The sequence below is a fragment of the Leptidea sinapis genome, chromosome 10 (genome assembly GCF_905404315.1).
Source record: "Leptidea sinapis chromosome 10, ilLepSina1.1, whole genome shotgun sequence".
Taxonomy (NCBI): domain Eukaryota; kingdom Metazoa; phylum Arthropoda; class Insecta; order Lepidoptera; family Pieridae; genus Leptidea; species Leptidea sinapis.
The window spans coordinates 7109730-7253908 of NC_066274.1; the positions used below are offsets into that span (position 1 = coordinate 7109730).

At 35.2% G+C, this 144179-nt stretch overlaps 3 protein-coding genes and 1 long non-coding RNA gene across 15 annotated transcripts; 3 read left to right on the forward strand and 1 right to left on the reverse strand.

The window, feature by feature from the left end:
- The first annotated feature begins 26009 nt into the window (after positions 1–26009).
- LOC126966428 (voltage-dependent calcium channel subunit alpha-2/delta-3) lies at positions 26010–72029 on the forward strand. The gene is made up of 19 exons (XM_050810465.1): positions 26010–26418; positions 28193–28274; positions 29456–29566; positions 30974–31244; positions 33342–33865; positions 34945–35164; positions 35786–35922; positions 44132–44170; positions 46899–47045; positions 49631–49705; positions 52754–52935; positions 55272–55475; positions 56331–56485; positions 57099–57369; positions 59417–59714; positions 60857–61102; positions 62783–62891; positions 69105–69535; positions 71871–72029. The coding sequence occupies exons 1-19, from the start codon at positions 26342–26344 to the stop codon at positions 71970–71972; spliced, it is 3681 nt and encodes a 1226-aa protein (XP_050666422.1). The 5' UTR covers positions 26010–26341; the 3' UTR covers positions 71973–72029.
- A 167-nt stretch (positions 72030–72196) lies between these two features.
- On the forward strand, positions 72197–103904 carry LOC126966426 (voltage-dependent calcium channel subunit alpha-2/delta-4). Of its 12 annotated transcripts, none has more exons than XM_050810454.1 (29): positions 72202–72449; positions 72540–72621; positions 73320–73692; positions 73763–73894; positions 73974–74233; positions 74646–74792; positions 74873–74986; positions 75639–75821; positions 75896–76030; positions 76103–76195; positions 76581–76637; positions 77300–77326; positions 78009–78089; positions 79687–79761; positions 80331–80435; positions 82216–82287; positions 84336–84541; positions 86500–86654; positions 87285–87347; positions 87802–87895; positions 90135–90167; positions 92402–92503; positions 93307–93574; positions 94207–94326; positions 95655–95780; positions 96780–96888; positions 100236–100256; positions 100989–101392; positions 102828–103904. In XM_050810454.1, the coding sequence occupies exons 1-29, from the start codon at positions 72346–72348 to the stop codon at positions 102945–102947; spliced, it is 3861 nt and encodes a 1286-aa protein (XP_050666411.1). In that variant the 5' UTR covers positions 72202–72345; the 3' UTR covers positions 102948–103904. The 12 variants fall into 12 exon arrangements, with proteins under 12 accessions (XP_050666418.1, XP_050666411.1, XP_050666414.1 ...); XM_050810453.1 differs by having other exon boundaries at positions 72205–72449; positions 74873–74992; XM_050810457.1 differs by lacking the exon at positions 90135–90167 and having other exon boundaries at positions 72203–72449; positions 74873–74992.
- A 125-nt stretch (positions 103905–104029) lies between these two features.
- Positions 104030–107435, reverse strand: LOC126966434 (peptide chain release factor 1). The gene is made up of 2 exons (XM_050810474.1): positions 106370–107435; positions 104030–105391 (listed from the first exon to the last, which is right to left on the reverse strand). Exons 1-2 carry the CDS (start codon positions 107333–107335, stop codon positions 105167–105169), a joined length of 1191 nt encoding a protein of 396 aa, XP_050666431.1. The 5' UTR covers positions 107336–107435; the 3' UTR covers positions 104030–105166.
- A 4329-nt stretch (positions 107436–111764) lies between these two features.
- Positions 111765–113269, forward strand: LOC126966443 (uncharacterized). Its single transcript, XR_007729737.1, has 2 exons — positions 111765–112473; positions 112873–113269. It is a non-coding gene; the product is annotated as an uncharacterized LOC126966443 (long non-coding RNA).
- The last annotated feature ends 30910 nt before the right edge of the window (positions 113270–144179 follow it).

Genomic DNA, 144179 nt, shown 5'->3' on the forward strand with positions numbered 1-144179 from the left:
CTATTGTTTAGATATGAAGTCAGAAGATCGAGCGCAGTTCCTTTTATGCCATAGTGGTATATCTTCCTGACCAGCGTTGAATGTTGAACACAATCAAAAGCCTTAGATAAATCACAGAAGATGCCAAGTGCATTCTGCGATTCCTCCCAGAGAAAATAATCCCTCCAAAAATATTCTTGATCAGCTCAACACCTGCATCCGTTGTTGAACGTCCCCTAGTAAAGCCAAATTGTTTCAAATGAAGTAACTTATGAGAGTTAAAGTAAATAAGCATTTGGCTTAAAATTATTTTTTCAAAAATATTACTAAGAGTCGGCCAAACCGACACAGGATGATAGTTGTTCGGGTCAGAAGAGCATCCCGACTTAAATATTGGTGTTATTTTACTATGTTTCAGAAGGTCAGGAAACACGCCACGATTAATACAATTATTAAATACAGAAATAAAATAATAAAATAAAATATGGTGCTATGACATCAATTATTGAACTTATTATTTTAACAGAATTGCCCCATATATGAGCAGGTTTTTTCATGTTAAGAGACTTAAAAGTTTTAATTATTTCTCCAGGGCTAACAAAACTAAAATTGAAAGTTTGTTGGCATTCTTTAACATTTTCCAGAAGTGACTCAGCAACACTGGTGGAGGCGAAAAGAGTGCTTGTGATAGAAACTTTAATGTCAGAAAAAAATTCTCAAAAGCAGTAGCAACTTCCTGCTTAATTGATTAATTGTATTCAATGTTGCGGTCTTTCACACATCAAGATTCCCAGTTAATCACATTCCAAGTCATCTTTATTTTATTCGGTGCATTTTTAATTATCTGTCTGATATGCATAGACTTTGCAATAGAACAAACACTTAAATAATTTAGAGTATTTTTAACATACTCGAGAAAAGATACATCATGATTGTATGACGATTTCACAACGCTGGTATTCTGCAGACGCCTATCATGGGTAAGTTGTGTACAAAAATATAATAATGAAACACTACTCATAAATCAAAAATAAAATTAATTAAACTTAAATAAAACAAGATATGTAACCCAATAAAGTAAATTACTAATAACAAAGTAAAAATTTAAATAAAACTAAATGACATTTAAAATTCGTCGGTAGGTATCTTTTTGGGTTGATAAGAAATAAATACGGAGATTTAACCTAAAAGTTTTAATACATGTGCAGTGTACAATTGGTGGAGGTAAATTATTCCAACATTTCGTGGCAGCATATCGGAAACTGCCACGAAAAGCAGAAGTTTTATGAGTGGGGCAAATGAGTCGACAAGCTGTTCTAATATTAGCTGTGAGAAGTAAGTTTGTCAAGCAAATATTGAAGTTACAAACTTAATTGACAATTTTTTTTTATTTTTAGATTTTTAGTGAATCAGAACCACACCAACTAAATTTGTGTAGATCTACTAAATTTTACAATGCCGGTTCAGCCAGTCGAAAGTTCTGTGGTAACAAATATTAAAAAAATACCGACGAATTGAGAACCTCCTCCTTTTTTGAAGTCAGTTAAAAACACGATTAAATAGTTAAAAAAATTATTTTTAAAATTATGACGACATCGCATCTACGAACAAATCTTCGGTCACTGTTAGACAAGTAAAATTCCGACTTTTTAGTACTTATTTTTTAGATATTTTATATTTTATGAATTAATAGGTAGATTGCAGCACAAGTAGTTTATAAAATTAAAAAAAAAATGATATAATTACTCAGAAATGCGAGTTCTCTGCCGGCAAGCGTCCTCTTTCCATTCTTATCGCCTATTTATCAAAAAAATTCTACTTATAGCATTGACGTACAATAAACAACTAGATAACCACGCTCAAAAATTGTCTCAAGCAAAACTCTACCTACGCGTGTATTAGGCAATATTAGTTTTTGTTTAGTTGTGTTTCGACCGCGCTTTGAATAAAACGCCACGCATTAACAAAGTGCTAGGTGACAAACTGTCCAAATAACAGCAGATCCAAACATAAACAAGATGGAGTGTAGTATTTCAAGAAAGTTCCCTTTAAATGAACGAAATTGTATAACATGGTGTTTTTAATCATTTTGCTATACAATTCAATTGCTTAAACAAAATATTCTTCCCTCGTGTTCGCGTCCATCTCACGCGGTACGCAGTGTTACAATAACAATAGACTTTGACCATTACTGCCACGAAATAAGGTGCTAATTTGAATGAATGTTTTAATATTATCTGTATAGTATGTATACGTATAAACAACATTTTTTGACAACCGTTTTATGGTATATCAATAACTTATAGATTATTACTTACATTGGTATTGGGGTGAATGAGATTACTAACATCACGTTTAAGCCACGCACATGTCCCAATAATGTGTCCTTAAAATCCTTAAGCTTGACTTCCTTTGATTTGACCACAGATAGTTGTGGTCTTTGCCCATGTTTACAATAATTGGAAACTCTCTTAATATCACCAGCGGGAGGCTCCTTTGCCGGATAGATTATGCCGTGAAGCAGTAATGTGTAAGCATTACTGTGTTTCGGTCTGAAGGGCGCCGTAGCTAGTGAAATTACTGGGCAAATGAAACTTGGCAACTTATGTCTCAAGGTGACGAGCGTAGTTGTAGTGAGGCTCAGAATTTTTAGATTTTTCAATAATCCTGAGCGGCACTGCATTGCAATGAGCAGGGCGTATTACCATCAGCTGAACGTCCTCCTAGACTCGTCCCATATTTTTTCATAAAAAAAATCACGGAAACACAGTTATATTTTACTGAGAGACATATGTTAATTTAATTGTATATGCCTTAAATAGACACACTCTAAACGGATGTCGCTCACCAATGACTTTTCACCTGGCACTGGTGGCATTATCATGACGTCATTCATTGTTTTATTATTTTTATAATTCGCTAAAATTACGTCTATAGTACCTATTGCGTCTTAAACATAAACTCTGTAATAATAATATTATTATAAATATTATAAGTATACTCCGGAGCCAGTTCTGGAAAACAGCAGTGCCAAGCTCTACTGGGACCGATCTATCATCACGGACAGAACTATCATTGCTAATAAGCCTGATATTGTGTTGGTAGATCGGTTAGAGCGTCGGGCATTTATTGTTGATATCACCGTTCCGTGTGATGATAACCTTGTGAAAGCTGAAATAGACAAATTGTCGAAGTACCTAGACTTACCACACGAGGTTACTGACATGTGGGATGTTGATTCAACAATAATTGTCCCAATGGTCTATTTTTGTTAACGGTTTTATAGCAAAGAGCCTCGACCCTCAAGAGGCTCTCACTTAATAACTGGATAAAGGGTCAGCTACAGAAAGCAGCTGTTTTGGGAACGGTACGCATCGTGCGGAAGTTCCTCAGTCTGTCGCCCTAACCACCGGCGGAATTGTCGTGAACCAACGCCGGCGGGACTCTATTTTTTATATTTATATTTGTAATATTGTTTTTTATAAGTATGTTATACATAAATTTAGAAAATAAGATGAAATTGTAATAAAGAGAATAATAATAAGGACGAAATAATAGCCCGATAGTGCGTGGTCTGTGTGCGAGAATTGTTGTCAATGTGTGCGTGAGCTGGTGGTTAGCGCATTTAATATTCAAAATAGTAAGGAGCTAATTTCAAGTGCGGCTGACTGTTTTCTCAATCAGTGGGAGGCTCCTTTGCACAGGATCCGGCTCGATTATGGGGACTACACCGACGCCTATTTATTGTGTTTTATTATGTTTCGGTCTGAAGGGCGCCGTAGCTAGTGAAATTACTGGGCAAATGAGACTTAACATCGTATGTCTTAAGGTGACGAGCGCAGTTGTAGTGCCGCTCTGTAATTTTGTGTTTTTTCAAGAATCCTGAGCGGCACTGCATTGTAATGGGCAGGGCGTATCAATTATCATCAGCTGAACGTTCTGATCGTCTCATACGTTATTTTCATTAAAAAAAATCGGTGTCTTGCTGTGTTTTGCTGTATCTCCGTTAGAGATATTCAAATTAAAATATTTTTATTCTAAATTGGATATAATATAACTTATTGAAAGTCAAAAACTCCCACCCTTTCCAAAAGGTATGCCTTAGACCTGAGAATAACGGGCGCAACAAACTCAACGAACTTCTTTTTTTTTATAATGGTATGATTACAATGTAAAATCTACAATAAAATATACTATTTATAATACCCTGTGGGCGGTCGCTCAATTCCCAATACGTGGCTTCTTTAAGAAAGTCATTTATGTTATAGTAACGTTTACCACACAAACGTTTTTTAAGAATTCTTTTGAATTTCTTATTTCTGGGATCTTGTTGTAAAAGGATATACAACGCCCCCAAAGACTTTCTAACTCGACTTAGCCGAGTAGTAGGTATTATAAATTTATGTGTATACACTTTTATAATAAAGTCCCAGCCACTGTTCAGGCATTATGTATAAATAAATTTAAATGTTTTATAAAAAAAGGCTCTGTCGTAAATCCTATTACTCCATAGCTGAATATCTAAGTAATTGGACAGCCTGGGACTAGATTATGATTATTTTATAGCGATAGAAATGACTGCACAATATTGTATAGTTTTATTGAAAAGAGCGCAAAAAAAGGAATGCTGAGAGAGTTTCTTGCGCCGCTTCTTCTCTCTCAGAGCGCCATTTGTTTCCGAAGCGGTAGTAGTATCTAGTATATTAGAAATGACTAAAGGAATCAATTTTGAGAAAACAAATGCCTTTTATGCCTTTGTTTGCTCCTGTTGTTAACATTATGGTTATGACAGTTTCTAACAAATTCACATATGTGCCTGTGTACATACATAACATTATCAAGAATATTTATTCTACTCTTTTGCACGCTGTGTTTGTCTATATCCTATTATTTTGTAAGTCGGATCTTATTATATTGTTATTTTATTCTGATATTATCATCGTCATTATCAGAATGATTTGAGTTTTCTTTATTGTTAATTCCGCCAATATTTATCTTTAAACAACTCGACACGTGCTCCGCCTCTACACGATGCATCCTCAGGACGTGTTGACTCGCCAACATCTGGCACGAGACTGAAAAAGGACGGATTTCGGCGAGTCAACACGTCCTTTGGGGCTATAGATGGCACACACATTTTAATGCAGTCTCCCAGTAAGTAAGTCTGTTTTTTTTATTCAATAACATAATAATAACCTAAATACAGTATTTCTAATAATACTGGCAACATTCCATTATAATTAGAAATTCTGTATTTTTCCATTTCATTCCACGTAATGATAGTTTTAATTTTTTGAAGTCATAGTATTGTAAATGTAAAGGGTGTCCAGCGGAAAATTTTGTTTTTTAAACTTAAATAAAAAACATATTATTAAACTCAAAATATTTATTATATTTTTAAAACAAAGCACGTTTCTGCGGATTTTATTTTTTAAAAATAATGTCCTCCAAGTGACGTCCATTTCGCGTAACACACTCTTGTAAGCGAACCCTCATATTGGCGAATACGCGCGAACACAGTGCTTGGGGGATTGCATCAATTTCACGCCGGATATTTTCTTGTAGGGCAGATATGGTGCGGGGATTATTACAGTAAACTTTGGACTTGAGGTATCCCCACAAGAAAAAATCACAGGGCGTCAAGTCAGGCGATCGTGGTGGCCAGGCTATGTCTCCGTACTTGCTTATTAATTTTCCAGGGAAAATGTCCCTTAACTTCGACATGGACACCCTGGAAGTGTGCGGGGTTGCCCCATCTTGCTGGAAATGTGTCCTATTGTTGCGTCCTGGAAAAACTTGCAATTGCGGCACTAAAAACTCATCAATCATGCGGCAGTATACAGAGGTATCCACAGTTTCCCCCTGATTAAAAAAATACGGTCCGATTATTCCTTGAGCTGAGATGGCGCACCATACTGTGGTTTTCGGGCAGTGCAAACTTTTCTGATGACGTTCTCTTGGGTTGTTGGGATTCCAGTAACGCATATTTTGCTTGTTTACGTAACCCCCGATGTGAAAATGTGCCTCATCGCTGAACAATATGTTTCCAAGTGTTCTGGGGGTTCGAAATCGTTGCAAAGCCGTTCTGGCGTACCTTTCTCTTGAAACATAATCGTTCTCATTCAATTTTTGGACAATTTGCATTTTATAGGGATGAAGCTTTAGTTTTTTTTTCAAAATCGTATGCACAGTTGACTTCTTAATGCCTGTAGAGGCGGCAATCTTTCTTACTGATTTCCTTGGATTTCTAAGAATTTCTTGACGCACCTGTGCCACTCGTTCTGGTGTTGCTGCCGACGTAGACGGTCCTGGTGGCGGCCTATTGATCATTGTCCCTTCTTCTCGAAATCTTTGCACCCACGTTCTGATAAGCTGCGTACTCGGACCATCGCTTAATCGCCGAATGTTGTAATGCAAACAAAAAGCACGACGCGCTCGAATAGGCGAATTGCCGTTCAACAAATATTGTTCCACCGCATACGCGCGGTGCGCGCCCGACCAATGACTCATGGCGACTGACAAATCCGCAGAAACGTCGCTTCTAACGTCACCCCCTCCGCAGCCCTAACCCCGCTAACAAATGAGTAACGTTTATTTAAAGTTGAAAAATTCCCGCTGGACACCCTTTAGTTGTAAGATTTATTTTGTTTAATTTTTCTTAACAAATCAAATCAAAATCACTTTGTCAATGTCAAATTAAAATAATAGTTTAAAATAAATAATTAATTAGAATTTTTATATCTTTCTAACTTTCTCAGAAGATAAAAAATAAACTTAATTTTAGGTAAGGTAGGTAGATTAACTACAGTTGTTAACTATCTATAAGATTATTTTTATGTAGATTGATAAATCTTAAGTTTTGTAAAAAATAAAATTTCTGAACCAAACCGCACCAAAACACAAAACTAGCTTTATACAAAATTATTTATTTATCGATTGAGGCAGTACGAAATCTGCCGGGACAGCTAGTTTCTAATAAAATATAATATTTTTTTCAATAGTTTCAAACATAGGTGAGGTCTGTAATAGAAAATCAGTGTTTTCACTGAATGTGCAAATTACAAGATGTCGGCGATGCAAATTTACTTTTTATTAATTTTGTGGATAGATGACCTGGGCCTCCGCATGACGCCAAAATATTTAATAATTCAGAGTTACGAAATTCTTGTTATACCTGTTTTTTGGTTTATTGAAGTTCTCAATAATAATTATTTTTAGCTCAATGTGAAGTAGTGAATGGCAAAGGTATTATACCTTGCTGTATAATTCACATTGGTACTGCAAAAAATATCGTCTTTAATGCAAGAAGTATCCGACAAATTAACGTGAAACTTCATGTCATTTCAAGAATTACTGCCATTAGAACACTGATCTGTATAAATACCACAAGACAGGCTGTTCCATATGTTTGACAGCAATTTTTGTGCCCATTACATGCGCCACTCGCGAGCGTCCAGAGACAAATGGCTGCGAAGGAACGTACAATACTCGGTATTTTAACATTTTGAATTACTTTCGTTCGTTTTCCGTGTTATTTATAAGTACTTCAAGCATCAACGTTATAAAGTACACAATTTTTTTTAAATAGTTTCCCACATCTATGTTGTCAACTAGGTTGTCATCACTAGTTTTAATACCGCAGACTCTCGCTACATGGCCAAAATTGCGAATATCAAACAACCACAAAAGCACTTATCAAACAGCCGCCAGTCCAGTGGTTTATAGTAGAGGTCAGTGAATTAGAAAGCCGTTCCGTTGTCATCACATCTGTATATATTTTTTTATATTTAAACATATAATATAAGTTGTATTATTATATTTTGTAGTCTTGTTGTAAAAAAACCCTAAGATAGAAAATAGAAAATATTGGGATGACGAATTTTTCCCTAAATTCCCTCCGTTATTTTGCGTAAGCTTGAACACATGGAAGGTCTCATATAGACAGCTTACCTACAGTGAACTGGCGCTAAGAATCACTTATCGGAAATATTGGGACAGCTTCAGATTATTGATAGCTAATTATTGATAGTATAAGGTAGTAATTTATCTCTATCTGTAGATAGTTTATTGGGAACGGCCATAAGACGTAGCTTGTCACGCACACTTAACTAATATTCCTGGCCTGTTTTTATCGGTTGTCTAACAGCAAGAGACTCTACCTAGACGTATAAATTATCTAAGCTAAGACCAGAGAAATAACAACGTTGACGGCTTTAAAGGTCAGAGTTAGCAAATTTTTTAGGGATTCGGATATAAAATCAATAGAAATAATAAACTGAATAACACCATATATTTTTAATTCAAATATTTTTGTTCAAAATAGGATTAAAAATAAAAGTTTATGGTTGTTCCTCGTGTTAGCACTATGATTCTTACAGTTTCTAGAAAATTCCTCAATGTGCTTATGAACATTCAGAACATTATCAAGAATATAATATTGAGAAGCAACATTCAAAATGTTTATTTCTTTAATTTTTTCTGCAATTGTATATGTAAATACTTATTTAATAACCACAGTAAACAAACAAAAACAAGATAATCCCAAAAATAATTGACGTCATATACAAAATTACAAAAAAATTATTAAAGTAATATTAATCATTGTGGAGATTAATATATTTTATATATGGATTATAGTATCTTATATATTATTGGCTACCTTTGTGACATGGGAATCCCGGATTTCAATCCCGGTGGGTACAAAGTTACAATTTAAATTTCTTACATCATTTATACGTCTAGATATCTAGACAGAATTTTTTTATGAAAATAAGGGACGAGACGAGCAGGACGTCCAGCTGATGGTAATTGGTACGCCCTGACCATGCAGTGCCGCTCAGGATTGTTCTGTTGTTCTGGAATAGTGTTTTTCAAGTCAGGGTTTTTTTTTTTTATATGAAAAAGTTGTGATGTAAGTTGTGATAGATTATTAACATTAAAGTGATAACCCTTACTTCGGGGATTAATTAATTACAGGAAGCCACAACATGAGAGTTGCATAAGACATATACAAGATTTATCAACGATGCGTCACTGGAACGTTTGGCTCAGTGGAAGAGCACTCCCACGGACAGCGAGAGGTCGCAGTTTCGAGACCCGCATCGTTCATAAATTTTATTATTAATTTTAATTTGTACATACTAATACAATTATTCTAATTTCTTGGAAATATAGTCTATATGTATTATATATTATAGCAACTTACCAAATTTTGGATAAAACTTCGATATAATTAAAAAATTCGGCGGCCTTTAGAAACTGAAGTCCCTGCACCATTTTTCCGTTAATTTTTGTATGAGAACATCCCATTATCTTTGTTCTTATTTGTACAGAATTTAACGGAATTTTATTATATTATAATTTAAAAGGAAAATAGTAACTCCTACTAACAAAATAAGGCGACAAATTGAATGAGGTCGTGGGAGGGAAAATCTCCTAAAAATAATGAAGCCACAATTCGAAGAATTAGATCAGCTACGTCTGTATGGTTCAACAATAGGCGCCAGAATAATGTACCTATCTCGGGTCCGATTGTAAAAGCCAAGGCTGAGAAGTTCGTTGAAGAATTAATAGTGATTTAATTATAATTTGAAGAATTAATTATGATTTATTCTCCGTCACAGAACTACCAACAGGAAAATGAATGGAGAGTCGCAGGATGTTGATATGAATGTGACTAATGATTGAATTATTAAAGTGTGGCCTAAACGGAAGGAAAGTACGCTGAAAATGACATTTTCTAGATGATTTTTCAAGATGACTCCCGATATGAATTTATTATTTTAAGAAGAAAAATGTGTTGGAGGAAACCTCCCTAAAGAGCACATTACTGTTCTAGTAGCTGCCAATATTTTATTTTATTTTTTGGAGAAAAAAAAAACAAAATTATCTAAAATCTATGTACACATAAGTGGCTTATACGAGTAATATATTATGCTGAAACAATTGTTCCTCAGAAATTTGACACTAAGATTTAAAGTTTCTAATGTACCAATGACAGTTTAATAACTAACGATTACTGAAAAAGAAGACTAATGTGATGTGTAATGACTAAGTAAGAAACTATACGTTAATTATGTTAAAATCTAAATCAATATCAACAGAGATAAAGTTTTTATTGAATGAATTCATAAGTCTATTAATTGGAGCGCGGAAACCTGCATTTGTGCGACATCTTATTCAATGTTATATCGATAGCCCTATAGATATTATAGATGATTTCCGGCTTACAATAAACCAACTATCGTTAACCAAACTATCGATAGTTCGACAACATTAGCCCGCACGTCGACGCGACGATGGCACGGTAGCAGATAGCGGCGCGGCGTGAATAATATCAGGAGCGCGGTAGGTGCGGGGACAACATCTCACGTAGCCCAGACACTCAAGGCCGTTGGCAGATACAGCACCCTTAACTATGTAAGGTTCTTGCGATCTAGTACCAATATGAGTGGCATATAAAAAAGAAAGCTCTTAGTTATAGTCAAATCGAAAAACCCTCGGTGTTATAAGAACATGAAACAGTTGCCGGTTAAGTATTAAGCAAACAAGTCTTGAATGACATCGCAGTTCTTTGCCATTGCAGTTTTTGAATTGGATGGGCTGAAGAAAAGACACGAAAAACCCTGCTTCTGGTATACTGATTGCCCTGATCACCTTTGTATATGCTATCTTCGAAAATTGTGAACAGAAAATTTTGAATAAACTTCTACTTTATGGTTCGATGGACACTTAAATCAATAATAGCTATTGAAGTTAGCCGTCGAAACCACGAGCAGCTTCTCTTTTGGCTGCAATTTTATTTTTATTTTCCATGTACTATGACGTAATATGAATGACTGTTAATTTATTGTTTTTTATTGATTATTATTTTATACTATTAAAAGCTGAAACCACTTTATGTGATGCCTTATTTATGTCTTCATAATAATAATGTTATTGTGTTTAAATAATGCAAACGCCAATTTTCAAGCTCAAAAAAATGATTACAATTCGACGAATGAATGACATGCAGTACAATGAAAGGCACATATTACAACGCAGTTATCGAGGTATGGAAATATAAAAGGGAGGACGGGATGCGTGGGTACCCCCACCTGCCACCCGTACTGTCCTATTCACATTTTCAAAAGATATGCGGACACGTGCTGTGCTGGGGCTTTGATCATTGTACCTGTAATAAGACTAGTATCCTCCTCCCTGCGTCGTAATCCTCAGTACTGAGGGTCGTGACCACTCCTCTGTATCACTTTCTCACGTATGATCGCTCTCCATCTATTCCTGTCTCTGGCGGTGTGAAAGGCATTGTAAACCGTAGAATCGAGGGCGGAGCGAATCTGGTCGGACCATCGTGTTGGACTGCGTCCACGAGGCCTCTTCCCATCTATTTTGCCGACCACAATGAGCCTCTCAAGGTTTCCATCGTCCTTCCTTGCGATGTGACCGAAGTGTTCTAAAACTCTGCGCAGACATTCGGAAGACTGGTATAACAAGACTGGTATACCGGGTGGTTATTCTAAGGGTATATTCACAGTCAATTCAGCCTACTGGATGTAAACATAAAATAAGTAAGGCTGTAACATTTATCGGTTTTCAATTAATTGATTAGTGATTTTTTTAGTTTTAGGAAGATAAGATCAAATCATCATTACTACTGCTACTAAATTTTTGTTTGAAACTAACTAATATTTTTTAACTACTCTTGATCCAGCTTTTGAAGAAATAAAAAAAAGAACCAGTTTTTTACTGATAGCATGTCCTCATGTAAGCTAAAAGGGACCGTGGTGTTTTACCATATCCTTGTGCAAAATGGTTGGTAATTTAAACAAAGCTAGTTTTACTGGCGTTTTATGTACAGGCGCTTCCCTCGACCATATTTGAGGAAAATTTTGCAGCGAACATTGAGATTTCAGCGAGCATGACGAAGTCTGTTTCTATGACAGAACAAAATTACAGGAAATAATCTGTTATTGGTCAGTTTCATCTATAAAAATTAATTTATGAAAGTGTTATATTAGTATTTATAGAGTTTTTACCATAACAAATACGAATTCAATTTTTTTTATGAAAATAAGGAACGACACGAGCAGGACGTTCAGCTCGTCACCTTGAGACATAAGATGTTAAGTCTCATTTACCCAGTAATTTCACTAGCTACGGCGCGCTTCAGACCGTAACACAGTAATGTTTATACATTACTGCTATACGGCAGAAAAAGGCGCCGTTGTGGTACCCATAATCTAGCCGGCTTCCTGTGCAAAGGAGCATCCCACTGGTAAAACTACTACTTTCAATACTAGTTTGTTATAAAAAACATGAGAATTATTCATATTTTTAAATTTAAAATCATAGTTTCATTATCTGTATGTCACGTAACCGAAAACCCCGACCACCATTTTGTGACGTCACTATGTTAGAAACGATTTGTTTTTAGCAACACACCAACGATACTGACTATGGGTATGTTCCGATATGCTCTGCGACCACTGTACAGTGTGACGTCAATTTAGTATTCTGTGAAGCCGTTCCTTTATAGTTAGTTATACTGGTTACTATTTAAAACGGAACGCAATCCCGTATACTGTCAGCCGCTGATCAAAGAACTGCGAGTATCTTACCTCGAAAACGCCAGTGCTCACAGTAGAATATGGCGGCGATTTATGACGTCAGTATACTGCGTATATACGTAGTACTGCGGCAGTATACTGGGAGTCCATAACGGAACGAATTTTTCTACAGTGATAGCACTGTGCAGTGCTTACAGTGCATATCGGAACATACCCTATGAAAGGTCATTTGCATTGCACATTTGACGTTTCTTTGTTTATGTTATTAACACGTTACTATCATGGCGGCCACCTTTTTGGCGCGATATGCATCGTTTTAATTTAAAAAAAAATTCTTAACATAAAGTGGCTATGGATTCTTAACGATCGTTTTCGAATATATTTTAAAAATCGAAGAATAGCCTATTCTATACTCAGTAAATCAGGACATTAAGTCAACGATAATGTTTTTCAGCGGTTCTTATCCCAACAAGGTCCTTCATACTTATAATTTTATTTGAATAATTTAAAGCTACTTTTGTTTTTAACTGACATGGCATAGTTTGAGAAATGCTGTATAGTATAAATTTGTTAATAATGTTGAAAGTACCTAAATAGAATAACCAATATAGAACTAGTATGTAAGTGCAAATCGATTAATAATGTGAACAACAACTAAAGTTGAGTTTTTGTTGGTATATCTAATAAAAATAAATAAATAAGTTGGAGTGTAGCAAATAAATGAAGTAATGGCGTATAATAATGTATTATTATTAATGGTGTCAATATATTTTATAACATTATGAAGCTATTAATGCATAAGTATATAATTTTAAGGTATTGTCTTCGTATTCTGATAAATGTTCAAATCGCCCTCATTTAAGGGCCAAATTACACACTTGATAAGTAAAAGATGAGTTAAAGATGCGTTGCCAACGCAATTAATTAATAGAAAATTGATTCCACAAAGTGGCTGTGTGAGGCTAAAATTTTCTTGCGCGCGGCTGTAGAATGCCATTAACACATTGTCGGCAGGTGGAATTCGGCTGCTGGTATTAACCCGAACAACTCTGAGAACCGTGATAAATGCGTTAGAGAGAACGCACATCTCTACACCGCACCGCCAAAGAATCAAGCAAGTCGATGATTCGAGCTGCTCTTCGTTGTATGCGGAAGAAGCTGGTACTGGGGAGCACCCGCTCAGAGGTGAGAACAGTACTCCGAATTTGCACCTTATAATTGCAAGCGGTGACTTATGGTGAAGTACTGTCTCGCCTTATTGAGTAAACCAAGCAGCCTGCTTTTTAGAGACCAGTTTGGTTTCTCTCGACCACGGAACTGAATATGGATCCCGAGAATGCCGATACAGGCTTTGTATACTAACATATATAAGAATACTTTTATTAAGATTTACGGTTGCTCAAAAGGTTTAAAGTCATTTCGACATAGAACGAAATGACATCAAATGTATTAAATTTAAATGTAGTTAGTAAACGTAGAACGTAGGCTGTAGAAGATGATATAAAAGATATCCAAAACTTCTAAAGACAAATATTAAGGCGAACTTCAACCCGTAATTCCTTCAAATCCCTGGTTCTCGAAGCCTAGGATCCCCAATAAAACAATAATCTCAACAGTTTGATGGTTATGCTTAAACCACTCTTCTAAGTCTTCCTTGTCCAATTTTATATTCCCTGAAATCCCTCGCCCCACCTCCATGAAATGCCTCCTCTCCTTAGTTTTCACTAAGGCATACCGTGGCCCGTGGGCACTTGCCGATTTCGGAAGGGTAGACAGAATAGAATAGAATTTATGAAATAGAATAATTTATACGTCTAGATAGACTGTGACAACTGTTAACACGTTGAAAAAAATTGCGGTGAACTGTTACCCTCTATTTTCAGAAACGCACGCACACTTAAACAAAGTGACTGATGTTTTGCGAGTGTAAAACGTAACTATCATGCACACTATAGTAATAAACCTGGCCTGTTGTCATGCTTTGCCTAACAGCAAGATACTCAGTCTAGGCGTATAAATTATCTAAGCTAATTAATTAGCTGGTTTTAAGTATCTTTAGGAGATTACGCGTGACAGTTTGGCTTAAGTAACTATTTATCAGTATTTGTTGCATATTTTATAAAAGGATTTAAATAATTAATTTTTTCACAATTGCTTCCTAATGTCTCGTGCGTATGTATGTTAAAAAAATATTAGTCTGCTATTTTCTTGCGTTATTTTATAAAAATAATTAGTAAAATAATGGTCGATTGACAAATCGAGTTATTGTTATTGTCTTACGGCCGTTTTCAATAACCTATCTTTCCTTAGTTTAAGGTAGACAAATCTATCCTTTTACGCTTACTTACATTTCAATAACCTATCGACATAAAGCATTGGACTAGTACTATATTAGATATAACTATGGATAGATGAGATCTTGTCATTAAACAGTGATAGCAATGTATCCGTATCTATAGATACGTTATTGAAAACGGCCGTTAGATAATTTATACATCTAGATAGAGTCTCTTGCTGTTAGACAACCGATAAAAACAGGCCAGGAATATTAGTTTAGTGTTCGTGACAAGCTACGTCTTACACTCGCGATTTGTATGACACTATGTTAGTGTGCGTGAATTGCTCAAAATAGCGGCTAGTTCTAGCTAGCTAGTTCTTCGACGTTTTTAAAGCTATCATAGTCTTTCTAGACAAACAAATGATCTTAGGTTCTTGTGTCCTTCTTGCGGGAATTTGTTTGGTAAGAAAATAAACTCATTTCTTTCAGCCGCGAACAATAAATTATTGTCATAATATGCCTATGGTAGCTTTCTTTACGGTGGATTTCTTTTCGATGTACTTTGGATCTATATATTTCGTTGACAATAATTTTATGTATCACTAACTTCTACCAGATCGAGCACAGATCAATTCACGAGCGTCTAATCTTCCGACGTCTTTCACAAATAGTAAATTTCGCACCTAGAGAGAAAAGTAGGTCATTCTCACCCGCGGAATATTGGCAATGTCCAACTTATCATATCACGTGGTGGGCAGACGATTTTTTTTCCCACCTGAATGAAAAGTCGTCTTGCCGGGAGAGAATCGGCCAGTTTTGTCCCTCGTACCAGGGACTTAAAGACTGCTTTTCATCAAAAGAATCAACAAAATCCCACCCAGTCGAAAGTTCTGAGATAACAAACAAAAAATAATAGCGTCGAATTGAGAACCTCCTCCTGTTTTGAAGTCGGTTAAAAAGAGTTTGTCCTTTAAAAACAATTTTATCCAAAAAGTGTAATTTGATATTAAATTATAAATGCAGTTCACAGCAATAAATACTTTAAATCTACAACATTTATGGCACAACTTCAAGGAAAGTTCGCCCATCGATAAATTGGTGCTAACGGAGGAATTATTCAAAATACAGCAGTAATGGGGGTGACCCGACGAAACGGCGCCAAGACGCAATCTAACCCTTACCGCCATCTTGAATTACGTCATACAATGAACAAAGCTTTTATTTGTATAATTAATGAACAATCTTAACATTTACTTAACAATTTTGTTATAAACGTTGTTCATGTTTTTAATTCGACAACCCCTATAGCCCAGTGGTTAGTGACCTTGCCTACTGAGCTAGAGGTCCCTTGTTCGAATCCCGGTAGGTGCAGCCATTTATATGATGAATATGAATGTTTGTTTTAGAGTCATGGACGTTTATATATTACATTTATGTATGTTTAAGTAAGTATACTGTATTAAATATATTGTTGTCTTGTACCCATAGTATAAGCTATGCCTAGTTTGGGGCAAGATATTTAGTATAAGAGTTTGTCAAAATTAAAAAAAAAAAAACAAAATTCGAATCTTACTAAAATATTCATAGTACTTATGTATTATGAACTACTACTATGAGTAGACATAAAAGCTGAAAAATGAAACTAAAGGTTTGTATATTTTTTATTATAAGAAAGAGAGATGGGACGAACAAGACATTTACCATCAGGTAAGTGATACGCATTGCCCATTAGAATGAAGTGCCGCTCAAAATTCTTTTCTGAACATTTAATTCTTTGGAGCATCACAATTGGGCTTGTCACTTTGAGACATGTAGCCTAGCCGAAGTCAGCCAGTGAGACATCGCCTGTTATGGCCATAAATACTGTTACAATTAAAAATAAACACAATATTAAATTTGAATTTGGAATCTGTCATTTTTAAATGATTGTTCACTGAGTTTTCTCATTTTGGCGCCAAAACATTGTACAATATTTTGCGATATTAAAATAGAGTGCGGTGATAAAGAAAACCTTATCGATTTTTGCATCGATGTTATTTGAAATACAATTTCTTTTTTCTTTGTTTCAGTATTTATGGCAAGACTAGGAAGATATCTTCACCCTCTCCTTCTTTCACGTTCTACAGTATATATTTGACGAATGATGTATAAATGTTTGAATTAAACAGATCAATCTACAAATCTCCTACTCAGAAAATATTTTAATCTGCTAGATCACTGTTTCTCCTAACGTCCAGTAATTGGATAGTGAAGTCGATAAAATACTGATTGGGTTAATCGTGGATTAAGATAAACCGAAACAGAAATAACTTATTTTTTAAATATTATGCAATGAACTACAAAAGTTTGTGAATTCAATTCAAATTAAATAATAATTTAACGTCTTCAATAGAGAACTAGAGTCAAAACTCAGTGTCAAAACACTGTTTTTTTTTTACTTAATAATTATGCTTAGTAGAGTTTTTAAAGCGTGTTTTTTAGTTTCTGGAAGCCGATTGCTTTTACTCTCAAAATAGTGTCAAAACTACTTCATATGATAATAATAATATAATAGAATATAATATTGACACACTTTCCCACAAATTATCTTGCCCCAAACTAGGCATAGCCTGTACTATGGGTACTAGACAATGATATATTTAATACAATATACTTAAACATACATAAATACATATAAACATCCATGACCCGGAAACAAAAATCTATATTATATATGATAATATATAAATAATGAAAAATTTTAATTGCCTCTTACACCGTTTTTGTATATATTTTTACTGCCCTGGCAATCCTGATTAGAACATAATGCCAATAGACCAGGGTCGATAATTTTTGAAACCAAAAAAAATTACAGTAGGATGAAACCCATTGGTAAAGGACGAGAATATAACAAAAATTAAGGGAAAAATAAATTACGGGCGATCTGAGGTCGGGAAGTGGAAAATGGGGGGTGTTTTAGTGTAAAAAACGGTTTATCTCGACTTCCGGCAAAACTACAAGTCCTCTGGCAAAAAGTTAATTGGAAAAGTTGTAGGTAATAAAGAGATCTACAACTTTTGTAATTACACTTTTTTCACATTTAGGTTCAAAATCAAAATCTAGGTGAAAAATTCAAAAAACCAAGTTTTTGGTTTTTTTATTTATATCTTTTTCAAAAAAAAATTTTTTCTACGAAATTTGGTGAAAACTTACCTTATTATGTCCCAAACACACTGTAATTTATTTGATTTTAAATATTTATTTTTTCGCCTTATTTTAACTTAATATCAAAAAAGTACCCTTATTATCTTATAGAAAATATGTCCATACAAAAGAAATATTGGAAATAAAAATAATTATAGGTCCCAAATCGAAATAAAAAGTATCCTATCTCTCAAGTTGTACTAAACTGCACTCCATGAAGTAATCCCCAATGAAATCCATTCATTAGTTTAGGAGTCCATCACGGACAAACAACGTGTCACGTAACTTATATATATTAAGATATCGAAGTGATGGAAGGCGAGTGTAGAGGTAATTACATTACCCTACACGATTATGGATTTACTAGAGGTGTTTCAACGTTCACAGAGGTCGTGTTATATGATAATCTTACACAATAAGCTAGTTTGCTACTCTTGGTACTACGTTAACATTTTATATATTACCTTTATTCCTACAAATATTATAAATGTGTATGTAATTTTGTTTGTTACGCTTTTATGCCAAAGCTAATGAACTGATTTTGATGAGATTTTGTACAGAAATAGACTAGAGCTAAACGGGAACCGCAACTGGAATAAGACATGAATTTTGAAAACCCGGATGAAGTCGCAGGCATCAGCTAGTAAAAAATAACCCCGGGTTCGAATACCGGTAGGTACAAACATTTATATGATGAAAATGAATGTTTCTGGCCGAGTCATGTATGTTTATTTGTATTTATATATGTTTGAGTAAGTATATTGTATTAAATATATCGCTGCCTTGTACCCATAGTACAAGCTATCCGAGTTTAGTAGCATAGACTCACGGCGAGCTGTGACGCATTCGCGAACTTTGATGTCACCTGCTTCCCAGATCCGATCGTTTTTTTTAAAGGTTCCCAAAGACGCTAAAACAATCTAATTTAAAGTGATTATTATTATAATGAAATTACCATACATAATAGCTACCTATTTTTTCCTATATACGTGGGTAACATTGCTAATGAAAATTTTTTTGGAATTTCAATTTTAGAACTCTGTGGTAACCTTATGTAGTATATTGAATTCATTTGTCATTTGTTTTTGTGAATTGGCGGCAAATCTAAAACTCTTGTTAACTGTTGTTGTGGGCTTACTCAACAACAAAGCTATGATAGGCTGCGATTAGCATTTCTTAATGAAGCCCCATCTCGTGCCACTATTTACAATTGGTTTAAAGAGTTTAAGCGTGGACGCAGCAATCTCAATTATGATCCGCATGAGGGACGTCCTTTAACAGCGACTACTGAAGATAACATCAGTGCTGTGCGGCGCATGATAGAGGAAGATAAAAGAATGACCTATCGGCAGATATGGGCAAGCCTAGGCATTGGTATGAGTCAAGTTCAAGGAATATTACACGAACATTTAGGTGTCAGGAAGCTATGTATCAGATGGATTCCCCATACTTTAACCGAAGACGAGAAATACCTTCGCATGGACTGGTGTCGCCAAATGTCAGATAAGTTCAACGGCGGTGACTCGAATGCTGTATTTGACATCGTCACAGGTGATAAAAGCTGGATATATTGCTACGAACCCGTCACTCAGTGGGTGTTTCCTTTCAAGGATCGGAAACTAACGTAGAGAAAAAAGATGATAGCCTCATTCTTTGGGCACTCGCCCGCGCAGAAGTGAGAATAGTACTCAATATGAGGGCGAAGGCTTCTAGTGAGGTAGTCTGGCCTTACACCAAGCGTTTTAGAGGCCAATTGGGCTTAAAGATTTAGTGGTATTAATTGAAGTCAGTATCCCAAGAGGCATTGCAATACTTTATTTGTGTCTCTTATAAGCAGAGTTATGTAGACAGTGACAAAACACAGTTCATCACTGATAATGTCAGACTGAAAATGTAGAGACTGTTTTTTATGCAGTACTGCCGTGAGCCAGAAGAGGCAAATTTGATCTTTGAATAATTTTTATTATTGTATGAATTACTCACAGCTATAATATATTTAAAAAACACTGTGGAAGTCCTAAATGTCACGTACGAAAAGTACCTTCTATTTGATTTATTATAAAATAATAATTACGAAAAATTTCAGTTTTAAATGATGAAGTATGAGAAAAAGTTCAATTAATTAATACCGATTTTAAGGGAAAATAAAGATTATTCGATTGTATATCCTCTTAGTTGTCAAAGAGACGCATTAATAACGTAACAATATTTTAAGTAGTAAATACACTTGTTAAGTGTTTTTAATGTTTAATTTACCATTTTTTTACTAAGTGAAGGTTACATAAAAAATCGGACAAGTGTGTGTGTCACACACGAAAGGTTTTCGTACAAAAATAAAATTTCATGAACGATGGGGAACTCGATCCCGCGACCTCTCGCGTTCCGTGCGAGCGCTCTTACCAACTGAGCAAATCGTTCGAGTGACGTATTATTGATAAAATCTTGTATGCTTTTTTCAACTCTCAGGTAGTGGCATCATCTACATGATCTACTTTATAGTTGACAACGCTCCCGCAAAAATTTGTTGTTTTTCAAGTGATAGCCCTCACTTCAGGGATTAAAATTATTACACAAATAAAATAAAGATTTTAATATCGATGTTTATCACTTTGAAACATAACAATTTGGTTTTGTGCAAACTTTAAACGTTGGAGGTGCAACTCAGACTGTTGTCTATTACCACAGTGCATCCGGTTCGATTGTTCTGTTTTAGAATTCATGTTAACGTTTATCCAACCCTTTATAGGGTCGGTAACGCTCCTGTGTTTTTCTGATACAAGATAGTATGGGTCGCGGTGATGACATACCAACAGGTGAGCCGTATATAAAGTTAAAGTCAAAGTCAAATAAACATTATTCAATTAAGCTTAACCTAAGCGCATTTGAATCACTATAAATATTTCTTTTAAATTACTGAATCTACCATATGTTGGGAAAAGTAGAGCGCGTGAGAAGAACATTCAAGAAACTCAACGGCCACTCTTTTCAATCAATACAGTATTTTACAATGGCTGTAGTATAGAATTAAGATATAGAAAAAAGAATAGAATTTAGAAAAAAAGAATTGAATGGCTCTAGGTACCCAGATAAACCCGTGAGGTTTTCATGGTACTTATTTCATAAAAATATATGTTTTTGTTCTGTATCGGCAATAAAAAAAAATTAAATGGCCATTTAAAGCTCAAATACTTATAGGTTAGTTTATGGCAACAGTAAAATTTTTCAATGAGAAACCGATACCAAATAGAATTTTAAAAGAACCAATTAAAAATCATTTAACTGATATGAGATTTGAATAAATTTCATCTCTCATTTTCCTCTAGGTATGCGGTGGTCTCTTACTTATAATTCACCAAAGCACTTGATACATACTAGACTAAAAAAATCGTTTTTCTATATAAGAGGGGGCAAACGGGAAGAGGTTCACGGGATAGGGAAAGGTGAGGCAACCGTCCACGGACATCCGCAACAACAGGTGTGTCAAGAAATGCGTTGCCGGCCTTTAAGGTATGCTTTTTTCTTGAAGGTCCCTAAGTCGTATCTGTTCGGGAAAACTGCAGCCGGGAATTGATTCCACAAAGTGGCTGTGCAAGGCAAGAAAATTCATGCAATCCGCGCGGTTGTGGAATGCCAGACGTCAACGTGATGCGGTTGGTATTTTGCATTTTGACTTAAAGTCCGGTGGTGGAATTCTGAGCACTCCCCGTGATAAATGCGGTAGAAGATGCAGAGAGAACCACATCTCTACGCAACGCCAAAGAATCACCGTGATTGGAGATGACTTAATTGTCGATAATTAGAGCCGCTCTTCGTTGTACAAATGGAAGAAGCCGATACTGGGGAGCGTCTATAATAATTTTTAAATAAAGGTAATTATAGTATGCAGAAGCAATCACGTCATTGTCGTCCATCTTCTTTGAAGTAACAATCGAGACTGCGAAGCTTTGCGAGTGTAGAGAGATATGATTATGAATTATGATTAAGCGCATAGTTCACGGCGCGAGTCGCAGCGTGAATGCACAGTAAGGATGGCTCGCGAGTGTAGAGCGGGCATTAAATATTTTTTACAGAGAACTTCTCAGCTAGAGATTTAACGATATCGATAACAATATATCGATAATTGAAGTATAGTCTTATTTGAGGTTTATACTTTCATACTCTTTCTATTGGACATATTATTAACATAATTCAAATATTCGCTAGATGTTAAAAGGTAAATTTTGAAGATGAACTAATTATTACTTTAGTATAAATATTTCTTTTTATTTGGAAAAGAAATGTTATGTTATGGCCCCTTGTATTGGATGTTTTATGAAGAGTAAAAAACATTGGATAGTTATTTAATATTTTAGGTAGTTTAGGTAAAAGTTTATATAAACTTTATTTTTTTTTGTTTTTGGTGTTTGTTATTTAATTTAAAAGTATTAAAAACGGTAGCTATATTATTAAAAAAAATTGATGCATTTTTATTTCTAATATAGTAATGTCTGCTCTAGATGTATAAAAGGAATGTAACACTGTTTGACGTGAATTTCTAATATATAAATAAAATCGCTTTTAATAAAATACGGAACGGATTTATATATTGTATTATATATCGGTGAAAAATAGTAATCCTCTGAACTTTTTTATGCTGGGTAAAATATCGTGTGTATAATTTCAAAACGCATCACTATACATTTAATATAATATGAATAGTGACATTAAAATAAAGAAACATTATATGGCTGGATATATAATATAATTTAATTTAAATAGAAGAATAGAAATAGTTCAAATCGTTTTACTGCAATAGCATATTACAATAAATTAACAATTATTATTAAATTAAATAGATATATTTGAATCGTCTTTTAAATCATCACAATTTTAAGCCGTCAATAAGTAAATCAATAATGACAACTTAGTTTTTATCGATATCCAATGCAACCACTATGTGATTTGAAGCATGCCAATGAAGCATTACATGCGACCTGCGATCTTATGTACGCATACGTTGTGGTTGATATTGACGTATAAAGTTTATTTTTCTGTAAGGAGTTAAATTGCGTGACATCTGGAGTGGAGCACGTAATGTTTGGGCACTATAAACTAATACAAGCCTTATACGACTTTATCTACACCCATGCTTTAAATCCTATGTTAAAGATTCTGAAACAGTTAGCTTATTACCAACATTAAAACACCCAATGTCGTAATAACCATTACATCATCCAAACGAGTGTTGTAATGTTGTACTGAATTTCATAACAACACTCCTTGGTTTTTTTTCGATCCCTTCATGCGCAAGAGTTTCAACAGACAGCCACATTCTTATTGCTCGATGTGTGGTATCTGTAAGAATTTCAAAAAAATAAAATTTTCGTTTACGCGCGTTCCACAATACCAGATCGTGGCGCGCCGTAAAAAAAAAGTAAGTTATTCGAAACACCACCATTTTTCTTGAAAACATAATATTACATATACAATGACATTATATTCAAGTGAATTTTAATAATTGCACAATAACACAAATAAATAGTTCTTTCATTAATACTTAGTTTATTTGTATATAATCAGTAATGGAACCCACATTCGTGTTTTGATACCCCTCATTACACAACAGTTACATAAATAACTATTATACACATCTATCAATATACCGTAATAGAAACATAATAATATGTTTGAAGAATTCTGTATATTATTTTGGAAATAATTAGAAGTGTATTATGAGATATAATGTTTAAATGTGCGAATTTGGGTAATCTGGTTTTCATGTCATTCATAATGCGATACCATACTATATTTCTGTGGTCTGTGGTTGCAGGGGGTGGCTTATAGTGAAGTACTGTCTCGCCTTACTGAGTACACCAAGCTTTTTCGAGGCGAGTTTGGCCTTCTCTTCCAAGTGACCATGGAACTGAACGTCACTCGATATATCGACGCTATGTATGCCGAGACTGGCTGTGCCAGTTAGAGGAGTTATCTCGAATCGAGGGGATTTGACAAAGGGAGACATTTATCGGTGAACAAACTTGTGTCAGGGTTGATTTTGACTTAATTAACTTTCATTTGATTGACTTTTTGAACTTTGTGTCTTAGATCATTTACACGTCTAGATAGACTGTGACAGATGTGAAAACGTCGAAACAAAAATTGAGGTTGAAAGTAAACCCCTATTTTGAGCAATGCACTAACACTAACACAAAGTGGCATACAAACGGCGAGTCTAAGACATAACTTGTCACGCACACTAAAGTAATAAACTTGGCCTGTTTTCATCGGTTTCCTAGTAGCAAGGGGCTCTATCTAGACGTATAAATTATCTAAGAATTATGGCAAATTAATTTTAATGGACAAAAACTATCCAACGCCAATAGGTATATTTACTATTAGCACAAGCATTATATAACATACTAGCTGACTCAGCAAACGTTGTATTACCGATATTAAAATCGCGATACAAAAGTAACTGTTGATCGTATATGGTTGAAAATTTGAACTTGTATGTATTTTTTAATGCTGACACATAATCAAACAAATTTCACTAATTCAAACAATGACACAAAATTCAAAAAAGTTAAAAAAAATTCGTGTTAACATTTAGGGGAATGTTGTCCGATTCTCAGACCGCAGCCGTTTCGGAGGAGTTCAATGTTTAACACCATGACACGAGAATTTTATATATAAGTTTAGTATTGGATGTCGTAGTATGTTTAACTTGGCACCTTATGTTATGTTTTAAAAGAAGGAATAAAGAAAAATAAAAAAAGAGAAATAAGAAAAAAATAAGTGTTAAATAAAAACTATGTAACGCCAAAATATTTCATATTAGCACAAGCATATTTTAATTTTTTGAAAATATTTATTTATACATAAGTTTTTAGTCTAAAATAGTTATAAATCACTTGTCAGAAATGTATTTTCATTCAATTTCATGGTAGAAAAAAGTTTATAAGGTAGGTACATATAGTCTATAAAATTTTAGGACTTGCTGAAGAAAAGTATTACACATTAAAAGCTAGTAATACATAAGTATGTATATCTAGCTATTAATACAATTGAAACATACATACATGTCAGATTTAAAATTTAAAATTATTGAATTATTTTAATTATTGAATATGAAATTTAAATTAATTATAAAAAGACTGCACAAAGGATAACAATATAAAAGAGATAATTAGGTAATTAAAATAAACAACAACAAACAAGTCATAAACTGATAATCCTTTATGATAGTTGAATAATTTATCTTATTTTGTTTTGGCAGGCAAGCCCGGAACAAAACGATTAAGATCAAATCAACTGAAATCCAATCAAAATCACTTTATTCGTGTAGGTCACGCAAATGACACTTATGAATGTCATTTCAATTTTTTCTTCTTGAATTTGAATTTTCTTATTGAATTTACCGCTACTTCGCAAAGGGTTGAGCTTTTAAATCAACATTTAAATTTTCATCGTTTTACAAATAATTTCAATTATAACATATGTAAAGTGATGCAAAAAAATATTCATACGTCAAATAGTCAATGCCTTACACGAGTAACTCAAAACAGTAAATAATGTTAATTATAAAAAAACACAAGTTATTGAGTACAGTTATAGCTGCATCATCCACACACACCGTAAATATAAAAAATGGTATTTTGCGAGCATTTTATAAGCGATTTATCATACATTATAGAATATATATATATATATAAAAAAATTTAATGTCTTTATTATAGATAATAAATCATCTCTAATATTAATTTACTCGTAACTTATTAATTATGTACTCACATAAAGTTCGCCACATTAAAAATATTATAAACTACCAACAGTCTACAAGAAAATCTAGCTCGACTGTGTACTAGAACAAAAAAGTTTGTTTTCATACATTAAAAATCTAGTGCATTCATTAAAAATAGTTGAAGAGACAAAAATCGGGTGGAGGATTCGTAAAACTGCCGATTGTTGACGAAAGCGAGCGAACGACCTATTTCGCTCAGACGGACGCTGCCTGCCCAGAATAGAAGCGACACGTGGGAACGCCGCCCGCCCAAGTCGCCTTCGAGACGGCCGAGCACAAACACGCGAGCTAACCAAAATGTAAACGGTGTTGTGAAAAACTGTGAATACTAAAAAATACCTTATACACATAATAATTCGGTTCTAAATCAATTGCAATGTTATTGTATACCTGTTATCGTAGTGGCCTTGCACAGTATCGTAATCGGTGAAAGCTTAATATTATTTACGGCTCTTTTTGATGTATTTATTTATAAATTCTCTTTGAAATTATTCATCGTAACTTCGTGCCTTATTGGATGTGTGTAAGCTGTAGTGCGTGAGTCATTGCTTGAAAATGCAATGTCAAAAGTTCCTGGTTTTAATTACTGTGCTGATAATAGTTGAACCCATAGCCGCATTGAGAGCTGATATGTAAGTTTTTTACTTATCTCCGATTTATTTCTAATATTAGCTACAGCTAAGCTATTACAGTAGAGAATGATTGATTGTAGATAAATCTTTTTTCAGAATTAATTGAAGTGTTTTGTGGAAAATCACGCGTTTAAATTTACTTTTACGAACTTATTTTCTACTTTTTAGTTCGGTTGCTGTTAAAGAGTTGTTAGTTGTTCGAACTAAAATTGATTTCCATATATACTTATAAATAAGGTCTTGCAAAAAATATAGATAATTAGAAATACTTGTAGATAGTTGATAGATAAAAAATCTATACCTACAGATACTAAAAATCTTAATCATAAATTGAATATTTTCTTAAAGAATACTTGCTGTGTTTGTACCGAAACGATGAAAGTAGTATAATTTTTGTATCTTTATCTATATGTATGTCTGGACAAAAATAAAAAACTACTGAATAGATTTAATTCGAATGTTTAGTGAATATTATCAAGAGGACCAGTGGGAGGCTCCTTTGCACAGGATGCCGGCTAGATTATGGGTACCACAACGGCGCCAATTTCTGCCGTGAAGCAGTAATGTGTTAGCATTATTGTGTTTCGGTCTGAAGAGCGCCGTAGCTAGTGAAATTACTGGGTACATGAGACTTAACATCTTATATCTCCAAGGTGACGAGCGCAATCGTAGTGCCGCTCAGAATTTTTGGTCTTTCAAGAATCCTGATCGGCACAGCATTGTATTGGGCAGGGCGTATCAAATACCATCAAATGAGCGTCCTCCTCGTCTCGTCCCTTAATTTAATAAAAAAAATACGATTGGGAATCCATATTTCTGGGTAGTTCTGATAAGTTCTATGAATTTAAATGTTTCATCATTTGACCACCCAGTAGTCATTGTATCTTACTCGCGCTATGTAAATAAAAGGAAAACAAAACACAAATATCACTGTCTAGTATCCTCCAGTGAATGAATGACCGTTGATCGTTTGGGCACTAACGACACGCGAATTCCTTGTGATGCGTGCCTGAAAAACCGACAAGTCACCGATCACCGCATTCCATTATGTCCATCTTGAAGGACTGCCGCTCAATAAATGATTACGGACGATCGTGTGGATGCTTACACGATGATCAACGATTAGCTTGCCGATGACAGATGAACATACAAGTAACGATCATCGTCGATAGTGGAGAGGAGGCATTACACTAAAACATTCTCCGAAACACGCTGTAGTATTATTCCGATCGATTCTCTACTTTTGTGAGTATAACCGAACAAAAAAATACCGACTCTACATTTATGAATATAGATAGATTTGATACAATATACGAACATATTTTTAATACTAGATAGGTAATAAGTACTTACAAAACTTGATTTTTTTATGATAATAATGGTAATTGATAAGCCCTGCCCAAACCCCAAAAACTCTGAGCGGCACTACAACTGCGCTCGTCACCTTGGAGACATAAGATGTTTAGTCTCGTTTGCCCATAATTTCAATAGTTACTGCGCCCTTCAGACCGAAACATAGTAATGCTTATACATTACTGCTTCACGGCAGAAATTGGCGCCGTTGTGGTACGCATAATCTAGCCGGCAACCTGTGCAAAGCCCTCCCACTGGTGATGGAAGGAATATGACAATTACTTATAATAATAGGACGCCACACATCATTGTAAATGTATGTATAGCGTATAATGTATGTGTTAGCTCCTTTATACCGTTCTAGATCAAAGATATCGAAATTATGTCAATATTACAAATCAAACAAAGGCTTTATTTTCAGCGTGAAGGAATGGGCCCGAACACTGGGAGATGAAATTTGGCGCTTAAGTGAATCTCTCACTAAATCGGATGAAATCAGAATTGTAAGTACGGAACCACTTTGTTGTATTGCCTATTGAGTTGGGTCACGGTAACAAGCTCCTTGGGATTTATCAGAATATTTAATCATACATTTCAGTTTAGGAAATTCTATGTTATTTTCATTTAGAGGATGCTTGTGTATCTAATTGTTATCGTCTCTTCTTGTCATTATTAAAAATCTCTATTTTTAACCGACTTCAAAAAAGGAGGAGGTTCTCATTTCGTCGGTATGTTTTTTTATGTTTGTTACCTCAAAACTTTCGACTGGGTGAACCGATTTTGATAATTATTTCTTTTTGTGGGGTCCCGTGTGATCCCATTGTAATTTGGTCAGATCTGACAATGGCATCCATGAGAAAACCATAAAAGTCTTAAATTATATTACATGATAACATAAATTATATTATATTACATCTATTGTTTTGTAATAGTCTTTTTGAAGTCTGTTTTTTTTCGGTAATTTATTTTTTTGGTACCGTTTTAACAAAAATAATAACAACTAGGCGTTAATTTGCGAAAACATAATCACGACTCAGATTGGCTCAGTCTTATGCCAGAATTTGTTGAGTCAACATCCAGCCTAGCGATCCAGCTTAGAGGGTCTCTAAGAAAAAAGCGATTAACTCGATTGTATCAAACGTGCAGTCATTGATAGATTCACTGATAACGGCTATAATCTTGCAAAAAAACGGAGATAGCCGAAATCCACTACGTTTCAAGCAACTGATCGCTGTCAAATTTAGCCGGATTATACTTCGTCGCCAATCGCCGTAATGTAATTGCCACTATTTCAAACTTATGTCAAATGACTGTACGATTCATACTAAACTAAATTTAAATTTTTACTCAAGCAGTCCCGCTTGTTATTACGTAGTACTTACATCCTCTTTGTCAACATCTCCAGAGGAAAAACGTGTCGAATGGATTGAAGACAAATATAAGCGGAATTTAAGTACACTCAAACTCAACTTGAGTTTCGTGCCAGATTTTGGCGAGACGTCCTGAGGATGCCTCGTGTAGAGGCGAAACACGTGTCGAATGTCGAAAACAAATATTCGCGGAATTAACACAAAATAAAACTTAAATCATTTGTATAATTATGGATCTCCGCAAAGTAACGTCTACTTCAATAAATTTTCTATAATAATAATTGTTATTGTCTAATCGAGATATTTTTTTTTAGAAATACAAGCAAATGAATGCCAGTGTAAAGAAAAAAGATGGAAAACAAATTCTGGAATCGTCCCTGAGGTCTGTTAGCACAATGTTGACGCGAAAAATCAATGCTGTGAAGGTAACAGACATATAGCTGCGATCTTTATAAGTGAACAACATGTTCCTCAAATATAGTTTGAGATACACTATATTATATTTCTTTGAGATATATTTGAACCTTAACTTTATTTACTTACATGTAATTAGAATTTTACCCCCTTACTCATAATAGTCTGCTAACTTAAAGCATTGCTAATTCTTACTCTGACTTCTTCTATTGACCTAAGTCAGAATGAGAAAAAACACTCCTTAGCGGCTGTTTTAAGTTAGCGGACCATTATGAATAAGGGGGTTAATGTATTTATAACCTAATTTTCTAGTTAATCTTGAATACATTTGCTACCATCACTTCAATTTTTACATATCGTACGTATACCTCATCCAGCCATTTGAAGTTAATATTTTGAGTTAATATGTTAAGCAATGAGTTTCTTGCCACTTCTTCTCATTAAACCTGAACCTTTTCGAAGCGGTATGTATATGAGTTCTTCTGAGGTCTGAGGCGTACTTTTTCGAATGGATTTTCAATAAGTTATACGATATCAAATTTGGAATAAAAATATTTGAATTTGAATTTGAACCAATTACAGGATCTTAAAAATACTAATGTTGGATCTTTCACTTAATCACATCAAAGGACCTTAAGGTGTTGGAGATTCTAGTAGATAATGATAAGTCTGACTGCAACTATAGGCTCCTATATTACGCTCTGTAAGAACATTTAAACTAGTTGGAGAGATGAGGTGTGCAAATTTATTAAGTTAACACACACTTTTTTTTATGAAAATAAGGGACGAAACGAACAGGACATTCAGCTGATGGTAATTGATACGCACTACCCATTACAATTCAGTGCCGCTAAGGATTATTGAAAAACCCAAAAATGAGCAGCAGTACAATTGCGTTCGTCACCTTGAGACATAAGATGTCAAGTCTCATTTGCCCAGTAATTTCACTAGCTACAGCGCCCTTCAGACCGAAACACAGTAATACTTACACATTACTGCTTCACCCATAATCTAGCCGGCATCCGGTGCAAAGGTGCCTCATACTCGTAGACACTACAAAGGTTTGCTAGCAGTTCTATATTATTTTTTATTTTTTTTTATTTAATGGTATATGAGGACAAACGAGCGTACGGGTCACCTGTTGTTAAGTGATCACCGCCGCCCACAATCTCTTGCAACACCAGAGGAATCACAGGAGCGTTGCCGGCCGTTAAGGAAGGTGCACGCGCTTTTTTTGAAGGTACCGATGTTAAGTTCAATATTAAATAAAACTTACCTATGTGTTAATATTTGCAAACAAAGCAAACCTAGTATGAACAAAGACAAGACTTCGAGGAAAGACCGACGGTTTTGTACGAAAGCTCTCTTGAAAAGTCGTTTGAAAGAACCTCGCATTGTTAACAATATCCGATTTTCAGTGCATTCATGCAACGGCAGAGAGACTCGCAGCTGAGTTTAATTTTACTGAAGTGAAGAACACCAACTTCGAGTATTGTTCCGCGAAATATTCCGACTTTTACTACGAGGATGGATCCCAGTTGGAACGCGATGAGGACGATGTACCGAAATTTGCGCGGAATAATTCCAACTATATGGAGGTGTCGCTCGAAAAAGATTCGCATTTCTACGATATAAGTGTGAACACAAATATGAGCTGTATTCATGTGCCGACAAATATATATTACGAAGGTATTGTTCTAGTATTTTAAATTTTTCATTGTGTCTTTTAAACCTCTAACGGCCGTTCCCAATATACTATCTACAGATAGAGTTAAATTACTACCTTCTACTTTCAGTAATTAGCTGTCTATAACCCCAATATACCCGATAAGTGATTCTTATAGCCAGTTCACTGTTGCAATTTCCATACAAAATTCTATCCATGGTAAGCTATACGTCTTCCCATTGACAGACAGCGTGTACGGATAAGATGAGTTATCATCTGAATATTGGGAATGGCCGTAAGCTTAATATTTATATCTTAATATATGTAAATCCAGTGTCTTGATGTTTATTTACAGTAAACTCCTTAACTAATGAACGGATTTTAATGGAGATTACTTCATGGAGTCAATTAAGTCCAACTTGAGAGATAGGATAGTCTTTATTTCGATTTGGGACCCATATTTATTTCCATAATATGTTTTGTATAGATATATTTTCTATGAAGGAATTTATTGACGCACGGTTAGACAGTTCTGTGATTTTAACAGAGTATACGAAACAATTCTTGGTGATATTTATTTATTATGTACTGTATGTATGTACGAAATGTTTATATATCAACATTTCGTTTCACGTTGTATGTCGGCGATGAAGTCTTAAAATACTGAACCGATTTTAATCAGACTTTGCACACTGTGTGCAGTTTGATTAGTATGACGAATAAAATCTTGTAAAAAACTGAGATAGCTGAAATCCACTACCTTATAAGCAACTGCTCGATTTCAAACGTAGCCGGATTATACTTGGTCGCCCAATGTCAAGCGTATGTCAAATATCACTGCACGTTTCATACTAAACTAAATTTCAATTTTAACTCAAGCAGTCCCAACTCTTATTACGTAGTATTTACATCCTTTTTGGTCTTGTTAACAAATCAAGAATTTTTATTTAAAGGAAAAAACTTGGGTAAATGAAGGAAACATCGTAAATTCAAAATTCAACTCACCTAACGAAATGCTTCATAGAAACATTTATCGGACCACAGACGGACAATCTGAACATTATAACAAAGTGTATATTTAATATGCTGGCTGTTGGATAAGAAAAATTAAACTAACTTCACGTATTTGCTTCATATTTCGGCAGTTTTTGAAGTGAAAAAATTCTTTAGCGGAGTTGAGCACTTTTCTTGGGATGGGTATAAAATGTTAAACTCGCGTCAGTACACGAGGCCTGATCGAAAATTCATAAGACAGTGGTAAATTATGGATGAAATATTTATACTTCTAACTATAGTTCGGCTATTTCAACTTAATGATGATATGGTCATTGGACCATTGGTTGAATCATTGTGTCGAAGGATCAAATCGCAGCCTTGATAAATTTTTACAGTTTATTATGAATGAAAGTAAGAAAGAAAGAATTCTTAGAGATAAACTTTTTCATGTAAAATAATAGTAATAATATGAAAGCGTTAAATCAAAATAAAAACATATATAATTATACACTTGAATCTTTTTACCGTTTTAAGTCTTGAACAAACCTATGCATTAGCTATTAAAATTATCGCATAGAGGCAGTATGAACCTTCATAACTTGATAACAAGCGATAATAGTTATATTTACAATATACCATTAGATATATATATCCAGTGTCCTGATGGTTGTTCCCAGTGAACTAAACTAATGAACGGATTTGAATGGGGATTACTTCGTGGAGTGCAGTTTAGTCCAACTTGAGAGATAGGATAGTTCTTATTTAAATTTGGGACAAATAATTATTTTTATTTTCAATATTTATTTTGTATTAGTAGGACATATTTTCTATGAGAGAATTCGTTACTACGCACGGTTTGACAGTTCCGCTTTCAACAGTTTCATTATAACAACAGGGAGCATATTTTACGATATAATTCTAGATGTTATGAAATATTATTGACAAATTCATTCATTCATTCATGACAAAAAACAGTAGTTTATTTATTATGTACAGAACAACGTCTGTCGGGTCAGCTATAAAAGTTTTAAATTACATTATTCTTGTAGGATATACATTTTGAGTTGAAAATTATTTTGTCTATGTTTGTTTATTTATCCTGTGCAACTTTTCATTTGTTTTAGAGGAAGATGCTTTAAGTGCTATTTTATGGTCAAAGGGACTGAACGAAGTATTCATAAAGAACTACAATTCTGACCCATCGTTAGTGTGGCAATACTTCGGAAGTTCGCATGGCATACTTCGATTTTATCCTGGCATGCCATGGAATATGAAAGAAGTTGATACGTACGATTGCAGAGTCAAATCCTGGTATATAGAAGCTGCCACTTGTTCCAAAGACGTGATTATCTTATTCGATGTATCAGGTTCGATGACTGGCTTCAAGAACTACGTGGCAAGAAGGACACTGGGTTCATTGCTGGCAACATTGTCTAACAACGATTACGTTAACGTATTCACCTTCAAAGCAAACACCTCGGAAGTAATCCAATGCTTTCAGAATTTGGTACAGGCAACCCCAGAAAATATTCTTACTATTATAAATAAACTTGAACCGACGGATAAAGGCAAGAAACATAAAATACCACTGGAAGGTAATGCCAACTTAACTGAAGCCTACATTAAGGCTTTCACAACCCTCAAACACGTAAGTAATTTTAAATTGCTTGCGAAGTCTCCTTAAGTTTAATGAGGGAAATTTGTTGTAGCGCAAGGCTTTGTTTATTTAAGGCTTATTGAAGACACGTATTTATATTATATGTTATATTTCTTTTCAATGACTTCAGTAAACTCACTGACTGACTCACTTTACCAGTGGGAGGCTCCTTTTCACAGGATGCCGGCTAGTTTATGGGTACCACAACGGCGCCTATTTCTACCGTGAAGCAGTAATATAGCGGTCCCTAGCTTGTGAAATTACTGGGCAAATAAGACTTAACATCTTATGTCTCAAGATGAGCGCAATTGTAGTGCCGCTCAGAATTTTTGGGTTTTTCAAGAATCCTGAGTGGCACTGCATTGTAATGGGCAAGGCGTATCAATCAGAACAAAACCAAACCATCAGCTCAACGTCCTGCTCGTCTCGTTCCTTATTTACATAAAAAAGAAAAAATAAATAAAAATGAGATATAAATAATATTAAAGTGTTTGAAGTATCATAACGACAGCATTTACTAAATGCTGTGAATGGAGTAATTCTAACTTCAGTGAAAAAACTATTTTAATCTAAATATTACGAGGTTGTTCAAAAAATTTGGTTTCAAAGGTTTTTTTTATGAAAATAAGGGACGAGACGAGCAGGACATTCAGCTGATGGTAATTGATACGCCCTAACTATTACAATGCAGTGCCGCTCAGGATTAATGAAAAACCCAAAAATTCCGAGCGGCACTGCAATTGCGCTCGTCACCTTGAGACATTAACATGATGTTAAGTCTCATTTGCCCAGTAATTTCACTAGTTACAGCGCCCTTTAGTCCGAAACACAATAATGCTTACACTTCACTGCAGAAATAGGCGCCGTTTTGATACCCATAATCTAGGTGGTATCCTCAAGGTGAAGAGCGCATTTGGAGTGCCGCCAGTATTTTTGGGTTTTTCAAGAGTCCTGACCGGCACTGCATTGTAATGGGTAGGGCGTATCAATTACCATCAGCTGAACTTCCTGCTCGTCTCGTCCCTTATTTTCATAAAAAAAAGATTAAGCCCTACCCTCATTTGTTGTAGAGGCGAAATCGTTGCAACGTCAGCAGCACGCAAGGATGTAACCAGCTAGTAATGGTGATCACGGATTACGTGCCGGGAAACCTGACGGAGGTGTTTGAGGAGTACAACAGGGAGGTGATCGGAGACAAGACGTTGATACCTGTGAGGGTGTTCACATACCTCATTGGGAAAGAGGTCACAAATGTACGCGAGATACAGTGGATGGCTTGCTTGAACCGAGGTGGGGTTAATATAAATACGAAGCGTGGAGGTAATATTAAGAATTGTAATATTCTACTAAGGAAGGATTAAAATATATAATTTGTGAATCGAAGTTTAGGGTGCTCAACAGATTATTTGCTTACAGGTGAAATAATTCTTAGTTAATTTATACGTTAGATAGAGCCTCTTGCTGCTAGACAACCGATAAAAACAGGCCAGGTTTACTACTTTAGTGTTCGTGACAAGCTGCGTCTGCCCCTCGCGATTTGTATGTCACTTGGACTTAACATCTTATGTCTCAAGGTGACGAGCGCAATTGTAGTGCCACTCAGAATGTTTGGGTTATTCCAGAATCCTGAGCGGTACTACATTGTAATGGGAAGGTAGTATCAATTATTATCAGCTGAACGTCCTGCTCGTCTCGTGCCTTATTTTCATTAAAAAAAACTTTGTGCTAGCGTACATTGCTCAAAATAGAGGATAACTGTTAACCTAATTTATTTCGATTTTTCACAACTGTCAGAGTCTATCTAAACGTATAAATGATCTAGAAATAATTAATGGATTTAATAATGAATTCTCCATACTTACTAAGAACGTATATTTTATCTATAAATTTATTTTGATTGTTGGATGTCAGGTTACTTCGTCCACATCCATTCTGTGGAGGAGGTGCAGCAGCAGGTGTTGAAGTACATCAACGTGATAGCCCGTCCTATGATCCTGGCAGGGGAGGAACCAACCCCCACCTGGACTCACGCCAACATCGACTACACAGTATGTATTAATAATTTTATCTAATTACTAGCTGACCCAGCAAACGTTGTATTGCTGATATTAAAATCGCGATACAAAAGCAACTGTTGATCGTAGATGGGTGAAAATTTGAAGTTGTATGTATTTTTTAATGCTGACTCATAATCAAACAAATTTTAAAAAAATGTAAAAATAATTAAAAAAAAAATTTCGTGTGCACCACCCTTAACATTTAGGGGGATGAAAAATAGATGTTGTCCGATTCTCAGACCTACCCAATATGCACTTAAAATTTCATGAGAATCGGTCAAGCCGTTTCGGAGGAGTTCAAAGTTTAAACTTAACACCATGACACGAGAATTTTATATATTCAACTCAGCGGGCTTTTTTTTCATAAAAAAATATGTTTACAAAGTAATATTGTACAATTAAACTTACTATTTAATAGCCTGAGGGCGGTTATAATGACATGCGTTTTAATCCTAAGAAGTTTTTATTTAAATTATTGAAAAAAAAATTTTGTTATGAATGAAATTGTGAATTGTAAAAAAGTTACACAGTAACAGCAGATCCGTTGGAGACCAAATTCAATGACACAGCCTACTTAGATCATTTATATGTATATAGATAGACTATAAGAGTTGTGAAAAAGTAGAAAAAATAGACTTTAGAACTAACCTCTATTTAGAGCAATTCACGCACACTAACACAAAGTGTCATACAAATCACGAGTGTAAGACGTAGCTTGTCACGCACACTTAACTAATATTCCTAGCCTGTTTTTATCGGTTGTCTAACAGCAAGAGACTTTATCTAAATAATTTATCTAAACATAGCCTAGATGGTTGCTAAACTGAAGTGGTTGTGGGCGGGGCACATAGCTCGACGGACAGATGGCCGTTGGTGCAGTAAAGTCCTCGAATGGCGACCATGTACCGGAACACGCAGTCTTGGTAGGCTCCCCACAAGATAGCTCGACGGTCTGGTCAAGATCGCTAGAATACGTTGGATGAGGGCAGCGCAGGACCGATCGTCGTGGCGATCTTTGTGGGAGGCCTTTGTACAGCAGTGGACATCTTCCAGCGGAAATGATGATGACACAGTAACAGTCATTGAAATTTGTCATTAATTTGATATTTTCGCGAATTGTGTTTTAAGATATTATTCTCATAATGTCATATATATGTGAAATAAGGGCTACTGATCATTTTTTGGAAATCTATAATAACGGTTTCTGAATTTTTTTCCGATGTCAGGCAGACTCGAGGTTTTCAGACTTTAGTGTTGGTAGTGACATCACAGCGGGATACCTGATGGTATCTGATCACCATGGCCCATACTCTTTATAAGGTTGGCTACCCTCTTGTGATTCCTCTGGTATTACAAGTCTCGTGTTTCCATTAAAAGGACTTTCCTAACCTTATGATGCGCTATATACCAGAACTCTACAAAGGAAAATTTAAGAAAATTATGGAAATTTCGTATTTTCTAATAATTATTGAATTGAACGCAAGCGGAACCGGGGTGCACCACTAGTTTATCGATAACGAAGCAACAGGCGCCCTTCCTCGGTCGAGAGGTTTCATTTACATAATTAAATGAGCTGTGAAACAAAAGTTAACAACGACGTAAATTATACAATCTACGTTTTCGCTTGTTTTTGTTTAATCCTACTACTGTTCGTTACTAATCTCAGAAAGTTTTTATTACTGCCTTTGATTGATGATTGCCTTAATGATTGTTGAGTTGATCCGAAAAATCAAATTGAAAGAAAGAAAAAATGTTTATTAACGTCATTATACATTCTGATAATAGTTCTTAAAGTTATACTAATCTAATTATGATCTAATGACGCCAATGGGCCCCCAACTCAGCATAGTTTGCATAGTCTTCCGTGGAAACCCAGAGAGCGCTACTAACGCACATTCCTGTCACACGAAGGTGTACAAACTATTAATTCTCTATGAGCACAAAGCACAAAAAATAGTGAAACTTGGATCTAAAATTAAAACTAACAAATTCTGCAAATCGGATTTTTATTCTTTTTCTTCGATACACTCTTGACAGTGCGGTCGTGGTCATCACGAAGTGAAAGCTTTTGGGGCAGATGTGTTTCGCCCCACAAGCATTCGCCACTTTTCCCTGCTGGCCCAGAGCCTGTTACACTCGTTCAATGGACCACCCACAGCAGAACTAATATGGTTGGTCCGTTAATTTTTGGAATATAAATATGGAAGTAATCTGTATAAACTTAGTCTGGCCATAAATACTGTTACAATTAAAAATAAACAAAATATTACATTCGAGAAGGTACTCGTAGTGAAGCCCCTTAACATGTTCAATTACCAAGAATGGTCCTTCTAGCATGACTCGGAGCCGGGTCATAAAGCTCGGCCTACGCAGTATAGGTTGGAAACGAACGTTTCGGTCTTCATCAGAGCTGAAGACTGGTCGTCGTCTAGTCACGATCTTAATCCGCTGGGTTATGATTTATAGTCAGTTTTAGAGATTACGGCTTGCTCTTAACGCCATGATAATTTGGAGTCCCCAAAACAATCCGTACGATTGGCAGTGAAGAAATTGCCGCCTTTTGCTAGGTTCAGCTTTCGTTAGCCAGAGACTATAACACTTATGTTTTCGCCACTACGAGACGGTCCTAATAGAAAGTGATTACGCTCGTTACTTTAAGACAAGATGTTAAGTCTCACTATTCCTGTAATTTAACTAGCTAAGACGCCTAACAAACCGAAACAAAGTAATACTTGCACATAACTGCTTCACGACCACTGACGTTCCATTCATACAAAGCCGAAATATGGAACATGCCACAAATTACATCATAATAAGCTTTGACTGCTTAATCTATACATTGCCGCATTTTATCCAGTTGATTAAAGCATTCCTCGTCAATAACCAGCAATGTAAAACATTTAATCCCGATTCGAACAATGACAGTTGACACGCGACTAAGGACAAAAGTGTGTTTACATTATCTTTAAGCACACTTTTGCCGTTCTGCTATCAGACTTCGAATGAAAATATATCCTTATATTATGTGTATAGAACGCCATTGTTCAACTTTTCCATAGAGACTCTATGTAAAAGTCCTCTGTCCTCACAAAAAGCTTCCCCCTAGTATAAAACGGCAGTTGTATTAGTATTTATAATCTATGGTTAAGAATTATGATTGTGTTCGTGTGGCTCACCCTTGAACCTACATTTCCTTGCGTGTTGGCTATTTATATAGAACGGCAGTATTGATCGTAGGACAAAATAGCGATATTCTTTATTATGCATGGCTTTCCCCTATTGACGAAATTACGTTTACAGTTTTCCCGCGGAAGTTTTTCGTAATTTTCTACGCGTTGAGGATAAACTAGGAAAATTGAAGCTTCTTGTTAGGTAAATCTATTTTCCTGTTGTAGATATAATCTATAAGTTATTTTAGAACCGTATCTGCCTTTTCGAGTCATTTTATATGAAGTATGTATTCTAAATGTGTAAGTGGATTCTTGAAACCGCTTTTTATGTTGTCAAAGTTAAAGGTATTTTCTATTCATTTTTTTTTTATATTCGCTCTGTCATTGTCTTTCAATGTTCTAGTATACTTTCAAAAGCATCTTTTATGAGTGTTTCCGTTTGGGCTGCTGAAATGTATGTTTCGTCTAGGTATCTCATATTTTGTTTTCTTAATCGTAACTGTTGTCAAGATTACCTGAAATACAATATAATATTCAATACTTTGTAGTGAACTAAACTAATGAATTCAAATGAACATTACACAGAAACAATACTACTCAAGTATTAGGTGATATATGTGAAACACATTTTTTTTTATTACTTATTAATCTTTAAACAAGTATAAAATTCGCTACACCATACTAGCCTACGAATTCAGTCAAGACGTCTAAGCATTTATTGAAGTAAAACTTCTTTAGGCGCGACTTGGGGGTAACATAAAAAAAAATTCTGACCGAAGTAGCGCTCAGTAAAAAAGTCAATTGAAACAATTTTTAAGCCTAATAATTTTATTGTTTTAAAATAACATTTCAATATGCTCAATAATATTTTTTGAAAATCTCCAAGCGTATAATTTGCTTATTTATTACTACTTTTGTAATAAATAATATATAAGCAGAATTTTTATGACGTTTTTGGTTTCTTCATCCATTGGTAGGATAGGCAAAGGGTTCGAGCCCATACAGCCATATTAGTTTATAACGTCATATTAATATGTGCTAATATAACCTTCAACTTCTTATTATCAATTATTTTATTTAATGAGTGATTATTTTAAAATGTGCGAATGGTATTAATGAATTATAAATAGAATAAAAAATGAAAATAGTAATCAGTCAAATAAAATGGGGAAATCCCAGGAACATTTTACTCTTTCATCAATAAATAAACATAAGAGAGAAAATCAAGAACCTGATAATGACCTCACCTGTAAAAAGTTTAAGTATTTATTTTCTGATGAATAGTAATATCAAAATATAAAATTATAATATCAGTCTTTGTAAAATATATAAAATCTTATGTAATATTTAAGAAATTCAATGTAAACAAACCTCAATGTGACGGCAAGACACAACAGATCGATTTTGATTGACATTGTCATAATGATATTTTATTTATTATTGCCATTCACTGACCTGTATAAATACCACTGGACAGGCTGTTCCATATGTTTGACAGCAAATTTTTTGTGCCTATTTGAAGCGCCACTCGCGAGAGTCCAGAGAACCAATTTTGACGTATAATACAAATGGCTGCGAGAGAAGCGTATAGTACTCTGAAGTATTATTGCATTTTGAATTAATTTCGGTCGTTTTCCGCATTATTTATACTTCAGGAATCAACATAATAAAGTACACAAATATTTTTTTGTAACTATTTTTCCTATTGATGTTTGTTTAGCTGAGGTTGTCATCACTAGTTATAGTACCGCAGACTCTCGCTTAATGGAAAACAGCGCCAAAATGGCGAATATCAAACAGGCACAAAAGCACTTTGACAGCCACCAGTCCAGTGATAAATAGTAGTGTTGCCATTCGTATAAATGGCTGGGTTCAACTTTCATTTGCCAGACTCTTCAAGCAATTATGTAAAATTCATATTGATATCTGTAAATTTGTTTTGCTATTGGACTTTTCTCTTTGGCACTTAAATGGAATAATAATGATGATAAATTAGGCAAGATAGAAACATTTTTCAAGTATTTCATAAGTGAAATCTTCTAAACAAACAAAAGGGCCTTCAAAAGCTTACTTAAAGTAAAATAAACGATTTATAAGCCCTTCGCCATTATGCCGTTGAGTAGGCGGTATACTTGCTTGTACTTTAATAATGCCCCTATTTTCTCGCTGCGGGGTATTAAGAGGACTCTTGCAAAAGTAATGACAACCTTGTATACGGGCTACTTAGGTCATTTATACGTCTAGATAGACTATGACAGCTGTGAAAACGTCGAAAAAAAATTAGAACTAACCTCTATTTTGAGCAATTCACGCGCACTAAAACAAAGTGTCATACAAATCGCGAGTGTAAGACGTAGCTTGTCACGCACACTAAAGTATTTAACCTGGCCTGTTTTTAAAGGTTGTCTGACAGCAAGAGACTTTTTCTAGAGGTATAAATTATCCATTAAGTGCAATATATTTGAATTATTAAAAATAGTTTAAAAAAATTTAAAAAACACGCTTTGGTTGAAATTTAAAATGAATTATTATCATTAAATAATATTGAGGTTCATTTTCCAGCCTTATCGACGATAGATGAAAATATAGATGAAAAATTATATAAATTAACAAAACTCTTATTTTGTAAATTGGAAAATGGAATCATTTTATCAAATTAATGTATTGTCATCGGTACTCGATAGATCTACGAAGTTTGAACGAAATCTGGCCGTTTAAAGTGGGTCATAATCGCGCCCAAATGAGTCTGTTACAAACAAACATACATACAAGTGACACTAATAAAAAGCGTGAAAAACGAGGAACATTGCTTTGAACGATTTTATTTATGAAGTCACGAGTGAATCAAATAATACTTAAATTAAACTACGGAATAAAGAATAAGTCTCGTCTCGGCTATTCCATCCAGATCCAGGGTTTCAAACTGTGAGACTTTAAATCATCGAGAAGTTGCTTCATCTAACTCGTACAGATTACGTTTCCGGGAATTTCGTTCACAATTCACATAGTTAAAGACAAACGACCAGGAAAAATAAAATAAATAAAAAAGTATGTGTACTTATGTATGCACGCAAGTAGTTATAATTTTTTGGCCTAGCAAAGCAAAAATCCGAATAATTATTTATTCCTCATGCTATTTTACGTTTGTAGAACGAACAATATTGTAAAAATCTTGCATTTGGTGATGGCTTTGACAGTTAATTATTTAATAACGAATACGCCACGGCTGTACGGGCTTGAACACTTTGCCTATCCTAATAATGGACGAAGAAACCAATAAAAAAATAACGAATGTCGCAAACGTCAGAAAATTTTCGGAACCAACTTCACCCTGTTACTTTTGTGTTACCTAGGTGACACTGAAAATGTTTAGAAAATGAAAAATGGCTTAATGTAGAAAGTTGCCAATACTTTTATTGTTTTTCGAAGTTATCTCCGTTCCTCTCTACACATCGTCGCATTCGATGGAACCACTGAGAAAAGCAGTGGGCCCATTCTTCGTTAGGGGTCTCTTCTATGGCATTTTCGTACACTTTCACTTCATCTTCAGGGCTCGTAAAGCGAATACCTCGAATTTTATCTGTGTAAAAATTTTTATGAGTGGGTGATCAATAGAAGTTTGGTAATAGAATAATGGGACCAAATTAAACTAAATTAACTTTAACTCTAGTGCTGTTATTTAAATAATAAGCTAAGTTTATAACGAGGTAGGCACTGCCTTATTGCCTATATGATATGCACGCCCCTGCATACCAGTCTGCTGTAACTGTCCTTCCATCTTCTAGCACAACTGTCGTGAAATGACCTTTCCGAGCAAAGAATGATCTTTAGTCGGAAAGGTCATATTTGGCAATCATCTTTTTTCCTTGAAGTCTTCCTTTCTTTACCTTAGTTGGCCTTTCGTTTCAGGTTCGTTGCAATATATCCAGACCAGCTTTCATCACCTGTGACGATGTCAAATACAGCATTTGAGTCACAGCCGTTGAACTTGTCTAACTTTTGGCGACACCGGTCTATGCGAAGGTGTTTCTGGTCGTCGGTTAAAGTATGGGGAATCCATCTGGTACAAAGTTTCCTAACGCCGAAATGTTCGTGTAATATTTTTTGAACTTGACTCATACCAATGCCTAGGTTTGCCCGTATCTGCTGATAGGTCACTCTTTTATCTTCCTCTATCATGCGTCGCACAGCACTGATGTTATCTTCAGTAGTCGCTGTTAAAGGATGTTCCTCACGCGGATCATAATTGAGATTGCTACGTCCACGCTTAAACTCGTTAAACCAATTGTAAATAGTGGCACGAGATGGGGCTTCATTAAGAAATGCTAATCACAGCCTATCATAGTTTTTTTGTTGAGTAAGCCCACAACGAAAGTCATACTCGTAATAAATCATTGGCGAAAATTTTCTCGCGTTTGGTTCATTTTCACGTGTAACAAGAGTTTTAGATTTGCCGCCAATTTACAAAAACAAATGACAAACGAATGCAATATACTACATTAGGTTGCCAAATAGTTCCAAAAATTGAAATTCAAATAAAGTTTTACCCACGTACAGTGATGCGCGCGCATCTTCAAATTCCACTCTCAAATTTTTTTACATACCGCGCCTAAAGAAATATAACTTCAAAAAAATATTTTGATTTATGTAACGGGTAAGCCTTAAATAATTTATGTGTCTAGACAGAGCCTCTTGCTGATAGGCAACGCATGACTACAGGCCAGGTTAATTACTTTAGTGTTCAAGACACCAAGTAAATAGAGACTAACAGTTCACCGCAATTTTTTTCAACGCTTTCACAGCTTTTGAGTCTATCTAGACGTTTAAATTGTGTAATTATCATATTCATTGTGTAAAATACAGACATTTCGATCTTATATTTTGTAATAGATTTAGAATTAACATTCTTTTTTTATGAGTTCAAAGTATTTTATAAAGTGCAACAAGATCGCTACTTAAAAATGTTTTCTGTCAAATATTCTTATAACTTGTATAGATATTTTATACTAATATTTTATTTTCTTTCACAGAGGACTAAAGATTGGGGCGTAAGCGGTGATTTATTAAAAGTAAGTCGTTAATTTTGCTTTAATATTTATTATACTATATTATAGTATACTATCAAAATCGATTTGTAATACTACATGCCAATAAAAAGGTCAGGGAAAAAGTCCTGTGCTATTTGAATCTGACTTACTATGATCACATTAAAAGGGCTACATTTCAAAATGAAGCAAATTCGTAAAATATTGTTTTCAACTAACATTTGTTTGTCTTTTTGTCAATATGAGTGAATCAGTGGGAGGCTCCTTTGTACAGGATACCGGCTAGATTATGGGTACCACTTTTCTGTTCCGTGTACCACAACGCCGCCTATTTCTACCGTGAAGCAGTAATGTGTAACCATTATTGTGTTTCGATCTAAAGGGCGCCGTAGCTAGTGAAATTACTGGGAAAATGAGACTTAAAATCTTATGTCTCACGGTGACGAGCGCAATTGTAGTGCCGCTCAGAAATATTGGGTTTTTCAAGAATCCTGAAAGGATTGCATTGTAAGGCATTGGCAGGGCGTATCAATTACTATCAGCTGAACGTCAATTGAAGCCTTACACAAATGCTAACACACAAATGCAAATTTATTACCTACTCATACACTTAGATTTAGAATTGGTCTCCGCTGCGCTCCAACTAGATACCGCACCGCCTAACAGCTATAGCTTTATTATCAGGGCAACTACTAGATGCTTGTGTGCGTGGCATCTTGACACTCAATGGCATCTTTCAAATTTTGTAATTAGTTGCCGCACTTGGCGACTAATTCTGCGGTATCTAGTTGGAGCGCAGCGGAGACCAATCCTTAACTAAGCACGTCCTTAAAGTTTTACGTTCGTCATTTTTATCATTGGTCAATTCTGTGCATTTCTGTTGTGGTGCATATTATAATAGTACACATTGATGTACGAGTACCTAATAATATTTGATAATAAAAATAATAATATTATTTATGAATTAATACAACCATAATTACAACCATAACTGAATATATTGATGCAAAAGAATTTCACAGAGAGAGCTCTCATCAAAGCTTTGGAATGCTACTAACATGTATGGCGCTCTCTTGAGGGTTCATCTCTCCTTATTTATAATTCAGGTACAAATTTTTACCGTACACCGTGTAATCGTAATGTAGTGTGCTATTGCAATGTTAAATTATTAATGTGTGCGTTTGTGTATCAATTACAAACACCGAATGTTGTCTAGGTAACCTATCTATCCTTTTAAATATCATTGGAGAAAACTCAATGAACAATCATATGAAAAATGAGAGATTCCAAATTCAAATGAAATATTTTGTTTATTTTTAATTTTAACAGTATTTATGGCCACACTAAATATAAAATAGATTGCTCTTATAAAAACGTAATGGAGAGTCAATTGGATATTGAACGAGGAAACTCAATTTCATACCTTAATTGATTCCATCTTACACTCAAAGAGTGTTCATAACTGTAATATAATCTACATCTACGTCTACATGATTTTTTTTTACATTCATAAACTTTGAGGCCAATTGGATGTTATTCCAGAAAAGCGTTCCAAACCACGATCATGCCGAAATTGAGTTAAGAACACAAACCTGGTCACACGATTCATATTAACGGACTGACAAAAAATGGCCGCCCTACTAAATGATATCATGACTTAGTAGCCCAACCCACGTGTATAGAATACACTAATATTTATTAAACTTTAAACACGAATTGCTTAAAATGTTGCTTGGAACGTTTTTCAGGAATTACGTCCAATTGAAATACGAACTTTCACTTTAGGAAAATTCTTCACGTTTATTCGTATGGATTGTTTTAGGGACTTCAAATTATCATTGCGCTTATAGCATGCCATACTCTCTGAATCTGACCATATCAAATCAAATCAAATCAAAACAATTTATTGAAAGTAGGTATATACAATACACTTTTCCACGTCATAAACACAATAGAATAATTTAATACATTATCGTAAAAATATAAATGTTACAATAATAACAATATAAATGTGAATAATAAAAATATAAAATATAAATGTCATCGATGGTATTGTACATATAATACCTGTTACCTATCATCTATTTATTTTGTTTTGTCACTAAATTACAATTAGTGTTCCAAATAATTTTGTCATTTAAATATTCTTCTATCCTATAATACATAAAATAAAACCCGGTGGATATAGAGGGCGGCTATACTGCAGGTCTGATGCAATCATGGTGCTGAAATTGATGAAAGGATAAGTTTTGATTACAGAACAGAGTGTTGTTAAGAAGAGGCTTAAGAACGGCCAACCCGTTATATTTTCATATAACCGCTCGCACGTTTTAACGCATCTTTCTTAAAAAAAAAATACTAATATTCGCCAGAGGGAGGCTCAACAACGGCGCCTATTTCTGAAGCAGTAACGTGTAAGCATTACTGTGTTTCAGTCTGAAGGGCGCCGTAGCTAGTGAAATTACTGAGCAAATGAGACTTGACATCTTATGTCTCAAGCGGACAAGCGCAGTTGTGGGTTTTCAATAATCTTGAGCGGCTTGTAGTGGGCACAGCGTATCAATTAGCATCAGCTGAATGTCCTGCTCGTCTCTTATTTTCATAAAAAAATGTATCTTGTGTATTGTATCTACGTTTCTATAGAAGCAAAAAAATACAAATTTCGAGAAACAAATTCAGTATCACCATTATTGGCACTTAACCGGTTTTAGTAAGAAATTAACACTTTATTGAAAATCTTTATTTTTCAAAGCCTGATGAGGATAAATTGGTGACATCAGTGGCTATTCCTGCATTCGACTACAAGTATAATGAGAACAACAATGACGCCAGACTGTTGGGTGTGGCCGGAACTGATGTCCCGATAGACAGCATCGCGAAACTTGCACAACCACATCAGGTAAGAAAGATTATCTGCTAACTGATTTTAAATTAATTATAGTTAATAATAAATATCCCTACTTAAATTAAAACACTTCTAAAAGTATTAAAACGCGTGTAATTGTAACTGTGTAATACCATTCTCAAGCTTGCAAGAAGATCCAATAATTCTTGAGACCAGTAATATATTTCACTGCAGGATGCGGGTGTCATAAACTGGATTGTGGACTGTCTTATTTGGGCAAACCAAACGCAATATCTCAAGTCGGCCGTTTTCAATAACTTGTCTATCCTAAGTTTAACTTACTAGAGCTAGACAAATCTATCCTTTTACGATTACTTACATTTCTATAACCAATCGACATAAAGCATTGGACTAACGGCCGTTTTCAATAACGTATCTCTAGTTACGGATACATTGCTATCACCGTTTAATGAAATGATCTTATCTATCCATAGTTATATCCAATATTGTTTTACGGCCGTTTTCAATAATCTATATATCTTTATATTAGTTTAACTTTCCTTTCAACGAAACCAGTATATTATACGAAGACGTATTCAAAGTTTTATCCATCATCTGACTCACCAATATTAGCTCTAGACACCAAAACTTTTGATCAATTCTTTAATGTCTAGGTCGAAATAGGCAACAAGCAGATTTAAATATAACACGGGAAAGGCTATAATAATGCGTACTACGCTTAATAATATTGCAGGGAGAAAAATCAATCTAACTGGCCAGTTCTAAACATTTTTAGTATTACCCACGTACATTAAGTATTACACTATAATACAAACTACATGACTGCCCGCCTGCCAATTAATATTACCAGGTTCAACCTTTTTTTACAAATACAATAGATAACAAATAACATTATATGAATAAGAGAAAAAATAACAATACAAATGTTAAAACACAATAAAAAAGATTAATTAATTATATAATAACATTAAAGGATTATTTTTACAACTTAGAATGATAACACCTCGTAATGATAACACCAGCGCGATTCGCAAAAAGTAAAGTTCTCAGCAACCGTTAGGACGTAAATTCCTAACACTGATATTATGACCTTCCTAGATTTTTTTTCCGTGCTTCGTGGCAATAATGTGTGAACAACAGAATTATAATATTAAAATATTTATCGTATCCTTTAACCAACTAAACTCAAAATTTCATAAACTCATAAATAATCATAATATACATAATTTAATAATAATATAATATTGACACACTTTTACACAAATTATCTTGCCCCAAACTAGGCACATTCTGTACTGTGGGTATAAGACAACGACATATTTAATATAATATACTTACTCAAACGTACATAAATACATATAAACATCCATGACTCGGAAACAAACATCCATATTCATCATATAAATGATTGCACCTACCAGGATTCGAACCCGGGACCTCTAGCTTAGTAGTCAGGGTCACTAACCATTCGGCTATTCGGTCGTCTATACGTTATAAATGTTAAAAGAAAAGATGTATCACGTAGTATGATTATAATATAATTCATCCAGCCTATCTTACTAAAATAATTCCATTTATCCCAGTGAGTGGCCGGTAAATTCAACCTATTTCCCGTTTTACTCTTCATTAAATAGGACAAGGCTCTCAGCTCTAGTGAGAGAGATCATAGATAAAACATACGCTTAGAACTCTTAAGAATTACTAGAAGCCTCTGATGCTAAAAGCTCGGAGATAACGATCTAATATGTTTCGTTAGGAGTCTGATACTGAGATATTCATTTAGATGATTATAGTCAAACGATTAAGACGCTTTGTGCCAGAAAATAATCTTTTAAATTTTCAAAGTGGTAAGTGCTTTTACAATATTAAATACAAAGTACTATTTAATAATATTCATTATGTCATTGTAAATAATAAAATTAGTGAATACAAAAGTTCTGTAAATGTACTTGCACCTATCGCTGGGGCTAAAAGTTACGTAAGTGTGCACTAACAAGGAATTTCTGAAAATTTTAACCTTAGGTGGATAAATAAAGGGATGTATGGAACTCTAATTAAAGTATTATTATATATGAATGTAGATACATCTGTATCTTATAAGAAATAAATACGTTTTTAAATACTGCCACAAAATAAATGCATCAAAAAAAAATAACACCAAAAAGAATTGTAAAGGAATCAATTTTGAGAAAATAAATGCCTTTTATGCCTTTTTATCAAACCATCTAACACCTGGGATCCACTAATCTCTAAATTAAAAGCCAAAAATACCAAAAAATGAGGACACTGTCAGTAAATTTTATTAAAAACCATCTGACTACAGCAAATGTCACCGTCGAGGCAAAAATAGCGCTAAACTTCATAATTTTAATATAATCAAATATCATAATTTTACGCAAAACTAATGTTAAAAACACAGTTACAATTACATGCGATTTAATCCTATAAAAAGTGTTTTATTTATATTTCATAAAGATTGGTAACATGTTTATTATTCCCCTGGTATTGAGTAGCTTGGGCAGCAGTGATCACTTACTATCAGGAAACCGTGAACTCATCTGTCCTCTAATGTTAATCCTGTATTATTAACATATCTAAAGCTACTCTGTCATTTTCAGCTTGGCGTGAATGGTTACTCGTTCATAGTGAGTAACAACGGCTACCTGCTTTTACATCCGCTTCTAATTACAACTGTGAGTAATATTTTTATAGGCCCTAAAGAGCCTAGAGAAATACTGCGGTCACTTTATGGCATTTGTGGCCATTGATTGATATCGTTCAACGGGATGGAAAGTTTCGTGATTTTTTTTAAATACAGTAAGGTTATAAAAAGTGTGTGTGTACTTAGGTATGCATGCAAGAAGTTATACTTATACTACAATAAAGTATTCCTCGTGCTATTCTACGTTTGTTGAAATAACAATATTATAAAAATCTTGCAACGATGGCTTTGACAGTTAATTATTAAATAAGGAATATGGCTGTACGGATTTGAACCCTTTGCTTATCCTAATAATGGACGAAGAAACCAATAAAAAAACAACGATGGCTTTGACAATTAATTATTAAATAATGAATACGACTGTATGGGATTGAACCCTTTGCCTATACTAATAATGGACGAAGAAACCAATTAAAATAACAAATGTCGCAAACGTCAGAAAATTTTAGGAACCAACTTTACCCTTTTGTGTTACAGTGATGCGCGTGCATCTTAAAATTTCACTCTCACAATTTTTTCATAACGCGCCTAAAGAAGTATAACTTCAAAAATATATTTGAATCTCTATAAATCTCTTAAGAATCTAATAAGTCTATTATTTTTTACACTCCCACAGATTCAAGCTGTTTATATTAAGAAAAACCGGCAATCAATTAAATAATTGTTTTTTAATAATTATCTGATAGAACACTCTAAAGCTAGGTTCATACTGCTGTGTTGCCCCAACAACCAACAGTCGCCCCGTGTTGAGCCGACTTCTGTTGTCTCGCAGAGTGTTTATACTGTTGTGTTGTGGCGCAATATGTGCACAAATCATCATGTTCTTTAAATTAAGTGTCATAGAATTACTGTATATTGCCGTACTAACTCGATAAATTCATTGGACATTTTTATAAACTCGAACGAACTAAAAACATGCAATACTACTTACGGAATGACCTGCAACCCTTGCGGTTACGCATCGTAATGACTGGTAATGACAGATTCACATTGGTGTCATGGTGTGGCGTGATGTGGCGCGACAGATCCCCCACCACTTCTCTGGCGCGACCAAGCGTCGAGCTATTTTATCGCGACAGAACGCACCACAACACAACACAAGCTGAATGAACCTAGCTCAATAATAGGTTAGTTTTTATTTGTGTGTTGTTTTATTATTTATCTACACCCATGCTTTAAATCCTCTATTAAAGATTCTGAACCAGTTAGCTTATTGCCAACATTAAAGCACCCAATGTTCTAATAACCATTACATCACCCAAAAGAGTGTTGTAATGTTGTACTGAATTTCATAACAACACTCGTATGATTTTTTTTAATCCCTTCATGCGCAAAGAGTTTCAACATACAGCCACATTCTTATTGCTCGATGCGTGGTATCTGTATGAATTTCAAAAAAAGAACATTTTCGTTTACGCGCGCTCCACACTCGAATTCTTAGTTATTCGAATCCCCGCCATTTTTCTTCGATATTTTTATTGTTTTGTTTACAAAAAATTAGCGATTCATTTTAAACCCTGCAAAAGAACATTATATTCGAGTGAATTTTAATTATTGCACTATACATAATGTAAATTACTACTCAAATAAATAATTGTTTCATTAATACTTATTTTATTTGTATATAATCAGTAACGAATGATATTAGGTTACTACTAGGACTGGTGTTTTAATGTTAGCAGTAAGCTAACTGTTCCAGAATCTTTTAGAGGATTCATATTCTGGGTGTAGATAAAGTCTTGTATGCAACTGTTGATAATTAGGTATTAAAACACTCATGTGATACTATTATCACACTCGGCTTCGCCTCGTGAGATAAATCCACATTCGTGTTTTAATACCCCTTATTACACAACAGTTGCATAAATAACTATTACCCATGCCTTAAATCCTATATTAAAGATTCTGAAACAGTTAGCTTATTGCCAACATTAAAACACCCAATGTCCTAATAATCATTACATCATCCAAACGAGTCTTGTAATGTTGTACTGAATTTCATAAAAACACTCCTTTGTTTTTTTTTCGATCCCTTCATTCGCTAAGAGTTTCAACAGACAGCCACATTTTTTTGCTCGATGCGTGGTATCTGTATGAATTTCAAAAAAAGAACATTTTTGTTTACGCGCGTTCCACACTACCAGAATGTCGCGCGCCGAAAAAAAAAGTAGGTCATTCGAATGCTCGGCATTTTCCATCGGTACTTTTATTGTTTTGGTGTACAAAAAATGAGCGATTCAAGTTTTAGCAGCACACCGCCAGATATTATAAACGCTGCAATGTAAATTACTACTAAAATAAATACTTCTTTCATTAATAGTTAGATTATTTGTATATAATCAGTAATGGATGATATTAGGTAACTAGTAGGATTGGTGTTATAATGTTAGCAGTAAGCTGTTTCATAATCTTTTAGAGGATTCATATTCTGGGTGTAGATAAAGTCTTGTATGAAACTGTTGATAATTAGGTATTAAAACACTCATGTGATAATAAGCCCACATTCGTGTTTTAATACCCAACAGTTGCATAAATTACTATTATGCCCGCTAGAAACAATCTGCAATCTTAGTTCACCTGTTAATATTAATTTTGAGTACAATAATTAATGTTATCAGGTTGGGTGGAGGGGCTTGAAAAGTTGATTAACATCACGTGATTAATGTGCAACTCGTATATTGAATTACTTTAACTTTTGGCGAGGCATGATTGAAAACTTATTACGTAAATAAGACGTTATTTTGCAGAAATTCATCATCTTTTAAATCTTTAGCGTTAACTTCGCTAATTTTTGTTTAGTGTACATGTAGAAATGGTAGGTGGGGTGCATTATGCATTATGTAGTTTTAGGGAATAATTGCTTGATTTATATATTTTATTATATTACCTTATTATTATTTTTTACCTTATTTGTTATTTATATTCTCTCTGCCGATTGATTTAATTGTAATACCTACCCGTAGATTGCAGATGCGTTGGTGGTTTTTGACCATTTAAATTATTATATTTTTGACTACAGATAAACGGAAAGTTGCAAGATAACTACAATAGCGTAGATTTCGTAGAAGTGGAACAAGTAGACGATGGCAAAGGGCCCCGGGAGCTCGGCGACAAGATTAAGAAGTTGAGAGTGAGTCTTGTCAATGGCGTTGACGGCAATATGACTGCTGTGGAGGTGCTCTTTCATTACGACAATATGAGGTGAGGGGTTTTGAAGTGAAAGCTTATTTAGCCGCGTTGGGCACTTTTTTGTAGGGAAAATCTTATGGTTTTGCGTCACCGACATGCTCATGACTGGACATGATAAATAAATATTAAAAAAATAAAAATGGATATATTATCTAGTTAGACGCTTTTTGGATGTAGCTATACAGATAAAACTTACAGCTAGGTTAAAAAATTAAGTTACATACATAATTACAGAAAGACAGTTAAAAGTTTTCACAGATAGGAATGGATATATGATGTAAGAGTTAAGTGGACAACAAAATCGAAAATTGTATAAAATGACAAAGAAGAAAAAATAACAAAAGACCTTAAATTTACAATCACAGCTGATTGAAAAAGTTCTCGGTAAGAAGCTGTTTTACCTGCCTAATTGGGGTGGTGAACTAATCCAGATCTAATAGCTTAGACATTTAGTTGAAAGACCGACCAGCCAATAGATGACAATTTTGTCTATAATTAGTTCTAGCTCCGGGAACATGCAGGCAGCATGGTCTCCGGAGTGAGGCCAACGGAAGTAGTAGAAGTATTGTGCAACATTAATGTTGTGTATATCTTATAAGTGAGATTGAAATGATTTAGTTAAAAGTTCAATATGTTTTTGTTTGATAAATATATTTTGAAAGTAATATGAAATTAACAATTTAATTTTAATACTAAAGGTTCTAAGTTTTCACTTCTACTTATTTAAATAAAAAAAATATTATCAAATAAAAAATATCAACGCCCATGACATTTTTAACAATCTTTGATTTTTTATAGTAAATAAATAAATTAATTTAATTTGATATGGTTAATTTTAAATTAGTGTACGCCAATTAGGGGTAAGGTGTGTAAAGTACTTAAACAATAAATACAAGATTTTTTTTAATTGAAACATTTCATATAAATAATTATTTTGTTTAATAATAAATGTTCATAAAAATCGCCATCTTTCTGCTCAAAGTAGTGTTATTTTATTTTACTTTCATTTTTACTTTATTATTCATAGCTACAACCATATTAGCAAGTGAAGCACCGTTATGCTAGTGTGTGCGCGGTTACGGGGGATACTGGTTACACAATTTTTTCTCCCTTAAATCCTATTAATATTATAAATGTGAAAGTTTGTATGTCTGAATGTATGTTTGTACGTCTTTGGTGAAAAAACTACTGAATGGATTTTGATAAAACTTTACAATAATATAGCTTACACACCAGAATAACACATAGGCTATTATTTATAAAACTATCGCGTGAATTATACTTTATATGGCAAAACAACGTTTGCCAGGTCAGCTAGTAATCATATATGGCCACAAATACTTATATAGTATCGTTTTTTCACTTTTTCACAACGCAGGACGGCATTTTTAAAATATCTTATTGAGACGAAAACTGATCTGTCACAGACGATGACAATAATTCTCATAATGGCCGCCTATCGACCTGTAGTAGTGTAAGTGGGTGCTACAGTGTTATGTAAGGTGACACGGAGTCCTTATTTTTTTACTAGTCCGTGGCTACAATATGAGAAGCATGAAATTGCGAGTTTAGAAGTTTAGAACTTTTTTGATAATGCCCCAGCCTAAGTTTTGACATTTCTCTAAATCAATTTAAAAGTTTAGTTTAAAATTAAAAAGAAGCGTGCGAGAGAGAAGAACAACTGTAACGGAGATACAAGATAGAAATTGTAAGTAAATTTATTGTTAGTGTAACTGATTTTGATTGACAATCATAAAAGTAAGCCACGCTTTGCGTTACCTCCTTCGTATTTTGAATAAACCACTAAGTAACGATCGAATCGAGATCCCTGCGAGATCGAATCAGAAATGAGGAGATTCGTAGGAGAACCAAAGTCACCAACATAGACCATATGATTGCGAAACTGAAGTGGCAGTGGACAGGACACATAGTTCGACGGACAGATGGCCGTTGGGGCAGTAAAGTCTTCGAATGGCGACCACGTACCGGAAGACGCAGTAGGCCCCCCATAAGATGAACCGATGATCTGATCAAGATCGCCGGAATACGTTGGATGAGGGCAGTGCAGGATCGATCGTCGTGGAAATCTTTGGGGGAGGCCTTTGTCCAGCAGTAGACGTCTTCCGACTGATGATGATGATGCTAACGCACACATTGATAAAACAAAATTGTGACACAATATCGAGCTGTCAAGTCTTCTATAGGCTAGTATATAAATCTATGGTTACTCCTATAGAAGTCACTAGGAGTCACTCTCTACCTCTCTCTCAAAGCGCCATTTCTTTTAATTGTCATCTAATTCTTATTCTTAATGAATCAATTTTGAAAAAGATTAATAATCTTTACAGGAGAATAGCACGAGTGAAACATGACTATTTCTACAATAAATTAGAAGGTACCCCTTTTTCTATGGGCATTTCTCTACCCATGGGCTATGGTGACACAGAGCTTATGTTGAAAGATAATCCCTTGGAAGCCAAGCAGGGCCAGGCGCTAGTGGGGGTGAACGTTACCAGTTACTTCAACTTTACGTACCGAGTACATCCTGATTGGTAAGTCTTCAATAAATAATATAAAAAGAGGTTTAATTTAAACCATTACACTTAAGTTGAAACGTATACGAATTCGAATTTTAGAATCTGTTTCCGCGACGCTTCATATCAATCTGTGTTGAATATTAAGTGCTAGGCAGTGATTAAAAGCGCATATATATCCTAAGAAAAAGAATGTCTATTGATTTCATTTTATTAAATTTATTGTAAGGTGCCCAAGAAGCTAACAACGTTGCCCAATTTGAATTGGCAAACTTGTGAATAGTGGTTGGTTGTCCCGCCGGAATTATTATATTAATATACTGCACGAGAACATACACTCTACAAGCTTAAAATATACTCCAAAGACTGGCTACACATCTCTTGACATCTGGTTTTGCGTATGTCTTCACATTCCTTCAGATTAGGTCCTGCTTTTCAATGCAATTGAACCCGCAACCGTTTAGGTACTCAATGCGTAACAGCCAAGCAATGTCGCAGTCAAAAAAAACATATTTGTTAATGGTGATTGTTGTACATAGCAATAATAGCTATTGTTTTGATGTATTTTCATATAACATCCATGTATGGATCGTTTTTATCAATACCTGTTGAAAACAGATTAAATAATTAAAAAAAAAAATTTGGCCACATCTATAATAATAATAATAAAGCCTTTTTATTTCATATCCTTAATATATGTACATTTCAGATTTGTTATTTAGTTTTAGTTATTATTTTTCTTAAAATCTACATGTTAGTACGTGAGTGTTATTTTTAGATATGAACTCCTCCTCGGGTGAAGGCCTCCCCCAACTTTTTCCACGCGTCTCTGTCTGTCGGCCACATCTATAGTATGTGTAAAATAATTTTCAGGGTTTACTGCAAGTATCATTACTTAGAAGGGCATGAGTCGGAAAACGCAGAGGTGGAAATATTCAAGTTTCTTGTAAACCTTTCGAAGAATCAAATTGATATTACCAAGAAACAGTACGGTGAAGAGGCCCAGGACGCTCTGTTTAGTGTTGAGAGTAAGTTTTGTTAGTTTTATATTCACACTTAAATAAAATTGTAAAATAAAAATAATTTGTTCAGTGGCGGATTTAATATCGACAACACATATAAGAACACTTAAACTTATTGATTGAAAGAGTTCCACACTATATCTCTATTTTTTCCGACGATACGGTAGCCAAAACTTGTATTGTCGAGCTTAGCTTAAGCCTACTGTAACAATGATAACATTTCTGATAAGAAAATGTAACCCCTATCAAAAATACTTTAAATTATTAAAAGGTGCCATTGCATTCAATATTAAACTTTAATTTTCAAAAGGTGCCATCCCATTCAAAATTAAACTTAAATTTTCAATAGATGTCATCCCATTCCAAATTAAACTTTAATTTTCAAAAGGTGCCATTCCATTCTAAATTAAACTTTAATTTTCAAAAAGTGCCATCCCATTCTAAATTAAACTTTAATTTTCATAAGGTGGCATCCCTTTCCAAATTAAACTTTAATATTGAAAATTGCCATCCCATTCCAAATTAAACTTTAATTTTCAAAAGGTGCCATGCCATTCCAAATTAAACTTTTATTTTCAAAAGGTGCCATCGCATTCAAAATTAAACTTTTAATTTTCAGCACACTGTGGTACCACACCACTGGGTAAAGATGACTATTACTGTAACGAGGACTTAGTCAAACAGCTCGTGTTCGATGCAAAACTTTCCACACCTTACTTCAGGCACTGGGAAGCGTCTGAAGAAGAGCAGGAGTTGGCGCGGAAGTATAATGTCAGTGTAAGGTTTATAGCGACATCTAGCGGACTCACTCGCTGGCATTATATATTCGATGATGAAAAAAATGAAAAGGTCAATGAATTTGGGTTTAGAGAAAAGGAGTTTGATGGAAAGTGAGTTGAAATTAATGATTTTGTTTACTTCAAATAAATATTATTATCTTTCTCTGTATTTTTTAAATAATAAGAATTGTAGAGAAAATTTAACAGAGTTATATTTTAACTCAACAATTTGTATATTGAGAATAAATTTTGTAGAGAAAATCTGAAAACGGTGGTATCAAGTTTCCAGAAAGTACCGAACTCTCGACTTATTCGTTATAAAGCCATCTCTTTATCTAGATTTACTTTACTTTACTAATTTTTTAGAAAGTTCTTTTAAATGTCATATGATTTCCATCTGACTTGGATAAGATTCGATGCAACATCAAATATTTTCATCCAAAATTGTATATTAAATCACTTATTAAACTTCAAAGTCAAACAACCCTTTCGTAAATATATGCCTCAGACCAGGGGGCCTACTCCTAAAAACGATATTCGATAAATCGAATCCTACTCTTAGTTACATCGTATTCAATGTCGAAACGATGATTGAACGAACGAAACATTATTCGATATTATCGGTCCTAACGCTACTCTTAATTGAAAATGTCAGAGACGAATATTCGAATATCACAAGTAATCAAACGTCACTTACGATAATCTCAACGACACCTAGGCTGTCGATGCTAATATCGTTTCAAGTTGTATAGATATATTTGCCATACAATATACATACCTAATAAATATTATTGAAATAATTATATGTGATTTACTATTCAACAGAATTTTTTTTACTACTAAGTCATTTAAGTCATTTTGTTGATCGTCTATGCGTAGAAATAATGCAAATGTCCGCCTGAGAAATAGGAAGTCGACGAGAAGGGTTGAGTTACTTTTTTTTACATTTTATTATCCGCGAGTTTTGTATTATTTATTCAATTTAAAATGGTCATATTATATTCATTACATAACATTTACATTATGTGTTAATGATATCAAATTGGTGGTGCAGAGTCTGGCATGGTCCTTAGCGCCTAAACTATGTTTTGACTTTTGACACTTAACAGCGACGTAGCACAGATAATGTTTAGGTTTGAACATATTTCATTCGCACTAACATCGTAAAAAAATCAAAATATCAGTTTATGGTAACGATAAACGATAAGGAATTCGAACATTTGTTAGAGTAGGATAGTTGCGATATATTCGGAGTATTATCGTATCGTTCCGAATGTATCGTTGTCGATTTTGCGAGTAGACCTCCTGAACCGCGGGCATAAGGAACTTAACGGGCTAATCTTTTTTAAATAAAATTTCCTTACAGTAAAATTTATTATTTTAAATACCTTGAGGGCGCTCTCTCTATTCCCTGGTCACTCTACACCTATGCCAGCCTATCGAAACTCTCTAAGAAAAATTAACCATTTAAATTAAAGTTCAAAATTATATTATATTAATATATTTCTCGACATTCACCACTGTTATTATCTGTTATTATATCACCTACTTTTACCTTACCTTTTACCTAGTTTTTCAGCTTTCCAACTTTCCTTTTTAGCCCAGGTCTGGCCCATTTCAAAGCCGGCCTTTAGTCCTCATATCGGCGAATATACTCACTGTTCATCATGTAAAATTATTGTGGACTTAATGCATAAGTTAACAATAATCAGTCATACAAACGTGACCTATTTGTCATTTCCTACCATCAAAGATAACTGAGAACTACCCGTTAAAAAAAAAGTGTGTGTGTACTTATGTATGCACGCAAGAAGTTATTGGCCTAACTAAGCAAAAATCATTAAAATGATTTATTCCTCGTGCTATTCTACGTTTTTATAATGATTAATTTTGTAAAAATCTTGCAAAGATGGCTTTGACAATTAATTATTGAATAATGAATACGGCTGTATAGGCTTGAACCCTTTGCCTTTAATAATGGACGAAGAAACCAAAACAAATAACGAATGACGCAAATGTAAAAAAAATTATAGGAAACAACTTCAACCTGTTACGTTTGTGTTACAGTGATAGGCGAGCATGTTAAAGTTTCACTGACATCATTTTTTCATAACGCGCCTGAAGAAGTATAACTTCAAAAATTCAAAATAAATTTCAGGGTTTTCGGTGACTTACACTACAACACGATCGAAGAAACGTGGTATAAGGCGGCAGTACTCCAGCACATGATAAGTAAAGAGTCGCTTGTGATCGCTACCCCACTACCGATACTGGACAAGACCATAGCCAACCGCCCGTCGGTGTGGGACGAGGAAGGAGACATAACCCTCACCGCCAGCTATGCGATATTCTACAAAGACGGCAATTCTGAAACCCCTGCTGCCGTTGTTGGCTTTCAGTTCGTGTATTCTAATTTCTTTGAAGTCTTCCAGGATATCACTAATAAAGCGGGTAATGTGAGTATCAGAGTAATATATTAATTTTATTATTTAGTCGCCTAGGGCACTTTTTGGTTGGGAAAAATCTTGAGGGTTCACGTCACCGACATGTTCATAATGCACCGACACGCTCACGTGATAAATTAATAATTACAATAATAAATATATATGGTTAGTTTCTTTTTGGATAAGTGAAATCTCGTGAGTTCACTTCACCGAAATGCTTAAAGCAGTATATCTGTAGCTGACGTATGTACAGCTGACGTATTGTGCAACATTAGTGCTGTGTTTAACTTATGAGTGAAATTGAATGGATATAGTGAAAAGGTCAGTGTGTATATACAGTGCATTGTTGAAATAGTGGTTTTGTTTGATTAATATATTTTTGAAAAAAAGTTTCCAAAACAAATTGAAATTTGTAATTTAATTGTTTTTAGGCATTATAAAAGTTTAATACTACAACTTCTAAGTTTTCACTTCTATCGGCAGTCTCTGCTCTCGCGACAACTGCTAATATATTTCTTTCTTTTTTAATTTTGCTTGAAAAGTGCAGAATTTAATAAATTCATTAAAGGCTTATTATAATTTTTCTTTTCATAACGTAACGTGACGTCAGTTTTGGACGTACACTTAAAACCTTGTTCTACCTGCATTACTCATAACCCTTTTTGAGCTTTTTCATGATTTTTCGTATTGCGACATTTAAATCGACTCTACTTTAGAGTTTTTATTTTTACGTTCTACGCTTTTTTTTTTATTAACACAATCACACCAGTGGAAAGCTCTTTTCCACAGGACGCCGGCTAGATTATGTGTACCACAACGGCGCCTATTTCTTCTGTGAAGCTGCAATGTGTACGCATTACTGTGTTTCGTTCTGAAGGCCGCCGTAGCTAGTGAAATTACTGGGCAAATGAGGCTTAACATCTTTTGTCTCAAGGTGACGTGCGCAATTGTATTGCCGCTCAGAATCTTTGTGTTTTTCAAGAATCCTGAGCGGCACTAAATTGTAATGGGCAGGACGTATCAATTACCATCAACTGAACGTCCTGCTCGTCTCGTCCCTTATTTTCATAAAAAAAATTGTAGATCGGTATTTATATTGACAGCATGTTGGCTTTGCTCCCATAAAGCTAATAGTAACATCTCCAACATTCTAGGGCCTGACTTGCGAAAAAGATGGCAACTATGACTGCTACGTCATCGATAGTTCCGGCTACGTGGTAATTCTGGAGGAGGAGTCAGATGACAACTCTGTGGGAGACTTCTTCGGTCAGATCCAACCGCATGTGCTGCAATCCTTTATTGACAAGCGGATATTCGAGTACGTAGAAGTGTTCAACTACCAGGCGCTTTGCCCACTGTCTGTGCTGAGTGCTCAGAATAGTGCGTATTCGTTCACTACGGTATGTTTTTATTATTATTATTTTTATATAAATAAGTTTAGATCTATTTTGAGGAATATTGTTCTGCGGGGGGTTGTGTAAGTTTTGGCATAGTGAAAGTTTACACAGAGAGAAAGTGCAGAAACCTGAAACGAATAAAATAGAAATAAATAGTCAAACCTTAGAGTAAGGAATGATCTCCGCTGCGCAACAACTAGATACCACACTACCTAAGAACAAAAGCTTTTTTATTACGTCAACTATTAGATGCGTGTGTGCGTGGCATTTCGACACTCAATGGCATCTTTCAAATAATGTAACATACGCTTTGTTTAACAAAATACTTACTGATGATAATATGTGATCCCAGTGTCTTTCTTATTTCTTGTAATGTTATTTTTACAAAGTTTTACTACGCAACCCGGCATTTTAGTTTCAATTATTAGCAAAGTTAGTTAGTTAGTTAAGTAGCAAAAGCGAGTACGCCTGCGGTATTTAGTTGGAACTCAGCAGAGACCCATGAAATACATTCATAGTGACAATAAAAAAAGTCAGATAGAAATTACAGATTACGACATTCAAAATCGATTGAAGATAAAAATAATGGAGGGGTTGAAATAGGGGATGAAAGTTTTTATGGAAGTTCGTCTTTATCGAAGATGGCACCATAACACTTATAACCTACGACAATGTCCACGGATTACTATATAAGTGTTAGATTACAAGAAAGAAAAGAAGACTCTAATAACGCAGTAATCAAGAGATTATTACAAACAGATGTTGCTTACAATATTATTATGAGGTTAGATATCTAATATATAAATTTCTCATGTCGCGGTGTTTGTAGTTAAACTCCTTCGAAACGGCTTCACCGATTCTCATGAAATTTTTAGTGCATATTGGGTAGGTCTGAGAATCGTACAACATCTATTTTTCATCCCCCTAAATGTTAAGGGTGGTCCACGCCAATTTTTTTTTTTTTTAATTTGTTTGATTATGAGTCAGGATTAAAAAATACATACAACCACCCATCTACGATCAACAGTTTCTTTTGTATCGCGAATTTAATATTGGCAATACAACGTTTGCTGGGTCAGCTAGTAATATATAAAACTCCAATGAGAACACTTAATTTAATAACAATGAGATTTAAGTTTAAATTTAATTTAATAACATTAATTAAATTGATGCTGTTTGAATGTGCTATTAATTGCTTATTTGAATTGTAATTCCGATATACCTAATATGTCAATATCTGAAAAGATTTCATAGTATGTGCTAAATAGGCGCTGCAGAGGCGCGCGTTTGCCGGAGTTGGTCCGAATTGGGCTAACTGCAAAAAGGCACTTGATAAGAAGTAAATTAATATCTAGTGTATCGTTTTTAAAATTTCGACCTATGTAGGGATGTAATAGGGGATGAAAATTCATTTGGAAGTTCGGAGGGAAATACTACTGTCCGCAATGACAAGGAATATCCGCGGTATCGTAGAAGAGCGCTGAGCGAGCGTAAAGACCAGTTTGTGTGCGTATTAGTAAGTATCAAAGTATTATAACAAATGCTGCCCATAGTAACTATTCCATGCGGACGAAGTCGCGCGAAAAAGCTAGTATAGAAAATAAAAAAGAGTCCCGTAATGGTCGATGTAATTGAGAATGTCTAAAGTATAACCAGAGTCTAATTCATTCTTTTTTTTTTCAGATCTATAGTCTGTTGACAAATTTAATCAAGTGGTTGTTAGCTGATGCCTTCTTGCTTATGTTTAACTTTGCTAATATGCACTCGTATGCCTCAACTATAGAAACTTTTGGTAAGTTATATTATATCTATTATTATTAAAAGTGGACCAGTGCGAGGCTTCTTTGCACCGGATGCTGGCTAGATTATGGGTACCACACCGCGCCTATTTCTGCCATGAAGCAGTAATGTGTAAGTATTATTGTGTTTCGGTCTGAAGGGCGCCGTAGCTAGTGAAATTACTGAGCAAATTAGACTTGACATCTTATCAAGGTGACGAGCACAGTTGTAGTGCCGATCAGAATATTTGGGTTTTTCAATATACTTGAGCGGCACTGCATTATAATGGACAGAACGTCCTGCTCGTCTCGTCCCTTATTTTCATAAAAAAACGTTATATCATTCATTTAAGTTCCTGTATCCCCTAGCTGGGGCAGATGCACATTGCATACACCAATACGGTCTTGACGTTGGACGTGGTCTTCAAGTTTCCGTGATTGCCATTGGGATCGAAGCCGTGCAGAGGTTATTGTGCTTTGGTGATCCGTGAAGTGAACCTCTTCAGTACCTCCTTCCTCCTCCTAGCACGCAGTTCTCGAGATAAGAAAATTTGTGGATGCGTTCCACTACCTATGTGCCAATAAGCAACAGGCCTGAGCTCGTTGACCGGCACCTCATTTCTTGAGTCTTCCTAACATTAATTATTATATTATATTTGCCCTGTGCTGCCCCGGGGCGTAAAAAGAATAGGGTAGTCCCAGGTCCAAGAGTGTCGTAAGAGGCGACTACGGGCTTTTTGAAAGTGGGAGAGTCACGCTGCTGTCTCATGACGTCAGCACAATCGGGCCAGACTCGTCCGGGTTACTTACCACACTCGCACAGAATACCGGCGTGAAGTAGCGGCCTAGTGCCGCTATGTTTCGCATAGGTTAGTGTCGAGGACCGGAGGCCATTATTATGCCTCATGCCGGGGCATGTGTGTACGTTAGGGAGGATATCTGCTGTCGCCGTCTCGGCAATTTTGAGGGTAGGGGCCTGTCTACTCTCTGGCTCCGCGTAGATTTAGAGGACCGCGTCCGCATCTATGCGTGTGTCTACAGGTCCCATAGTGGTAACGCAGAAACGGATCACCTCATGGGCTGCGTTCAAGCGGCATTTGATGACGTGCTTGCTCAGATCCCCTCCGCTGAAATCGTAGTCTTGGGTGATTTCAACGGGCACAATGCCGAATGGCTTGGATCACGTACCACAGACTACGCAGGGCGATCTGTGCATAATTTTGCATTGGCGTATGGTCTATCCCAATTGGTTGAGTCGCCGACGCGGCTCCCGGATGTGGATAGCCACATGCCGTCCTTATTAGATCTTCTGCTGACTACACATCCCGATGGTTACCAGGTCTCTGTCGACGCCCCTCTCGGAACGTCCGACCATTGCCTGGTCAGGAGTGTAGTGCCTATCCGACGCCAACGTCGCAGACCACCAGCGACCCGCCGCGTTTGGCACTACAAGTCAGCAGATTGGGATAGGATGCGTTCCTTTTTTGCATCCTACCCTTGGGGCAGGGTTTGTTTCCCTTCGGATGATCCTAGTGCCTGCGCCGTTGCAGTAGCCGATGTGATACTGCAGGGCATGGATATTTTTATACCAAGCTCTGTAGTACCGATCGGTGGCAGATCACAGCCCTGGTTCGATGCGTCAGTTAAAGCAGCATCTGACTGCAAAAAACAGGCGTATCGAACTTGGGTTGCGGCGCTGGGCTCAAAGGATCCGAACTGCAAAGTTCTGAAGAGGAAATATAACCGTGCCTCCAGATTTTTTAAGCAGCAAATCGCCCGTGCAAAATCGAAGCACGTCGTCAAAATTGGCGAGCAGCTTTCCAGTTACCCGACCGGAACACGCAAGTTCTGGTCGTTGTCGAAAGCTGCTCTTGGTAACTTCAACCAGCCGTCCATGCCACCGTTGCACATGAGGAATGACACCCTGGCCCATACGGCAAAAGAGAAAGCCGATCTCCTGTGCACTTTTTTTGCCTCCAACTCGACTCTTGACGACAACGGAAAAACACCGCCGACCATCCCGCGGTGTCAGAGCTCCATGCCTGAAGTACAGTTCCGACAGAAAACTGTTAGGCGAGCTCTGTTTTCGTTGGACGTCAGGAAGTCGAGCGGGCCGGATGGCATCTCTCCAATCGTGCTTAGAACGTGTGCCCCTGAGTTGACGCCGGTGCTAACGCGTTTATTCCGGCACTCTTATTCAAAAGGCGTAGTCCCTGATTCATGGAAGTCAGCCCTTGTCCATCCGATCCCAAAAAAAGGAGACAGTTCGAATCCGGCAAACTACAGGCCTATTGCGATTACCTCCCTACTCTCCAAAATCATGGAGAGCATAATTAACCGCCAGCTCTTGGTATACCTTGAGGGTCACCAGTTGATCAACGACCGGCAGTACGGCTTTCGCAATGGTCGGTCGACTGGCGATCTTCTGGTATACCTAACACATAGATGGGCGGCGGCTATTGAAAGCAAGGGGGAAGGCCTGGCAGTTGGTCTGGATATAGCGAAGGCCTTTGATCGTGTATGGTACAAGGCGCTCCTCGCAAAACTTCCATCATTTGGGCTTCCCGAGAGCTTATGCAAGTGGACCTCCAGCTTCCTCACTGGGCGCAGCATACAGGTCGTTATCGACGGTTATTGCTCGAATCCCAAGCCCGTGAACGCTGGAGTTCCCCAAGGCTGTGTGCTATCTCCCACGCTGTTTCTTCTGCATATCAATGATATGTTGGACACCGCCAACATGCATTGCTATGCAGACGACAGCACTGGTGATGCCGTATACATGGGCCATGCAGGTCTCTCTCGGGAAAACGTCGACCAGTGCCGGGAGAAACTTGTGTCTTCTTTCGAGTCCTCTCTCGAGAAGGTCGCGGAATGGGGTAAGTTGAACCTTGTCCAATTTAACCCCCAGAAGACTCAAGTTTGCGCGTTTACCACTAAAAAAACCCCATTTGCCGTATCACCGCTCTTCGAGAACACTTCCCTTAAAGCCTCGCCTAGTATCGGAATACTGGGTCTCGAAATCTCGAGCAATTGCCAATTCCGTGGCCATCTGGAGGGCAAAGCCAAACTGGCTTCAAAGAAACTGGGCGTCATAAATAGAGCACGGCAATACTTCAAGCCGGCCCACATTCTAGCGCTCTACAAAGCGCAGGTCCGGCCTCACATGGAGTATTGCTGTCATCTCTGGTCTGGCGCACCCCAGTATCAGCTCGATCCATTTGACCGCGTGCAACGCAGAGCAGCTCGAATTGTCGGGAACCCAGTACTCTGTGAACGGCTGGATCATTTGGCGTTGCGTAGAGACGTCGCTTCAGTGTGTGTTTTCTACCGCATCTATCACGGGGAGTGTTCCGAAGAGCTGTTCAACCTAATTCCTGCCGCCGAATTCCACCTTCGCACGACACGCCACAAGTTAGGATTTCATCCCCACCATCTGGATGTGTGGCGGTCCTCCACAGTGCGGTTTTCAAGGAGCTTTCTTCCTCGTACCACGAAGCTGTGGAATGAGCTTCCGTGTGCGGTGTTTCCGGGACGATACGACATGGGTACCTTCAAGAAAAGCGCGTACACCTTCCTTAAAGGCCGGCAACGCTCTTGTGATTCCTCTGGTGTTGCAGGAGAGTGTGGGCGGCGGTGATCACTTAACACCAGGTGACCCGTACGCTCGTTTGTCCTCCTATTCCATAAAAAAAAAAAAAAAAAAGTTATATAATAATAAAAGGAGTTGCCCCTTTGCATTCGCAACTAAAGATTTTATCTCTGTAAAATCTGATAGAAAATCTGAATGTAGGGATAACAGAGAGAGTTGTCATACTGAAACATGTAGGGCAAGCCTGTCAATATACTATCTACAGATAGAGATCAATAACTACGTTCTACTGTCAGTAATTAGCTGTTAATAATCTGAAGCTGTCCCAATACACCCGATTAGTCATTCTTATCGCCTTATATTGGGACGCGTGAATTGCAATTTCCATACAAACTTCTATCGCTGGTAAGCTATACGTCGTCCCATTGACAGACAGCGTGTACGGATAAGGTGAGTTACCGTCGGGACAGAAAAGTCAACGATAGTTACGATTTTTATCTCGAGAAAGAGATAATATTGGGAATGGCCGTAAGTTGGCATAGCGACATCCCATTCTACACGGATGCACGCCAAGAAAGGGATGATATTAGTAGGATTATGTATTTTTTTGTTGGAGAAGAGTAAAGCGTAAGAGATCACCGGTGAACTCACTCTCTTGAACAGAGGAATATCAGGAGTGTTGACAGTCTTATTTTGTTGTTGGAGTGTGAACATAACTTTTACAACATATTAATAATATTGATGATAAAGTAAGGGCTTTATTAGTTTTCCTATTTTTTTTGTTTAGTATTTCAACAGGATGAAATTCATTATCATCTATTTATTCTCTACCTATCCCTATTCTGTTATATTTTCTATCGTGTCGTGTTATATTAAACGTTTAGTACATAAAAAATATTATTGTCGTCCTCTTCCTTCCAATCTTTCTCAAATATAGGGAAGGGTGTTCTGGCTGATCGGTTCTCTCATTGCAAACTTTGATCTCATTGGTAATATGGTGTAAATATTTTTAGTTATATTTTATTTTCTCTTTGTTTCACCTTTTACCAGTGGAAGGCTCCTTCGCACAGGATTTTGCCGTGAAGCAGTAATGTGTAAGCATTACTGTGTTTCGGTCTGAAGGGCACCGTAGCTAGTGAAATTACTGGGCAAATGAGACTTAACATCATATATGTCTCAAGGTGAGGAGCGCCGCTCAGAATTTTTGGGTCTTTCAAGAATTCACAGGCACTGCATTGTAATGGGCAGGGCGTATCAATTATTATCAGCAATAGCGCTCGTCACCTTGTGATATAAGATGTTAAGTCTCATTTATCCATTATATTTATATATTATTTTTGTATTATAATATGTAAATTCACTAGCCACGGCGCCCTTCAGACCGAAACACAATGATGCTATCACATTACTGCTTCACGGCAGAAAAAGAGGCACCGTACCCATAATCTAGCTGGCATCCTGTGCAAAGCAGCCTCCCACTGGTAATTAATGCCCTTAGTCGCCTTACGACACCCTTGAGCATGGGACTTCCCTTTTCTTTTTATGCCCCGTGGAAGCACAGGGCAAGAGTTATGGCACATAGAATTTCATTAGTTTTATTTTTGCCACTTCTTATTCTAAGCTCAAGCTTACTGAAATGTTGATAAACTTTGTCATACAAAGGGTTTTCCAATAAGCAGTTGACAAATTTTTTTCAAAATAAAATGAAAACCATTTGAGATATTTCAAAAACTTTACTATCGGGTTGAAGCACATTTAAAACATTTTTGAATAGAACTCGACTTCGCTCATATGGCCACCGCGGGCATGTTTGCAGCGGTCGATTCGTTAGACCCACATCACACAACGAATATGTAGACTCAAACTTTTTCACTAAACTTGTTACTGCCTGTCTTAAACGAGATTTACGACCGAAAATCGGAGTTAACGCTCTTCAAGTAGCGGCCACTGATGATGATTAATGAAAAGTTTATATCAAAGAGCATAATAATATATAGGGAAAAGAGAATCCTCTCTACGCATTATGAGCTGTCTATTTGAAAACTAGCGCCATCTGGAGATTGGCCCCGAAAATAACTATATATAAGCTCGAAATTATAAATTCATTGTGTTGAGACTCAATTAAATAACAAATTCTACTTTTTAATGTAGGTATTGCAATTTTTTACCAGGTTGAAATTGCGCGTAGAGTTACTTATTTAATTTTGTCACAACATAGAACATAAAGGATAGATTTAGTAGTGTAAATATGCAAAATGGAACAGGAGAGCTACATACATGTGCAAATGCTAGAAGTGTCAAGCCATTTTATGACCAGTGGGCAGTGACACAAATAAAGAAAAGTTGAAAGGTTTCAAACCGAGTGACACCTGACAAAGCTTTCATTTTCGGGCCAACTAACAGATGGCACTACAGTCTTCTGTAAACGTCACTTTAAGGCGTCTGTCCCACCCCTGGGTTATATCTACTGAATAAACTGACAGTGACAGTTCGATGTTAAGTGAAAAGGTGCGTTCACAAACTAAATTCAAAATTGTCAAGTCCCTATTGGAAAACACCGTATAAGAGTCACTTTTTGACCTAGAATAAGAAATGATTTTAATTTTGATGTGATTATTAATATGAACTTCTGTTTTAGTTGGTGATAGTTACGAAACGACCACAAATTACCCTGACACGACACCCTTGCCGACTGAGAATGAGAATGACACGCAGAAAGCAAAAGAAGATGAACAGAATCCATTCTTCTCTTGCGACCACAGCATCAAGCTTTACATACTCAACCAGTCTTACTTCTTAGACTCAATGGTGCTAGCTCCCGTGGTTTCTGAGGAGGAAGCAGGCGAATGCCATCCCCCGTACTGGGCGACTTTAGTACCAAAGACAAATTTACTTCTAGTGGTTGTGGAACGTGGGCCGTTTTTGTATGACAAGAATTGTACGATACCTCCAGATACAACCCCGATTCCGACCAGTGAATCGACTCAAAGTCGGGATCCTTGTCATAAGCTGGACTTGGGGAAGCTAACTCGTCGACGATTGGAAGGGTGCTATACATATCATGACAATGTATGTATAACTTTACGATATTTGATTGCTATTGGACGAATCGTTGTCAAACTTATAGTCTCCTAGTACGCTATCGACGAAAACTAGTAGCCTAATAGCCTTAGATAATTTATATAGAGCCTCCTGCTGCTAGAGAACCGATGAAAACAGGCCAGGTTTACACTCGCGATTTGTATGTCATTTTATGTAAGTGTGCGTGCATTGCTCATAATAGAGGTTAACTGTTAACCTCAATTTTTTTCGACGTTTTCACACCTGTCACAGTCTATGTAGACGTATAAATAATCTTACCTAATAGCGTTATAACTTTTGTTTTTTCAAGGGTTCCGTATATTCGGAATGTAATAAACGGTAACCTCATAGCTAAGACAGCCCTCCGTCTTTCGGCGTCCGTCCATCTATCTGTCAAAACTTAGCAGGCTGAATCTAAGAAACCGCAATATTTCTGCTATAACTAACATGGAAATTTCCAAAATGCCCTACATATTTCTTAAAAAAACTATTAAGAAAGTACCTTTGTGTAATACTAAAGAAACTGTAATATATATAATGACTAGCTGATCCAGCAAACGTTGTATTGCCGATATTAAAATCGCGATACAAAAGTAACTGTTGATCGTAGATGGGTGAAAATTTGAAGTTGTATGTATTTTTTAATGCTGACTCATAATCAAACAAATTAAAAAAAAAATAAAAAAAAATTCGTGTGGACCACCCTTAACATTTAGGGGGATGAAAAATAGATGTTAGCCGATTCTCAGACCTACCCAATATGCACTCACAATTTCATGAGAATCAATCAATCAAGTTTCGGAGAAGTTCAAAGTTCAACACCATGACACGAGAATTTTATATAGTAGATATATTTGATATGATGCCATGGAAGGGAACCCTTCGTACTACTAGAACTTGTATGACTGTTTTTCCATTGTTTTAACTTCGATAACAAAGAGAACCGGAATCGATCACAAAACTTTACATTACTGAAGTGAAAATCTAGTAAATGACTATGATAATTTTTATAGTGATGAGAAAATCCTAAAAACTACAATTATATTTTATTAAAAAGATTTACATGAAATACCTACAATAAACACGATTATACATTTTATAGACTAATGTGAAAAAACTACAATTATAAATTTTATATCTAATATAAAAAATTCTCGTGTCCCGGTGTTTTTTACCAAACTCCTCCGAAACGGCTGAACCGATTTGTATGGAAATCGGGTAGGTCTGGCCGGCCAACATCTATTTTTCATACACCTAAATGTTAAGGGTGATCCACCCCTAAATATATTTTTTATTTGTTTGACAATTTTTCTATTTTTATTTTATTATGATTCAGAATTTAAAAATACACACAACTTCAAAGTTTCGCCTTTCTACAATCTACAAATATTTTTGTATCGCGATTTTTATATTATTGTATTCCATCCACAAATTCGCTATAGGGTTTCAAGACGGCAATCGAATACAATAATTGTAGTACGATATATTTGGTAGGTCATCATCTATTTTTTATTTCCCAATTAAAATTATTAAAAATTTAATTTATTACTCTATATGGCAATACAACGTTAGCTGAGTCAGCTAGTATTATATAAATCTTAAAGACTAAAAATGTAAAAAAACACACAATTAAATATTTTAAAGACTTAGGTCTTTAGGCTATGGGGGATGGAAGATATGGGGGAAATACTACCACATTATTGACATAAAAATTTCAAATAATATAGACGAATAATATAGTTCGAGCCCGCAAGCCGTGAGATTAATATATACTAATTGTTAATACAGTTAAATAAATTATTTAAGTAAATTAAAATTAATAATGGGTCCTTCAAAACAATAAACAACATACTACGGTGTGTGTTAAAAAAAAATAACACCATGATATTTTGTGATAAATTTAAATGAAATCATGAGAAAATGGCCTTATAGGCCGGTAAATATTATTCTGTGCATGCATTCACAAATAATTTTGCTAGCTTGTTGAGAAAGAGTACCTAAAGTATAGTTAGGATTAAATTAAAATTACATCTTAATCTTAAAATTCTTAAAGCTATACATATATCGGTATTATATTTTATAACACAATTTTCCGTAACTTATAAATTTTTAAGTTTTAATAATTTAACTCATTAATTCTTAATATTTGTAAGAGATATAAAAATATCCAGCCCAGAAATAATGTTATTATATAAAATATTGCTTATTCGTAAATAACTTATATAATAACTGCTTCAAATTCAAATTCAATCAAAAGCAACATTTTAAGTTACTGAAATGATCTCAAAGTTTGGAATGTAACATAGTTTGTATTTTCTTTCAGGAGAAAAATATAAAAGCCTGCGGATTGGGAAGTCTTTCAAAACCGAACACACTCATCCTCCTTATTGCCTCGTTAGTTTTATTGACATTGAAATTAACGTGATAAAAACATCGACTATTAAAATTATATTTATTTCACAATAAACATGTTGCTATAAAAGTTCGTTTCAATGCCCCAAACATTTCCCGCCGCATATGGCACAAATTGACACTGACCTAAATACGTAACTATTGAATCGATTCAGGTAGAAACAAGGGTAAATATGCCATACCTACAAGGCTACAATACTTCAATTAGTTGCACCGCGTTAGAGGAGCAGTGCGCATGCGTGATCTGTATTTTGGAGTTTGCGCACTTTCTTGGAACTCTGAAACCATATTGTGCAGTCCCTTGTTTGAAATATTACTTTCTGACGAATATTCAACTAGTGTCTCGCAAAAGGCAATGTGAACAGTGGATCGTGTATAGATCTCTGATGTTATTTCGTGCCGTATTAGTGATATTACTAATATCCTTAAAGTCGAGTAAAAATATCGTTATTGCACAACATGTACCCAATAACAAAATTTCGTTTAACACGTAAGTCTTTAATTTTAATTTTCTATTCTCAAATTGCAATTACCTTAGTTCTATAAAGGTTGTGGGTATACAAATGTGTGTATATTACAGAGTACAGGGTTGGGGAGTTAAGCTTGGTACAGAATTATATCATTTCGGAGAATTTATTACAAGAAAGAAGGAGGTTGAAGATGTAAGTACTAAGTTTCTAATTCCATTACCGAAATTGTTTATTCAGATATCAATTTGGCATGTAAATACATTTTGCCAAGCCAATTAATGAGTTCTCTTTTGTATGTCAGTGCGTGAGTTACATATAGAAACTTTCGTATCTATTTACTTAAAGTTTTCAAATTATTTTCATGCGAATGATTCTTTAGTAGCAGTACAACTTTAACGAAATGCTGTGTTCTTCCATGGCATTACTGCCACCACAGTTATTTCTGTCGCTGAATATCATGTTATTAAATATTACAGGCACATGAGACTTTCCATCCTCTGTCTCAGGTGAAGGGCGCAGATCGATTGATTAGGGTTGAATAGCAAGACACTTCGCCTTATTTTATTTGTGATAAGTTATGACTCTAATAATGTTATCACTGTTAAAGGCACATATATGATGATTCCACTTAATGTCAATTGTGTCCCAAATTCACAGAAAAATATAATTTATTTGATTAAAAATATAATTTCGTTCACACCCTCGCCTCGTAGCAAGAGTCCGATTGGCAATTAAGCATTATTTCACATTAAAAATTAAAGTACAGATTTTATAGTTGATGTATCACTATTTTTCTGTTTTATCCGTAAAAATTTACTAAAGGTAGGTGTCATATACAATAGCCATTTATTTAATACACCTGAAAACATCATGAATTATTTTTTATTTAGAGTTGGAAATCTGCGCAAATAGAGTCCAGAGATGGGGAGAAATTGGTGCAGAGCATGGCAGACGATATAAGGGCTATGATGGAATTGAAAATCAGCGCAGTCAAACGAATAGTCGAAGCTGCCGAAAATATGGCGTTTGATAAACAAAATGAACCAATACCTGATGATTATCAATTCTATAATAGCAAGGAAATGGAAGATCTTTTAGACGATACGATCACGACGACCCCAGAGCCAGAATTCAACATGGAAAATTGGATCATTCGGCCTCCGTCTAAAAATGCTCGTTTAGAACAAAATGCACACTTTTCAAATATACCAGTGAATATCAATATAACTAGTGTACATGTGCCAACGAACGTTTATGCTTGGGGTAACATTACATTTTCATTGTATCGTAGATTTTATTTTCGATGTATTTTTCAATTTGCTGATTATTTTAGCGCCTGAAGTTATCAAGGGAGTCCATTGGTCGGAAGGCTTAGACACACACTTCATTAATAACTACCAAAGTGATCCAACGCTTTCGTGGCAATATTTTGGTAGTTCCACAGGATTTATGAGGCATTACCCCGGTAGATATTTAACTCATATGCTAAGCCATGCATTCATTTTATAAAGAATGGTATTTCCAAATATAAGTATGTTTTGTAGCAATGAAGTGGAAGGCTGATCCAGTTGATATTTATGACTGCCGAACAAGAGCCTGGTATATGGAGGCAGCAGCAAGTCCTAAGGATGTGGTTATTTTAGTTGATCGGAGTGGGTCCATGACTGGCCAACGTAGAGATATCGCCAAACACGTAGTTACCAATATACTTGACACGCTTGGCAACAATGATTTCGTTAACGTGATGACTTTTGCGAATACAGTGGAAGAAATTGTGCCCTGTTTCGAAGATTCTTTAGTACAGGTAAAAATTTTGATAACAACATTATTAATAAGCAAATAAAATTTGAAAACAAAATTTTATGAACGATGCGAGCGACATCTCAAGTCAATTTCCTAATATGCAAATATTGGGGTTGAGCAGGTTATCAACTGTAAAGTAGATCCTGTAGATGAAGCCATAACCTGAGAGTTGAACAAAGCATGCAAGATTTTATGACGATACGTTACTAGAACGGTTAGCTCAGTTGGAAGAGCACTTGCACGGAACGCGAGAGGTCGTGAGTTCAAGTCCCGCATCGTTCATAAAATTGTGTTTTAAAATTTTATTTGTATATTAATCCTAGAAGTGAGGTTTACCACCTTAAAAACATGACAAATTATTATTAATAAGAGTAAATTATCACATCAAGCTTAATATTGGAATAATTTTCCAGGCAACCTTGGGGAATATTCGGGAGTTCAAACTTGCCCTAGATAATTTTGATACTATGGAAATTGCGAACTTTTCAGCAGCTCTAACGCGAGCATTTGATCTTCTAGAAATATATAGAAATAATAGTGGTGGAGCTAATTGTAATCAGGTAAATAATAAAAATTTAAACTTTACGCAACAATCACCAATACAACTTTGATTAATTTAAAATCTATTTCATCATTTTAGGCCATTATGTTAGTTACTGATGGTGTTCCATATAATTACAAGGAATTATTTGAGAGATACAATTGGAAATACGACACTCCAGTGAGAGTGTTCACGTACTTGATAGGTCGCGAGGTAAAGGTATAAGTACCACTCCAGGTATTACTGAGTGTCGTAGCCACTGCGCGACCTGCATAATGTGTTCCTTCTTATCTTCTATCAGTACTCCTTGAATGTGGTACTTCTTTTAATGTGATGTTCTTGACTTATTGTTATATATATGCATGGCTAATTGTGATATTGTCTACCGGTTCTTTCTTCCCATTTCCATTTCATACTGCTTCAGCTTTTAGTGTTTTATTTATTAATAGTAGTAATAATTAGGTAATACATAGTATTTAGTGGATTTTATAGATTAGAATATTAAGATTAATGTGTGATATGTACTTGTAAATATGCTTTTTCTTTCTACCACTCATTATATAAGAGATTATTTTACTAATTATACAACCTACTAAATGCGTTTGAGCAGTCATTTTTGTTCAGTTTTAGATGCAGTTTTAATGATTTTGATGATTTCGGTATCGAGCAGCATAAAAACACACCTAATTTGCATCAATGAAATGAATCGAAATTCACACTTTTATAATTGCAATTATTAATTGACGCATGCTTAACTCAAAACAAGTAAATCCATAGATACATATTCAAAAACATTTATTTTAAATAATGCTCAAAAAATAATCATTTCGGTTGTATATTAAACTGTCCAAGTTTACGTACCTAGGTTGCAGATGTGAGAGAGGTGAAATGGATGGCGTGTGCGAATAAGGGATATTACGTCCATCTGAGCACATTAGCCGAAGTACGAGAAAGGGTATTGGAACATGTCAATGTTCTAGCAAGGCCCTTGGTTTTGCAGCGAGAAAAGCATCCCGTCGTCTGGACTCCTGTTTATGCTAACATAACTGTAGGTTGCAAAATCTATCCAAAATTAGACAAAGCTAATCTTATGATTAATTTTGAAATTAATCTTTATTTAAGGATCCAAAAGTTGCTGATTATTTATGGGAACAACGGGAGCGAGCTGAACAAAAGGAACGATTTATGAGTCAACGACGAGATAAGGTATTGTTTAATTCTGAAAAAGAACAAAATCGACGATGGAAAATTACTCAGGTACTTATTTTACACAGTGGTATTGAAGATATTTTGCGGGAGAATATTTTAAAGAATGACTTTTTAATTCAGATGAAACAGGGTCAGTATAGCGAACTTGGAAACGCGCAATATCAATTGATGACTTCTGTTTCGATGCCCGTCTATGATCTGCGACACAATGAGGTGAGACTTTTTCCCTTACACATTCTTGTAAATATATATTTCATTAAATTTAATAACTGATATTGACAATGATTTCTATATGCTTGTGCCATTTAAAGGGAAACTATCTTTATTATTTGTTTTTACTTATTTAAAAGATTAATTTCTCTTTAAAATGGCAAGTTTTTTTCCAGTCCAAATGTGCTTCCAAATTCTAAATTATAATTATTAAGTGTTGTGACGTGCATGAGAAAAGTTTCCAGATTGGCTTTTGTTTCATCCAAATTGGACGTAAGCCCTTTTTTATTGCTTTATTCTTCCCTAGTAATAAAGTGTCAAATATAATTTATAAAGTTCTTACTAACGTTCTCATAATAATTCATATTGTTTGATGATTTCCCCTCAGAACATCACAGAGAATGTACTGATAAATGAAGCTTACTGGGTATCAGTTACAAAAGAGGTACACTACACTTAGAAAGTTTTGATGATTTTAATGTAAAGTTTTTGCAAGATATTATGAGAGTTTTTATCATTTAGTTCCTTTGGATTTCAGTAACGGTAAAGTCTTATTTGGCCCCGTTAGCGTTGCATCTGTCCTTGATAGATGACAATATTCGCGGTCGCTTGCCGGCTGCCCGTTGTGTTGTTCAACCCTTTTGGCTTTGTAGTATTGTAGTTTCTAATAGTTGTAGGCGTAGACCATTAGGGTGTTATGATTTATAAATAAATTTTCGATATTTCGAGTAATTTAATTTTTGTGCAAGATCATGATTTGTATTACGCACATTATTTAACTGACATTTCAGTAATTTGCCTGTTTAGAGATGTCTTTGTAGAGACACGATAATATTATTAACATTAACTTGATCTGTGCCAAGTAATGTATATATATTTGTAAACTTTTTATCAGCCCGACTATTACGACGTATGGGGCTTTTATTTAATTATTCAATAATGTTATAATCTAATGAATGTAACATAATGAAATGTTTATTTAGTGTAAATAAGCTACAGTTGATAGAAAATACTTATACTTTTCTTAGATGTGATTGTTTATAATGCATTTACCTACATATATGTTATTATATTTTATTGCATTCGTACGTCTACAACCAATCGCAGTCCGTAGAGGAGAACGGCCAGAAAGAGGTAGGCCCCTCAAAATTTTTCAAATTTTACACACAGTGATAGAAGAAGAATGTTTGGCAGAGTGGCAGAATTTGTAAGAGTCAAATCTTTATGATATATTTAAAGAAGATTTTTGTATTTCTGATACTAATAATGCACTTTATTTGAATAAATATATTGCAGGAGCATCAAAACAAGCACAGCTCTAATTCCTAAATTTCGATAAATGAATCGAACTTAACACAATTATTTGTAACTTACACAAACCTTCGAAGAATAAGGTGAAAGGTGGTTTTAAATTAAAAGATTAGTAAATAGAAAATAATGTAGCAAATGAGTTAGATCGTGAATTTATGTAGATATGCTAGTGTTTGGTTATACCTAATATAATCAATTAGACTATTTACTCATGTAGAATTGTTTACATTAATAACGTTTTCAACTAACGGGGCGTAGATGCTAGATAATTACCATTAATTAGATATGAAACTAATGACAAGAGTTTTATTTAGAAGCATAAGCAGTAATGACTCAAAGTAGAACATATTATTATGATATTTGTGTAATGTTAAAAATAGTATTATTTAGAGATGTATGCGTAACACGCAGAGTATATTTAAGTGTTGAAGTTGTATCATGTTGATTTTTTATCTATCTACCCTCTTATTCACAATTTGTAAATAAATAGATTGAATGTTTTCAGATGCGTATTGCTAGATTATTGGGTGTTGCTGGAACTGACGTCCCATTGTCTGAAATTCAAGCTCTAATGACACCATATAAGGTAAGCGATGAAATTAAAATTCAAATATTTTTATTCAAAATAGGATTTAAAATCACTTATTGAACGTCAAAATCTACCACCCATTTAAAAGAGACTGCCTCAGACCTGAGAAGAATGGGCGCAAAAAACTCAGCGGGCTTTTTTTATATAAAATATGGATTACAATGTGATATCGTACAATAAACATTTATAATTAAAGAGCCTGAGGGTGTTCGCTTTATTCCCAGTCCGTGGTGTCATTAAGAAAATCGTTTATGCTATAATAACCTTTCCCACACAAACGTTTTTAAACAATTCTTTTAAATTTCGTAACACATTTGTTTTGTACATTTTCTGGGATCATATTGTAGAAGCATATACATCGCCCAACAAAAGACTTACTAACTCGACCCAACCGAGTAGTAAAAACAACAGGAAGCCGAAATTTCAATGATTGTGTATAGAAAGAACTTCCCTTAAATAAATATTTTACAAAATTTAACCATAACATTTGCAACTCGATTAAATTACATTTAAAGTAACACCAATGCACACACTCATATATTTATACAGCACACACACTCACGCTCACAAATACACTCATTAATACAAAACAATTTAAAAAAGAGTTGCGATTTCTATAACTGCATTATAATAATTATTAATTTGCCCTGTCTTTAGTTTTTATCCCACCTAACACCTAAGGGACATGGGGATGGCTGAAAACCAGCGCTGCATGAAATAATTACTTCAAGCAGTATAAGCTGAGCCTACTCCTCTTTATCTTAATGTATATTCATAATAAGTTGATTTTGTATACTTAAATTTACTTCAAGACAGTAAATTATTATATGTTAACACACTATAGGCAAAGAAAGAAGAATGCATAGCATTTAGAAGTTACCAGCATTTCATTGTTGAAGAGTAGGTACTTGTAGAATTGAGTTCCCGTACACTCACAGTATCGCCCTGGGGACAAAATTTCAAAAAACTTCCGTCCACATTTAATTTAACTGGATTGAACACTTTATGCGGTATTTCCTTCTGTACAGAAAGCGTGTTCACGTTCATCTAGAATAAATTTCGCACCGAATGGTGTTAGTTTTATGTCGATACGATCAGTGGTTTAGGCTTGATTCATTATATATATATATATTTTTTTCTTTTCGTTTCTTCTTTAACGCTCCTGTCGTATCGGTGAGATGCATAATGCGTTTATTATTGGGAAGCTCCTTTGCACAGAATACCGGCTAGATTATGGGTACCACAACGGCGTCTATTTCTGCCGTGAAGCAGTAATGTTTAAGCATAACTTTGTTTCGGTCTGAAGGATACCGTAGCTAGTGAAAGTCCTTGGCAAATCAGACTTTACAACTTATTTCTCAAGGTGACGAGCGCAGTTGTAGTGCCGCTCAGAATTTTTAGGTTTTTCAATAATCCTGAGCGGTACTGTCTTGTTATGGGCAGGGCGTATCAATTACCATCAGCTGAACGTCCTGCTTGTCTCGTCCCTTATTTTTATTAAAAAAAAACATTGATCTCTAACGAAGAGCTTGTGAAAAGCAATCTTATTTTTGTAATCCATTCCTATACACAAATAAAATTTTGAAAATTTTAGGTCGGAGTGAACGGTTATGCCTTCATGGTCACCAACAATGGATACATTCTTATTCATCCTGATCTAAGGCCTGTTGTAAGTATGCCAAGATTCAACTATGCTTATATTATTATAAAAAATATTTTGTTACTACTAAATCAGTTAAAAATGTTAGACGTAACCCTGTTAACACCAAAACTATTTTCATTTTAACTAACTTGTTAACTATTATTAGGTATATTCAAAACATCGTAATGGATAAAACATGTTGCGGTATATTTTCTAACTTATTAAAACTACCACGGATTAGTTTGATATTACGCATTGAAAAGGTTGCTAAGGCTATATGCAAGCCTCTTATTAGCTTATGTAATCTAAGAACGACGACGCAAAAGTATTTTTTTCTAATTTTTTGTGTAGCAATAAAATGTTACACGAATGTATACTAGTACTAGCTGACCCAGCAAACGTTGTATTGCCGATATTAAAATCGCGATACAAAAGTAACTGTTGATCGTAGATGGGTGAAAACTTCTATCTACGTTTTCTATATTCTTTTGACAGGTCATTTTCCCATCTTTTGATTTGACGTACTTTTTATAATGCTCAAAAGTAAACTATAGTAATAAAATGTTGTTAAAGTTTATAAAATGGTATTATTTCAGTTCCAACAGATCCTGAAGCCAAGTTATAACAGTGTGGATATGATCGAAGTGGAGTTATTTGACGATGATCGAAGTCCACGAAATTTTAGCAAAGAATTAACAGCTGTAAGTACTTTTCCTCAAATAGTCATGTCTATTAGGGCACACTAAAAGTTTTGCATTTCTAGCCAATCGGAACTATTTGAATTTCGAATGTTATATTTTTAGAAACGTTGCAACCTCATTGATAATAAAAAAAAAACAATTGGCGGGAAATCATTTGTCAATTATTTTTTGTCACACATCAAAGTTCTACGTACGCAACGAAAATGGAATTAAGTAAAAAATATTTTAGAGCGATGATTTTTTATAATTTTAAAAGTTCTCCCTCTCCGCAAGACTATGCCGCTCGTCTTCAAAATGCTTTTGGGAGAGAAGCACCTTGCTTGAGTACCGTGAGGCGATGGTTTGCTGAATTTGAGAGAGGTCGGATTTCTTTACATGACGAATTTCGTGAAGCGGATTTCAACTGCCCTCAACGAAAATAATGTGGTTACTGTTAAGCAGCTAATTGAAGAAAACCCGCGGATTACCTATGAGACAATAAGAGGACTATTGGGAATTGGTATGAGCCAAATTCAGAAATTTTTACACGAAGACTTGAAAGTTCGAAAACTTTGTTGTCGTTGGATCCCTCATGAACTGACAGCGGAACAAAAGCGGGCTCGCGTGGAATGGTGCTCACAGATGCAAATTAAGTACGACCACGGACATTCTATTGCTGTTTATGACATTGTCACAGGAGACGAAACGTGGATTTAATGTTTTGAACCCAAAAAAAACACCAATCTTGTGAATGGCTGTTTGAAAATGAGAACACGCCAACAAAAGTGAGACAGGCGAGAAACATTGGTAAAAAAATTATCGCATTTTTTTTCTCAGCTACAGGTACCCATCTGCCGCCATCAATTCCGCCGAATTAATGCCGAGTGGTATTCTACCATTTGTTTACATCATGACAACGCTTCTTCGCACACGGCTAACAAAACTAAGTCATTTTTAGCTTCCGAAAAAGTACAACTCGCCACCCATCCTGCACATAGATAGCCCCGACCTAGCCTGTGATTTCTGTATTTTCCCCAAAATCAAAGATTTGATGAGAGGTTTCACTCTACCAATTCCGAAGAGGCAGTGATAGCGTTCAATCAGCACGTAGAAAACACGCCTTCAGATCTGTGGTCCTCCTGTTTTAAAAAATGGTTCGATCGCACGAAAAATTGTTAAAAATAGGTAGTATTTTGAAAAGCAATAAACATAATTTTTTGGTTAAAACATGTTGTTTTTTTAAGTTACGCAAAACTTTTAGTGTGACCTACGTACCTATTATCTAGCAGCATTACTTTCAAAAGCCAGTATATTTCAAAATTATTAGTAAAATAGCCCTACGGTATGTCGATCCGCTACAATTTACAATACCACAGACTTGTTGAAGTAAAAACTTCTGTAGCGGCTTTGAGCACTTTTCTTGGGATGAGTTTAAAATGTTACACTCTCGTCAGGACACGTGGCCTGAGCGAAAATTCGTAAGATAGTCGTTGAAATTATGGATGAAATATTTATACTTCTAACTGATTATAGTTCGCCTATTTTAACTTAATGATCATTGGATTAGTGTTTGAATCATTGTGAATAGCCGAAACACCGCGAGGGCGAGGGATCGAATCTCAGGCGTGAAATATTTTTACAGTTAGTTTAGTTTTTGCTTTGTCATTAGCGAAGACTCTCTAAGGTTGTAGTTATACTTGTATTTCTTCGTTCAAGTTTTAACTTCTGTCGGGACTCCCGGAGTGCAACTCATTTTTTTTTTCTTTTTAAATCATTTTTAATATCATTGCGTATCTTTTAGTTGCGCCAGGACGTGATAGACCAGAAAACTGGCAATAAGATAATGAGTGTGAAATATCACATGGATGATATGGTAAGTATTTATTTTCTATTAAATCAACCAACTTCTCTTCGTATTCATTTCTGTGTTCATAAACAATTTCGTGTCCTTAAACCGGCGCACATAGGACTGATATGATGGAAGGCACGCCTGACTATTTCGATCATTTTTACGTTTATTTATTGATATATAGATAAAGACATAACAGTTGTAAAGCCATGGCAGTAAAACACTGAACATAACAGTGTGGGAAGAAACTAAGAGGCCTTTGAAAAAGTTGGGCAAACAACATGAAGAGGTCTCCAACACACTAAAGTCGTCAACATATTATTTTAAATTTACTACGTTGCTGAATAAAAGCATATAAAATTATCTTTATCTACACCCATGCTTTAAATCCTCTATTAAAGATTCTGAAACAGTTAGCTTACTGCCAACATTAGAACACTCAATGTTCTAATAACCATTACATCATCCAAACGAGTGTTGTAATGTTGTACTGAATTTTATAATAACGCTCCTATGTTTTTTTTTCGATCCCTTCATGCGCAAAGAGTTTTAACAGACAGCCACATTCTTATTGCTCGATGCGTGGTATCTGTATGAATTTCAAAAAAAGAACATTTTCGTTTACGCGCGTTCCACACTACCAGAACGTCGTGCGCCGTAAATAAAAGTAGGTTATTCGAATCCCCGCCATTTTTCTTCGATATTTTTATTATTTAGTTTACAAAAAATGAGCGATTCATTTTAAACGCTGCAAAAGAACATTATATTCGAGTGAATTTTAATTATTGCAATGTAAATTACTACTAAAATAAATAATTGTTTCATTAATACTTAGTTTATTTGTATATAATCAGTAATGAATGATATTAGGTTACTAGTAGGATTGGTGTTATAATGTTAGCAGTAAGCTAACTGTTTCATAATCTTTAAGAGGATTCATATTCTGGGTGTAGATAAAGTCTTGTGTGAAACTGTTGATAATTAGGTATTAAAACACTCGTGTGATACTATTATCAATCCACATTCGTGTTTTAATACCCCTTATTACACAACAGTTGCATAAATAACTATTAAATATCAACATAATTATGAAGGTACCGCTGAGGATTTTTCGTTTATAAGACCGCACTTCAAACTCCTTATTACTCCCAATTAAAATTTACAATGATACATTCTTACTACTCGGAATGTACTGAATTTATCTATCTAATCTACAAACACTTAAGTGCTATTTAAGTAGAAATTATCATAGTTTTATAATATGACGAAGTTTTTGATAATAATCGAAAATTGTCGTGTCATTTATTCTCGACCAATCGACTTTGGATTCGAAAACTCATAAAAAATCGGCTCACTGTTTTAAATATTCTTAGCCTACATTAAAACCGTCATAGAGTCTCCTACAATATATCTAATAGCTAATATATAAATAATGTGTGCGAGACAGAATATCTCTAACGATATACCTAAAGTGAGATACATTATGAAAATAAGGGACGACACGAACATGACGATCAGCTGATGGTAATTGATACGCCATGCCCATTAAAAAGCAGTGCCGCTCATGATTTCTGAAAAACCCAAAAATTGTGACTACAACTGTACTCGTCACCTTGAGACATTGGATATCAAATCTCATTTGTCCATTAATTTCACTAGCTATGGCGCCCCCTAAAACCGAAACACAGTAATGTTTACACATTACTGCTTCACGGCAGATATAGGCGCCGTTGTGGTATATAATCGCCATAATCTAGCCGGCATCCTGTGCAAATGAGTCTCCCACTGGTGTGTGTCTGGGAAATTCTCTAAACGTTGCCCTACTCTCTCATCACAATGAGCATAGTCTCCAAGTACACATAGGGGGCACTATACATCTACAGATTTTAGTGCTTATTTCCCCCAATAATAATAATAAAAATAACGCACACATTCATAAATTGGAATTTGTCCGTGTTTATCAGGCTGCCTTTCTTTCGTCTATAATCTATATTGTAGTATATTTTTATTCTATGAAAACTGTAATCCGATATTCAATAGGCAGAAACTTATACATCTCAATATTTTTCTAGAAAAGAGTGTCTCGAGGGAAGAAGCATTATTTCTGGACAGGTATAAGTGAGTCTCCGTTCACTCTAGTGCTGGCAATACCAGAGAACTACGGCCGGCATCGAATCACCCCTCCTCCCACCGACGATATCCATAGACTCTCCCTCACTTCCAAGAACATCTCGGCAAAACAATACCTGTCTGATAAGTGGAGTGTGCACCCTGATTGGTAAGATATCAAATGAAGTCCATTTTCAACAGCGGCGGCGTATAGCAGTGTCATTGAGAGGTCAAATATAGAACATAAGACTATTATCTTTCTTAACAAGCGTACAATAAGACATGACTGCAGCTGGTAGATATATCTGCGCCTTAGTTTCGCTCACCACTCAAGGCCTAGCTATACTTAGGTGAATGTAGTGCATTATAAGGCACGTATCCCATTTAAGCTAACTATGGGCCTTATGAGGAAGCTCATTGTCGCTCAGAGGGTAATGCAGAGGGCTATGCTTGGAGTTTCCCTGCGAAATCGAATCAGAAATGCGGAGATCCACAGGAGAAACAAAGTCACCGACATATCCCAAACTGAAGTGGCAGTTAGCAGGGCATATAGTACGACGGACAGTTGTCCGGTGGAGCAGAACAGTCCTCGAATGGCGACCACGTACCGGAAGACGCAGTATTGGTAGGCCCCCCACAAGATGGACTGACGAATTGGTCAAGATCGCCGGAATACGTTGGATGAGGGCAGCGCAGGACCGATCGTCATGGAGATCTTAGAGGGAAGCCTTTGTCCAGCGGTGAACGTCTTCCGGCTGATGATGATGATGATTATTTCATTTATTTAGATCTCATATTTATAGTATGTCATTACTAATCTGTTTTCTTCTGGATCAAAGGACTTCTATGAAGATATAGAAACATGTGAATTATTTACGTTTCGGAGAATAATAATTATTGACATTTATTTAGAGAGTTTTGAAGTTAGTGTTTTTGAAATTCTTTCACATTCATTTAAAAATAATCGACATTGTAAATATAAAATGCCATCAATTCATAACTTGGAAAAAAAAACAATTCTCGCAACTCAGTTCTTCTACCGTAAAAACTTGTGAGATCCATGTCGTCAATTTACTTAGACCTTACTTATGGGAAGTTCTGGCTTAAGTTATTAAGTAATAAGCTAACTTATTAACATCTTATAGTGACAATATTATATTATTATATATATACTAGCTGACCCAGCAAACGTTGTATTGCCATATAAAGTAAAAAAAGAAGAAATTAAAATTTTTTGGGACTTAAAATATAGATGACGACCGATTCTCAGACCTACCAGATATGTCGTACTACAATAATTATTGTATTTGATTGCCATCTTGCAACCCTATTGCGGATCTGTAGATGAAACCTAATAAGTTACATAAAAACCGCGATACAAAAAATAGGTGTTGATCGTAGAGGGTTGAAAATTTAGGGTTGTATGTATTTTTTTTTAAATTTATTTAAAAATTAAAACAAAAACATTAGGGGTGGACTATCCTTAACATTTAGGGGGATGAAAGATAGATGTTTGATTCTCAGACCTACCCAATATGCACACAAAATTTCGTGAGAATCGGTCACACTGTTTCGGAGGAGTTTAACTACAAACACCGCGACACGAGAATTTTATATATTAGATGGTCAATTAAAAATCTTCTTTGTTTTAAATAGATTCAAATTCAAATATTTTTATTCAAAATAGGATGTGACCATTACTTATTGAAAGTCAAGAACTAACCCATTCCAAAAAGAATGCCTCAGACGTGAGAAGAATAGGCGCAAACTCAGCGGGCTTTTTGTTCATCAAAAAATATGTTTACAAAGTAATATTATACAATTAAACTTATTATTTAATAGCCTGAGGGCGGTCGCTCCATTCCCAAGCTGAGGCATCATTAAGAAAGTCATTTATGTTGTAGTAACCCTTACCAAACAATCATTTTTTTTAACAATTCTTTTGAATATCGTAATACTTTTGATTTTAACATTTTAAAATCTAGATTAACTTGACCATCGCATGAAAACACAGTGTATCCTTTGTTATTTTTTACAGCTATAATACTTATATTACATTATTAGATTGTTTTGTGCCTTTCTTAAAATAGTAAATTTGTATGTAGCAGTAATAAAATTGTATTTAAGGTTATATTGTCGTCATTATGAACGCACTTTCTCTACACCCGAGGAGGAACTGTTGTACTTTCTGGAGCGAGTCGCGAAACCTGGCTGGCGATGGCCAGCCAAGCCACGCCCTCCCGAACATCACAAGAATAAGCCGAATCATGACAAACATAATGGTATGTCGCCAACGAAAAGGGTTTTATTTTTCTATCGCATTAAAAAAACTGTAGTGTCCGTTAGTCTATACATTTGTATGGAATATGAATTTAAACATATTATAAATTGAAACACTCACTTTTACTGAATTAGGCGTTACTTTGCGGAATTCCATAATTATACAAATGATTTGAGTTTTCTTTCGTGTTAATTCCGCCAATATTTGTCTTTAAACAATTCGACACGTTTTTCGCCTCTACACGAGGCATCCTCAGGATGTGTTGTTTGATATTCGCCATTTTAGCGCTGTTGGCCATGTAGCGAGAGTCTTCGGAACTAAAACTAGTGATGACAACGTAGTGGACAACATAGATGGTGGGAAACAATTTGCAAAAAAATTGTGTACTTTTGATTCTTGATGTATAAATAACACGGAAAACGAACAAAATAAACAGGGTCAGTGTTCATTATATCACATGCTATCTCTGACTGTCAAAATAAAAAGAAAGTGACGGGTAATATTTAATGAAACATTAACTTTAAGGATGCTTTCTCCAACAAGCGGTAAGTCTTAGTACTTAAGTACAAAATTTTAGTATAAATTTGTTTCAAACAATAATAATTATAGTTAGTTCTAATGTGCATTTCAGGGTCAGTAGAAGGCAGGGACAGAAACAAATCACCCACTTCTATGCCCAGAAATGAATATTACTGTGAGTAATAATATTTTTTTTCAAATACGTTATTTTAGCTGAATACCTACTTTATAATATTATTATTTGTAACTATTTAGATATTTTTATTTATATCATTAGTAGGACAAGCAAGAAGAGAATCGCATAAAAAAATTGAGGTGGAATAGTTTTCGGTACTCATGCGCCGATTCCTCCTGCACTAATTATAGTCTTTTCGTTATCTGTATCAGTTCTTCAGGATTAGAGATTATTTTATATCCCATTCCAGATACAAAGACACCTAGGTCTTTGTGCCAAAATCAATTGGTTGCTACGAAACTATCATTCTTTTAAGACTAATGAAGCAAAAAGAAATAATAGAAAAACTAAGTAAAAAGTAGAATATAAATTTCAATAAGTTTTCTGTTAAACGTGTTTTAGTTTTTTTTTCTTTTTATTTTTCTAGTAGGACTTATATTTCTGTTGATTGCAGGCGACCATGGCTTAATGCAGGCGTTAGTCTACGACGCAAGGAATACAGCCTGGTTTAACAAGAGCATATCTGATTCTGCAACCGATGAGAAAGCGTAAGTATCATCCGAAGTGTCAACTATCTAGTTTTCGGCCATAGATAACATTACATACAGCTCCGTTAATGCTTGCATAAAAGATGAAATTATTAATTTTATTTATTTAAATTAAAATGCGTTACATGCGTCTTAGTTACTAAACAAAATTGTAGTACTAAATAATTATCACATGCACCTCGTAAGGCATAGCAATGAACGACAGAGGGGCAGACATTCAAATATTTTTTTCCTCTAAGTATTCATTAATAGAAAAGTAACTTTTTTCCAAAAGTAACTTTCAAAGAGCTTATGAATTTCTTAATATTGGTTTCGGCTTCTTATTATAAAGTGTTCTGGTAACTTATTATAAACTTGTACATATATAAAGTACAATAGTAGCAGCCATAGAGAAACTATATACTAGCGTAAATTGTTTCACCATTTGACCAACCAAAGTAAAAAACCAACGGTATCCAGATGATGATTGGTAGCAGGTTAGACTGCAAATATATGAGTCACTGTTGCTATCTCAAATGGAATGGAGAAATACTGACTCGAATAATAGTAATAAGTAGTAAGTTAAGATTATGTTTATTTATGTATTACTAACGTAATTTTTTAACAGCCGTTCCCAATATACTATCTACAGATAGAAATAAATTACTACCTTCTACTATCAGTAATTAGCTGTTAATGATCTGAAGCTGTCCCAATATACTCGATAAGTCATTCTTATCGCCTTATATTGAGACGCGTGAATTGAAATTTTAATACATACTTCTATCACTGGTAAGCTTTATGTCCTCCCATTGACAGACAGCGTGTACGGATTAGGTGAGCTACCGTCTACCGTTTATTGGGACAGAAAAGTCAACGATAGTTACGATTTTTATCTCAAGTACTCTTACTTGAGATAGACTGAATATTGGGAACGGCCGTAAGTCTTACTAACATGATTTAGAGTCTGTAGTTACTTGAAAGTAAAGTTTTATTATTATTATTAAAGACAAAGCAACCATGCAAGAATGAAGAATATCTCTAACGGCGATACAGGAAGATAGAAAAGGAAAGCGTATCTTTTTTTATTGTAACTGATTTTGATTGACAAGTTTGTAAACAGCCAGGTTTGGCATTAGCTACTTAGGCTGGGTGGCATTATATAGGGATTGCTTGTAACTAATTCTAGTAGGCTTCATAAGATACATAATAGCTTTGAGGGTAAATGTATACACTTCTATAATAAAGTCCCAGCCACTGTTCAGGCAGTATCTATAAATCAATTTAAATGTTTTATAAGAAAATGGCTCTGTCGTAAATTCTATTACTCCACTGCTGAATATTTATATATTCAGCAGTGGAGTAAGAGATATGATCGGACAGCCTGGAACTAGATTGTGATTATTTTATAGCGATAGAAATGACTGTACAATATTGTATATTTTTATTGAAAAGAGCGCAAAAAAAGAATGCTGGGAGAGTTTCTTGCGCCGCTTCTTCTCTCTCAGAGCGCCATTTGTTTCCGAAGCGGTAGTAGTATCTAGTATTTATTAGAAATGACATCAAAAAGAATTCTAAAGGAATCAATTTTGAGAAAATAAATGTCTTTTATGCCCTTTATTAGCTGTTATAGTTAAGATTTAAGTCAAATTTAACGTTAACTGTAACTCTGACTTTAATATACACGGAATGTGTTGTACCATCGTATTCCTCGGCATAGTTAAAGTATATCAAGTCAATATCGAATATTTATTTGAAACTTCTGACAGGTCGCTATTTAGGTATTTTACATTAGCAATATCTTTAGCCGGCGAAGATTGGACGGTTATGTTTAACAGTTAAAATTATGACGTCATCTAAAAATTGTCAAATGGTGGAACACATTTTTTGCTTAACCGGTACATTAGCATGTTTGTTATTGCTAAAGAGTTGTTCAAATTGGTTGGTTTTATCTTTCACTCGCCCCGCTACACATAATACTCTTTCTCGTTCGTCCAATGGCTTTCTTCCCACGTCATTCGTTTATAACTGTGAACAAGGTCTTAGACTCAGGTTTCAATTTTTAACATAGGTGTTAGATTATTCACAATAATTATTTCTCTTAATTACCCATGACTTTTAATAACTGTAGAACAGTAGTGTAATGCTTTTCGAACAATCAAATCTGTTTTTAATCCAATCAATATTGCTGCAGTCCGTTTAGTGAATAATGCACAAATAATTAACAATGCACATACATTTTACCATTCCGCCTGGATAGCCCATTGACAAAAGTGATCGGATTACTGCCGAGGTAAAGTATTGCAGCCTGGGATTTAATGGTGAATTTCGTTATTGTTGTTTTTCATTTGAATATGTTTAACTTGAAATACAGAAGGTAATATAAGAAATATTGCGGAATGTTCTTGAGTGATTGGTACCTAATTTCAGCTTAATATTTTCGATGGCATTTTCATTACACCGTATCATACCATGAAAGAAGACCGTGCTATGAAAGGAAAGTATTGTGGTGTTGAAAATTGTGAATATAACCAAAGAGTATATAATAGTATAAGCACGGAAGCCTCACTCCGCAAAATTAATTAATCAAATAGGGACTCTTGTGGTCATACAATAAGGTGTAATTCTGATCGCACAGCGCTACCAACCTACATTTTTATTCACCTAGAAGTTGTATCTCTTTCTATCGCGTGACTGTTACCTTTTTTGACGACATTAGGGTTGACTTCTTTACCTACAACTGTACCTACCTAGTATAAAGTAATCTTATAAAAATAGCTTCGTTTTTTCTATACTGTAAGGAGGTATGTAATCGTAATTTTAAATCAATATTATTTCGTTGTCAAACCTACATTAGTTGCAGATAGTAATATATGCGCTGGAACACCACAACATAGGCAAACCCACTTAGTATATAGGAAATAAATAGGTAGCTGTCATGAATGGTAATTTCATTATAATAATAATGACTTAAAATTTGATTATTTCAGTGTCTTAAGGAATAAAAAATTTAAATTTGGTTCGCAATGACCTTTTATATGTCTTGCTTTATTTGTTTCTCCATTTTTAAAATATCGGTGAAGTAGGTGACAACCAAGCTCGCGCGTACGCACGCACTGCTCCCTCTTGAGTCCCTACTGGCTGGCCCAGGGGTGGGACAGACGCCTTAAAGTGACGTTTTCAGAAGACTGGAGTGCCATCTGTTAGTTGGCCCAAAAATGAAAGCTTTGTCAGCTGTCACTCGCTTTGAAACCTTTCAACTTTTCTTATTTGTGTCACTGCCCACTCATCATAAAATGGCGGCTACTTCTAGCGTTTGCGCAAGTATGTAGCTCTCGTGTTCCATTTTGTATATTTACACTTCTTATCTAACCTTTATGTTCTATGTTCTGGCAAATTAAATAACTAACTCTACGCGCAATTTCAACATGGTAAAAAATTGCAATAACTACATTAAAAAGTACAGTTAGTTATTTAATTGCGTCACAACATTAAAAATTAATTTTATAATTTCGAGCTTATATATAGTTATTATCGGGGCCAATCTCCAGATGGCGCTAGTTTTCAAATAGACAGCTCATAATGCGTAGAGAGGGCTCTCTTTTCCCTATATATTATACTCTTTGGGCTGGCCTACTGTGCAGAGGCCGCCGACCTACTTACAATTTCGATAACTACATGGGGATTGAGACAGGCCTGATATAACCGACTAGACCAATCCGCCGAGAATCAACATTTGTAAGATAGAATATTTTACCGGCCGACGCTTTGACTACATCAATGTTATCAAATCGTGCTCAGTCGACGAAACTGGTGGTAAGCAACGACTATAACCCATTGGTTATAGTCGTTGGATGACTCTCAGCCTATTTTGTTAAACAATAAAAATAATATTTAAAGCCATTGAATAAATATTCCCTCGCTATTCCTGCTGTCAGCTTCACGCGAAAAAACTGGGAGAACGACACCCATATCGACAAGACACGCTGTTGATTCGTTCTAGTGGGCATTGTTGGCCTTTTCATGTTTGTTTCCGTACCTGTTACGTTCATAACACGGTCATGGTATGAGCCGGTGTGGACTCCGTATATGAATCACTCAAACGTATTATTTTTACATTTTATTTTTTCTTTGTGTATTTAATCATTTTAATGGCAGCTCAGGATTTGTAAGTAAATATTGTGGTTTAGCTCACTTGGAACAATGTAAGTTTATGGTCACAACTGTTGTGTTAATAAATATTCAATTTCTCATCTTGTCGTTACTAAACTCAAACTTTTTTGATGATAACGCTTTATGGCCCGAGGATTCTGCGCGATGGTAGGTATATTTCGCACCTAGAGCGCGAGGTGACACGCCTGCTCAAGGCACCTACGGCCTACCTCCATTTGCCAACAAAATAGTCTTCAACCTACCCGATAATGATAATTGGAAAAAAAAATTGAATCCAACCATTTTATCAATACTTAGTGACCACAAACTACGTAAGCGATTTGAATAATATTTCACATTACATTTTGTTCGTAGGACGGAGTTCATACAACGTTTCGGTTACATCGTGGCATTCCTCGCGACGCACAGCGGCCTGACCAGATGGCAAACTCATCCACTCAAAGAACGTGATGACAAGTAAGTTTAATGAATTACCGTGAAGTTTTTAACCGAAATACTAACTTAAGAGTCAACGAAAACTGGTACTCGTAAAAGGCTGTTTGTCCATCTTAATATGAAAAGTTATTCAATAACTTAATCAATCAATTTATAACCTAGGTCCTAAAGAATCATTAAGAGAAAATATTAAAGAAATGAACATTTTGACTGTTGCTTCTCAGTATATTCTTGATAATGTTCTATATGTTCATAATCACGTTTTCAAGAAACTGTGACATTCATGATGTTAACACGGGGAACAAACATAAACTTGTTATGCCTATTACTCGGTTAAGTCGAGTTAGTACCTAAGTCTCTTATTGGGCGATGTATGTGCTTCTATAATAAGATCCCAGAAAATGTACAAAACAAATGTGTTACGAAATTTAAAAGAATTGTTAAAAAACGTTTGTGTGGGAAAGTTTACAATAGCATAAACGATTTTCTTAATGATAGGTACCACAGACTGGTAATGAAGCGAAACCCTCAGGCTCTTTTATTATAAATGTTTATTGTACGATATTATTGTAAGCCATATTTTGATATAAAAAAAAACGCCCGCTGAGTTTCTTGCGCCCGTTCTTCTCAGGTCTGAGGCAGTCTATTTTGAATGGGTAGCTGGTAGCTTTTGACGTTCAATAAATGATTTTGAATCCTATTTTGAATAAAAAATTGTTGAATTTGAATAAACTCAAAATAAAATTATCCGTGAAAGAATCTTTAGGGCGAGATAATTGCATTTTTCGCCCCAATACCTCAGGTCAAACGTGATCTTTGTGCAGGCCTGAATTCGGCAAATTCTGGCCACGTGCGATTGACGAAGTGTGGTATCGGCGCGCTATCGAGCAGCACTACATCGACCCCCTCAGCTATGTGTACAGCGTGGAGATGAGTACCGACAAGTTCCCCCTTAACGTGACCTCAGCCGTCGTCACCGCCTCGCACGCAGTCTTCCACAGCGACGGCCACCGGAAGGCACCCGCCGCGGTAGTCGGCTTTCAGTTCAGACACGAGAGACTTAGCGAGTGGTTTGAGAATATTACTTCGTCGGTAAGTTTTAATCTGGTTGTCGACAAGTTATCACCACAGCTCAGCAAATCGGTGATGCACCTCTTTTTGTTTAAATTCAAAATGCATTTAATCTGATGGGCATTGGGCATAGTAGTAAGGATGTGAGTCGCTGGCCATTCCTCTAACGGCTGTTCCCAATATTCAGTCTATCGCTTACTTCAGATAAAAATCGTAACTATTGTTGACTTTCCGTACACGCTGTCTGTCAATGGGACGTCGTATAGCTTACGAGCGATAGAAATTTGTATGGAAATTTCAATTCACGCGTCCCAATATAAGGCGATAAGAATAACTTATCGGGTACCGGTATATTGGGACAGCTTCAGATTATTGACTACTGATCACTGACAGTAGAAGGTAGTAATTTATCTCTATCTGTAGATAGTATATTGGTAATGGCCGTAAGCGACCCATTTATACCATGCTTTTTATGTTATTTCACATACCTACCCTTTGCTTAAGATTATTTTATACATAGATAATGAAATCAGAATGACAATCTTTGATAACAATATACTTAAGTAGGACACAAATCTTGTCAGTGAATAGGAAATTATTATGACATGTATAAGTTTCTGCTAGTAAAATGAAAATGATATGTGATATTTCAGTGCGAGCACAAGGAATGCGTAACGTGCGCTTCAGATGATTGGGAGTGTTACCTAGTGGATAGTAACGGTTGGATTATTGTTAGCAAAGATATCACGCAAACGGGACACTTCTTCGGAAAGGTATGAATAGATCTTTGAATAACATAATATAATGTCAACGAATATAAATGTTTTATTTTTATGAAAATATGGGATGAGACGAGCAGAACGTTCAGCTGATCATAATTGATACGCTCTGCCCATTACAATGCGGTGCCACTCAGGATTCTTGAAAAACGCTAAAAATTCTGAGCGACACTACAATTGCGCTCGTCACCTTGAGACAAAAGATGTTACGTCTCATTTGCCCAGTAGTTTCACTAGCTACGGCGCCCGAAACACAGTAATGTTTACACATTACTGCTTCACGGCAGAAATAGGCGCCGGCGCAGATGTGAATTAGTTACGCTCTGGCAGCAATTCTGGGATATGTTAGAAATTGGTTACACTCACATAGCGACCAGCAGCCACCGTTGGCCATAGTGTTCGATAACATACCTCTCGGAATACGGTGGTATTCAAATTCAAATATTTTTATTCAAAATAGGATTTATAATCACTTATTGAACGTCAATATCTACCACCCATTCAAAAGAGACTGCCTCAGACCTGAGAAGAATGGGCGCAAGAAACTCAGCGGGCTTTTTTTTTATAAAAAATATGGATTACAATGTAATATCGTACAATAAACATTAATAATTAAAGAGCCTGAGGGTGTTCGCTTTAATCCCAGTCCGTGGTGTCATTAAGAAAATCGTTTATGCTATAATAACCTTTCCCACACAAACGTTTTTTAACAATTCTTTTAAATTTCGTAACACATTTGTTTTGTACATTTTCTGGGATCATATTGTAGAAGCATATACATCGCCCAACAAAAGACTTACTAACTCGACCCAACCGAGTAGTAGGCATAACAAGTTTATGTTTGTTCCTCGTGTTAACATTATGAATGTCACAGTTTCTAGAAAATTCCTCAATGTGCTTATGAACATGCAAAACATTATCAAAAATGTATTGAGAAGCAACAGTCAAAATGTTTATTTCTTTAAATTTTTCTCTTAATGATTCTTTAGGACCTAGGTTATAAATCGCGCGAATAGCCCTCTTCTGCAGCACAAAGATAGTATTAATATCGGCCGCACTGCCCCATAACAATATACCATAGGACATAATACTATGAAAATAACTAAAGTATACTAATCTCGCCGTATCTATGTCAGTTAACCGTCTGATTTTCTTAACCGCATATGCTGCAGAACTAAGCCTATTCGCCAATCCTTCAATATGGGGGCCCCACTGCAATTTATATCATGCATGTCTATATGTCCGGTTGTGGCCGTCGTGACCTAGCTGTTGGCACTCGTAAAGGCTCATACTATATCGTCAATAACTGTCTTTTACTAAAGGTGCGGCCGGATATAATGTTGAAACTGGTGGAAGATGAGGTGTATAAAGCGGTACACGTGGTGGACTACCAAGCGGTCTGCTTCAGAGAGAAGAAGACTACGAATCCTGGCTCCGTCATCACAACGGTGAATTACTGAAAGTTTTAAACTATCACGATTTTAACACTTTTTTTTAATGGAGGAGAGGACAAACGAGTGTACGGGTCACCTGGTGTTAAGTGATCACCGACACCCACATTCTTTTGCAACACCAGAGGAGTCATAATAGAGAGTTGCCGGCGCTTTTAAAAAGTGTACGCACTTTTTTGAAGGTACCCATGTCGTAGCGTTCTGGAAACACCGCACATGGAAGTTCATTCCACAGCTTTGTAGTACGTGGAAGAAAGCTCCTTGAAAACCGCACTGTGGAGGACATCCAGATGGTGGGGATGATATCTTAGCTTGTGGCGTGTCGTGCTAAGGTGGAATTCGGCGGCAGGAATCATTTTGAGAGCTTTTTCTTGGCACCGCCTTTTATTTTGAAGCTGAGGTACATATGTATATACCTACCTAGTAAATATTAATGTTAATTTAGTTATATTTCCTATTAGTTACAGATTCCTATAGCTAAAACTAGCTAACTAGGTAACTTTATTATGTGAATCCTCGGAGGTTAAATCAAACTTTTTTCCCAGTTATTATAAATACCTTACAAACTTACGAGGAAAATAGAAGGTATCAGTTTTACATTTATTTTGCCAATCTTTATAGAAAGGGCGACGTGTTGATATGGCAAGGTACAGAACATTGCATCTTGCATGTATAATACCACGCGTAGGCTAAACTATTTTCTGGCCCCCCTATTTGTAGCGAGGGTGTAGCTAGGATTTTGATAAGGAGGGGGCAGGCGTAGACAAACCAAGAATATATCAGAGAATCTAGATTCAACCACTCACAGTACAAAAATAAAATTCACCTGCCAATGGAATCAACTTTGTTTTTGTTTTAAGGGGTTTCAGCCGCCCCTCTGCTACGCCCTTGTTTGCTCCTGCGAAATATTTGTAGCAAGCCCAGTTGGCAACTACAATACGAAGGCTCTTTTCGAAAAAGGTGTACTTGGTATAAATTAAATCTTCAATGTTACAGCCGCTTGAAAATCTACGAATGATCATGTCCTGGCTAATTGCAACGACGGTATGGTTTTACAACACTGTGTCTGTTACTCTGGCACAGTCCAGCTATTCCTTCGACGACGGTGAGTAGTCTTCTAGTACTGGGCTAAATGTTTCCTGTTGTGTGGTGTTAGGTTAGACGTAGCTGGGATTTATAGATAGGACATTAAGGTAGACTATATCGCAATGATAGTTAATATTGAAGATATATGAGTACTTTACTTATATGCAAATAAATTTAATTTGAATATAAATAAAGTAGGTACCTAACTTATTGAATTTAAAGATATATTTGAGAGGGAGTTACATTTGATGATAAAACTGCTTATTCTACTAAAACTTGAGTATAAATAGGAGTTTGTAAGTAGCTAAAGACTAGATGATTTAAAAGATTTAATTTAATGCAGCTTAACGGTTGATAAACTGCATATGTCCAACACGCTGTGCCTTTGGTGGTAAGTCAACTGTGGACTTGGGGACAGACGTGTTTGCGATAGCCCCTGCCTCGGACTACCCAAATATCGTGGCTTGTATTTCGCTCTTTTCGGAGATAATTGGGGCACTCTCAAGTTTTGAGGTTACATTCAAATAAGTTTGCTTCTCCCCAGAGCATGTAACCCATATTTTTACAATAAATAGACTTCGAAAAAATGTCTGATTCCCTATTACGGTGGACTGAAAGGATCTGCTAAAACATATCTATCGACTTTGTTTTCACAAAATAAAAATTGTTGTAATAAACTAGTCTTCTGTAAAGTCTTTAGATGTTATTGTTAAATTTGAGACTGGTTCGATGAATTTTAATGTAGAGGAGACCTAGGGATGGAGATGGTTCTAAAAAATCCAACTTCAAATATTTACAAATAAAATTTGAAAAAGAAAATTTTATGAATGATGCGGGACTCAAGCCCACCTCTGGCGTTCCGTGCCAGTGCTCTAACCAACTGAGCTAACCGTTCGAGTGACGTATCGTCATAAAATCTTGTATGCTTTGTTCAACTGTCAGGTTGTTTTGTTCAATTTTGTTTTTCAATTTTTTTTTGTGTATTAATCCTAGAAGTGAGGGTTATCACTTTAAAAACATAACAAATTGTTCAAATATTCAGTTGTTTTTCTCAAAATCTGTACTAAGAAGTGCATTTAAGTATAGCTGATATACCAATCTATCATGTATGCATTAATTATAATTTTAATATTTAAAAATCTGTGAGATACGTATAACAAAAATCATTATATGTTACATTAGTCCCTGGTATCCCTATCAGAGATTTGATATACGAATTAGATTTTTATATAATTGAATTAGACAAGTTAACAGCTTCACAAAATTCGTACTAATTTCATATATCCTGGCTACGTTTACACAATGGTTCAATTTTAACTGCAAACTCTATTCTGCTCTTGCGTTGTCAGCATGCTCGGTGTTTGCATGACAACGGTGTTAGGTATTAGTAAATAAATGATCGATGACCATTAAGGAATTCAATATTTATATGAACCTTCTGAATTTTAAGATGTAAAAGAACAAAATGTAAGAAAAAGAACAAGATGTAAACAATAAACTATCCATGTCAGCGCGCCATGGAAAGAAGTATGATAGGGATAAAAAGAATGGACTAAGTCACTGACGAGTAATAAAAGAAGGACTCCGCGTCGTGATATTAGCAAGTGAAGCACCGTTATGCTAGTGTGTGTGCGGTTACGGGGGATACTAGTTACACAATTTTTTCTCCTTTCAATAATCATATATGGCCACAAATACATATATAGTATCGTTTCTACACTTTTTCACAACGCACAACGGAATTTTTAAAATATTTTATTGAGACGCAAACTGATCTGTCACAGACGATGACAATTCTCATAATGGCCGCCTATCGGCCTGTAGTAGTGTGTGTGCGTGGGGCTATGTATTTACACATTTAATCGGCTTGTTTTAGTGCTACACTGTTATGTAAGGTGACACGGAGTCCTTATTTTTTTACTAGTCCGTGGACTAAATAAGGAATAGCAGAATCAGATTGAAGAAAAAAGTTCAGAATAAAGCCCGGAGAATAAGAATACAAAATTAGAAATGGGCAGGACATATGATTAGAAGACCAGACAAATGGAGTAAATTAGTCACCCAGTGGTACCCAAGGATTGGAAACAGAAACAGAGGGAGACTACTGAGTAGATGGGATAACGATATAAGACTCAGAAAGGCAGTAGGTAATGGAGAAGATTGGAGGAGGCTTTTGTCAACTGGCAACCGGACACGCAGAAATAAAGAAAAAATTATATTTATTAATGATAACTGTACAATAAAAGGCTAATAATAATAATAATAGGTAAATGTAATTATGAATCAGATCTGGTTACTTTCATTATGTTCAGGTTCTTGGAGTACCAAGAAGGAACAATCTTTTTATATGTCTTAATACTTTATTAACCAATATTATAAATTGAATACACAGGGTTTTTTTATATTTATATTGAAAACACTGCAGCGAAATTGGACCAACAAATGTCCGAGCTTCGGCTTCTTCACATAGGATACCGGATGAATATCAACGCGCCATATTTATTTACCTACTTTTCTTCTTTTGATAATAATATGTAAATTACAAACTGGGACACTTCCACTAGGGAAATTAATGGGAATAAATGGGTTACTGGGAGTTCTCCTAGTGTCAAGGAGACAACTACAGTCGCGGTGCCGCTAAGAATGTTGGGTTTTCAATGTCTAAACGGAACTGCATTGCATGTCACTTACATACTGTCAGACGTCTCGACGCGGACGGTCTTATTATAATAAAAAAAAGTGTGTGTGTCGGCTCCGACGCACGACTGTAGTTTACTCCTCAAGAACCATTATCTTTAACAGGTACTAAACAAAAGCGTAACTCAAAATTCCAATTTTAAAAGGTCCATCAAGGAAGGGACATTTTAGCACACCCTAATAGGTATATTATACTACATGTGTAAGCTATCACGCAGTATACTGTGTATGCTGGCTACACACAAGTATACACACACACACACTCCCACACACACACACACTCCCACACACACACACAACTGAAACGTGCGCGAGAAATGATGCGCACCAAAAACGTTACTATCCCATTTGATGAGTTGGTAGGTTTTACTCTCCATATTTTTCTCATACCGGACGCCTTATATGAAAATCGATTCTTTAAGAGTGAACTCAATAAAATTAAACGAAAGGATAATTTGAAGCCCTGTTTGTCTTAAAAACATATTTACTGTGTTGCAAATAGCTCTGAGCGACACTGCACTTTTGTGTTGCACAATTTTCACATGAGAGCGCATGCGTGCTCGACGGCATTCCGAATCCATTCGGCCTTAGATTCTAAATTGTAACTGCGGAGTCTCACATTGGTCGTAGCGAGTGTTTACTGTAGTAACGACTCCATCTTGTTTTCAGACTATTATGTAACATCCACTGGTAAGTTTCTAGTGCAAGGCACCGTAGACATTTCTCCAGTGTCATGGATCTTAATACCCTATTTTAAATACTCTTTAAATTTACCCCTAGAATTCGCATGCTACATAGTAGGTAGAATTCAAAAATCTAAAACCAATTTCAGCAAATTTCGATCTTAGATTTAGTTTTTGCATGCTAGTATTGTTTGGAGCATGATAAGAAATATTTTGTTATTTGTTTTGGGGGTATTTGGTAAGCACCGTCAATTTTACCCTAAGAGTCGCATGATACAAACTGCTAAATAGATATTTCAATATGCTTTTAAATCGACGAGTTCCTTAAAATAATTTTGTACAAATAATCCATTCCCTTTATTGTAACGACATTTTATTACAGCTAAAAACATTGTAAATTTCCTATTATTCCAGGCATTATTATTTTCATTTTTTAATCACACATAAACTTTGGAGCTTTAGAGTTGCAGGCAGCTGCCAGTTATTTTTTTATTTAAAAGATTATAAGAATTACAATTGATTTTCAATACTGCCTTAGCTACCTTAATACCTTCTCAATCCATGTCACTCGAGCTGTACTGTAGTACAATAGTAGTATATACCTGGTCTAACTAGTCGCGTTTCTAGCACAATTTGTTGTGTCTATAAAATATATCATCACAAATGGCAGCGGCCACAACACATGCTCCCAAGTTTTCAGCCGAATGTATTATTTAAACATTTCTTCTTTATCAAATAGTTGCATACCAAAACTATGAAAACGACGAAGAAACGGACGACCCGTCTATGTTTAAGCCACCAATGAGAATACATGAGAGAGATTTCGAAAAATTGGTCCTTATAAACCGGACCCGACCCACGCCTTGCGACAGAGAAATGTACTTGTATCAAATGGACTGTAAGAATTTGGATGAGAAACTGAATAAGCCACTAAACGAATGCACGAGGCCGTTCTACGCTCAGCTCGTGAACTACACCAACATGTTGCTGATTGTGGTAGACGCTATGTGCCCCAAGAAAGACGTTTCAATGCCCTCGATAGATCCGACGGAGGTGCAGTACAATGAGTCACTGCCCTGCCTAAAACATAAGCATCCCTTGTACAGAAAGCAGCCCGCATCATGCATTCGAAATCATACTGAGGTAAGAAGTGCTCACATTTTTAGGAATACAGCGCGACCCTACAATAGCGACATTAAACGAGCACACGTGTAGAGCCAGAGCAGAGGTCCAAACAAAAAAATTATACATTTACCCCCTTATTCATAATAGTCTGCTAACTTAAAGCATTGCTAATTCTCACTCTGTCTTCTTCTATTGACCTAAGTCAGAATGAGAAAAAACACTCCTTAGCGGCTGTTTAAAGTTAGCGGACCATTATGAATAAGGGGGTTAGAAAACAAAAATTTTATCACCCTTACGTGGACGCTACTGACATACGAGTTCCGACGGCTACGGAGGGGCGTGGAAGTAAGTAGAAGGTGTCAGTGCGTACGCTAGCTCGCGGCTACTACATTACTTACTTCTGTAAGTTCCATGTGTTCCGAAATGATGTTATAGAAAATTCATTAATTTATGTTTGAACTATGTTTTTTTTATGACTAAATTTAAGTAGCTCTTCCCATGTGTTCATTGAATGTCGCCATTATATCGCCACACTGTATATACATCTATTACACAACAAGCCTTAGTATTTTCTTTGATTAACGCGAGTGTTACACATTTAAATAAAACACATTTAAAGGATTAAAACTAGTGTAATTGTTTTTACATTTGATTTTTGCGTAAAAGTTACATTTTTATTTTAGTTAACCCGACGTTTCAAGACCTTTCCAGATCTCGTTTTCAGGGGAACTGAAAGCAGTCAGTTTACCCAAAAATCTAATGTAAAAACAGTTACAATTACACGCGTTTTAATCCTTTAAAAGTGTTTTATTTAAACAATAAGCTTTATATTCAACTTCCGAAACTGAAGAACGAACGAACTTAAGAAATTTTCAGATAAAAAATGATTTAAAATTTCATATCAAACCGGTCGTAGTGAAATAACTATAAAAACGTAGTTTGACATTAATAATCAAGTAGGTATTATGTTAATTACCACGAACATTTCAAAGATCCTTGAAAGTCTTCTCCTTCTAACAAATGATACAGCAAACTTTTCGAAACTTATTTTTAAGGTCTAATACCTCGGACAGACATGAAAATGCATCAATATATAGTAACTAAATAACTAAACAAACCGTATTCGTGATTTTTTAAGGAAATTTTAATATTTTACTGCATAGCGGCAACAGTGTTGAGCCAAGACTGATTAATCCCACGCTTATGACTAGGCGGTAAAGGAAATGGTGCAAACAGTGGCGTTGTCAAGGAATCCCTTCCCTAATAACTCAAAATTTTGAAATCTACTTCAGCCAATATATTGCCATTTGTCAGCTATTTTAGGACTGCATGGTCTGAAGCAATCTTTTACCTGCAAGTCAGTGTCGTTTACATTTTCTTAAAAGATGCATGCAATAAATTGCGGATTATAGAAGCATTCTGACTACATCAGATTATTTTTTGTTATTTTCAGGAGAGCAACATCGACATGTGCGGACGAGGAAGCTTACCACATAAAACCCTATTACCATGGATTTTAGTAGTTCTTAAATGGTCTATATCTTACATTTTATGTGTAACTTGGATTTATTAAAATTTGATCTTTACAACTAACTGAATTAAATAACATTTAAGACAGTTGGTTCCATATGGTAGCCATCTAGTTATCTCATAAGTATTTTTATAACTATGGCAGAGATTGTAAAGCAAAAAGAATTTATGGTATTTCACTTCACATCTGCCAATTATGTTCCGTTACACAGGGTGCTGTCAAGATGGGTGATACAGCGTCACCGTTAAAGTTAAAGGTGGGGAGGATGCATAGCATGTAAAATAAACTTCACATCTTGTACTGCATTGTAGTAGGCAGGATGTATTACTTTTCACAAATTACAAATGTTGCTAGCATTAAAAAATGTAATGAGTGTATAACAGGTCCATAAATACATGCCACATAATAGTAGTAAATGTAGCTAGTGAAATTACTCAGCAAATGAGACTTGACAACTTATCTCTCAAGGTGACGAGCGCAGTTGTAGTGCCAGTCAGATTTTTTCAATAATCCTGAGTGGCACTGCATTATAATGGGCAAGGTGTATCAATTACCAAGAGCTGAACGTCCTGCTCGTCTCGTACCTTATTTTCATAAAAAAAGGCCTGTTTCAAATTCTTTCTGCTTTACAACTGGTGTATACAAAAATATTTTAAATTTTAGCATCTCAATATAGTCAATGAGATGAATAGACAAAAACATGTCATTTAACATATCAATGTTTTCATGTAAATGAACTATAATTTAACTCTCTATGTGCCACAGCATAGATTTGGCATGTTTCATATCAAATTATATACTTCTTTAGTTGAAGGACAATACATAATAATAATAATAATGAGGATAATAAGTATTTATCTCAATTTTGGGTTCGTTTTATCCTAATTTTAAGTTGAACTGCTGCAATTTTTTTAATATTATTTAAGAAACTCTCCATATATTAAATATATTTAATAATTAATCTGTTATTTGTGTTGTATTCTCATTCCGTCCTTATTTGATTTTGATGACATATAAATAGATTTAAATATTGTTTCATGATTTATAATTATTTTATTTTATTGATAATTCTATTCTTGTGTAAAGCCAATTTTCCATTAAGATTTTTAAATTAAACAAATATGAGATGTTCTGTATTTAATAAATATTTATTGTAAAAAATGCACTTTTATTTTAGAACAGCACTAACCTAATTAGCCACTACATAAATACTTCAAAAACTAAAACAATCATTGGCATTTAAAGTATTTCTTTATAGATGGCAATTATTCAATAACTATTACAGATAGGTGACTATATATCTCAAGGTGACGAGCGCAATTGTAGTGCCGCTCAGGATTTTTGGGATTTCCAAGAATCCTGAGCGGCACTGCTAATGGCGGGCGTATATATTACCATCAGCTGAACGTCCTGTAGTTTCATATACAAAAAAAAGGTATCAAAAATCATTAAAATGATATTGAAAGTACATTACCTCATCAGTAAAACAAAATTTTGATTGATTGATTGATCTGATTTTTAAAAAGTTATTGATGTCATTTTACTGTTTCAGTTACGTACTTTCAATATCAGTTTAAAGTTTTTTGATATCTGTAATAGTTACAGACTCATTGCCTGGTCAGGAAATTTTGCACAAAGGTGATTGGAACATTAAAGGTGAGTAATGAAGTGAGCACTGAGAAGGGAGTCTTCGGAAATTTTATCCAAATGGAGATAAAATAAGATATATTGGAGTCTGCTGTTCACAATAATCTATCTTATATGATGAAGTATGTGTTTTAAGTTTATAATTTATACGAAAGCATAAACCACAGTGAAGCATTACTAGGATGCCGCAAATATTCAGTAAAGCATCAAACTTTAACAAATTCAATATATTAAAAATACACCAGATTTTCTAGAGAAGTTTGACTATTAATTATAATATCTCTTTTCAAAGGCTTAGGTGAGATTGGAAATGCAAAGAGAATAATAAAAAAACCAAGATTTACATTATTTTCTATTATCTTACATATTGAAATTAATTTTCTTTTAACAACAAAATATAAGTTACCTGTTCTATTAACAAGAAAACTGATATTGCATAAAATTAAGTATAAACTTATCACAACAAGGTTATAACTTCAATTTTTTTCTCAGCATTGAACTTATATGTAGCGGTATATACTTAAAAATTTTAAACATTAAGCACTTTATTTAACATCACCTTGTATTTCATATATTATACATGGACAAAACAATGGAATCCTAAGATTTATTCTTTAGTTCTGAACTGTATTTTTCTTAATAAGCTCATTGATCTCAGCCATAAGAACCTCATACCTCTGGTGACGTAATAAGGAATCTTGAAGCTTCTCAAGTTGCTCACCACCTTCCATGAATACCTTCAGACTTGGGATGTTGATTGCACCCTCTCTGTGCTCTGTCACTCGATCCTGAGGGTAGTTGTAAGTTCTGATTTTCTCATTGCGATTACTGGAACCAATCTGAAACATGTTGGTTTTTATATTATTATATTTCAATAGTACGGATACATCCAAATGATATAGAATAAAAGTTACCATAATATGATATATCTAATATTAAGTAATGAGTTTATTGCTACTTCTTCTCATTAGCTCAACCCTTTAATAAGCTGTGGTAAATTCAATAAGAATTCTTTTTTGACATTCATAAGTGTCATTTCCGTGACCTATATGAATAAAGTGGTTTTGATATGAAAGCTGTTATTTTGGTTAATCATTCAAATTATTTTGCAGAATATAATATATGTTACTTGTAGGTATTATTTTGCCATTAGATTGTCCAATCTAGTGGCAGTGAAAATTATTAATGTGAAGAAATTGTAACACATACTCAAACATTTAAACAGCAGCAATTAGTGTCGTTACAATTTCCTTACAGTTTACAATTACAATGTTTGCAATTTATACAAAATTTAAGACATCAAAAGGCAAAAGATTAGTGTTCAGCCACATTATTACAAATACAACAATGTTGTGCTTTAAAAACAAATTAACAATATCTTTATAGATAGTGATGAGCAGAAAATTAATATATATATATAAGCAGAAATTGAAACTTTCAATCTACAGAAGCTGTGATTTGTATTCTTGTCCGACTTATTTAACAAATAAATTCCTACCCTTGCAACTCAACTATTATCCTACTCTTTAGGGAAGAGAGAAGAGAGAGTTGCATGGAATATCAGATAAACAATGCTCACATATTATTCAGTACTTACTGTAACAGGTTTGTTTGAGTATCATTAAGAAAATTATATGTTCTTTGTACAAGTTGAACTTGTGGTACATTCAGTAATTTAAATTAAATATTTATAATGTCAATTAAAAGCGCTTAGATTAAGGATATCTGAATAAAGTTTATTTAACTTTGGCTGGCGGCAATGCAGAAAGCATTAAGTACAGTAAACAAAATATTACAACATTAAAATGGAAACAGACCTGTGATTTTCTCTCACTGTTAATTTTTGAAGACTGCTCCTCAACTTGCTTTTGTAACAATAATGTTCTTAGTTTTTCCATTGCAATCTGTCTGTTTTTAATCTGAGACCTTCCTTCTTGACATTCAACCACCAGTCCACTTGGTATATGAGTGATTCTCACTGCACTGTCTGTTGTGTTAACATGCTGTCCACCAGCTCCGCTTGCTCTCTTTGTCTCAATTGCTATATCTTTATCAGGAATCGCCAATTCTATTTCAGTGGGAAGCTGTAATACAGCAACAGACACTGTACTAGTGTGTATTCTACCTCCTTTTTCTGTAACAGGAATCCGCTGAACCCTATGGACTCCCGCTTCCATTATCATTAGTTCTGGCACACCAAAACCCTTAATAATCATGGATACTTTTCTTACACCACCAATATCAGACACTTCTAGAGATGCAAGATCAGTTTCCCATTCTTTATACTGTGCAAATGCTTCATACATATCAAAAAGTTCTCGAGCAAATAACATGGCCTCTTGACCGCCAGCACCTGCAGTGACTTCCAACATAACTCCACCATTGGTTAGGCAAGGCTCAAGAAGTATAGTTTGCAAGTCTCCATCTATTTCTTTCAGTCTTGCAAGGTATATCTCAGCCTCCTCCTTTATCATATCCTTAATTTCTTCATCTTTCTCTTCTTTTTTATTGAGGTCTTTGAGAGATTCTATACTATCATAAAGAGTGATACGCTGTTCAAGAACTGACACTATAGGCTTGATTTCATAAAGCCGCCTTGATTCTTCTACAGTTCTTCTTGCCCTCGTGAGAAGTACATCATATTCTATCATCAAATGCTTAAGATAAGTTTGTATTGCTGGTTCGGATAGATTTAGGCTCTTTTGTGAAGAATATTTACATATTATAGGAAGAGTATCCCGATATAATAAGGCTCTAACAGAAGGTATTCTTGCAAGGAACATGATCTGTGATTAAATATATAATAATTTAAATAATAAATTTACAAACAACTAAAGAAATTTTATGTTAAAACAATTACATAGAATCAAAACATTATGTTCAAAAATTTTTTTTTTTTTTTTTATATATTAATTCGTTCTTTCGAACAGGCTATAGCCAGGGGCCTTACTGCCTTGTCGTTAGTATTTTCATTTCTTTGGTATTTATTATTTTCACTATTTTGTTTTACAAAAAGTCCAATCCAGTTTTCTCATTTCATCTTACATTATTTCCATTTTCCTTTTCCAATTATGTATATTCGATAGCGAATATTTATAGTAGTTTCTTTCATCAAATCCAATCCAGTCTTAAAGTCATCAGTTATTTTACCATTTCCGTTAATGTATAATTCTCTAAAGAATATTTTCCATATTTTCCTTTTAGTAAGTCCAAATCCAGTAATATAGTCTCTAATAATTTTCCCCTTTTCTTAAAGTCAAATCCAGTGTAATTTGCATAACTTTTTAGAATAATACCTACCTATTTACATTATCTGTTCAGTTCGCGAATTGCGCTATGCTATTACTAGTTGTATATGTACAAGTTATAACGTATTTACATAATTATAAACAAATTTACAATGTATGTATCTACAAATTACAATGTATTTACAGTACTACATACAAATTTATACAAGGACATATAAGTTGATGTGTCCTTTAATAGATCTATTACTGAGAGCGGGATTATATTGGGTGCACCATATATTTCCAGTAGCTCATCCATCAGCACAAGGCGCTGTATGCCAAAGGACGAACAATCAAAAAAGATGTGATCCAGAGACTGATCTTGTTGCTTATTACAATGGTCACAAAAAGGAGAGGAGACAATTTTTTTGCGATGAAGATGAAAATTCAATCGATAGTGACCAATACGCATTCGTGTTATTGTAGTATAGAACTTTCTGTGAGCGTTATTTTTAAACTTACAAAACCAGGGTGTGCTATTAACGGGATTATCTAACAAAGTATACGAATGAGCCTTATTTTCAACTTCTGTACAATTGTACCAATATCTTCCCCAAAGAAGAGTCATACGCTGTTTTAGATTACTTATTATATCTGTATATGGTATGTTAATGTCTAGATCTTTGCAATCAGGATATAGGGATAGATCGGATATATTAATGATAGTTCTAGCTAGAAAATCAGCGCTTTCGTTTCCTGCTACTCCTATATGGGACGGGACCCAAACGAAATCCACTTTAATATCGATTAAACATAGTTCGAACCACAATTCCTTTATAGCAAAAATGATGTAATTGATGTTAGCACTCATTTTGTTATTTGACAAACTTTTTAACACACTCATACTATCACTAACTATTACCCACTTCTTATTAAGTTGATTTTGTTTCTTAATATGCTTTAAAGCAAAAAGAATAGCGACGGCTTCAGCAGTAAAAATACTGGCATATCTATTAATCTTAAAGCCAATACCCTTCCTAATTTCAGGAAGGTAGATTGCAAAAGAAACATTATTATTGTTTTTTGCGCCATCCGTATAAACAAATTTACAATTAGACCATTCTGACAATAATACATGAACCTCCTCTTTTGAAGTTAAATTTGGATCTATTACAACATTAATTGCAGAATATTTACATCGAAAAGAACCTGCATGGCAGGGAAGTATATCATTATTCCGATGAATATTTAAATCTTGTAGAAATTTAAAAAATGAAGAAAAATCTTGCAAGATAAACAACTGTCTCGGAAATGAAGACGATTGATAAGCAATAAGATTCTTAAGAAGATTGTTCGTCGGCAAGCTATAGAGCTTTAAAATAAATCTTTCTTTAAGATAACTAAATCTAATACACAAAGGAGGAAGGTTGGCCTCGATTTGCATAGCAGCTATTGGGCTAGTTTTAAGTGCACCCAATATTGTACGCATACATTTATTTTGTATTTTATCCAGACTATTAACAATTTTGCTGTCTGCGGCGAAACAATGAAAGCCATATTCAAAATGACTACGAATAAGCGATTTATACAAAATTAACAATATTTTAGGGTCCGCTCCCCACGACGTTGCACACAAAGATTTTAATACATTATAAGCTTTATTCGCTTTAATTATAACACTATCTGTATATTTTTTCCAAGACAGTTTTGGAGTAAATGTTACACCTAGAAATTTTATGTCACATGAAATAGGCAGTGGAATGCCATTGTATAAAATGGGAGGCAATATGATGCGTTTACGACCAATCACAAAGACTTTTGATTTGGTTGGATTTACATTTAAATTAAGATAAGAAAAGTATTGATATAAATTTACAAGTGCTTTATTAATAGTAGCGGCTAAATTAATCAGATCAACTCCCGATACATAGACGACTAAGTCATCTGCATACTGTAGGTTTACTATATTTGGCCCCAAAATAAGGTTCAATCGTCTTATGTACATAATAAAAATTAAAGGAGACAATATTCCCCCCTGACAAACACCTAGAGAAGAGAGTCGTGGTCCATACAAATGTTTATTAAATTTTACATATACTTTTCTGTCAGTCAAAAAGGATTGCATCCAATTTATTATTTTACCTGGTATCCCTAACATTGATAACTCGTCACAAAGCACGGCAATATTTACACTATTGAAGGCACCTGAGATGTCAAAAAATACAGACAAAAGATACTGATTACTTGCTAAACATTGATGCGCATCAAGCTGTAACTGCGCTATACTCTCCCTAGAAGACCGACCTTTGCGAAAACCAAACTGATTATTAGGCAAAAGACAATTTTGTTCTATAAAGAACTCGAGACGTTGTTTTAGAAGCTGCTCAAATATCTTCCCAACACAAGACGTGAGAGCTATAGGTCTATAAGAGTCAGGTAACATTTTATTTTTGTCTGGCTTTAAAACTGGGATTAAACAGTCTGTTTTCCATTCTGCAGGAATAGTATTCTCCTTCCATAGGCGATTAAGATTATTTAAAAAGATGTTGAGACTGTGGCAATTAAGTTTTTTGAGTAAAATATATGGAATGGTATCAAGACCGAAAGATGTATCACTTCTAGTAAATAAAGCGGATTTTAGTTCTTGTAAAGAAAAAGGCTCTATCAAATATTTATTACTATCATTAACAACATTTACATAGTTAGTTAACTCATTTGATACAAAGTCAGAAGTATACTTTTGTAGAAAATCTGGAATCCAACTATCATTCAACACACTGTCAGGAATGTAAGTTTTGTTAAATTTGCGCATGTATTTCCAAATTGAAGACAAAGGAGTACAACGATTAAATGAATTGCACAAGCCTATCCAGCTATTTCTTCTTTCACTTTTTAAGATAAGTTTTTTTAAAGCCCGCAATCTCTTAAACTCCACATAATTTTCATCAGTGGAGTTGTTTTTAAAATTAATGTAACCATTTTTAGCATTTAAAACTGCTTCTGTACACCTCTGATTCCACCAAGGCGACCAAGGATATTTAAAAGATTTTTGTGAACAAGAACTAGTAGCATTATTACTATTAGAACTTTTGGAAAACAGACAGCTAGGGATTGACTGCTTGGCAGCAGAAAGTAAAATATTACAAAAGGAATTAAAAGCATCTATTGAAGATAAAGTGTCAAATTTAACATCATCCAAATAAGAAACAACTAAGTTACTATACATATTCCAATTCACCTGCTTATAATTAGGGTGAGTGGGCAAATGTAGATTATTACATAATGTGTTTTGCAAACTAATACTATCACTACTTACTGCCATTTTTATTATTACAGGGAGATGATAACTACTGCCCAGAGGACTGTCAATAACTGACCAGTCACATAAAAGAGCCAAAGATGGAGTTACCAAAGTCAAGTCAAGAGCATTAGGACGCCAAGATGGAGATCCTATTGTGGTAGCTTGACCATTATTCAGAATAACAAGACCATTCTCATCTATAACCTCTAAAACATCTTTACCTCGAGGCAATGTATCAACACATCCCCACAACATGTGATGAGCATTGAAATCACCTGCAAATATCATTGGCTCTGGAATGGACTTAATTAAACTGTTTAAATTGTTTTTATTAAATGGAGGATTTGAATTGGAAGGACTGTAAAAACTCACAATACTCAGTTCTTTGTTATTAATTTTAATTTTAATGCAAACATTTTGTAGAGCACTATCATAATATGTATTTATGTTAGAAAATGTGATATTATTATGAATAAAAATTGCTACACCATTGTGTTTATTACCACAATCATTCCTTATTGTGTTATAGCCTTTTATTAAAAAATACTGATGTGGTTTTAACCAAGTTTCCGAAATTATAGCAATATGGATATGATTTTCATATAAAAACCTTGTAAAAATAAGCCTATTACTAATAATACTTTGAGCGTTCCACTGCACTATATTCAATGTATCCATAATAACAATTAACACGTTCATTACCACTACGATTTTCATGATGTCTTCTCAGATGCCGCCTACATTTTCCGGTGGACTCACCAGGTGAGTCGCCGGCACTGCTATATAAATTGAATCGACTCGCCACGCGAGTTCACTGGCACTACTTATGGTAAATTCTATGTTTTGTTATTTTTGTGGCCGTCACAGTGTACAACGCAATTAAAAAGTGTTTTAGGACTTGTCTTTTTTCTTTAAAAAGTGTTTTAGCTTGTAAAAATGGCAAAAAACTCTTCGGATAAAAAAAAAGGTAAGTGTGTTTCGTAATTTAAGCAGTGGTTGTCAATCTTTTTAACTGTGGTTACTGTTAAGGTTATATTTTGAATTTTGTAATATGTACTTGTAAATAGACAATTTTACCCTGAAATACGGGCTCTCAGTTTTAAGAATATTGTATCAGATTAAAATATATAATTTTTATTGCGAATTTAATTGATAACAATTAAAAAAAATAGTTTTTGAAAACGTTTAAAATCTGTCGAATTAAAATTAAATGATAACTTATTAATATGCAATAATTATAGTGTCTTTAAATGAAACAACATTTTTATTACGTTCGTTTGTTAAGAAGTGCCTGATATTTTTTTAGCGCGGTTTGTGGCAGAAACGGAGCCTTACGACGACGATTTAACTCAGATGGAGGAGGAGAGACCTACAAAGCGACCATGCATAGAAGGTAACGTGTTTGTTTTGTTATTGATTATTTTCATTTTACTTATCTTAACAACGTTTTACCAGGTGGTAGGCCTTTTATGCTAGGTACGACTACCTGTGGTGGACACCAGCAGTGCCAGATATTCAGCCGCCAAATAGTAATGCTCTGTTCCTGTTTGAATGGCACTGTAGCTAGTGAAATAACTGGGCACATGAGACTCAAGAACTGACTTCTCACATTGATGAGCGCAGTGCAGTGCATCCAATGACTGTAAATCAAAGCAATGGGTAGCACTGCAACTGTTATGAGCTGGCATGACGCTTACCATCGTGTGAATGTCCAGCACGTCTCATCACTTGTTTACATAAAAAACATGTAATATTTAAAAGCTGCTTTATTCCTATTTTTATTTTATTTTAGGAAATCTCCAAAATTACACTGAAGACAACTCGATGAAGGTTCTGTTTGAAAATGATTCTCAAGACTGGGATGACGACAATAATAACTATCAAACATGTGACATTTCAACAAATACGAAAAACTTAAATCTTACTGAAAGCAGCACTCAAACTAATACTACAGGTGATAATTCTAAGTATATAGAAATGGCCAACGAAAGCTTTGGCATTTTTATTGGACGTGAACTTGCCAATGTGCCAATGTTTAAAAGGCGCTTTGTTATGTATCAGATTATTAGACTGATTGAAAACAATTCATAAATTAATAATTAAGGTCTCTGATAATTGGGTTGAAAGTTATGTAATGATAGAAACGCAAAAGAATCTATGAATGATTATTAATAAATACTATCAATATATTGATTAGTTTTACTTATTAATTTAATCCACAAGACTGAGTCTAAATGCTGCTATGTTAATGAATAATAATTTGTGATATTGTGTTTGTTAAGTGGTGGAAATTAGTTAAGTAAATAAAACATTATGTAAATCAACTTTTATTTTTATAACACAAAACAATTTAAATCAACATTTTTAGGCAACACAAAAATTTTTAGTACGATCTTAAAGGCTTTTACTAGTAAGTGATGCTAGTGGATGGTATAAATGCTCTTAATATTTATGGTGCGGTCTAAAACACTCAATACACAATCCTGGCTGACCTGGGCAATCTTCGCATGCGAATGCAGTTTGAACCCTTTTTTTTAATGTGCGCCAACATTGATTACAACGCCTTCTCTTTGTTTTGCCGTGGGTATCTTTTGGTAGTTTCATAATACAATGAATTTTATTCATTAAAGGTCTTTGTAATGTGGGAGGCAAATGAGGTTCTATTATTGACTTAATTACACTTAAGCGGAAATCATACAATGTTAATTTTTTTGAATTGTATTTGTTATATAATAAAAAGGAGTTGACCAATAGAATTTGCATAACATGTATGATTACCTTTTTATACCATCGCAACGATTTGTGCTCGCATGAATAATAAGACAACATTTGGTCATGTCGATCGATTGCTTTCATACATTTATTGTATTTAATAACCATTTGTGGCTTTAATTTCAAAGTACCCCGTCGATTTCGCGTGAGTTCTAAATCCCCATTATATTTACTTGATATAGCCCTTATTTCTCTTTGGTCTATCCATTTTAATACACAAACATTATTCTTGTGAACAATGCATAGTTCTCCTTTTTTTAATTTCGCGGATTCAATTTCTTTTGGATTATTTTTTCTCTTCTGACGAAGCGTACCTGTGCAAAAGGTTTTATTAGAAAATTTTTTTCAACTAAACTGACGCTTGTATAATAATTGTCTACGAACAAATGATGTCCTACATTAATAAAATCATGAAGCAAGTGGTCAACTACTTTTTGCACGTGATTTTTGCCGCCTACGAGAGCATCAGATGCACCGCCGTATAAATGTAGTTTCATAATAACCCCGAGCTGGTCAGCCAGTGCGTAGAATTTTAGGCCGTATTTATGGCGCTTTCCCTTCATATATTGTCTAAATGACAATCGTCCCCGCCATAACATCATTGATTCGTCAATGGTAATTTTTTTTTGTTGGATAATATAAAGATAATATTTTTTCATTAAAGTAATCGATTATATTTTTAACTTTATCATAACTGCACGTCACTTGTCCTACATACACACATAACATTCTCAAAATTAAAATAAATCGATTCCGTGACATTGCCCTTCCAAATATAGGTTGATCAAAATACGCATCGTTTTTCCAGTACTCATTCAAGCGATTTATCTTTATAAATCCCATATGAAATATGAGACCGAAAAACAATTTCATTTCTTGACTGGTTACAGGCTTCCAAGATTTTTTTCTGCTTTTTGTGGCCGCGGTAGATTTTTTTTCTATTTCTCCATATTCATTGGAGCAGTCTTTAAGTAATTCCAGCAGATTAGAAGAACACAATGCGTCGAAATAATTAATAGGCTCATCACCAACATCTTCTTTCAGTCCGGGGGTCTTCAGGAATTGGAATTCGGTTATATTAGATGTCGGGTTTCCGGGAAACCATGCTTCACCAGGCGTAACATAGTCTTCTTGAGCATTTTCATGTGCATTTTCGAAAAATTCGGGATCAGAGTCACCATCATTATCTGTCTCCAATTCATCCAATACATTTTCTGACAATATCCCCAATAATTCAGAATCCGTGATTGGATATTGAGGTGAATGGATAAGTAAATTTGTTTCTTCTCTGTTTGGTTCTTCGATAAACGAATCCATAACTGCGAGTGTCTCCTCGATGTGGAGGGTATTCCAAGCAGGATCGTCCCAGGAATGAGAAGTTCCAGGTACTGGGTTGTCGTAAGAATCCATAACCTTGGAACAAAACATTAATTTGTACTACTTTAATAAACTTTTTTAACATTATGAAACAAACAAATCAATGAATCTCTCTGGCTTATACAGGTTAGCCGGAAGATTGACGTCCAAAGAAAAAAATTAGGTCCCCCGTTTCACGCGGTCTTGAATCACCCCATGTAAGTTTTGCACAGTTTTAAGGCCTACTTAGGAATCATGAAATGACGTTAAATCAAGGAAAGATTTAGATAGAGTTACACTCTGATAAAGTAGACTTTCCATTTAATAAATAAACCAAAATGGAGAGTACTCACCGATTTTCAAAATTCCAGCTGTGGCAACTTAAGGTAGACACGAGAACACTCAAAGTCCAGTAAACGTTTGCCAAAGTAGTTCAAACAGTATCTAACAGGTCCGGTAATCGTAAGCAAAGGTATAGTCGAAACAGCACTCAAACAAGTCCAGTAATCGCAAGCCAAGGTAATCAAAACACGGGAGTCCAGTAAATGTAAGCCAGGTCACTAAAGTAGAGAACAGATAAACGCATGCGATGACGAAAGGGTCGTACAGAGCACTGAAATTGAATATTTAGTCTTGGAGTGCGATTTAACATTAGCCAATGAGAGCTTCGCAAAAAACAATGTTATCAGTGCTTTTGTTCTTCAAAAACAGCGGCGCGCTGTTGTTTTTTTGCCAGCAGCTTTATCAATGCCGACCCTTTATAAAAAAACATTTTCAACCCTTTGCAAAGCCACAAGATTTATGTGATCTCAAATATTATGATAACTCTGTATTTCTTAAGCTTGTTTTTTATTCTAATGAAACTAAGATGGAATCTCTATAACTCGAACCTCGTTAAGTCGAAAAGAATTGCCATTCCCTTCCACTGAACCCCTAGATACGCGATATCTTAAATTATTAAGACTATATAACTTGAACAAAATGTTATTTCCCTACGAAGTATTTATATATTATATATTCTTACTTGGCTTAATAACAGGGTAAAAAATTAAATCTATCTTAAAATTACAATTAAATTAAAAACTATATTATTACTTATATAAAACATTGTGTATAAAAAATCTATTTAACTAAATTTATAAGGAAAGGAAAAATAAAGGAAAATAAACTAGATATAAAAGGCAGCATCCAAATTGCTGTCGCCGGGCCGTATAAGGCTGGCAACGAAGTATTGATAGTACATATTTATGTAATACTCTATAACTCTAATTTCTAAAAGGAGACTCCGTAAGTCGTAGTTAGTACAATATAATGACGTCTTACTTGGAATTCCCCGAAATAATAGCAATAAAATCCAAAATGAATGTTCGGGTTCGGGGCTTCTAATCTATTGTTTTTGTCTTATACACGTGCAATGAATGAAAACAATCATAAAACTTTATAAGTAACACAGCTGTGTTATGTTTGTTCCTTGTCGACACGATTACTTTTAACGGAGCTTGTCCGTCAGTATTAATTTTTAAGTCGAAGTTTCAGCGCATTTAAATCATATGTATCTCGAAGTTCTTGGTAAGTCGATAACTCGTTCGAAATTGTTAGCATTTCCCTTAACATTCGAGTTATTAAGATTCCACTGTAGTTTGTGGTATATTGGTTCCATATCACAAGTATGTAGGTAGTCCTTGCTACTATGTTGACGTCGCGACATATTTACTTTAAAAGGTTGAGGATCTATGGCAGCGAACTCGCCTAGCGAGTTCAAGGCATTGCAGAATAGTTTTTTTCCATTCAAATATAAACGGGGTCTCCGCACCCGGCCCACCTCGTAAATCTTTAGTTTAGCATATATTTAGTCTAAACTATAATTTTGAGCAGAAAATACGGATGCATTTTCGAAATATTGGTGAAAAACACTGAACTCGCCAGGCGAGTCGTCGGCACTGGAATAAAATTTACGTGAACTCGCCGGGCGAGTCGGTGGCACTGAACGTGTTAACTAGGTGTCTTTTTTCTAAAAGTGTTATTCAGAATTTCCTTAATACTATTTGAATTTATAGTTAACTTATCTTTATTTGTACAAATTTGTAAAACTGCTTCAACCAAGAGGTTCATAAATTTGTCAGATTTTATAAGATTGCTCAGGTGTGTGTCAATATACTTTGAGTTTAATTGAGGGAAAGCAGATTCATTGAAGAGATCTGAGTATCTAACACTACGGGACTTCACTTTGTTTTCTTCAATTTTTTGTTTTTTCAGAGGACAGGTAGATGAGATAGCTATGTGATCTCCACCACAGTTGGCACATTTTGTTAAAGTTTTTGGACACATTTTAAAATTGTGATTGTCAGAACATATGGAACAAACTTCATTGTTTCTACAAAATTTAGCAATATGGCCAAATTTCATACAGCGTAGACACTGTTTAATAGGGGGTACATATACATTAACCTCATGCCTCCAGTGATCAAGTGTTACATACTCAGGTAACAACGTTGATGCAAATGTGACTGCAACAGTTTGCGTTGGAACAAAGGAGACAACACCCTGTGGGTCCTTTACTCGCCGCATGAACCTTCTCACAGCAATAACTTTTTTACTCGATGCAATTAATTGATGAATTTTTTTGTTGGAGTAATCAGTGGGAACAGAAGTAAGAACTCCAGTGACCTCTGTTTCAGAAGCCGGAATTGAGGCAACCATCTCCAACTCGCTAAGTAACTTTTCATTTTTTAAAAATACATTCGCATTGTTAGGCAGGTCAAAGGTAACACCAACTTTAAAAGCATTAACGGACCTCAGGTGCAACACACCCGATACGCAATGCCTCCTGATTCCATTTGACAGACCCAACCTGTCCTTGTCTGATATTTTGACTTCACCCTGCTTGCGATTGAGAAATACAATAAATTCCTTCTTATTTGAATTTTCGTCGTATAACCTATAATAATTTGTCGCTCTATAAGGGGTATACTTCTCTTTATCCTTTCTTCTTACAATGAGACGTTCAGTCACCTCCGCGTCAGATACCGAGGATTCGGATAGGGGAAGTTCGTCTGCTGGTTCTGCGTCGCTCTGGCCGTTCTTCGGCCTTTTACCTGTACGCTTCCCCATGGCGATGGGGAAGCGCACTTAACAATTTATATATACAAAAATCGAATATTTATAAACCAGGATAAACAATTTACAAGTATGAAAAATATATGCACTATGAATAATAATTTAAACAATTTTTTTTTGTATAAGCGCGCCTTCCTTCGTTCACTCGTTCCCGCCAAAAAAAAAAACTCAAAAATTTAAATGAAACAAAATATTACACCGATGACCACAGACTACCGATGACCGACAACCTGACAGCCTTGACAACCATATCTTGAATTAGGACAATTGAGTATTGACATAATACAATATTATTTCTTGGCTGAATGGGCTGAACACGCGCATACTGGGCAAGAAAAAAAAATATTGAGCTTTTGTGGTAGGACCACCACAATTGAGCCAACATCAGATTGAGATGGGCCACCAAGTGTAGAGTATTGAATAAGATTTAGAATTATGAAATACAAGGGCTAATATAGTGAAAAATGTGTGAAACTGCACCGACGGTCTAGAGACACTTTTTTATAGTTTAGTATTAATTGGTATCCCTGGTATACAATACATTACTTTACATTAATATTTGGCGGTCCGAGGTTCGACCTATCGCGGTCCGCAAAAGGACGGCGGACAGCCTGTAGCCAACAAAATGGGCAAAGTGATATTAATATTCAATAGATGGCAGCACAAGTTTAGTAGGTTTTTTGTGTAAAAGTAAGCTGCTCATCCTTTCCGGTCAGTCGTGTGTTTAGATAACTGCGATGATAATTATTTTTTTGTTTAAAATATTGAAACAGAGTATTTATAAGCTTCAACAGATATCTCAAGCTGAATATAGAAAACAATTTCGTTCTAACCAAAGTTTGGAGTGGTGGTAAAACCAGTGGAATCTGCTGTATTTCTTGGCATTACTCTTGATTCCAAATTGCCATGGGGCCCCCATATTGAAGGATTGGCGAATAGGCTTAGTTCTGCAGCATGTGCGGTTAAGATATACTTTAGTTATTTTCACAGTATTATGTCCTATGGTATATTGTTATGGGGCAGTGCGGCCGATATTAATACCATCTTTGTGCTGTAGAAGAGAGAATCATGAAGAGAAAAATTTAAAGAAATAAACATTTGACTGTTGCTTCTCAATACATTTTTGATAATGTATCTGTATGTACATAAGCACATTGAGGAATTTTCTAGAAACTGTGACATTCATAATGTTAACACGAGGAACAAACATAAACTAGTTATGCCTACTACTCGGTTGGGTCGAGTTAGTGAGTCTTTTGTTGGGTGATGTATATGCTTCTACAATATGATCCCAGAAAATGTACAAAACAAATGTGTAACGAAATTTAAAAGAATTGTTAAAAATTGTTTGTGTGGGAAAGGTTATTACAGCATAAACGATTTTCTTATAGATGTTTATTGTACGATATCACATTGTAATCCATATTTTTATATAAAAAAGCCTGCTGAGTTTCTTGCGCCCTTTCTTCTCAGGTCTGAGGCAGTCTCATTTGAATAGGTGTTAGTTTTTGACGTTCAATAAGTGATTTTGAATCCTATTTTGAATAAAAATTTTTGAATTTATGAATAATTTGTTCATAAAGCCTTAAGTTTTTTTAATGTAAAGTCTGAAAAAATTCTTAAATTCCACTTAACTAGGGATACCAAATTACAGATTTTATTGAAGGTTATTTCTTTTTTCTTATGTTGTCGTAGCTTGCATTAGATTATACTTAGTGGCGCGGAGAAAATGATGGCACGAAAAACAAGGTCAAGGTAATTATCGGCATTGACGGTCATCTGAGCATCCCAGCTTAGATTTTTTATAGAATACATATAAGGATGAATATAAAATAGAATTTATTCGTACCACGTAATGCAAAAACGTTAGTAGGTACCTAAATGGTAATGTGCGGTTACACTTACGACTTACCGTGAGCTAAAAACGACTAGGGTGAAGATAAAAATAAAAAAAATATACATTCTTCAACATTAAATACAAGTTAGGGACAAACGATTACCACATCAACCGCAGCCATTTGCCAATTGATAGAATTATTAGAGCACCACAAGGAGTTCCTTTCTAAAACCGCAAGGACTGTTTTCGCGTTATCCTATATTGTTGCAAAGCACGTATGGAGTTATTAGCGCTAATGACAAACGGACAGACCATTGTTACTGGTCAGACCACATCGTTTCCTTTCTTCTCCTAAAATAGTACAATTCGATACGAGAATAAAAACCGCAGGAGAAATTAAGGCGAATTCATGTCTTCAAACTCATTCTTTAACACCTTTTGGCATAAAAGCACACACATAATTAAATAATTCTTTTCAATTGTTGAGCATTGCCTCGTGCGTGTGCAATAATTTTTTGTAAAAGTAAACTGTTAGTCCATCTGTTTATTGCTGTCTTTAACGTATATATTCGTTGCTATGCCTAATTTATGGAAAATGGTCTATCCTTACTTGTAAAACCATAAAAAGAGAGTGCTCATTTTGCACCTCCGTGCCCAAAGCTTATTCGCCGCTGGCCACTGTCGGTCTTTCAGCAGACTTTCAGCCACAATACCTGTTTAAAGCTGAAAACAATGAGAATTTAAACACTATGTGCATGGCCGTGCATACAAAAGGAAAGGACTCCGCGCCGAGATATTTTTCAAACACTCTTATAAATAGATACATTTGAAAGAAACTTTTTTATATTACATTGCGGCCTTTTTGGGATTTGATATCTTGGTTTTTTATTATTCGTTGTCAAGGTGGCAATACTACACATTTTAAATTTTTCAGCACGTAGTCACGGACGAGAAAAAAATAAGGACTCCGTGTTACCTTACATAACAGTGAGGCACCAAAACAAGCCGGTAAACGTGTAAATACATAGCCCCGCGCATATACTAACACTCATACAAGCCGATCGGCCGACATTATGAGATTTGCCATCGTATGTGACAGATCAGTATGCGTCGCATTAAAATATTTTAAAAATGCCGTCGTACGTTGTGAAAAAGTGTAGAAACAATAATATAAAAGTATTTGTGGATATATGATTATTTAAGGGAGAAAAAATTATGTAACTGGTATACCCCGTAACCGCACACACACTAGCATAAAGGTGCTTCACTTGCCTTTTTTTTTACTCGTCCGTGCCTACAATATACTGCTATGTAAAGAGTTTCCGATAACAGGATCATCCAGGCCATCCATTTTGACGGACGCGGTAGCTAGTGAAATTACTGGGCAAATGAGACTTAACATCTCTCGTCTCAAGGTGACGAGCGCAATTGTAATGCCATTCAGAATTTTTGGATTTTTCAAGAATCCTGAGCGGCACTGCATTGTAATGGAAAGGGCGTATCAATTATCATCAGCTGGACGCCTTGCTCGTCTTGTCCTATTTTCATAAAAAATAAATCCAGCCATCACAAATAGCGCCCAATCAAATCAAACCGCTAAAAGCGCGAGTATGACGAAGCCTGTGACAACTCAACCAAATACCAAAGAGTAGTATTTCCCTTCAAACTAAAACTCACTAAATACGTCTACTTACGATTTGACCATCTTGTTTAAAATTGCATACAATTTAAAATTAATATAATATTTTTTAAGAGTACTTAAAAGCTCGCTTTTACCCGTGTTTTATTATCATTTAATTAATCCTTCAAAGTGTAATAATTTTTTTCTAGAGGGTGTTTTTTTAACCTAGATAGAACTTTAAATTGTAAAAAGTAACACAAAAAATTAAATTTTGATAAAACATTTTTTTTATTTGTTTCAGTATACTCTGACAAATCATCATGAATAGACTCACGCTTGAACAACGCTACGAAATTATCCAAATTTACTTTGAAAATCAGTCGTCGATTCGCGCAACTTATAGACGACTTCGTCATTTTTATGGCGTACATAATCATCCATCTGAACAAGCCATTCGTCGAACTGTGGATAGATTTCGTACCACATACTCTCTAGAGGATGCAATAACACCAACACGTCGAAGGAATGTGCGTAGTGAAGAGAATATCGCCGCTGTAAACGAAAGTGTGGAAGAAGATCCAAATTTATCGATTCGTCGTCGGTCGCAGCAATTGGGGCTCTGTCCGTCCACTACGTGGAAAATTTTGCGCAAAGATCTCGGCCTACACCCGTATAAGATCCAGCTGGTGCAGGAATTGAAGCCACGAGACCATTATATGCGTCGTTCTTTCGCCGATTGGGCTCTAGAGCAGTTGGCAACTGACCCGTTGTTTTATCGCAAAATTGTGTTCAGCGATGAGGCGCATTTTTGAGGCTTAACGGGTTTGTTAATAAGCAAAATTGCCGCATATAGAGTGAGACCAATCCACAAGAGACCATACAGACTCCATTACATCCAGAAAAATGCACCGTTTGGTGCGGTTTTCACACTGGTGGCATCATCGGACCTTATTTCTTCAAAAATGAGGACGGAGCTCGCGTTACGGTCAATGGAGATCGTTACCGCACCATGATCAATGATTTTTTGTTTGAAAATATGGATGACATTGATCCGGAGGAGATGTGGTTTCAACAGGATGGCGCTACGTGCCATACGGCGAACGCAACCATCGACTTATTGAAATCAAAATTTGGCGATAACTTGATTTCGAGAAATGGCCTCCTGTCAATTGGCCTCCAAGGTCGTGCGATTTGACACCTCTCGATTATTTCCTGTGGGGCTACGTGAAGTCACTGGTTTATGCTGATAAAACAGCAACAATTGACGCCTTGGAGGCCAGCATTGTTCGTGTTATTCGTGACATACGGCCAGCAGTGCTCGAAAAAGTGGCCCAAAATTGGACGTCCAGAATGCGCTTCGTCAAGAACAGCCGCGGTGCCCATATGCCCGAAATCATTTTCAAATGTTAATGTCACGTATTGATCTTTCGAATAAAAAAAATTTGATTACAATTTAATTTTTTGTGTTATTTTTTACAATTTCAAGTTATATCGGGCTTAAAAAATACCCTCTATATGTTTTCGTTCAATATAGGCTTTGAACTTTGAACCACACAAGCACATGCGACGCCAAAGATTCGAGGCGTTCCTCTGTGAACGTCCAAGTTCCCACAATATATAGGTACCTATACCAGTTAAATATGGGCATATAATGGTACACCAGACCTTTTAACTACCTCTCAGCATTAACTAAACCTGAAGCGGGCGTATGCCACAATTTTCTATATCTAAAAGTGACCCGTGGACAGAGAATAGTTCAAATACCTATATAGGTATAGTTTTTTAAAAATAACAGAGTGAAGTAAAGAATAGTTATAATTATTGTTATGTAGCACAACTTCGATCTTATTGTATTGCATTGCAATCGAACGAATCCGATAGGGCAAGGTAATATCGAAACAGTAATTTCGACAGGTGATTATTTTGTCCGAGAATTTCATTTCAATTTCGATATTAAATATTGAACTACCGCTATCATACTCCAAAAACCTATTTTTATAATATTTTATATCTGAAGAGCTTCTTTGTTTGTATGTTATGGAAATGTCTTTCAATTTCTAGTTGTTCTACTTTTTCACATACTTAGTGCCTTTTGAAAATATTTCTGAAAATTTCATTCAAATTCTTGTTAAAAACAAAAGTCAATCAACGATTTAATATACATGTATTCTAGTACCAGAAATTACAGTGACGTTCATCTGATTCCTACTATCTTAGATAATGAATACGTTTAGATCTCTATCTTGGTTGTCTAACAGAATGAGACGCTTCCCATGCTTATCAGAAAAAAATATTATATTTATTCCTTATCAGAAACTACAGTAAACGCTTATCTGATTCATACTATCTTAGATAGTGAATACGTTTAGATCTCTATTTTGGTTGTCTAACAGCATGAGACCCTTCTCATGCTTATCAGAAACTATTATTATATTCATTCACTATCAGAAACTACAGTAGACGCTTATCTGATTCCTACTATCTTAAATAATTAATACGTCTTGATTTCTATCTTGGTTGTCTAACAGCATGAGACCCTTCTCATGCCTATCAGAAACTATTATTATAATCATTCGTTATCAGAAACTAGATTAGACGCTTATCTGATTCCTACTATCTTAGATAATGATTACGTCTATCTAGACGTCTATTTCTATCTTGGTTGTCTAACAAGATAGAGTTAGATAGAGTTTCGGCAAAAAAACGGGCCAGCTTTAATACTTTAATGGGCGTGATTTGCTACGTCTTACACTCGCGATTTCTGTTATAGTATAGTATGACACTTTGTGTTAGTTTGCGTGCATTGTTCAAAATAGAGATTAGCTCTAAACTTAATTTTTTTTCGACGTTTTCACAGCTGTCATAGTCTATCTACACGTATTAATGATCTAAGCCTACTATTACTGTTTGTTGTTTTAATGTAATATAGTCATTGTTAAATATATATCTTAATTGGAATACAAGTTAAACTAGAATGTTTTTATGCGGTTAGTTAAAAATTCATCTTTAGGCCGCTATCCCAAGAAATCGCCGAAATGGCGCCTAATTGAAACCATTTCTAGGCGGTTTATATAAAGCTTATATTTAAAAAAAAATGGATATCTACAGAATATGAGAAGAAAACTTTACATTTCTATTTTTTACTGACAGTGAGAAAAAAGCCAAACTTTTACCGTGGGAGCCATGCTAATCATTCAATCTAGATAAAAATTGTACTAAAATTTATTAATTGAATGCCAATACTATTTACCATGGCATAGTTTTCTTCTAAAAATGCTTTTAATTCTGAATTAAAAGTATGGCGATCTTGTGCGAGATAGGTTACCTAGCTCCGCTCGATTCCTCAAGGCCGTTGGCTCGGTTCCCAGCCTTAAGAAAACTCTTAAATACTAAAGTTAGTTTAGCAGACATTTCCACAGCGTAGAGCGCCATAAGGGAAGGATACTAAGTACATTCATAAATCGCGGCGAGTACAAGCAATAAATTTCTCAGTTTAAGTGTTAAGTGTTGTTAGGAGTAATACTGCGCAAACGTGGGATATTTATTTAAGAGTGGTTAAATGGGCCCGGCCCGGCAAACTGCACTCACAGCGGAAATGGCCCAAATCTAATGGGCCTCTTAGCTTACGTAGCGAATTGCTACTTTCCTAACATATATATGAAGAAAAATTCGTGCTTTTTGTTATAACAACAACATTCTTAAGACTCTTAAGACTTAAGATTATCGATGTATTTCTGACATCATGCAACAATAATTGCCGAACCAGAAATGACGATCTACTGCAGAAATTATTATAGCTTAGATTAAGGATTGGTCTCCGCTGCGTTCCAACTAGATACTGCGCTACCTGAGAACAATAGCTTTTTTTTATTACGGCAACTATGCTGTGTGCAACGATGCTTGTGTGCGTGGCATCTTGACACTAAATGGCATCTTTCAAATTTTGTTACATACGCTTCGTGTTTTTTTACATTGAAATTAATAAAACACAAAATACTTAGTGATTGAATGTGATCCCAGTGTCTTTCTTATTTCTTGTTCTTCTTCTTGTACTGTATATGCGCTTGTTCTTCACTACGCAACAAGGCATTTTAGTTTCAATTATTAGTTAGTCACACGTTATTCGAGACTGGCTCGAGTACGCCTACTTGGGCGTAGTATTAGTTGCCGCACTTTGTGACTATGCCTGCGGTATGTAGTTATAGTGAAGCGGAGACCAATCCTTAATCTTAGGATTATAGGTATAAAATAATCAAAAAGCAAGACACAAGGAAATTTTAAGCGAAAATTTAAATATCACATCAAAAATATTTGATGTAAGCTTAATTCGATAGTTTATATCTATACAAATCAAGCCAAGAAGATAATGGAATGTATGTGCTTAGACAAAGTAGCAAATTTCCCAGAAACTATTATTATCATAATAAACATTATATTGTCATGTATAGCCGAGTGGTTAGCGATCTTACCTACTAAGCTAGAGGTCCCGGGTTCGAATCCCGGTAGGTGCAAGCATTTATATGATGAATATGGATGTTTGTTTCCGAGTCATAGATGTTTATATGTATCTATGTATGTTTAAGTAAGTATATTGTATTAAATATATCGTTGTCTTGCAACCCATAACACAGGCTATATACCTATGCCTAACTTGGGGCAAGATAATTTGTGTAAAAAGTGTGTCAGTATTATATTATGTAATACCCACAATGAAATTACATATTTCTCTTGCCTTAGTTTGTCCTGAATGGCCTTGAGAAAAGTCTTCCAGCCTTTTCTGTGCTGTTCACCTGTGTTTGCCTTTTTGAATTTGCTCAACATGGCAACTGCATTAAAATGTGGGAGGCTCTTTTGCACAGGATGCCGGCTAGATTATGGGTACCACAACGGCGCCTATTTCTGCCCAAGCAGTAATGTGTAAGCATTACTGTGTTTCGGTCTAAAGGACGCTAGTGAAAATACTGGGTAAATTTAACATCTTATGTCTCAAGGTGACGAGCGCAATTGTAGTGCCGCTCAGAATTTTTCGGTAAATGAAGAATCCTAAGCGGCACTGCATTTTAATAGGCAGGGCGTTCAATTACCATCAGCCGATCGTCCTGCTCGTCTCGTCCCTAACTTTCATACAAAAAAACCATTTCAAAGTTATGTACCTATTTTAATTCGTTATTTTGAAAGTAGAACTATTATTATTAACGAATATAAGAAGCAACTGTGCAAGAAATAATAAATATTATTGTTACAACTCGACATTGTTACGGCTATATTAAAAGGCAATAAACTTTATGGTGCTTACCAATTCGCTGAATCATAATTTTGCCCTTTTCCAGAACCTCATACGGTTGACATTCGATTATGTCTGTTCTTCCCCTTCCATTACGAAGTGAAAAGTTGAGATGCAAGCTCAGCATATTGTTATAACTGCGGGGACATTGAAAGCATAAAAAGGGTTCCACAATGTCTGAATAATGACGACGACATCGCTGCGGCAAATTGATTATAATCCTTTGTGGTGTGACGTGTTTTAATTTTATATTATTTATCGTGTGTAAAAATCGTTTTAAAATTTCAAATGACTAAATTCACCGCACTTATTTAAAAACATTGCACCCCTTCTAAACATGATATGAAATAAAATGATGTATTGTTAAATATGCAGACAATGTCTAATTCGATACTAATAAATGTATGGCGGGTTTTTTCCTTCGATTATACTGCTAAAACTAATGAATCAATCGGAATAATACTAGGTTTTAATTGTGGTGGTGTTGTTACGTGGTGGTGATTACCTCTCCGGAACCTATATTTTCTTTACTTTTTTATGGAAAAGGAGGACAAACGAGCGTATGGGTCACCTGGTATTAAGTGATCACCACCGCCCACACTCTCCTGCAACACCAGAAGAATTACAGAATTGCCTTTTTTTGAAGGTACCCATGTGGTACCGTCCCGGAAACACCGAACAAGGAAGCTCATTCCACAGCTTTGTAGTACGTGGAAGAAAGCTCCTTGAACACCGCACTGTGGGACCGTCACACATCCAGATGGTGGGGTTGATATCCTAATTTGTGGCGTGTCGCGCGAAGGTGGAATTCGTGGAAAGTGGAAGGGGGGGATGGCCTCTTCTTATCTATCATTCTTAGAAATACCTATATATTCGCAATACAAATAATTTCATTCAATTTCAAGCAAATAATTTCAAACGACATTTCATTACATAATTATCACAATTCATACAATAAGCGGGTGGGGTACGTAATTTATATGGCAAAACAACATTTGCCGGGTCAGCACTTGTATAGATATTATATAGCTATCTCTAATAAAAGTATTTTTATCAGTAAACTCTTAAAAGTAGTAATATATATAATTTTTCGAAAATAGTTACCTACAACAATCTAATTAAATTTTCCTCTAAAATTGGTTAAAGTATATTCATTTATTGTATATTTAAGAATAACGAATTAACCAGATTTAATCTTGTTGATGGTGATCAGTTTCCTCAAAATCAAATAAAAAAATCTCCAAAGACATGTGTTTTACATCTACGCGCCATCTAGTGACACTAGAGGAAAACATCATATCGCTCTTTCAACGCCATTCAAATCGTATTTAACTTTTACGCGATCGAATAGGTAAAATTATCTCACATGTCTTTGGAGATTTTTGATTTGATTTTGAGGAAAATAATCTCACACTTATCTACTCACTAATTGTACTGGCTTTTCAAAGGTACATTATTAGAACTTCAGTCAAGATTTAGGTACCATGAGATATCCAGATTTTTTCCCAGTATCCTGGATTTTCTCCCACAAACCATATGTATTAGTTTTAAGCATAATAAAGTTTTATCCCTCAACACGTAGGTACCTAGATAGGTTTGTAGATATAAGCTTCTGAGACCTACATTTATAAGGCTTAATTGTAAATTGCTATAATAATTACCTACATTAGCCTACATTATAAGTTATTTTGTACATAATTTTAATATTTAATTAATTTGAATTTGAATTATTTTATGTACAATTAGGAGACTATCACAAAAAACAAATGATTTCAATGAGATATAAGAAAACAAACAACATCATTAAAGCTCTAACAAAAACTAATCAGTATACCGATGCAGCTTAAGGAATATAAAACAAATTCAAATCTCATTAATCACGTCAACTATAAAGTTAATAATTACAAGAAGCCCATTAGATGCCCAATATATGAATCCAAATTCAAATATTCAAATTTTTTAATACGGCAAGATTATTAATCCGTTTTTTATTAAAACCGTCGACGGCTTCCATTAAAACAATATCAAGTAAAATGAAGTTAAACTTAAAAGGCTATAAGTAATAAAGTCTGTCCCGTTCTCTCCTGAGAGCCTGTCTCGCTCTGGTTGCGCCGTGCCGTCTGTAGTGATCATTGTCTTCATTTTTTACTTTTTTCCAGACAGGTCCCTCGTGAATCTATGACTTTGAATTCATAATACCGAAGATTATCAGACCACTTTTCAAAATTGCCTGTGAGATTTGAGAGTAAATTTACTCGAAAACCTTCTGAAGGTATTTTTAAAGAAACTAAGTATGAACTAGGGTTTTTAGTAGGTACACAAATAAATATCTAATGTAATAATTAATGATAACACAGATTGGGAATGAAGCAACCGCCCTCAGGTTACTAATTTATAATAAGTTTAATTGTACGATATTACTTTGTAAATATTTTTTATGAAAAAAAAGCCCGCTGAGTTTGTTGCGCCCGTTCTTCTCAGGGCTGAGGCATACTTTTTGCAATGGGTGGTAGTTTTTGACTTTCGATAAGTTATATCACATCCTATTTTGAATAAAAATATTTGAATTTAAATCTGAGACCATACTCCGAACATCTCCTAGCAAAACACAGGAAAAACTACATAATATTTTCAAGTCTTACCTATTATCAATTAGCATTTTATCAACTTACCTAATTATACCCATTGCAGGATTTATAAGGCATGCGAAATATACTTGATACCTATACATTATAAATTCACGCGTCCAAGTGTGATTTTTCACGTTTTCTGCCGAGATGCTAACGTGACCCGAAGCGGGATCCATTTATGATCTGTGCACCGAAATGGCCGACAAATGGCGGCCAAATGAGAGGCTTCGTCAGCCGCTACGGACCGATCATCCTATCACCTGCACGATTAAATTCGAAAATATCCTCACGTTTGCTTTACATTGCCGAGTATTTTAATTAAATTTAGTTCTTCCATTACCTTAGTTATATCTTATGCATATTACTTTTCTGTCTCGTGCTTTTAAATGTATGTAACCATGAATAGTTACATATTCGACTAACTGATATCACGTAGATAAGCAGTAATGTATTGGGGGCTTTACGATTTAAGTCGAATGTGTAAAAGCCAAGAGCAGCCCAAGGCACATTTGATTATAGGTTGAGAGAAGGGTAATCGCGCTCGGCCGACGGACACCTCGAGATCAAACACGAGGCGCGCCGCCAGATATTTTTGTTTCTATTAAACAACACCCGACGTAATAATATTTAACAATCGTGCAGCGATAATTTGGACTGAGCCAGGTGTGGAGATACCCTTTATAAATATTATATACTGTAACTACTTTTAGTTTCAGTCGCTCCTCCATTTAAAGGTTAATGGTACCTATTACTATTTTTACTAGTGTATTTCATAGGATTTGCCATATAAGACCTATTTACTATTATAAATTAAATCAAACAGAAATCTTAGAGGTTGTACGTTTTATTAAACACACAACAATATAAGCGCTTGACTTAAAAATCGTCATTAAAAGCTAGCATCAATTGAAAGAGTAAATAAGTAAAATATATTATTTGTAATTTTACTTTAATTGGGAAAGCAAACAAACTAACATATTTATGTTGTATTGCAAAATACATAACCGAAATAAAATACTTTTCAAAGGATTAAAACGTCTGCAATTGAAACTGCACATTGCGTAAAAGTTATATTTTTAATATTATTTTATTAAACGTTTTCAGTGAAATGTGCTCGGAAAAATAGGTTATTTAAATGTCTAGCAAAATTTATTTTATAAAAAAAAATTATACAACGTGAACCGGAAAGGGTATAACATCCCTTCAATGGTATGTTATTTGGGTCATATACAATAGTGTACTTTAAGTTTAAATAAATAAAAATAAAAAAACTTCCCTACGAAATAAAAATATGATTTTTCAATTTCTTTTCTTAGACATCTCTAACTTTTAAAGAGACTGCCATTTTTAGGCGGGGCCTTTGATTGTAAACAGAATGAGGTCACCTACCTATGGACTTAAACATAAACAATAATCTATGATTAAGGAGTATGCACACTACATGAAATGTGGCTTTTGTCTATGTATTTATTCATTCATTTTTTACTTCCTGTTATTGCGAAACAAATAAACAAAATAAGAAATTATATAACATTACACAGTTTCACATCTGTATTCCTGAAGGGTTAGAGATGTATTTTTTTCACCCACGTTTCACTATGTTTAATTCCCACGTAATAGGGCGCAAGCATCTACATTTCTGAACTATGGGCTGCTATTGAGAAATTTCCTGCGAAAAACTCAATAACTGCCCCATTCCATACCCAGGCCGGGTAGAAAATCCGGTGCGGGAATGGAATACGACGATGGTCAAAGATATCCATATTTGACAAAAAAAACCATGAAGAACAATTTCTTAATAGGAGTCTATTAGAATTATCTTTATTGGATAACACATTTTTGAATTAAAATGTCAAGTCTCATCTGCCCAGTAATAACAACAGCTACAGTGCTATTCAGACCAAACCATAATAATGCTTACACATTTTTGCTTCACGGCAGAAAAAGGTGCCGTTGAGGTACCCATAATCTACAATTACAAATTTGGAATTATTTTCAATGTAACTTGAAGAAAACTTCAAATAATTCTACATTGAAGTGCTTACGTAATAACTTATGTGAACTCATTTAATTTCGAACATAATAAACAAATCTTGAATTAAAAATGGTGCAGTGTATAGGGTGCCTTTAGAATAGACATTTACACACAGAGAGCAGTAAATATCGTGTTTCAAAGCATAATTCAAAGAGTAGTAACGCAGACAGGCCGATCTTTTCAACCTAACATATTTAAATAAACACAAAATGTAAAAACACAGTTACAATTACACTAGTTTTTATCTTTTAAACGTGTTTTACTTAAATGTGTAACACTCGCGGAAATCAGAGTAAATACTAACATAACATAGTTTCATAATTACATTAGAATTAACTATCTTTATTGGGTAATACATGACTACAGTAAATACAAATTTAGAAGTATTTTCAATGTCAGCTAAAGCAATTAATGCACATACAAAATAAGTTTGTCTACATGGCAAAATGAGAACACAAATTGCTTCACAGCTGCAATGAATAGTAGGCATTTTACTATTATCTGATATAATGTCACATCTAGGTTTTTCATCTGTTTTAGGTCAAAGAGAGTTCAAAAAAAACAGCTGATTTGGGTTGAGGGAATCATAGTTTTTGCGAAAACTTAGCACTTTAAATATTGTATTAAAATATAATGCTAATTCATTTCTGACTTCATATAGTCATAAGAGATGACCTAAGGAATGTCGGGTTCAAAGCATAGTATACCCATTTAGTTTCACCTTGTATATACTCTATTTAAATGTGTAAATACCAAACACATAATTCTCTAGTACATTGCATGCATATATTTGCATTTTAAATAAATGCAAAACCAACAATGTAGGTACGTCCAACGGTGTTAATGTATTTGAAATAGGTAGCAATAATTAATTATTAAAGATAAATAAACAGTTCATTTTAAGATGTTATTAACTCTCTAAATGATTCTGTATATACCTACTACTTATGTATTTATTCTTATCAATGTATAATATATTATTCGTCAAATTTATTATATCTTGAATTGAAAAATATAGCTAATGCTATATAGGTACCTACATTATAAAATAAATTGTTTAATTAATTTATTGTTACATCGTAATATTTAAATTACTTAGAAATACTTTAAAGCTAACTGACTCCACAGTTTTCGCTGTTCTTGTTGTACAGATAAGTGGTCGCCTCGAAGGATCTCAGATTGTTATTAAATATTTGTGTTGCAGTGGTTATTAGCAGCTCAGCTCACCAGCTAATTTATCGAGTCAGTTTCACTGCCGATGTCTTGAACTAACTGATTAATCATTAAACTAATGACTGTTACACGGCATTACAGTTCACAGCTAGCTTCTGTATACAATTTATTTAAAACATTTGTACTTCACCATGGAGAATAGACAACTGGCTTACCGACTATTGCTTAAGGGTATTTTTAGAGATGACGTATCGAGTTTTTCTCTTCTTGGTCACATTCTGAAGGTCGTGCCCGTGCTTCAAAGTTTTCGTAACGTTGGTCACTAAAGCTTTCCACTCCTTTCTATCCTCGGCTTTCCTTATTGCGGTCGTAAGTGGTAGACCAGTGAGTGTCTTGATCTTGTCCGACCAGCGGCTGGGTGATCGTCCGGGTGGTCGTTTGCCATCCACCTTGCCTATGACTATCAGTATGTCTAAATTACTGGAAAGGCGTCTGGCAATTTGGCCAAAAGTCCCCAAGATCTTTTTATAGAACAATGTAGACAATCTAGTGCCAATGAGAAGTTGTTCCAGGATGGACTTGTTTGTTCTCTTAGCCGTCCACGGTATGCGAAGCATCCTTCTCCAACAACACATCTCAAACGCGTCAATCTTTTTCCTTTCTGCCACTTGGGTCATCTGTCTACTCGAGTGAGTTTACTGAGGAGCAAATGCTTGGTGAGTTTGGGGCATGTACTGTCAAAATGCTTATAAACGAAGAAGTAAATTGTAGTGATAATTTTATGATAAAAAGTGCCTACATGAGCAAGATATTCTCCTGGTGGTAAGAAGAATACCCTGCCTATTACAATACACTGCCGCTCAAGATTCTTGAAAAACCTCTTTCTGAGGCATCGTAATAGGTTGAATAATAAAACTAAAAAAATAATAATAATTGAATAGTCAAAGTTTGTAAGAATAATACTACAAGAAACATGAAAGCCACTGGGATCACACATCATCAGTATTTTCTATTTTATTAATTTCCACGTAAAATAACACGAAGCGTACCTATGTTACAAAATTTGAAAGATGTCATTGAGTGTCAAGATGCCACGCACACAAGCATTTAATAGTTACCGTAATAAAAAAAAGTAATGGTTCTCAGGTAATGCGGTATCTAGTTGGAGCGCAGCGGAGACCAATCCTTAATCTAAGTTAAGCAGCTTAATTTACAACAAACAAACACAAACTTTCACATTCATAATATAAGTCTGTACTTAAGTTTACGTTATACCTGCAGCTTTCTTAGTCCGTGACTTGCAGTGCCCCAAGGCTGTGTGCTATCTCCTACGCTGTTTCTTCTGCATATCAATGATATGTTGGACACCTCCAACTTACATTGCTATGCGGACGACAGCACTGGTGATGCCGTATACACGGGCCATGCAGGTGTCTCTCGGGAAATCGTCGACCAGTGCCGGGAGAAACTTGTGTCTTCTATCGAGTCCTCTCTCGAGAAGGTCGCGGAATGGGGTAAATTGAACCTTGTCCAATTTAACCCCCAGAAGACTCAAGTTTGCGCGTTTACCACTAAAAAAACCCCATTTGTCGTATCACCGCTCTTCGAGAACACTTCTCTTAAAGCCGCGCCTAGTATCGGATTACTGGGTTCGAAATCTCGAGCGATTGCCAATTCCGTGGCCATCTGGAGGGCAAAGCCAAATTGGCTTCGTAGAAGCTGGGCGTCATCAATAGAGCACGGCAATACTTCAAGCCGGCCCACATTCTAGCGCTCTACAAAGCGCAGGACCGGCCACACATGGAGTATTGCTGTCATCTCTGGTCTGGCGCACCCCAGTATCTGCTCGATCCATTTGACCGCGTGCAACGTAGAGCAGCTCGAATTGTCGGGGACTCAGTGCTCTGTGAACGGCTGGATCTCTTGGCGTTGCGTAGAGACGTAGCTTCATTGTGTGTCTTCTACCGCATCTATCACGGGGAGTGTTCCGAAGAGCTGTTTAACCTGATTCCTGCCACCGAATTCCACCTTCGCACGACACGCCACAAGTTAGGATTTCATCCCCACCATCTGGATGTGTGGCGGTCCTCTACAGTGCGGTTTTCAAGGAGCTTTCTCCCTCGTACTACAAAGCTATGGAATGAGCTTCCATGTGCGGTGTTTCCGGGACAATACGACATGGGTACCTTCAAAAAAGGCACCTTCCTTAAAGACCGGCAACGCTCTTGTGATTCCTCTGGTGTTGCAAGAGAATGTGGGCGGCGGTGATCACTTAACACCAGGTGACCCGTACGCTCGTTTGTCCTCCTATTCCATAAAAAAAAAAAGGGATAAGGGATAAGTCGAGAAGGACGTTCAGCTGATGGTTATTGATACGCCCTACCCATTACAATGCAGTGAAGTTCAGGATTCCTGAAAAACCCAATAATTCTGAGTGGCACTACAATTGCGCTCATCACCTTGAGACATAAGATGTTAAGTCTCATTTGCCCAGTAATTTCACTAGCTACGGCGACCTTCAGACCGAAACACTGTAATGTTTACACATTACTGCTTTACGGCTGAAATAGGCGCAGTTGTGGTTATCATAATCTAGCCGGCTTCCTGAGCAAAGGAGCCTCCCACTGATGAAGGCGGGAAATACTCTGTGAATTAAAATATAATAAAATATTATTTATTGTTGTACGTTAGGATGTAATAGTTTTGACGTAGTCGCGAGCGCGGAGCGAAAAGTGGATTGTGTTTTACAATAGTCGGCGGCTCAAAGCGGTGATTCTTATCTCATACATTAATACGATAGCCACGCCCCTCACGAAACACTAGCACCGTTTATTCTTATGTTGTTTTATTAATATGCTGCAGTGTGAGTTCATAATATTGGCAGTTTTAATATCGTCTATTATTTCCCTTTTATTTATTAATAAAAAACAAATATTACATGGATGGTTTAAATCAATAAAAACCACTGAGGTTTGTACAATTGCAAAATTTATCTACACCAACAGAGTTAAATTAACAAAATAAAAAATAATTCACAATCGTTAGAAAATTTGCTACACAGATAATAAGTACTTATAATTTTACAAATAAAAGTAAAAGTACTTGATACATATAATAATTGTTAAGCATGATAGGTTGATCGGTGGTCTGTCAAGTCATAAAAAGTATTTTTTTATATTCTGTTTTAAATTTGTCGCAGTCAACGTGTCGGTCAAGTCACGTGGCAGTTTATTAATCAGTCTAGGCACTATGTAAGCTGTTGTATTTTAACACTTACCTTTTATTTCAAATGTCCTAAATGATAAGATTGTTTGACAAACCTTATAAACTAAATATTATAACATCTCATTCACCCGTAAACGTAATTCTATAATATTCACGTATAAGATATCAAGTCATATTCTTACACGCGTGCAAAATATTCGGGATCTAGGCATAACGCTTGACTCCAAACTATACTTTCATACACACATTAAAAATATCATTGCCAAGGCATGTATACAACTTAGGATGATTCTATCCAAGCGTCCATCCAAGCCCTTCAGGAACCCTACAACTTTAAAAACACTATTAAAAACAATACGCTGTCCATGTTTCTCGAATCGAAGGAATTCAAAACAAATTTCTCAAAGCTATGGCATATCGTAAAGGTGTTCTTTTCAGTGGCTATGAAAGTATTTCTCAGACACACTGTATTATGTCGCTTAAAAACAGTATCTTTTTAAGTTAATTAATAATTACATAGACTCTGACAGCCTTCTAGAGAAAATCTCTTTTAATGATCCTCGAGCCTCCTCTCGTTCTCAACGTACCTTTTATATACCACTTTTTAGTACAAACTATGCTGAAAACACATTTATAAGAATATCATTTGATTATTACAATAACTCATTAAGCAGCTTTGATATATTTTCGTATCCCATTTCAAAATAAATATAAATACAATATTGCTTAACACCTGCTCCATTAGTCTGGCACTAATATCATCTTTTAGTACCTATTAGTATTACTCTTTTGGCTGTCTTAAAAGAATATTTAGGAAAATGTACATGTAAATAATTATATAATATTATATTCCTTAGCTAATAGTTTATTTTTAATTATTGTCACATTTGCTACTTTGTCACCTATAATTTTTTTAGTTTACTAGTATCTCTAATATGTTTACTGTACTTTTTAATGATTAATGGAACTGCTAGGTCTGTTTGTTCTATATTACTATACTATGTAATTATGCTTGAATATGAATGTTTGTTTCCTGAAATAAATAAATAAAAATATAATTTGCTTACTTAAGACAATACCTAAGCAATATTGTTATTGATAATGATAAGATCGATAAATTTATATCATTACTACACATACATATATACATAACTAATAGTAGGTACCCGTCATTAGAAACTATAAATTTTGTAAATACATTATAAAAAATTATCATTAAATTTTAATTACGATATAACACATATATAACAGAATTTATTTACCAATATTATATGGTGTTCTTATATATTCTTACTACTTTCATGGGTATTAGATACCATTATAATGGATACTATTTTTATTTATTTACTATTTAGTATAACTATAACGTTCATATTCACAACTATATAATAATAAATCCTAACCCACTCGCAGGTAAGTATAATATTGCCTATTTTGTATACTTTAACTGCAACATACATCACATTAACATGTTTCAATAGTAATATTCTATTTTACGCATTGTTATCTACGGCTGCTATTGCTTAGCTGAACAATATTTTATTATACAATTTTTAGGGGTTAATTCAAAATTAAATGATGCCTTATATGCAGATTGTATCTGCAGTTTATATTACTATAAAGAAGAGGAGGATAAACGAAGATAAATTTGTTCACTTGACTGTATGTGATCACACTTCACGGACCATTCTGTAGCACCAGAGTATTCTAGACTTTGCAAGCAAGTAATAAACGTAAAACATAAGGGTATGTGATGGACGAGGATCGAACTGGGTGTTCCATGGCAAATAATATATAGTAGTACAAGAAGATAATCTCACTCACTCACTCAATACAGACAGTCTCACTACGCAAAATCAATTAACACGTTCAGTGCGAGAGTCATATTGATTAACTAGTAGCTGGTGCGTTACAAGAAGTATATAGTTGGTGAGAGATCGACATATAATGCGATACAAGAAAATATTTTCTTGTAAGATTGTTTTCGTTAAAAGTCTCTAAATTCATGAAAATTAAATATAAACGTTTTTTTATTCATTTATATGAGTAATTGTATTATTACCTAATATGTACTAGAGCAGGATGGATATATAAAAAATATTTTAAGATTTATAGCACATATCAAACACATAGTAGAATTATTCTGTACCGCACTGAAAAAATGGCTAAAACTTTTGTCCTGTATACAGGAATTAGTGAAGTTCAAGACGTGATAAATAAAACAATCGATATCGATAGTCAACGGTTATATATTTTGTAAATTGTAGGAAAATAACTTATATGCTAAACATAATTATTAGGTAAGTAGGTACCCAACTTGACTGACCGCGTTTTGACATCCGGTGGCACATTTGTTTTTAAGTTATCAGCAAACTCTTCTATATCTGGTAAATCTTTTGAAATTTCTTCTAGCCAGTCATCTTCAGTATTTTGTTTTGGTTGGTTGACTGAGTACCTAATACTTTCAGAGTCATGAGGAGATAAATCTTCATTATTATCGCTTTTGTCTGAATCGGAATCATTTGTGCTGGAAAACTAAGATGTAAGTGAACTATCAGTAACACTGTCACTTTGCCGAAAAATCTTATTTAGGCATCTTTTTCTATTTTGTTTAGAAGTCTCATTAACTCCACTGCATTGAGGTACAGGATCTAAGTCTAATGTTTTTAAAATTGTCGGTGAGAAATCGTGTTCGACGTTTACAGGCAGTGGTGTGTTATTATGATAACCAGACAGTGAATAGTCTACTACTATATCGTTGTAGTTTTTTATATCATCTATCTTCTTTTCTTGGGTTAAGATTCTGTTTACCAAGGAATTTTCCAAAAGTTCGCGATTCAAATGTCTTGTGGGAGTATTTCACCGCAAATTCCTTTTACGACCAGGTGGGGTAGACAATAGTTCGGTGATGCGTTCATCGTTAAGAGTTTGATTGTGGGGCATGAAATTACTGACGCTTATATTGCTAAGTGAACCAAACTGGCTTGATGTTCCCGGAAAAGATACATTTTCTAGCATTGAATATGAATCTAAATGGGGAGTTGCACATTCATTTGTTTTTGAGATCAAATTGTTGCTAATGCCACTGATGTCACTCAATGAACCTATCTGGCTAGATTTTACAGATAAACTCACGTTTTCTAACATCAAATACTTTGCTTCTGAACGAGGACTAGAATTATTGTACATCCTTGAGATCTGTTCAACTACTGGACTTGTGACGTCGTTTCTCCCAGTAGAAATAACAACAGTGTCCAACACTTTAATTTTGCTTGTATTTGACGAACCTGTCATCGAAGACTTGCCCGCAATAACAAATTTTCGATCATCGACATGCACGATCGGGTCTTTATGTTGTTCAAACACTTTTGACAACATTTTACGAGACCTTTTCATTTTGGCGCGAAAACTATCGTTATCGATATATTCGTCTTAATTCGTCAATAATCTAGCACGCACTAGCAAAAACACGCCAGTGCATACGGTGCATTACCGGTTCGCGACTTACAGGACATCCGCTTCTTGTAACGCACTGAATAACGAAATTTGTTTTCTAGTGCGGTACCCGCGCTATTGCCCCGACCGGCCGTCGGCGCGTTATTTAAATTGCCCATAAATTTTTCTAGCCACTTGTGGTGCCGCGCGGCGAGCTCGAGTTACACAAATCCATTCATTGTTACTCAAGATGTTATAGGAACCCTGCCTCATGTTATGTTTTTTATGTTTAGGATGACTGAAGCTATTTATTCAAGTGCTTTGTTTAGCAGTATTTGACTACAGTGTAGATATATCATAGGTTGATCACAAAGATAGTGCGTTTTTGAGCACGACTTGTGTTTAAACGATTATACCTCAAAAATTAAAGCTATGACATAGGGTTTTTTATTATTAATTACAATATATATATTATAAACATTAGGATAATAAATAAAAACATACACCTGTTCATACAAAACTATTTATTTGCACCTTTTTTATTTTGCATAAAAATTTGGCGTCCCAACCTCCATGAACTCGACATTTGGATTTCAAAATTAGACTTTACTAGCTTATATTTTTATCATCCCGGCTGGTAATTACTTTGATCTTAACGTAAATGATCATTTTGATCGCGTTTAGAATCATAAAACAGCCAAAAAATATCGAATTTGAAGGTAAAACTATTACGTCAGCCGGTAAAGCGAGCGCCAAAATATACCGCCGGCTTTATCGGGTTCAGAAAAGGTCAAATATTTTATTTCACGGTAAAAACTTTATTCCCACGTTTTAGTAGTTTATATATCTTCATAATAACAAAAAATCAAGTAAAAATACTCTCCGTAAGTATTTAAATTCTTTTCACAAACCACAAGTAACACACGCCAACACACACAACACACGTCAGTTGGACAGAATGACCACTTCAACTTTGTTTTTCTTGACTTTTTTGTAGCAATGGAAGGATGGTTTTTTGCATCATTTGGTTGAAAAATTATTGAGAACAGGATAGATATATAACAATACACTAATGAACAAACAGGACAGACTAAAACCATAGAAAATAGAGGTCGCTAGCAGGGACGCGCGTTGTAGACCACTAGTCCACAGGGCAATTTAAGCCAATGGATTCTTGTAGACTGGTAGTCGACGGGTCATATAGCCGGGTATAAGGTAAATATATCCTGTACTTCTTTTCACTAAATTCTATTTCTACCCTCATCTAGTATCTAGTAGTATCGTATAGACGTAGGTCTCGCACGTTTGAAGACATCTGTTAAAAACTCGACCGTGCACTGGAAGAACAAAGTGTTTTGAATCACTTTATGTTAATATAAAAAAACTACGTTTAAGAAAACAGACATCGAAAACTAAAAAGTATAAAATAACTTAATAAAGATTTAGTTTAATACACCTCTTAAGCAAACCTAATACCATTAATATTAATAAAATGTTATTATTTGTATGTGCTACCTATTGATAGATTTTAAGTCGGTGCCAAGCCAAAATATGTAATCCTTTTTGAAGTCGGTTAACAAACATATTTTTATCTGTTCATAATATTCAGACTGTAAATACAGTCGTTATGAAACTTCTAGCATGGGGTCCAACAATAGCCAAAAGGCATGGTACACTAAAACATCCACTCCATTCAACACCAAGATTCTTTTTTATGATCTAATTGGCCGTGTTTACAAACCACAATGAATACCCGACTACGGTCTTCCAAGAAACAATATCAATAAATTTGTAAACCACGCAACTTCTGTTAAACAAATTGGATATCAAGAAAAATATACTTTGCAATACATTGCTGTATGACACTAAAAACCACTCTGTTATCTAAAATAAGCAATGGACAGAGATCCGGTAAATCAGGGGTTTTATGGCTTATAAGAGCACCTGTTCTTGGGGTTTATGTTTTTATAACATAGCACCTCTAAGATGGACCCTTGCTGGTAATTACGTCGTGAAAACCCTCTAAACGTTTGAAAACGGAGCTAATTATTTAATTGGAATCAAGTTCTTATTCGGTATTGAGGTAGATTAAACACTTTAGTCGTTCTTGCTGAGGTATAGACGAATAAAAAAGCGAAAATATGTGAAAACCCGTGTGTCTTGGTGTCTTTGAGATCCGTAGGGTAACCGACATAGCCCAAATGATTTAATTGATTGAAACTGAAGTGACAGTGGGCAGGGCATATAGTTCGACGGATAGATGGCCGTTGGGGCAGTTAAGTCCTCGAATGGCGACCACGTACCGGAAGATGCAGTGTTGGTCTCCACAAGATGGACAGACGATCTGATCAATATAGCCGGAATACGTTGGATAAGGGCAGTGCAGGACCGATCGTCGTGAAAATCGTTGAATGTCCGTGGTGATATTTCGCAATTTGACGTAATGTCTTTTGGTGAAATTCGACTGCTGGTAACCTCTCTAGACAAAGCCAAGGAATTAAGTCGCATCATCGGAGATGACTTAACCGTCTTTTTTTTATGACAATAACAGACGAGAAGAACAGGACGCGCAGCTGATGGTAGTTGACACGTCCTGCCCAGTACAATACAGTGCCGCTCAGGATTTTCGGAAAACCCAAATTTTTTGAGCAGCACTACAATTATTGCGCTCGTCACCTTGAGACATAAGATGTTAAGTCTCATTTGCCCAGTAATTTCACTAGGTACGGCGCCCTTCAGACCGAAACACAATAATGTTTACACATTACTGCTTCACGGCAGAAATAGGCGCCGTTGTGGTACTCATAATCTAGCCGGCATCCTGTGCAAAGGAGCCTCCCACTGGTAAAAAATGATTCGAGTCGTCCTTAATTGTACGTTCAGTGTTAATAATAGTACTCCATCCTCCTTCTATAGTTGCAGGCTTGAAGTGAAGTACTGTCTCTCTTTACTGAGTAGTGAGTACACCAAAGTTTTGGATTATTTAATTAAGGCTGTCCTCCTGCCTACTTCTCCCAGAGAACTAATGTAATTAAAAAAAAATTGGATCTATATTTCTTAAAAGTCCCAAGCTTCATCATAATCCTCTCATCTTAACGTTAATAATCCTTAAGGTCCAGCTCTAGCCTCTTTTTTATGCTGAAATCCCTGTTTAATTTGATAGAAAAACATGGCCAAACAGCTGGCCGTTCACATCCAGAGTGCTGCTATTACCAAATTTACCGAGAATAAACCACTTTGTGGTTTTCAGAAATTTTCTCAACTGTTAAAAAAGTACTGTATGTTCAGATTTTAAGACCTGATTGAAATCTATCTGATAAAATTTGTAAATATTAACGCTGAGTTTGTTGCGCCCATTCTTCTCAGGTCTGAGGCATTATTTTTGGAATGAGCGATAGTTTTTAACATTCAATAAGTGATGTCACATCCTATTTTGAATAAAAATATTTGAATATGAATTTCGTTTTTGTCATTAAAGGTTTTTGTATTTTGTTTTTTAGTGAACTTACGGCCACTCCCAATATTCAGTCTATCTTCTGTTGTGGCCTACTTGAGATAAAAAATCGTAACTATTGTTGACTTTTCTGACCCATTAAACTTATTGACGGTAACACATCTTATCCGTACACGCTGTCTGTCAATGGGACGACATATAGCTTACCAGGGATAGAAGTTTGTATGGAAATTGCAGCAGTGGACTGGCGATAAGAATGACTTATCGGATATATTGGGACAGCCTCAGATTATTGACAGTTACTGACAGTAGAAGGTAGTAACTTATCTCTATCTGTAGATAGTATATTGGGAGCGGCCGTTAGTCGTCCCGTAATTCTTCTAATAACCAAAAGGCTTGTCAACATTAACATCGTGTTCCTATGTCTATTGTACTTGAATGCGCTCAAATTTTTAAAAGCCAGTAACAACGCAACACGGCTACTTTTTCGAACCTCGGAGGTCCCAAAGTCAATTTACGGCTTTTCATTCAAAGCAAGCAAATATCGTAGAACGGACCACAATGACTACAATGGGTTAAGCCGACGTAATCTCTTCGTCATTAATAACGAGTCTTCACAACTCGAGTGTTAACATGACAAATGCGGTCGGGTCCACAAAGGCTGTTCGCCGCGGGGCACCTGACTGTCGGCCGTTGGGCTTCACCTACCCTATACAACGCCACACAGATTGTTTGATACAAATTATGCTTCGATATATTTTAATTGATAACCGTTAAGATATTTTTAATACACTGTTTGTAATTAAATTAATTGATACTTTATATGGGTGTTTTATAGGTTTCTGTGGCGTAAAGGCACACTAAAAGTTTTGCACTTCTAACTTATCGGAACTATTTGAATTTCGAATGTTATATGTTGATCCCAGTAACAATAATCCACCAGATTGCGAACTACATAGTAATACAATCTTACATATATCTTGGAACAATCGTGGGTCCATTACCAGTGGACGAAATTATCAAAATATAGAGAAACATTAAAATTACACAAGACACAAAGACCAAGCTCATTTGAACGCTAATCTTACCCATATATTTGTATGCTGCCGAAACGTGAAACTTGCTAAATGTTGAAAAAATTAAGATTGAGACGCTCTGGA

Bases quoted from the DNA above. Each gene is read 5' to 3' on its own strand.
- LOC126966434 (XM_050810474.1), bottom strand. From the start codon at position 107,335: ATGTTCCTTGCAAGAATACCTTCTGTTAGAGCCTTATTATATCGGGAT. The intron at 105,392-106,369 runs GTCTGTTTCCAT...AACATGTTTCAG, and splicing joins ACAGTGAGAGAAAATCACAG to ATTGGTTCCAGTAATCGCAA.
- LOC126966426 (XM_050810453.1), top strand. From the start codon at position 72,346: ATGTTATTTCGTGCCGTATTAGTGATATTACTAATATCCTTAAAGTCG. The intron at 93,575-94,206 runs GTAAGTTTTAAT...GTGATATTTCAG, and splicing joins TTGAGAATATTACTTCGTCG to TGCGAGCACAAGGAATGCGT. The intron at 95,781-96,779 runs GTGAATTACTGA...TCAATGTTACAG, and splicing joins CTGGCTCCGTCATCACAACG to CCGCTTGAAAATCTACGAAT.
- LOC126966428 (XM_050810465.1), top strand. From the start codon at position 26,342: ATGCAATGTCAAAAGTTCCTGGTTTTAATTACTGTGCTGATAATAGTT. The intron at 26,419-28,192 runs GTAAGTTTTTTA...CTTTATTTTCAG, and splicing joins GCCGCATTGAGAGCTGATAT to CGTGAAGGAATGGGCCCGAA. The intron at 56,486-57,098 runs GTAAGTTTTGTT...TTTAATTTTCAG, and splicing joins CGCTCTGTTTAGTGTTGAGA to CACACTGTGGTACCACACCA.